Here is a 144,179-nt window from a genome sequence, read left to right on the forward strand (position 1 = left end):
GAGCGCCCACTTACACACCTTCCGCTTTGTACTTACGTCATTTGAAAATATTGCAACAGGGATTGCAAATGTGGAAAATTAAGAATAGCGCCTCAGCTGTCAAGCTGCAAGTACAAGAAAGGCGCGACAAACTTGCGGTTGACCGAATGATCACATCTATTCTTCAATGCGAGTGCAAAGCGAATTCGACGTGCAAATCCGTCTTCGGTGGCAACAGGTGCCATTTGCAAGCACTTTGCCACAGAGCACACTATCTTGATACTTTTTTAAAACTCAATTAGTCTGAATAATGACATTAAAAAATATAATCTAAGAATTTTCCTTGCAATCTAGGAATGTTTTGAGGATCAATCTAGAGATAAAACGCCTCCATGGGTTGGTCGTACGTGCTCAAAACAGGTGTTCTGTGGCTGAAAACGCTCGTGCCACGCGGGACAGCAGAGGCAGCCGCGTGCTCTATGATCTATGATATCTATGATAATACTCGGGGTAGTCCTCTACTGTTTGAAGCCAGGACGGGATTATTGCGAACCAAGACATATCGGGCCAAATACAAAGGGGTAGACACGGTATGCAATGCATGTGGAGAGGAGGAAGAAACTGCCGAACACTTGATAATGTTCTGTAAAGGACTTAACCCACCTTTCCTTTCTCCGTGCTTTACCCTATAGTTCAGGATGATGGCGCAGAGCTTTTCAAAGCACTGGGGTATGGTGGATAGAATATATATATAAGTGGTTATATCAGAAGAAAAGAAAAGAAAGGTGCCGACCCGTAACTGTCTCTCCTTACGAGGACACCTCAACAGGTCAGCAGAGGAATGGGATATGGGGAATAAAAGATATAGGGAAAAAGAAGGAGGGATAAAGAGAATAGAAGGAAAATAGACGGAGAAGAAGCCAGCCAACGAGAGAGAAAAAGAAGGAGATAGGAAAGTCGGGATCCGGTCGAAGCAGTCCAAGGGCGGGGTGCCACAATGCGAGAGCTGCACGGCTTCAGGAGACCGCGGAGGGCGAACCAGTCGGCGGGAGCTACGCTGAAGTCGGAGATCGCGAGGGCACAACCGTCCAGCTTGAAATCCTGCGAGCGAATGCCGTGGATAGAAGAAGAGGTGTCAGCATCGTCCCGGCCGCGCCTTGAAAGGGGACGTGCTGGTATTTCATTTCACCGCGGAGCGGCGCGCAAGTTGCCACCGTGATCAGTCGAGAGCTCACGCCAGCTGCTAGCGCGGCACTTTTAGTCGCTTGCTCGTGTGCTCTCGAATCGCAAGCGCAGACGTTGCGCTTGCCAGTCGCAACGTCTGAGCTTTGCCTATTTGGACTTGTTCTGGATCAATACGTGCCAATGTGACCATGCCACAGCGATGGGCAAACAGCAAAGACACTGCTTTGCACCTGGATGCAATGCGGGATATGTTTCGCCCAGCAAACAAGGGAAGAAAGCTTATCTCTTCTCTGCTCTTGCCGAGTATGAACAGCTCAAGGCTTGGGAGCGTACGATTCCTCGCGCTGACTAATCACTGGAAAAGAACTGCGTTGTGTGCGAAGCTCATTTCGACGAAAGATTCATCGTCCGTAGCTACAAGCATGTTATCAACGGGTTCTTAGCAACTTGGGATGAAGCTGCACCTAAGGGGGGTGGATTCCTGAGTGAATCAACTGCCGAAAAACTCCGCGTCACTCTAACCAGCACCTAGCTTTTCCACCCGGCACAATGTCACGAAAACCTTGGGCTATAGATACTTGATGACGTCTCGCCTCTGCCAAGACACGCTTAAAATCTTTTTTGGAATTCTGAAGCAAATGTCTGACTCGAATGATCACCCTCTCCGACAAAATTTTTGATCTCTGTGAATTGCCTCAATTTTTACAGTTTGGCAGTCACCCTCCAGTGGAAACATACCTTCTGGAGTTCTGAGCAGTCTTCTATGTCAGGACGCATCCATAATAATAATATGAAATCGCAGAATGAGCTGCTAGATGTGGGGTGCCTCAATGAGGTTCATGAAATTATTGTTATTTGTGAAGCCCTTCCTGACCACATTGATCTCATTAGATGCAAAAGTGACTCCCGGATCACTTATTACGTCAGTGGCTATGTGGCCCGGAAGATGGTGAAAAAGACAAAGTACAGAGAATGTAGCAGGTTGTTGCTCTGAGAATTCCTGCTTGCTTCCAGCAGAATCATGCCTTCTGTACCCATCCCAGTCCTTAACAGACCTGGTCAAAGCTATGGAAGACGCATTCACATATTGCTTCTATTTTAACAAGCTGAAAAGTGACAGCATAACAGACCTTACCTATTGTCTGTCTGTGAAGAGGTTAAATATGGTTGGCTGTGGACACCACAAACTGGAAGTGACAAATGAGGTAATTAGATTAATTTATTTACACTGACCAGACGGCATTGTCTCGTTGCTAGAGAAAATGCGTCCTATAAAAAAAAGAGAGATAGAGAGTGAGAAAAAATGAAGTTCTTGAAGTTTAGACGATTGTCTTGTTCTTGTTTACATTGTTACAATTCTCCCATTAACAACTGTGATGTCACTGTCTGGTTGTGTTTCACATATGAAGAAAGCAATTTTTGGTGAACTGGTTTGTGACTGTATTTATGTTTGCAAATCGAATCTCAATGTCTTATGTGTCTATGTATGCCTATTGTATCATTGTATATTTACTGTTCTTTTTACTTGCCTTATTCACTTGCTTTGGCTGAGTCTCGTATAACTTGCAGTTCTCTCCAACCTTGATGCATATGTGTTTATTTTTCATGTTGTTTTTCGCTTTCGTGAAAATAAATGTCTTGCTTGTAAAATTAGACCTTGATTGCGCAAGTCATAAAAATAATGGCTGCCGATACCTTTACGTGCATTGAGACCTCACGGAGAATGCTGGGGCATCAAATTTGAAAATTGCACGGACTTTGTTTTGGTGTCACGCCACGGTTAGGTGCGTGGCCCATGAAAACGCGCACACTGCTGCTGGACCGTCTGAGCGGTGCCGCACTATATCAATAATAACAAAACGCCGCCATTGTGCCCAGTGAGTATGGCCGCTGTGACATAATTTCCGCCACATTTTTCACGCTCTGCACCGGCTGGGCATGCCCTCTTCTACCTTTCCTTCCTCCGTGGTCTCCGAAATAGTAGTGTACAGCTGCAGGTCTTGAACAACTTTCGACTGACGCGCCCCTATGGGCCGCAGGTGAAAAACGCTTGGGTGGTATACAGTAGGTCCGTTCGATTGACCTAAAAACGTTGACCTGCACCAATTTGAACCAGTTCACGGCTGTGCACGCGAAGTTCAGAAATTGTGCAGCGTGAGTTGAGCGGCGCAGGCACAGCATGACCCCCGAAACGACGATAGTTATAGCGCGAGAACAAAACGACGACACAGAGACAAGAAGGACGCGAAAGACTGTGTCGTCGTTTTGTTCTCGCGCTATAACTATCGTCATGCCATACCAACTAGCCCAAGCTGCCACACCCCGAAATGAATGACGATGAGCCAACAGTGTGCAGGCCTTATTTCTCTTCGCTTAATTTACTCCGTACAGCTAACACTGAACGATGGCGAACCACACATGTGGACAGTTTATGAAGCGCAAACATATTGGCAAAACACACCGCGTTTGTAGAGGCGGGTATGAAGCCTGAGCCACCTACGCCAAAGTGCTGCGTCGTGTGCTCAGCTGCACATGCGGCTGCACCAAGCCGGCACCGTCAGCGTAGGTGGTGCAGGAAAATTTTGAACCAGTGCTGCACCTCTTCTGCACCTTTTGACCTTTTGAAACGATTGGCATAAGGTCCGTTCGATTCACCTGCACCGGTCGGAACCGGTTCACGGCTGTGCACGCGAAGTTCAGAAATTGTGCAGCGTGAGTTCAGTGGTGCAGGCACAGCACGACACCCGAAACAAATGACGATGTGCCGACAAGGTGTTGGCCTTATTTCTTTTCGGTTTATTTACACCATTCAGCAAACACCAACCTATGGCGAAACGCACATGCGGACAGTTTATGAGGCGCAAAGACTTTGGCAAAACACACCGAATTTGTAGAGGCGGGTACGGCGCCTAAGCCACCTACGTCTAAAGTGCTGCGTCGTCTGCTCAGCTGCACGCGGGCCTGCACCAAGCCGGCACCGTCAGCGAAGGAGGTGCAGGAAAATTGTGAACCGGTGCTGCACCTTTTCTGCACCTTTCGAATCGAATGGCAGGGTTCAGCGGTCGTCAATGCGGCACCGCTGAAACAAATGGTAAAGTGCAGAACAGACCTCTAGTGTACCAGAAGAGGGCAGTGGGCTTACTCCCCAGTCCCCGGCGGAGGGTATGAGGTGGGGTGGCTCCCCAAATGTCGCCTGTGTGTGTTTCTCTCTTCACCCAGGCGGCGGCGCTGGCATCGCTATCAATAGAACTTTGGGTGAGCGTGGCGGCTGAAAGTGCTGGCCAGCTCTTACGCAGCAGCACTTGTCGAGCGACGTGCTATTGCTGTGGCCATTGTAGCGCCGAGTGTTTGCCGTTAGCTGTGAGCCGTACTCACCACTCAAGGAATGGTATGTGCTTTAGTGCCTAAGCCATGACGCGATATCGGCAAAAGCACTGCTACGCACCTGAGTGCCAAAGAGCTAGGCTATGTGTTCGTGAAGGGTGGGCCGAAGCTGTCGTTGTTTGGCGTCCCGAAGGATGAGAACAGGCGTAAACAATGGGAGAAAAACCTGCGCAGAGCGGACAAGCCCCTGGAAGACACCAGCGCAGTGTGCGAGCTTTATTTCGAGCCGCGTTATGTGCTCCGAGACTATGTACGTGCATATTATTGAGGCAAAAGAAGTGCGGATACGTCATGGGAGACCCATTCTCTGCACTCGTTTATTCAGACATAAATACACAATTCACTCGTTTATTTCAGACATAAATACACATTGTGAATTTTGTCCCCGAGCTTTGGTAAAAGATGACCTGTATGTCTCATGACGAGGCCTTCACCCCAGACAACACCATGCCCCAGACTGACCAATCTCCCTGCCAGCCAGCTTATAGAATGTTTTAGTAAACATTCCTTAAAGTGAAAATAAAGAAGTTTGCGGTTTTTTGCCAGACGGCATGATGGTGGCTGTAATTAATCCGAGAGGCCATGTCAACAAGAATTCAAGCAATATTGTTTTATTATATTTTTTCAACAAGGTGAGCCAGTTGATATCAGTGATGACATCACGATATGCTGCTGAAGCTCTCCGGCCAGGCTCTTGGAGAGAAAAAAACCTTGAAGTACTTCCTGTCGTACCTTGATCAGTGAGAAAGGCATGCCAAAGGAACTGGTGGATATTTAAGTGACTTCACAGCAGCCGGCTTGCGTGTCACCATTTCAAGCACTCTCGAGTTGCTTGACTACTTGACATCCAAGGTTGGATACAAGTACCTAATGACATCAAGGACCAGCCAGTACCCACTCAAGAATTTCTTAGTAGTTGTAAGACAAGCTTCTGGCAATAATGATCACCCAACTCCAACACAGTTCCTCATCACGGTGAATTGCCTCCCATTTTATGGTCTGGTTAGGGCTGTTAGCAATGGAAACTACAAAGAGGGTACCCTGGCCCCCTTGCTGGAAGTTGATTCGCTCGAATCATCAACTGATAGAGAGGAGTGCAGTCAAACTGCTGCTACCACTGCAGCTGAAGAGAAAAAAAATCATGGTACACCAGCGAAATTCTGGCCCGCAGGCTTCAGATGACCACAGCCAGCACGTGGTCAGAAGTGACTCCAGGCTCATTTGCCATATTTCGGGCTATGTTGCACAAAAATGCGTTGTGTCAATGCAAGAGCAAAATGCCAAGATTGCGTCAAGCCGCTCACCGTGACCTCACCTGGTGAAAGTTTTCAGCTTGCTCGGCTAACAAACTATTGTGAGCGAGAAGGCCTCCTCCATCCCTCTAGTCAGTTGTATGGCTTTGTGAAAAAGCTCGAAGATATATTCACAGATTGTTTCTGCCAGAGCGAGCGGCACTTTGACAGCATTATGGACATGCATGCTGGCAGTTGTTCAGCACGGACTTTACATCGAAATTGGTTGCAGTGTGCATGCAACTACTCTCACGGCGAAAGTAATTAGTTTTTACGTTGTCACACGCCTTTATTTTTATGTGAAAGTACTGAACAGTGACAAAGGAGAAAAGCGGCAGAGGGCCAAGCAGCTGAAGCAGAGCCGTTGCACACAAAGTGAATAAAGTGTGTGTAAATCAGTGGTTGAATATTGTGCTTCAGTATTGAAAATAAGAGCTTCATGTCAGGAACAGAAGCTATTACATAGGCCTAACAGATGTGTAACTGCGTAATTATTGTTATTAAAAAACACCGAGAAAAGTACGTACTGTGCCACGGTGCAACAACTGAATTAGAACTAAAGATATTTCAGCTACAATTTCATTTCATCATAGCAAAGGCACAAACTCAGCCAGCACGCCTGCATGTTAAAGCTTGCCTAGGAAACGAGCGGGCACTGTTTTCTAATTATCTTGTGGAAGGCAGGGCACAATCTTGCTACAAAATCATTTTAGGTTAGGTCTACGCAACATGTAATCGCGTATATCTGGTCACTGTAATAATAATGATATTTGGGGTTTAACGTCCCAAAACCATTACATGATTATGTGAGACGCCGTAGTGGAGGGCTCTGGAAATTTCGACCATCTGAGGTTCTTTAACGTGCACTTGGATTGAAGTACACGGCTGGTCACTGTATGAAACCATATATTTTGACGGGTACACCATCCTTTAGGGCTCGCCGAGGTGTTATATTGGGGCAAATACAATGTGGCCTGAACAAATGTAGTGCTTGTCAAAATGTGCAAAGACTCAAGCTCCCCCGACCAGAAAAAAAAAATCATTAACTGCGCCACACTAGCTAGAAAGGAGCAAGCAAATCTGCATAAGCTGCCATCAGACTGACTTTCGGCAAATATATCGCAAAAAAAGAGGAAATAATGGTGAACCGAGAGCAACATACACTCTCAGTACAGTCAAAGAAAAGTCAATACAAGCAAGTTTATTATAAATATTGAAGAAACACGCGTCGCAACTTGTACGAGCGGCCACGGCGAGCAGCTTCTGCAGGCGAAGCTTCTAGCGAAGATGCCTGTGGCGCTACTTCTCCTATGCGACACCAACTGCGTCAGAGGAGCGGCGGAGTAAGCCCACTACGGAGGAAGGACCGTGAAGCCCACTGTGTAGCTGGTACCACCCGCCGTCGTGATGATGAATAAATGGATGGATGGATGTGGATCTACACTTTAGATCAAGCAGCGGCTAACGCCACCTAGCCGTAATACTTAGTGAACTATACCATTAGTTTTATCTTTTTTTCCCCTTTAAATAGTGAAGTTGAGGACTGGTACTTTGCAATGAAGGGTTTAATGTTCACTCGTACCTTGACTTTAGCCACCAATCAGAAAACCTTCTTCTAGTTAATTCTACCCGCTTAAAGCCTATTTTGCCCTCTCTGTTCCTAAACCCCAGTGCTTTGAAAAACTCTGCGCCATCATCCTGAAGCCCTTTACAGAACATTATCAAGTGTTTGGCAGTTTCCTCCTCCTCTCCACACGCACTGCATACTGTGTCTACCCCTTCGTATTTGGCCCGATATGTCTTGGTTCGCAATACTCCCGTCCTGGCCTCAAACAGTAGAGAACTACCCCGAGTATTATCATAGATCCTTTCCTTTGCAATTTCCTGCTTAAAAGTTCGACAGACCTCTTGTGCAGACTTTTTAATCATGCCAACTCTCCACATGTCAGTCTCCGTTTCCTTCACTTTCTTCTTAACCGATAGTTCTTTTTGGTTTGGCCCCCTGCACTTTTCTAAGTATTTACCCGTCAATTTTCCGGTTCCCTTCCTCAATTTGGTATCGACATTCCTCATGTACGAGTACCTGAAAACCTTCCTAGTTCAACGCTCCTCCCCCGTTTCTTTCAGTCCCTTCTCAAATTTTATGTTGCTGTTAGTTTCCCTGCCGTCAAATGATGTCCATCCCATATCACCTTGTACTGCCTGATTATGTGCATTCCCGTGAGCTTCTAAAGCAAGCCTACCTATTCCACGTTGATGAATTTCTAATCTTGCTTGTACCTCTGATCTCACGCACAAGACCGCATTGCCGAAATTCGGACCAGGAACCATGACGTCTTTTCATATATGTTCCTCTCACGACATCATACCTATTGTAATCCCACAGTGGCCTAGTTTTCATCATTGCTGCATTCCTGTTACCTTTAGTCGTAACGTATATTTCGTGTTCCCTAAGGTACTCGGTCCCATTGCTTATCATACGCCCAGATATTTGTATTTATCTGTTATCTCTAGCGTGACTTTTTGTATCCTAAGCTCACAACCTTCATTATCATTAAAAACCATGACTGCCGATTTTTCCTTACTGAATCTGAAATCTAACCCATCTCCCTCATCACCGCAGATGTTCATCAATCTCTGCAAATCTTCCTTGTTGTCGGTCATTAGCACTATATTATCTGCTTATTCCCACGTAGGCAGCGCCGCCATAAATGACCGGTGTTTCGCGCTCATCCGGCAGGCAAAGGATATCTAGGAGGCTATGCAGGTGTTCTGTGGCTATGTCACTAAACACCTACTGTGGTAGTAGTTAGAATCTGAATCTACTGCCCAACATGATGCTATGGTGCTTTCGATGTGTTTGTTTTAGTGTCCTTATCCACCTTCGTGCATTCTGTTCAATCTGATGCGTGCCACTGCATTCCTTAATTGATTCTGTATTGCCTGCTACTTCTGCTGTATTCGCAAGTGTGACCTATCAGCGGTGAAAATTGAGGCCCGTACGAATGTTCGCATGAAGGTGCGCGCGCGTTTGACGTCCGACTGGCTGGAGTTGTGAACCTAGCCAGAGTTGTGAACCTACCTAGAAACTGGTAGGTGTTTTGTGCTTAGCCTCGCTAGCCGCGCGTTTAGTCTCCCGAGCAGGATACGGCATTCCAGTAGATAAACATGGTAAGTAAATGTTCCTGTCGCGTGGACGGTTGTGCACTTGCAAATGGTGGTGGGGTCGTTTCCAGCACATTTTAATAAGGGAGAGAAACAGTGGGCACGGCTGGAGTGACTCCTCCCACCTGCTATCGAAATGTTTGTGTTAGCAGCACATTTGAACTATCGTTCCGATAGTTCAAATGTGCTGCTTTAGGGAAGGTTCTGTTTGGCGTTGGATAAGTCAGTTGCCAGACTCAGGGGTGGTTGTTCGTTGAACCGTGAGTTCGTTGACAAACCTTCTGTGCCAGGTTCACCTCTGCCCCTTAGATTGCACCGTACCATTATAGGCATGCTGCACCTGCACACGAGTGAGAAATGAGAATAAGTTACTTCCGCGGCCTCGCAACCCTGTGTAACCACTATGTAACCAATACGTACACCACTTCATCGTGAACGAATTGGCTTGTCATATTCAGCAGGCAGTTTACAAAGACAAAACATATGGCATGCCTGCGATTGTCCATCTAGTTTTCTTCTAGACGAAAATCCATTTACTGTTACATCTGAATGAAGTGCAATGCTACTTGCTTTCATTCTAGCCGGATGTAAAGGTGCTTATGTATAGCATTTCAAGTCACAGCACTGTGCATATTGCTAATAAAAACTACTTCTATCCCTCTGAAGACAGTTGCTTGGAGTGAGTCAAGAGCTCTCCATTTAACGTCCTAAACTTATTGTATCAGAAGCTAAAAAGTGCACACTGATTCAAAATGGGGTAACCGGTAAAAACAACTGCATTGGACCTATAGGACTGCTGTCGTGTTAGCCGTCAGCATCTTTAACTGAACGCTCCGACATGTGGCCTTGGCCTCGCTTGGACTAAGATCAGTACCAAGTATTGAAAATCATATGCTTGCTGCAATTAATGATAGATGGAGCATGCGTCAGTTTGGCTAGTAAATTTATGTTTACAGTCTGCCTGACCAGCAGGTGGAATGCACTCGCTTCGCATCCCGTTTTCGCCACGTTTCGCTCGTGGCTACGGTATCGCTTGTGCCCATGACATTCGTTGTCGTACACCTATGTCGGCAATGAATCATTGCGAATTACAGCTTCTGCACCTTTTACCTTTTGCGTTTGAATTCACAGCTGCTGCTACAAAAATCGCATGAAGACACCTATCACATGAATTATATCAGAACATGGATCAGCCTAAAGACACGCTACTGCGTAACACGTAAAAGAACCATCATTGGTGGTCGAACTTTTCCAGAACCCCTACTACAGCATTCATAGCCTGTGTAGCTTTGGAAAACTTAATCCCATCAAATTATACCACCCTTGCCTAAAGACTAAGTATCCTATTTGACAAAATGACACTTTGCGCTTTTAACTATGTACTGAAATCACTTTCTTTGCATTGTATCCACACATCTTTCTTGCTCAGAACATGCACAAATTAAACATTTAGGCCTGCATGTTTAAAATTAGGTGCATGTTTAAAACCCCAGGCGGTCAAAATTTCCGAAGCCGTAAATTATGGCGCCCTTCATAATCGAATTGTGGTTCATAATCAAATCGTGGTTAAACCCCCGATATTATTACACGCGCAAGTCTTGCGCTCCAAGACTACATCTTTCATGCAGCGTGAACCGAGCAGGAAGCCACACTCTAACTTGCGAGAACAGTTCAATTCACGCTGTCTGAAAATGAATGAACTAGAACATGAACAATGCCATCGCGTTTCAGATTCATTTATTGTGCAACGTTTACAAAAGCCATGACTGTGTGTTAACTCTGCTTTTCAAACTCGAAAGGAGCATAAGCTGTTGCATGCAATGGTTTATTGTCGAGATAAGTATACGACAGTGAACGCCATGGGCGTGCACGATAACGTAGCCACGAGCGAAACGTGGCGAAAACGGGATGCGAAGTAAATGCATTCGACACGCTAATCAGGCAAATTGAAAACCGAAATTTACTAGTGAAATCGACGCGCGCTCCATCTTTCCTTAACTGTAGCAAGCATATTATTTTTAACGCTTGGTGGTGCTGGCCTCAGTCCAAGTGAGCCGAGGTCACACGTCGCAGCGTTCGAGTTAAAAGTGCTGATGGCTGTACAGTATCCATTGTTATGAAAGAAACGCATGAACACGTGGCCTGTGCTCTGCCGCAGATGCCTATGGCACCATAAGCCGACAGATAAAGAAAGCATATTTGCTTTTTGTTGAATCTGTTAGCAAACAAAACGAGTCAAGGCCATTGGACAAGCACTGCTTCATTGTGCTCCTGCTCTGGTCTTGCAACGGGCGGTGCTGCCAAAAGCAGACGGGCTTTATCTGTCGGCTGATGGTGCTGTAGGCAGCCGTGCCGGAGCACAGACCACGCGCTCGTATGTTCCCTTTCGTAAAACTGGATACGATACACCAGCCATCATGTCTCGCTATAGTTAGCATGCGCAGAAAAAATTGCGATAGTTAAGGTAGGCTACAAACTGTTGACCCATGCTACTGAGCTGAAAGATGAAATAAATGTGTGTACTTACTGTCTATTATGCACATATGTGCTTTCCTCCTCATATAATTACATCAGACAGATTTTTATTGTTACATTAGACACTACTGTACTTTGTAAGAGAAGTATGGTGGACGAGGAATGATTGCAACCATGATAAACTGCTTCATTTCACATGCCCAAGTATTGCAGAGTACTATAAATTGACTTCTGGTTGGTTATGTTATCCATTGTAACCGCTTCAAAAAGGAGTTTCCAGTTTAACAAATGTTTTTGGTTGATACAAGCATGTGGTGCTTGCAGAAATTTTTTCTGATTTTTTTTTCTCAAGCATGGACGGGTGAAGGTTAAAACCACAGCTGAGCAAGAAGAGGAGAAAAGGAAAGAGAGGGAGAAAAAGCTGAAAATCTACAAAGCTGCAACACAGAAAGTAATCCAAAAAGTAAGCTTGTGAATCCTTATTCGCAACTTCAGCGGCTCATATTGTCATTCACATGGTTCATGCCTTGTGCAGCGTCAGAACCAGGAACTTGATGATGAGCTGCTGCATATCACAGGGCAAATCCTTCAGAGTAACCCCGACTACACTACCATGTGGAACATCCGTAGGGAGGTGTTCATGACACACTTCAGTAAAAGGCAAGTAGTACTGCACATATTAAACAAAAGCCATTCGCAAATGAAAGACACCATTAAAATTTTCAAAATAGCATTTTTAAGTACTGATGCTTAATTTTTGTTTAATTAGTTCACTAAAATGGCAGGACTGTCTTGTAAATGGGGTCGTGCTCATGATTCTGTTGCAACTGCAGGTCATTTTCATGTTTTAGTAGCTGTGACTCTGTAATGATATGGAATAATTGGATTTTAGTTTGAAGGATGGAGCCCCTAAAACAAGTCTGGGATCATTGCTAACTTTTAGATGTCAAGTTTTGTTTCTTTCTACATGACAGGTGACAGCGGTTTTGGGCACTAGTGGTAGCGGACAACTATGCCACCAAGGTCATCTGTTGTGATCTCATAGTAGCTCTTACTTTAAAATACATGTGGTCTTTTCCAAGTGAACAAGGTCGTCATTGTGACACAATTAGTTGCCAAAATTTGTTACGTCATCAATTGATGTCATCGGTATATCGATCCCGGTAGCAGTGCAAAAACCACGTTAGTTACATTCAGTTTGGGGCAGGAGGGTATGTTGGGAAGACCAATGCGATCGACTGAAAAGAAAGATGATGATAATGATGATGAAGGCTTGTCCCTTCAAGTGATCTTAGGTGAATGTGTAAGGGGCTGTGTGATTTTTTTTTTAGAATCTTAGAACTTTAAGATAAGGCTTTACTCTTTTACTACTGTTAGGCAATGAAAAGTTGAAAGTTGTCTCTTGCTACACAATTGAGGAAAATTTGGTTTTATGATGAAGGTATACATCATCTTGGTGTGGCCCCAAGATTTATATTTCATATTTGAGACCTCTTTATGAGCAGAGATGTAGCATAGTTTGCTGAAAGGCCTATGGTTTAATAGCACATTTATTTCACCATTTCACCTTTATATATATATATATATATATATATATATATATATATATATATATATATATATATATTTTGTAACTTTGCAGGAAAAAAAAAATTGAATGCATTCTGGTATCACGTTTCAAGACTATTCATTGTTTGAAAAAGAAAGTGTATGTACATTAGCCCAGACACATGCTAATTGACACATGCATGCTTATATTATTCATTTATTCATCTATTTCATGATACTTCATGCCAACTTTTTGCCCATGGAGGAGAAGCAATGCAATGGATAAAAATACATTCTAACAAAAGGGTGATAGGTGAAAGATTGAACAAATAGAATGAAAATGTGGTGCATGTGTGTTATTAATCCAATCAACATTTTTGTAGAGACTGGACAAAGCTGGAACACTGGATGATTGCCTCATAAAGACCGTTCCTGTTAGAAATGGCTTGTGGGAAGAAACAGTGTTTCAATGTTTTCATTCTTGCAAAATGGATACATACATTCATTCACCTATATACTACACCGCACACATGAATGTAAAATAGTGGCAGGAGTTGACTACAACCTTCCAAATAAAAGACATAGACTAGTTAGGTGTGCCTGTATCAGTGTGCAAAAGTTCAAAATCTTTTATACCAATCAGTGTTTCTAGGACATTGTTAGATTTATCAAACAAAGCAGAGAGTTACTTCTAAATTATGGTCGTGCGATTGTACAGGCAAAAATAGCACATCATAGTCTCGTGGAGTAATCAAAAGAATGTTGCATCACTTCAATCTCTGAACACCTCTAGTTTGGTCTGTGCATTGTTTTATTAAAAAGTTGCAGTGATCATTCCAATTATGGATTTGTTTTGTAAAGAGGCAAAGTTGGCCACTGTTGCAGTTCTTGCTTTTCGCACCGAGTTTCAGTTACTGTTGCAGTATATATGTTTTTTTTATGGTGGTAATTTACAACACTCAAACATATGAAATGGCCTATGTTTTTTGCTTATTGCACTACCTGTGACTTGGCCAGTTTTTTTGATATTGCTAGAATATTTTTGTGATTTGAGCTGTGAAGTTCATATTTAAAGGAATACCTACACAGAAAAATTTTGTGTTCTATTTATTTGAAATTTTATCTAATGAAACACTTAATATGGCTGAAAACCTTGTTTTCCTCAGCGAGCAATGATTATTTATTTGGAGAAATTTTTATGGCACCCAGTTTCAGTTTTGGTTCCACGGATCAATGAGCAAGGCAGGTCCAAAAGGTAAACTCAGCTAGCCATGAGACCACATAAAACTGTGATGTGTGAAGGGTATGAGGTCTCGATGATGGCATCCCACCGCTGTTGAGGGTAGGAGGTCGATGGTAGGTACGGTGGGTTTTCTTTAGGGTAGCTGGCTTCCCGCCGTCGTCCACATAACCGATGCTCGCTAGTGAGGAGATGCGTTAAGAGATATAGAACAAAGGTTTATTTACATGATAGTTGAAAGATGGGAACTGTACAGGGATTTAGAAGATCCTGCATTATGTACAACAAAAATTCAGTTCATGATACAGCACAATTCAGCGCTTATTTACAAAATGCTTCGGCTATTATAGGCTGCCGTCTCCTTACACGGAGGTCCGACGAAGGCGGTGAACACTCTCACCACAAATCAGGTGACAAAGTCTCAATGGTCCACCCACCAGAAAGGGTGCACATATTGCACCACTCGGCTGGAGGAAAAGGTCCAATGGTAGCACAATCACACCACACAATGACGCACACAGCCCACACCTTGAAGGCACCGCAGGGCGAGGAGGTAGAGTCTGGAGAGGGAATGTTGAGCTCCTCCGGGGAGATGGCCGCTGAACCGAACGTCAGCAGCGGTCCATGGCTGCTTTCAGCTACAGGCTTCCAGAACTCTCTCGAACATGGCAATCCAAACGCTCGATCCCTAAGAACGGCTTCTTTGACGTCTTCCCACGCTTACGGACTGACGGTGCTTTGCGATGGCCTTGCGGAGATGACAATAGCCGAGTCGAGAGGTTTACTTAATGAGACCAGCCACAGTGGCGCAGTCTCATGCTGTTTGAGCCCGTTCAACAAAAGGTTTGTCTCGTGAAACTTTCGTTGAGACCCGATCGCTACCTGGAACCTCTACAGGACAGCGTCTTGCAGACTGGGCGCCGATAGGGTTGAAAGCATCGCTTTCAAACCGGCTTACGCACTAGCTGCCAGACCAATTACCGGGTCGAACGTAACAGCTCCTCCGCTGTCCTGAAAATCTCGGCTGGCCAGCGCTCCCAACCACTGGGCTCGAAGAGAATAGCTGGTGACGAGGTCGATGGCCTGGCTTGGAACCTCCAGCTGCGAACTTGCAACCAACTTCCAAACCACCTCACAATGACTGACACCAGCAAAACGAACCGCACAACACAATACCATGCTGCAGTCAAGTGCATTGGACTCGCTTAAAGCCCTCCAGGCTTCTAAAAAAATACAAACAAAAGAAAAACCCACGCGCTAAGATTTTGTCAATTTTGTGCCGTCAAAGTTACAACAACCATGGATGTGGAGATGCTTACTAAAGATTGAACAGTTTCTATGCGAGAAAAGCACACAAAGGCAAATACAATTTGGCCCTAGATAACCATAATCACACTCTTTCAAAACTAGCTTTCTCCTACCATCCGCACTACTAAGTTGTAACTTACATCTGCTAATTTCATGACAAACTTCATGAAACACAACTACTTAATTTTCACACAAATGCAGCCTAAACCTACAAAAGGTATCTGGGCGCATTCTTTATTCTTTCAAACATACTGAAAACGTAGTCGTGAGTGCCTACTTGTAAAACACCCTGACGCTAACGAAAACTCACTCACAACAGATCGAACTGTGTCTTATAAATCCTAGAAATGTGTCTCTAGCCTCACAGTTCAGTGAACGCAACACTCTCAGCTCAAGTGATCATGTGATCCCTATAAGCAATCACTAAAACAGCAATATAAAGTAAATAGACCTCTTGTACTACACGCTCTTTTGCTGAATGTAACCTCATGTCAGCCCATGCTTTTAAAGAACACGCAGGACTTTGCTATGCGCCCTAGCATGACATCATACTCTCATTCGAAGAAGGTTAGCATATTAACCCACACCTACCCATAGGCCATTTCCCTGTAACTCAACTAAGCTCAACTAATCACGTGTCTGAACGTCGATGCTCACAAAGAATAACACGCAAAGAAAATAACACTTGATGCCGTACACGTCAGGAGCGCGTAACAAAACCTGCGTAAGTTTTGTACCAAAGAACCCTGTATCAAATGATTCTCAAACGTGAGCATTTCGAAAACTGCTTTTGGCTTTATTCTAAAACCTTATTTAAGAATGCTTATTTACTCTTTTAAAGCGGTGTAAAACTTCGCACTACACCAAAGGGTACGAAGCATACAAATTTCGGCTCCGCTCGACAATGCTACCGTGCTTTCGAAACTAGCGGGCGTACCAAATCTTCATCCACGACTAACCTGCTCTTATATTAAAGAAAAACTCATTGCACGCAGTCGGTTGACTGATGTGGTTCACTGCATCCCCATGATGATTAACAACTTGACTGAAAATTCTTACAAAGTTTACAAAAAAGTATTGAAGGGAAAAACTAACTAAACAAACGCAGCTGTGGAGATGACACAGGAATACTACTTGAAAACCAAAAATAAGCAAATAAATATGCTTCTAAGAAAATTCCTGTATCCTGTGTTCTCCAGCTTACAGCTCTCTCTCGCTCTTTAATCGTACCCATGGTGGTCTCGGTCTTGGTGCATTTCGAGAACGCCCGAGACTAAACAGTGTACGTGCTACCAGCCGAACTGCAGCGTTAGGCCTCATTCGCGATTTCAGCCGACTTCTGTCAATCTGGCGGAGGGCATCCGAGCAACGCGTGGGAAAGAGTGGCGATGTTTTCTTTTTGGCAACCGCACGGTGCTTATACACTGTGGCCCTTCTTCTAGGACTCTTTGGACACTCCTGTCCCCGCAAAGCTGCAAATCTCCAGCATGCATTCCGTCGGGAGGATGCACCCCGTGGCCTATCCTTTCGCCGCTGGAGCCTTACTTCACGCCACAAAGGCCTCTTCTTTGAACTGGCCGATAACCTATTCTTCTGTCGTCCGTCCGGCTAATTGCTACCTCTTTCATCCCTTCGCTTTGTCGCTCCCGTATGCTTCCCTCTTTTACGGCGACGTTTGCGACTGACCTGTCCCGCACTGCCTTAAAATTTGTGGCAGGTTGAGTCATCAATGGTTTTACAGCTCAAGGGCGCACCATGAAACTTGCTGTGGACGGAATCGGAATACTGGCGCTTTACATGAGATTCCATTTATGAATCGCCTTCTTTTTACTTTTCGTCCGGCGGCTCGGACACATGCAAACCGAGTTTGACGCCGATGCAGAACCCCTAGTTCTGTTCATTACGCTCAAACGTGTCGAGCCTTTCTTTACACTCGTAGTGTCTTTTGTCTCGCTCGCAGCTTTCCGACGTCGCTTTCATCTGCGCCGCTTCTTGTCGTTCGTTTCCAAGCCTCCTGATTTCATCTCAAGCTCGTCAACTCCCTCACAGCTTTCGTCAGCTGTCTCGCCCGGGCAGTATAAATGATTTTCGATAAAATCACCTCTTTCACACTCTAGACTGGAGGACAGGTTAACACACTTAAGAACAGTACCGCAGTTTTCCTTCAAACAATCTACCTCGAATGGGTGGGAACTATCGGCAACTGTACTGTTATTCTCACTCTGTATAATCGCTGCTTCTGAGCTTTCTCCAGTGTTCTTGATCACTTCAACCTCATTTGCAAGATCAACCATCGCGACAATCATAGTTGAGGTCTGTACCAGCTTTTCTACAGCTATCCTAGCTGGTTTACTAGCATTTAACTGGCACAGCACCTCGTCGCATTCGCTCTGGCCTTCACTGGCCTCTCTCATTAGAGCAGCATCTTTCGCAGCTCTCACATTCACTTTGTCTTCGAACCTGCTGCGCTCTTCGTATGTGCTAGCCTTCTCTACAGCTCTGGACTGCACCTCATTCATTTGATCATCGCACTTCTCGTGCGCTACAATTGCGGATGGCTAAAGCTTCCGCTGCATTGCCTCGACTTTCTGTTTCAGTAGTTCAATCTCCAAGTCGAGTGCTCGACCACGTTCTTCGCTATCTCGCTTATGTTTTTCTCTTTCCCTTCTTTCTTTTTCTTCTCTTTGTTTTCCCTGTTTCTTTTAAGTCTCTACAGTGTTTTTAATTTCTTCCTCCCTGGCTTTTTCAAGATCAGCCTCACAATCGGTGTCCTGCTTATTCCTTTCTCTACTTTAATGCCTAGATGCTTACTCACAGTCAAAAGTTCATCTCTCAGCATTGACTTCCACGCCATGATTGCTGCTTTACTTTGGTCCTGTGTCTCACAGGTGATCCCTTCAACTCAGTACTTAAACTAGGTGATCTCCCTAATTCACACACAAACAATCTAGCTTCTACTCAACTTAAACTCGCAAAATGAAGCCTGAAAGTCAAAGCAAGGACCAAGTAGTCACGGCAACACAGCACCATGTCGCAAAGTCCATCTCACTGCTGCCAACCAGTTGTGAAGGGTACGAAGGTTGATGATGGCATCGTACCGCTGCCACCAGTCTGAGAAAGGCGTGGGTTCGAATCGCACCGCTGCCACCAGTTGTTAAGGGTAGGAGGTTGATGGTAGGTACGGCGGGTTTTCTTTAGGGTAGCTGGCTCCCTGCTGTCGTCCACATAGCCGATGCTCGCTAGTGAGGAGATGCGTTAAGAGATATAGAACAAAGGTTTATTTACATGATAGTTGAAAGATGGGAACTGTACAGGGATTTAGAAGATCCCGCATTATGTACATGATACAGCACAATTCAGCGCTTATTTACAAAATGCTTCGGCTATTATAGGCCGCCGTCTCCTTACACGGAGGTCCGACGAAGGCGGTGAGCACTCTCACCACAAATCAGGTGACAAAGTCTTAATGGTCCACTCACCAGAAAGGGTGCACATATTGCACCACACGGCTGGGCGAAAAGATTCAATGGTAGCACAAACGCACCACACAATGACGCACACGGCCCATGCCTTGAAGGCACCGCAGGGCGAGGAGGTAGAGTCCGGAGAGGGAAGGTTGAGCTCCTCCGGGGAGATAGCCACTGAACCAAATGTCAGCAGTGATTCATGGCTGCTTTCAGCTATAGACTTCCAGAACTTTCTCGAACATGGCAGTCCAAACGCTCGATCCCTCAGAACGGCTTCTTTGACGTCGTCCCACGCTTCCCCCCGCAGGGGCGCCTGCGCAAGTAGGCATTTGGTGTGTAGCGACACCACGGACCCGAGCTAATGGGGGAGTTTCTACTCCCTCCCACGCCTAGCCGTGCGTGGCTTTGCCATGTCTGGGGAAAGGGGGATCCGGGGGGTTGAGCCGGCGCCGGGTGATTGGACCTTTAAGGCCCCCCGGCAGAGGCAACACACCCCTTTGGCCCCGGCTTCACGTAGACGGCACCCTTGGGCTGACCCACCCAGAGGAAATCGGCAGTCGCCTTTTCCTGTCTCTCTCTCCCCTGATCTTCGTCTTTTTATCTCTTTCAATCTTTCCTGTCATCTCCTCACTTCTGTTTACTTCCATCCTCCGGGTGGCAAGGGTTAACCTTGTGTAGTTACCCAACGTTGGGTAGTTATATTCAGTTATAGCGACGATGCATGGCTGGCGTCTCCAAGTGTTTACTATTCAACCTTAAAGCGTCCCCTTGTTGGGCTCGGTGGTGGGTGGCCATTATCGCCGCCGAACTTTAAACAAACTGTATAGCTAAATTTTTCCCCCTCTCTGATCGCCGCTCGAAAAAGTGGCGCACCGAAGACTCGTTCCTCCTTTCAAAACCAAAGCAGTCTTTCCCCAAGTTTCATGTCATACATAGCCAGAAAGAAAACAAAACAGTCCGAGCAATCTCACCCTTTCTTGTCTCGAAAACACTCACAGAAACAATCAGGCCAGGATATCGTGTAACCAAGTTGGGAAGCAGCGACCTCCTTTTGGAGGTTCGCGACAAACTGCAATATGACAATTTACCTAAACTGGTAGCATTTGGGGATGTCCCAGTTTCCGTAGGCCCCCACAGGTCCTTGAACACAGTCTGCGGTGTCATATCTGATGACGACCTTCTTGGATTATCAGAGAGTGAATTATTGGAAGGCTGGCAAGACCAGAATGTAGTGAAGGTTCAAAGAATAGTAATACGACGAGACAAAAAAGAAACACCAACGAAACATATAATTATCACTTTTGGTACTAGCGATTTACCCGATTCAATCGATACCGGCTACTGCAAGCTTCGAGTCAGGCCCTACATACTAAATCCTCGTAGGTGTTTCAAATGTCAGCGCTTTGGACACGGTTCGCAAAGCTCCAGAGGGCGTGCGACTTGCGCAAACTGTAGCTCCAACGAACACCCATCGGACAATTGTACTGCTGCGTCCCGCCGCGGTGGTCTATTGGCTATGGTACTCGGCTGCTGACCCGCAGGTCACGGGTTCGAATCCCGGCTGCGGCAGCTGGATTTCCGATCGAGGCGGAAATGTTGTAGGCCCGTGTGCTCAAATTTGGGTGCACGTTAAACAACTCCAGGTGGTTGAAATTTCCGGAGTCCTCCACTAGGGCATCTCTCATAATCAAATGGTGGTTTTGGGACGTTAAACCCCACATATCAATCAATCAATTGTACTGCTGCAGCCCGCTGTGCGAATTGTGAAGGAGACCATCCCACCTACTCACGAACATGCCCATCCTGGAAAAAGGAAAAACAAATTCTTCAACTCAAAGTCAAATTGAATCTGTCTTTTCAAGAGGCGCGCCAGCGCTTCTCCCTCCATAACAAGAACTCTTCTTCTTTTGCAGATGTGACGCGCCAGGGCGCCGTGCCACATCTTTCCGCGTCTGAGAATGTCACACGAAGTGTGACTACGGTGGCGGCATCTGCGCTTAAGGCTGGAGTAGCCTGTGCTGCTCCGCTTCCTGCCAAACAAGTTCAGCAGACTTCACAGTCTGCCGGACCACTGCACCTGCAGTTGCGTCTGAAACTTCTGTGAATGTGCCTGCTCATCAGGCACCATCCGCCACCTCGCAGGAGGTGATGGATACAAGTCCCACTCCTCCGGCGCCTCAGACGCCGAAGGATAGGCGCAACTCTTTGGAGCGCGCCCATAAAGAAAAACGTCGAATTACAGGGCCTCAAAAGGCCCTGTAACCTGAAGTGACACTTCTTGTACACACAGCACCACACATCTTTAAAATGACACACATAATACAGTGAAACGTCAGAGGCCTACTGGGGAACCTCGACGATATCCAAGAACTTCTGCACAGACTTACACCAAAAGTGCTGTGTGTGCAAGAAACACACTTAAAATCAAGACACTAACTTTCTTCAAAATTAAGTTATCTTTCGAAAAGACCAAGATGATGCTGTCGCCTCATCCGGTAGTGTTGCCATAATTGTTGATCAAGAAACAGCCTGTACACGAGGAAGCAGTAGCTGTCCGAGCTGTCATCTTCAACAAATTGGCAACAATTTGCAGTATATACATACCGCCACACCATCAACTGACTAAACACGAGTTTCAGTCGCTGATAGCAGAACTTCCAGAACCGTATCTCGTCCTAGGGGACTTTAATGCTTATAGTAGCTTATGGGGTGACTCTCACTGCGATGCGCGAGGTCGCCTGATTGAACAGTTTCTTTTTTCTTCCGGTGCGTGCCTTCTGAATCGGAAAGAGCCAACATATTACAACATAGCTAACGATACGTACTCAGCCATAGACCTCAGCATAACATCTTCATCACTCCTGCCTCTACTTAAATGGAAGGTCATTAATAATCCATACGGCAGTGACCATTTTCCTATCGTTATCAGCACATCAATAACAAATATATGTCCTGCATAGGTTCCCAACTGACTCACCGACAAAGCTGATTGGGAACAGTATCAAAAAATGACTCTCCTAACTTGGACTGACATGGAGGGGTTAAGCGTAGAAGCTGCTGTGAGCTACCTGACAGCATTTTTGATTGATGCTGCAACGAATTGTATACCACAGACATATGGACCGTCAGGCAAACGACGAGTCCCATGGTGGAATAATGATTGCCGTAATGCGCGCAAAGAACAAAATAAGGCATGGAAGTTGCTTAGAGACTCGCCAACAGCCGAGGATCTTATAAACTTCAAGAAGATCAAGTCACAAGGAAGGAGGGTGCGCCGACGGGCGAGAAGAGAAAGTTGGCATAAATTCTTATCAGGCATTAATTTATACACAGATGAGGCGAGAGTCTGGAACATGGTTAGTAAGGTAGCAGGAAGACAAGTACACAGACTTCCTATAGTGAACACACAAAGGGAGAGCTTGGAAGACCAGGCAAACACTCTCGGAGCGCTCTTTGAACAGGTCTCCTGCTAAACACACTATAGTGAAGCGTTCCGACGATACAAAACCGCAATAGAAAAACAGAGATTAGAGCGCAAGCCCACAACACATGAGGCATACAACGAACCTTTCTGTTTGGCTGAACTGCAGGCCTCACTTGCCTGCTGCAATAAATCTGCCCCAGGCCCGGACCGTGTGGCATATGAAATGTTAGAACACCTGCCCACTAAAACCCAGAAAGCTCTCCTCTCTCTGTATAAAGCGATATGGTCTTCTGGCGAGCTACCCTCAGCCTGGAAGGAAGCTATCATTATCCCAATTCTAAAACAAGGCAAGGATGCGGCCTCAGTTTCCAGCTACAGGCCAATAGCATTAACCAGCTGTATTTGCAAAGTCTTTGAAAAAATGATTAACAGGCGCCTGATGCACTTCCTTGAAATTAGTGGCCTACTTGACCCATACCAGTGTGGGTTTCGAGAGGCTTGGTCCACCACTGACCACCTTGTCCGTATCGAAGCACAAATTAGCGACGCTTTTGTTCATAAGCAATTTTTTCTTTCTGTGTTCCTCGATATGGAAAAGGCATATGACACTACATGGCGCTTCGGCATATTGCGAGACCTATCACATTTAGGTGTGCGGGGTAGAATGCTGACAGTTATCGAAAGCTACCTGTCCAACCGTACATTCCGTGTCCAAGTTGGCACTGTCTTATCTCGAGTATTTGTCCAAGAAACAGGAGTGCCACAAGAAGGTGTATTGAGCTGCACACTTTTCATAGTTAAAATGAATTCCTTGCGCCTGTCTCTCCCACGAAATATTTTTTACTGCATATATGTCGATGATGTGCAGATTGGTTACAAATCGTGCAACATCTCAATGTGCCAACGTCAAGTTCAACTAGGGTTGAACAAGGTATCTCAATGGGCCAACGAGAATGGTTTTATACTCAATGCGCAAAGGAGAACTTGTGTCTTGTTCAGCTGAAAGAGGGGCCTCCATCCTGACCCCGACATTGACCTGCATGGTCAACCTCTGTCAGTGAAGATCGAGCATAAGTTTCTTGGTCTCATATTAGACACTAAACTAACCTTCATCCCACACATCAAGTATTTAAAGGACAGGTGCTTAAAACAATGAACATTTTGAAAGTGTTGTCACGCACTACGTGGGGTAGTGACACGAAATGTCTGATGAATCTATATAGGAGCCTTATACGCACACGCTTGGATTACGGTGCTATAATCTATCAGTCGGCAACACGATCAGCCTTCAGGGTTCTCGACCCCGTCCACCATCTAGGCATTCGCCTCTCTACGGGGGCTTTCCGAACTAGCCCTGTGGAGAGCTTGTACGCGGATTCGAATGAATGGTCGCTCCACCTACAAAGATGTTTCCTGTCCTTTTTGTACTTTTTGAAGGTGAAGGCAGACAAGAAACACCCTTCCCATTTCACAATTAATGATTTGTCTTGTTCTGGCTTGTTCGAGAACCGTCCTTTGTTTGGCAGCCCCACGCGCTCCGTGTAAGGGGCCTGGCCGAAGAAACAGATGTGCTTCTTCTCAAACACAGTTTGATGGCTCCTGCAACATATCTGCCACCGTGGCAGTGGCAGCTTATAGACTGTGATGTCTCTTTTGTTGAAGTCACAAAGCACGCACCACTTGCACACATACATACATACTTCCTAGAACTACAACATAAATACACATGTCCTGAGTTCTTTACCGACGCGTGAAAGTTAAACACTTCTGTGTCATATGCTGCGGTAGGCCCATCCTTTTTCGAGGCCGGTGTTCTTAATCCTGATGCAAGCTTTTTCACAGGAGAAGCTTACGCATTACTGGCGGTCATAAAACACATCAAAGAGATAAAATTACAAAAGGCGGTAATATACACAGATTCCCTAAGCGTGGTAAAAGCCCTGAACACTCCTAAAAAACACAAGAACCCCGTGCTGGTGTCACTTTACTCACTTCTGTGCACACTGTACACATCAAAACAGCATGTCGTTGTCTGCTGGGTTCCAGGGCACCGTGAAATACAAGGGAACGTATTGGCCGACAAGCTGGCTGCTTCCGCCAACGACACCACTCCCAATGCATCAATATTAATCCCTGCACTTGACCTAAAACCTTTTCTAAAAGGAAAGCTCAGGGGGTATTGGCAGAGCACGTGGGATAAACACACAGACAATAAACTCCATGCTATTAAACCGCAACTAGGTTATTGGCCGCCATTATTGAAATCACGACACGCAGAAGTAACACTAACAAGGCTTAGAACAGGACATACATACTCTACACATTCATATCTCTTGTCTACCGGCAATCCACCGTATTGTGAGAGATGTGGAGAACCACTTACGGTTCTCCACATTCTCGTCCAGTGCAATGAGCTTGATGCTCTAAGGAAAAAGCATTTTTTTACTGCCCTACCGACAGCAGCTCCCACTACACCCTGGGATGCTCATCGGTAGGGATCCGCTTTTTAAACTACATACACTTCTCATGTTTTTAAAAGATGTGCATAGCTTTCACCCGATATTACAAGGTCATCCGTAGCACGACCTCTGTACCGTGGTCGTGGCTGCGATGACTACATCTCTTTCATGATATTAATATCATGACATTTCCATCCACTTTCACAGCACATATTTCACACCACTGCCATGCTTTTATTACTTCCATGTTTTAACCCGTGTTAGCGCGATGAATTTTAAGGCCCCTTTACAGCCACACATCATATCATTGTTCATATCTCTAGAATTACAGCCACACATCATATCACTGTTCATATCTCTAGACTATTGAAATGGCACTCTTTGGCCATCAATTGGCCCTTGCGCCATTAAAAAGCACTCATCATCATCATCATCACCCACGCTTCCGGACTGACGGTGCTTTGCGATGGCCTCGCGTAGATGACAGTAGCCGAGTCGAGAGGTTTACTTAATGAGACCAGCCACAGTGGTGCTGTCCCACGCTGTTCGAGCCCGTTAAACAAAAGGTTTGTCTCGCAAACTTTCATTGAGACCCACCCGCAGGGGCGCCTGCGCAAGTAGGCGTTTGGTGTGTAGCGACACCACGGACCCGAGCTAACGGGGGGGTTTTGGCTCCTTCCCACGCCTAGCTGTGCGTGGCTGAGCCGTGTCCGGGGAAAAGGGGATCCTGGGGGTTGAGCCGACGCTGGGTGATTGGACCTTCAAGGCCCCCCGGCAGAGGCAACACACCCCTTTGGCCCCGGCTTCACGTAGACGGCACCTCTGGGCTGACCCACCCAGGGGAAACCGGCAGTCGCCTTTTCCTATCTCTCTCTTCCTACATCTTAGTCTTTTCTCGTCTTTAAATCTATCCTGTCTTCTTCTCTCTTCCATTTACTTCCGATTTTTCCTGGCGGCAAGGGTTAACCTTGTGTATGTGCTCTGTCTTGGGCACAATATATTTGGTTATAGCGGCTGTGTACAGCTGACGTTGACATGCCTCATATAAATTTAGGACTTGTCACGTCTCCGTGTTGGGCTCCATGGTGGGTGGCTGGCATGGCTGCCGAACTCATATTTAGTTTATGGCTTTTTCTTCTCTCTCTTCATTGCACGATCGTCATCTCTCAAAGAGAGGGCGCACCGAAGACTTTTGCAATTATTTCAGCAAACCGAAAGAAACCTTTCCCCGCTACCATGTGATCCACTGTGAAACTGCTGAAAAGAACGCCAGAACTATTTCGCCTTTCATTGTTTCCAAATGCCTCACCACTACACTTGGACCAGGTTACCAGGCTATAAGAATGGCCAGTGGGGATCTCCTCCTCGAGGTAAAAAGTCAGAGCCAGTATGAAAACCTCTCAAAACTAGAATCGTTTGGAAACATTCCTATCTCAATTACACCACACCGCTCACTCAACACTTCCCGAGGCGTTGTATCTGATCAAGACTTGCTTGGCCTGACTGAAGGTGAGCTCCTCGAGGGCTGGAAGGACCTGCAGGTGACACAAGTACAAAAAATCAAAATTAGGCGTGATAAGAAGGAAATCCCAACAAAACACATAATTGTGACGATTTGCACCAGTACCCTGCCTGAACATCTCGAAACAGGATACTTGAAGTTGAATGTGAGACCCTACATTCCCAACCCACGACGTTGCTTCAAATGCCAGCGTTTTGGTCACGGCTCTCAGAGTTGCCGCGGCCAACTCACCTGCGGAAAGTGTGCCACCACAGGACACACCACAGACGAGTGTAATGTGGAGGATGGGGCCCATTGCGCAAACTGCGATGGTGCCCATCCCGCATACTCCCGAACCTGTCCAACATGGAAAAAGGAAAAAGAAATTGTTACAATCAAAATCACACAAAACATTACTTTCTGAGAAGCCCGTCAACAAGTATCTGGTCTTTTCACAAACAAACCATCGTTCGCCGATGTAGTGCAACAGGGGGCAGCACTACAACGGCCTGCGGCAACTGCCCATGCCAGGCACAGTGTGCCCAGGCGGTTGCCAATGCCCCCACCCACGGTGGGAACAGCCAAGGCTGCCCTGCCACTCGTCCCCACGGCGACACCCATGGCTGCTGCAAGCTCTTGCAGCAGGCAGGGTATCCCAGCAGCAAAGGAGGTCCCTTCGACCTCTAGCCCAAGAGGACCGAAGGTTTCGCCCCCTGAGGTGAAGGAGACCCCAGGGTCGGCCGATATGAAGGCCTCGTCTCACCAGGCAAACCCCAAGCCCAAAACATCAGCTCGCAAATGCGGGCACGCAGTGCCTCTGAGGAGGCAATGGACTCCACGGTACCCCTGGTGCCGAAAGATCGGCGTAGCTCCCTGGAGCGCGCCAAAAGAAATAAAAAGCCAATAACGGGGCCCGGCGACGGCCCTGTTCTTTGAGTCTTAACGTTTAGCTTAAGAAGCAGACACACCCATTTTTCCTTACACACAGCACTACGTTACCTCCAATATGGTAGCACAAATAATACATTGGAACGTCAGAGGACTGCTTAGAAACCTCGTTGATGTTCAAGAGCTCTTTTGCAAACATTCGGCGAAAGTGCTGTGTGTACAGGAAACTCATTTAAAATCTAAAAACACGAATTTTTTGCGTCGGTATGTTCTCTTCCGAAAGGACGGAGATGATGCTGCGGCATCATCCGGCGGTGTAGCCATTATTGTTAATCAAAAAGTAGCATGCACACTTTTACCACTGCAAACAACACTAGAGTCAGTGGCTGTTCGAGCAGTTCTTTTCAACAAGCTCGTCACCATCTGCTCTCTGTACATACCCCCACACCACCGTCTTGGAAAACGAGAATTTGAGTCCTTAATAGATCAACTACCCGAACCTTATCTGGTCCTTGGTGACCTGAGTGCTCATAGCAGTCTATGTGGTGATTCTCGCTGCGACGCACGAGGTCGTCTCATTGAACAGTTCCTTTTTTCCTCCGGTGCCTGTTTGTTGAATAGGAAAGAGGCAACATATTATAACCTTGCCAACAAAACCTACTCTTCCATAGATCTCAGCATCGCATCTCTTTCACTTGTACCATTACTCCAATGGAAAGTTCTAAATAATCCCTACGGAAGTGACCATTTTCCTGTCGTTTTGAGTACACAAACATCATACGAATGTCCTCCACGAGTTCCCAAATGGCTTATACACAAAGCCGACTGGGAACAGTTTCATAACAATGCTCAGTTATGTTGGACTGACATATGTGGGCTAAGCATAGATGAAGCTGTGCAGTACTTCACAGCTCTCCTTATTAACGCAGCAGCCAAATGCATCCCACAAACATCTGGACAGCCCGGCAAGCGACACGTCCCATGGTGGAACACTGAGTGTCGTAATGCGCGAAAGGAGCAGAATAAGGCACGGAGGTTGCTTCGGAACTCACCGACAGCCGAAAATCTTGACACCTTCAAGAAAATAAAGTCTCAAGGCAGGAGAACGCGTCGGCAGGCCAGAAGAGAAAGCTGGCAAAAGTTTTTGTCAGGGATCAATTCATACACACAGGAGGCTAAAGTCTGGAACATGGTTGGTAGGATAGCAGGAAAACAAGTACACACACTTCTACTCGTAAACACTCAGGGTGATACCTTGGAAGAGTAGGCAAACTTCCTCGGTGCACACTTCGAACGGGTGTCCAGCCCGTCCCACTATACTGACACTTTCCAAAAATACAGAACAAGAATAGAAAAGCAGAAACTCGAACACAACTGCACTAGAAACGAGGCATATAACCAAGCTTTCAGTCTAGCTGAGCTCCGAACATCTCTAAACTCCTGCAGTACTTCTGCCCCAGGTTCTGACTGTGTGGTGTATGAAATGTTAAAAAACCTACCAATCGAAACGTGAAAAACCTTACTTTGTTTGTACAATGCTATTTGGTTTTCTGGCACTATCTCTACCTTCTGGAAAGAGGCTACCATTATTCCCATTTTGAAAGAGGGCAAGGACCCTTCTTTAGCTTCGAGTTATAGGCCTATTGCACTTACAAGCTGCTTCTGCAAAGTCTTCGAAAAAATGATAAACTGCCGACTTGTACATTTTCTTGAAACAAACAATTTGCTAGACCCATTTCAGTGCGGGTTTCGAGAGAGTAGATCCACCACAGACCACCTTGTTCGTATCGAGGCACAGATCAGAGATGCTTTCGTCCATAAACAATATTTTCTTTCTGTGTTTCTCGATATCGAAAAGGCTTATGATACAACAAGGCGCTTTGGAATTCTAAGAGACCTGTCCCACCTTGGCGTGCGCGGTAGAATGTTTTCCATAATCGAGAGTTACTTGTCCAATCGGACATTCCGTGTCCGTGTGGGCAGTGTTCTCTCCCAAACATTTGTCCAGGAAACAGGCGTGCTGCAAGGTGGTGTACTTAGTTGTACACTTTTTATTATCAAAATGAATTCCTTGCACCTGTCCATCCCCCTCAATATATTCTATTGTACATATGTCGACGACGTTCAGCTTGGCTTCAAGTCATGCAACTTGGCAATGTGTGAGTGGCAGGTTCAGTTAGGTTTAAACAAGATCTCCAAATGGGCAGAGGAAAACGGATTCCGACTGAACCCACAAAAAAGCACGTGTGTCTTGTTCTCCCGAAAGAGAGGCATGCACTCAGAACCCGACATTGAACTGAACGATCAACGTCTGTCTGTAAATGCGGAGCATAAATTCTTAGGCCTAATCTTGGACAACAAGTTGACCTTCGTACCGCACATCAAGTATTTAAAAACAAAATGTTTAAAAGCCATGAATGTTTTAAAGGTGTTGTCACGTACTACTTGGGGTAGTGACAGGCAATGTCTCATGAATTTGTATAGAAGCCTCATTCGCACCCGCTTAGATTATGGGGCCGTTGTCTATCAGTCTGCGACTCAAAGTGCTTTGAAGATGCTGGACCCGTGCACCATTTGGGCATCCGCCTTTTTACGGGTGCTTTTCGCACCAGCCCCATAGAAAGCCTTTACGTAGAGTCAAATGAGTGGTCGCTTCATCTGCAAAGAACTTACATGCCCTTTGTTTATTTTCTTAAGCTGAAAGCAGACAAAAAGCACCCCTCATACTCTACTATTATTGATTTGTCGAGCTCCATTCTGTTTCAAAACAGGCCTTCGATGAGGCAGCCCTTCTCAGTTCGCCTGAAGGGTCTAGCTGAGGACACTGGAGTGTCACTAGAACTCAGTTTAATGGCTCCTGTAGCATACCCGCCACCGTGGCAGTGGCAGACTATAGACTGCGATGTGTCTTTTCTAGAAGTTACAAAACATGCGCCTATTGCCCATATCCGAACATACTTCCTGGAACTTCAACACAAATACACACATCCTGAGTTCTTTACAGATGCCTCCAAGTCTAAGTCCTCTGTGTCCTACGCTGCTGTCGGCCCATCCTTTTCGGATGCTGGCTCTCTACATCCAGGCACAAGTATCTTCACAGCGGAACCTTACGCGATACTTGTGGCGGTTAAACACATCAAGCAATCACAAATACAAAAAGCAGTAATTTATACGGACTCCCTCAGTGTGGTTACGGCTCTGCACAATCTTAAAAAACAAAAAAACCCTGTCCTTGTCTTGCTTTACTCTATTTTATGCACACTCTACACACTTAAACAACATGTTGTAGTGTGCTGGGTGCCAGGGCACCGTGAGATCCAAGGCAACGTGAGGGCGGATCAGCTCGCTGCATCCGTCCACAAAAGCACTGCCCCTACACCCATATCAATCCCGGTCCTTGATCTTAAGCCGTCTCTCAAACGAAACCTCAAGGACTACTGGCAGAGCAAGTGGGATAAACACACACAAAACAAACTACACGTTATCAAGCCACACCTTGGCCATTGGCCACCAGTATCAAAATCACGTCTAACAGAGGTAACACTAACAAGACTCAGGATAGGACACACATACACGACACACACACATCTTTTGTCCGGTGGCGATCCACCATTGTGTGACAAATGTGGTGAGGCATTAACAGTTCTTAACGTTTTAATCCAATGTAAACAATTAGACACTCTAAGAAGACAGCATTTTCCATTACCCTACCGACAACATATACCTTTACACCCTGCAATGTTCGTTGGTAGGGAACTGCTTTTTAGTCATAAATCATTGTTAGCGTTTTTAAAAGAAATTCATAATTTTCATATCATATACCCGGGCATTCCGTAGCACATCTCCAGAGAGGTTTTTGCTGCGGTGGCTACACAGGAAAGCACTTGCCTCACGGCCCTTGGACGCAAAGGTATGAACGAGTGAGGTACTTGTGCTAATTCCATACATGTCCACCATCGTTTTTCATTATCACCAACTTTTGTCACCTATTCACACCACACACACCTTTCACGGCATGGTCATGATTTTATTACTTGTATGTTTTTACCCGCCTTACTGCGAGGAATTTTATGGCCCTTATACAGCCGCTAATCACAATCATTGTCCACATTCCTTGTCCCATGAACTGGCGCTCTTTGGCCATCAAATGGCCCTTGCGCTATCATCATCATCATCATCATTCATTGAGACCTGATCACTACCTGGAACCTCTACAGGACAGCGTCTTGCAGACTGGGCGCCGATGGGGTCGTAAGCATACCTTGCAAACCGGCTTACGCACCGGCTGCCCAGACGAATTGTCAGGCCAAGCGTAACAGATGCATTGCCGGGCCAAATGTAACAGATGCTTATGCTGCGTGTGTCAACACACGCCATCTGCTTTCTTTTTTTAGACCCAGAGGACTGAGGCTCCTTAACAATTCAAGAGACTCATGGCATAAATGGTTGTTGTTTGTTTACATTAAAATAATTCCTTATGATTTAGTGGTGATTTTCTGCGTTTCGCACTCAGTTGTGTGGCACATATATTAAAAGTGTAGGCTTAGGCAGTATATTACATTCAGTGTCTTGTAGCACGCACACACACACACACACGCACACGCACGCATGCACGCACACACGCGCGCACGCACGAATAAGGAAGAAAAGTGTTGCTTGTACGCACTGTCTTAAGATTAAAATGGACCAACTCGCCCAAACAGCCACTTTACTGAATTTATCTCATCATCATGATTTTGGGCCAATACTTCTTTGAAAATGGCATCAAATTTAATAATGATTTGAAGTTCTAGCTTGTTCTTTGGCTGGTCTATTTCAGGTAATGGTGAATAAGGGATAATTACGTTTTATGCAAAAAAAATTACACTTTGAGGGTTTATCATAGGTTTTTAAGTGGGTACTTAATGTTTATGACCTAGGATGATATAGGTAGATGTTTTATACTCTTCAAGGGTGCCATTATTGCCTTACCTCTCCTATTATTGCCCACCAGAGTGGCTGCTGTGCTTTGTTGTTTGAGATTCAGTTGTTTCATTGTGTAATGAGGTAATGGGTAAAAACCCTAATTTTTTAAAAATGTAATTCAGAGAGTGAGACCTTTGAATACCCACGTGGTGTTGATTGTTTTCTTCACTTTTTTTTTTAGCTTGAAAAAGAATGTTGAAGATGGTGTGGGAGAATTGCTTCTCACTGAAACAGCCTTGCAGAAAAACCCAAAGTCTTATGGAGCTTGGAGTCATCGAGCCTGGGCCATGGAAAATTTCCCAGACATGGATTGGGTCAAAGAGCTACGCTTGTGTAATCTTTTCCTTGACCAAGATGAGCGAAACTGTAAGTTGAATAAGCTTGTGAAGTGGTCATGTGGACGCAGAATATAGTGACTGGTATCACAGTGTGCGCTGTTCAAAAATATTAGTGTTCATTGTGCTGCTAATGGTGTCCTTCAATGTTCCATAATGCCAGATAGCTAGGAAAATGTCATATGTGACAAATTTGCATTGCCATTATCAATCAATGCCATTATATATTATGAATCAATGCCATTATATATTATGTTTGACTGAGGTTTAAAAAAATGAAAATGCAAATAGCTCTCATATTTTTTTATTATTTCAGTAAACATGTTTTTTTCTTTTTTTGCAGCATTTTATAACTTTGAAGCTCTGATTTTTAATGATGGCATTGAAAAACATTATTGTCATGTGTTTATCTCTTTGTGCAGTTCACTGTTGGGATTACCGGCGGTTTGTATGTAGTCATACTAAGGTGACTGCTGAAATGGAGCTGGCATTTACCATGGACCGAATTGCAGCCAATTTTTCTAACTACTCAGCTTGGCACTACAGGAGTTCATTGTTGCCAAGTGTTCACCCTGGCCCGAGGGAAGGCACAGTTGAGGAGAAAGTCATTTTGGAAGGCAAGTGCTCTAATTTTTTCTGGGCCTATGTTTTAGTTTAGCGTGAAATTTTGTCATAATTTTGGAATTATTGATACACAAACTCTGCAAGTGTTCGTCTCCACACACTCTGTTTGAACCAATCAGAATGACACACCTCATTTTACAATAGTAATATGTGGACTGGTGTCATCGTTCCTGCTTTTCTCCATTTCTTCTATTGTTCGATATATCAACTGCATGTCTTGGCTTTGACCGCACCACTAGTGGGAATGTAGCCTCCCCAGTTAGGGCAAATCAGTAACATGAAGGAATTTACTCTGAGAATTTTTTTATATTTCCTATTACACACTTAAATATGGCTTAAGCTGCCAAGCTTTTCTTTAAAATGGTTGCATGATTAGTATATTTTCCAGTCTGCTGAAACTTGCCTCTTTTTTCTGAAACCATTTTTTACTTCAATTCTTTATGCTATCTTCTAATGTGTGAAAATTAAGCAACTTAAATACAGCATCTAAACGCTTATTCATTAAGTTCGTTTCAGGTTATCTCGGTATCAAAAGGTATGTTCACGTTAGAAATGCTTATGGCTTCGAGCACAAGGCACTTATGACGATAAAAATGTTAGGGAGTACGTTACCTTCCAGCCCAGGCACAATGTGCGTAAGTGAGCTAGTAAGGGCATGTGCTGCTTTATTAGGGGTCTCTTTCTGTGCACGTTGCTGCATGTGCAAAAATGGTACCAAACTTCTCTATGTCTCAATTAGAAGGTGTCACTGGCATCGACTCGGGTTGGGTCACACGTCTTTCCGGTACAATCAAAGAGTAAGTTCAGTCAAGTTCTGGACAGTGTTAATTTTGAAAACAATGCCCACAAAGTAATACATAGAATCCGGTCAGTGAAGATGTGCATGGCTATAGACCCGAAACATTCACCAAAATCTGCCAAAGCACATGACGTTTCGAATTTAGTTTTCACATATCAGAATTGCTTTCGGTACGAAGGTTTTTCATTTATTTCAGGGGGTATTATGAATTTTGTATATTGAAATATGAACCCCTTTGTCCGAATTATTGAGCCAATTAATGTGCTTCATGCTTCCCCCAACACCTCATATTTCATAGCATATCTATTTAATGAGAGTGATTTGGATTAATCTTTATTGATTTTTTGTATTGTTTGTGTACTTCCATTTATTTATTTAACTCATGTAAATAATTGTCTTAGGAAATATAGTTTCTGAGCTATTATTGAAAAAATATTGTTTTTGTAAGAGGTGGAAAATTTTTGAACACTGGTGGCTGGTGGTCCCAACGTTTAAAATGGCGGTACTGTCTCCGTCAAGGCTGCAACAGTTATATTTTTGAAGAGGACAATAGTTTTTGGCTTGGAGAAAAGAAGCGAAACGTTGGCTCCAACGACACACTATCTCGTCACACTCTTACCTTCCCCTGAACTTTTGGCTTTTTTGCTTTGTTTTGGTGTTACATTCAAACAATTCCTGCCACAAGCTTAGCACACAGAATTAGTCTAGAATGACCAGGGTAAATAAAGTATAAAGAAATGCCATGGGGCAATAACTAAAATAATGAGTCATCAAAGTTTCTTCAGCTTATTTAGTTTATTACTAAAATCACTAATATTCAAGCACATGTGAAAAGATTGTGACAGTCTTCAAAGGACAATAAAACCAAATAATAATTTAATGAGCATTGTTAAAATGTAATTCTTCAAATCTTGCTCACAGTACTGGTTTTGTGAAAAAAAAAGAGGCTTAATTTAAGAGAAAATATGTTTCAACGATCACGCACCCGTAACGAAATCTAAATTGCCCGACTCCAACTGACCTTGTGTGATTGTGCCTACATCACCTCCACTCTTTACAGTCCAACAGGTGACACTACAGTTTTTTGCTGAAATGTGTCTGAAATGCAAAATCGCAGTCGGAAAGTGAGCTGATAACATCACATGAAGACGAAATTTTTTTTAGTAATCTGAGCAAGTTCTCTTATTGAGGAAAACCTGTGAAGCACTATATGTTAATAAAACTTCTGAGATAGAAGTGTGTGGGTGATGAAACAGTTTGCTTATCATGTTTCCAATATCGTCAAAAGATAGTGGCTTAATCATGATGGTCACAATACGTTTCGAGTTCCTGCTAATAAATCTGGCACTTGCTATAGCCTAAAGCATAGCCTTTGTGATTGGGGGCTGTTATTCTGAAAATATCGGTGTTGTGGGAGAGTTTATGCATTACCTACACAAACATGAAAACGATATTTTCTTCAAGAATTGTAGAGAAATGCATAGCTAGCATTTTTTCTAGTCTTACAGTGTACTGAAAAGATCTTGCTGTGATGAACCATGGAGTGCTGTTGACAAAATTACGGAAATGCGCTATGTCATTGGGCTAATGCTAGAATTAATTGATATGTGGGGTTTAACATCCCATAACCACCATATGATTATGAGAGACGCCGTAGTGGAAGGCGGAAATTTTGACCACCTAGGGTTCTTTAACGTGCACCCAAATCTGAGCACATGGGCCTACAACATTTCCGCCTTCATCGTAAATGCAGCCGCCACAGCCAGGATTCGATCCCGCGACCTGGGGGTCAGCAGCCAAGTACTTTAGCCACTAGACCACTGCGGCGGGGTCTAATGCTGGAATTATAGTCGCTAGTTGTGCCCTACGTTTACTTGAATGTCTCAATTACTAAAGCTCTGTTTACACGTTTATAAGAGGTGCATACTGAGGAGCAGCAGTTCTCCCTTATTTGAAGTGTCTCCTATAAGCAGGATACCAGGTTCTCTTTTTTCTAATCAAAACATATTTCAGTGTAGGTACACTGATGTCTCTTATACCCCAATTGTCTCTTACATCAGCATCTTTTATAAATTAGTTGAAGTGTATTGGTATTTTGGATGTTCTTACATATTATCAGTGCAGCCTAAATTGCTGTGTGGTCCCATCAATAGTACTATTGCACCTCCAAAAGGGCTATTGCTTCACAGTCATGGTTTCAGCATAGTAGCCAGTATTCTTCAATTTTTTTTTTCATAGACTTTACGAGTTTTGACTTTTTCTCTAATTCTATGAATGTGGCACTATGTTTTATAAATAATAAGTTCCATTATCAAAAATTTCTGGAACTGTAATGTGGTGGTGTAGTGTTGAAAACATGTGCACACTAAGAAGGAAATGCAGTGGTGCCTATGCTACATTTTTTCAGGAGCACAAGACAGTGCATGCTAGAGGGTACCCATTTCAGACAAATTTATTCTGAGAAGTTTTCAAACGGACCAGATTTGGCATCGTCAATGTTGCTACTATCTGAAAAAAGTCACAGTTTTGCTGCAAGGGCGAAGCAATGAATGCAATAGCAACAACTTGGAATGTACCGCTGAGAACGACAAGCAGATTAAAACGTGCAGTGCGCTGCTCATGCACAAATGACACACGAAAACAACACATACATACAGGATGAGAGCAAACTATGTTTACCGCTCGACACTTAAAGAGACACTAAATTCAACTATCAAGTTGACGTTGATTGTTGAAATGGCAGTCCAAGAAGCCTCGTAGTGTTACCTTTGTGCCAAGGAAAGGCCTATTTTGAAATAAAAATCACGTTTTGGTGCTCGACATTGGGTTAGCGCACTTCAAATTACCCGCCTCAAGAAGCGGACTGACCGAACCGTCTCACGTCACTGTTGCCATGCACAACATTGCCCGGCTTTACTGCCCTAGTAGCAGCAGACTGAAAGCAGTGGGAGCCACAGCTGCAACAACGGCCATTGATCAACTTCCCGCCACTGACTTCGAGATTGCAGACGATTTTGTTTCAACTGTGCCCCGCTAGATAGCACCACCTCTCCCGTGTAACCACGCGAAAATTGAATTTTTGAACCACTCACGCCATTCCTCATAGTAACGTCCGGCGATTCTTTTTTTCATGAATCAAACAAATGAACAAGTAGCATTATATTGCGTCTCTTAATGCACGGGATGTTCTTTATTTAGTGCAGTTTGATCGATTACTAGTGATTAATTGTAGGCGGTCCGTCTGATGTCATAGGGATCATTTTGAAAATGTTCTAGTGCGGCGCTTGTGTTCCTGTGCAATTAACTTAATTTCTTGGTAATTATGGCACTGTTGTTGATAGTATTGTCGTTTTAGATGTTGTCATACAATGAGCTTTCACTGTGACGTAAATTGTTGTCTGACTTTAGTGTCCCTTTAACGTGCTGTTTAAACAAAAACGATGCATGAAATGTAATAATAGGTACACATGAGTGCTAGCTAACAAGTGTCCCAGTTATACTTTGCTGTGTATGAAAAGCGCACTCTTTTCGCAAGCGGGGCCTGTGCAGCGAGTGAAGTGACCTTTGTGGGTCCGGCAGCTAACGCAATAATTTTGGTGAAAGCCGAAGCCACACGATTCTTCCCACCAAAGGATAAGCGCGCATACATGCCTCTACCACCCCCCCCCCCCCCCCATTTGGGGGAAAAAGTACAGAAAAAGTACATGTGGGAGGTGAGCGTGCATTGCGCCGAGCACGTGTGGCTTTTTTTCTTTCTTGAGTTATACACACACGCACGCACACACACACACACACACACACACACACACACACACACACACGCACATGCACACACACACACACACAGACAGACAGAGCTGAGTGTCCGTATAATTGCTATCACAATAAAAAAAAGTTTGTTCTTGGCTGTCTTTGCATATGCATATTGTATTTAAAGATAAATGATTAATTATAACTGCATATGCATTCAAGGAAAATTGAAAAAAAAAAGTGCTGTTTCATTGTTCCCATATGAAAAACAAGAAAACAATAGTCATTTACGCACATAGTTTTGGCAAAAATACCCACAAGAATCTGCAGAAATATGCAAGATGCATAGTCTGTGTGAATAAAGTCTTGAAACCTCATCTTGCTCGTCTCCAGTGAGCTGCTGCCTGTAATGTTCATAGACTTCCTTTCTAAATTTACGCATTTTCCTTCTCGCCTTGCTCCAAATGACAGACTTCTTGCCAACAGGGTACACTGGCTTTTGTTTGAATTTTAAATGCTTTTTTTTCAGTAATGCTTCACTGGCAGAAACACCCATCGATGATGTTAATGAGATCTAACAGATAATCACAAGGGATTATTGGTCAGCTGCCAGCTCGTAATAAGGTCATGTGCTGCTTGACACCAAGCAGGCAGCTGAAGAGTGTCCCACACTAACTGTCATGGCTTCTAGTGGGGCTGACTGACGCTTCCACGTTTAATGCACATATATACCCCATAAAGCAGACGGGGGGATAGCCGCCATGGTAGCTCAGTTGGTAGAGCATTGGACGCATTATTCGAAGGTTGCAGGCTCGGTTTATGCCCACGGCACGTTATCTTTTCATCCACTTTTCATGTTTCACATTCACAGTACAATTACAGTAGGCTCTTAGTAAATGGAAATCTGTTAAATGGAACTACTGCTTGAATGGAAGAATTGCCTCTGCGATGTTTGTTTTGAGGCTTATATTCTACACCCATGTTCACCTCTCAGCAAACAGAAGGCCTGTTAAATAAAATATATTTTCCCGGTTCCTTCAGGTTCTGTTTGCTGAATGTCTACTGTACTTCTAATAACGTGTGCTATACTTTCCTTGGCATGATTGTCTGTTAGATCTCATCAATATTGTGCCCAACAAAGCAGGTGATTTCTTAAGTGTACACTTTTTTTCCTTCATTCATCGACGATGTAGTTTACCAAGAGAAGAATGAGCAATTCTAAGCTGTTTGAAATGTAATTGTACATTCCCTGTTGCATGCAGTGCTGTAATATTAGGCTCGCATCTTTTCCGAGGCCCTGGCTGCTGATCGGCTGAGTTTTTTTTTTATTATGTTCAGAAAGTGTTGCAGGACCTTTTTAACTAGTTCTTACGTAAGCACTTTGCCATTTCTGTTATTTTGGTCAAATAAATATAGTTACTTAAATTTTTCTTGGCTAATGACGTCAATATGCATACCTGTTACATTTTCTCTCTCTCAAACAAGAGTACAACTTGGTCCAAAATGCAACATTCACGGATCCTGGAGATCAGAGTGCCTGGTTTTACCACAGATGGTTGACAGGAAGACGTAAGTAATGCATATCATAATGTATGGGACTTTAACAAGTCTTTATTCCAGTCTTGTATGGAAAGTTCTTGTTAGTAAAGAGTCCTTAAACATGCTGTACTATTTGTTTACAAACAGGGCATGGAGTATTGTCATAAGGCTATTTATCAAGTTGCTCTTGTGCAGGTTCGTGTGAGTACTCATGGATGGCAGAATCGTCATTGGGGAAGAAGAGACTGGACCATTTGTGCAAAACAGAAAAAAAAGGCACACTATATATTTGAATGAAATGAGGAAAGAGAAAAGATAATAAATAAAACCAGAAAATGCCATGGAGCTCAAGTTAATAAGGCCAGGGCTCACGGATAAATATGAGTGTTCAGATGAAATGATGAATGACGGTCACCTTTCTGTTGACGCCCATGTGCACCTAGGGCAGCTTGATGTGGCAAAGTGCCGTCGTGGTCATGGGAGCGACAATGTAGCTAGAAAAACGGGTAGCGTTTGTGTACCCAAAGTCGGCGGCTTGTCGGCGTTTCTCCTCCGACGCTTGGGCGTGGAACCGGAGACGGACTGGCAGTGCCCGACCAACACTGAACGAAATGCCTGACCAGCGTCAGACGATCAGCAGCCCGGCCAACCCCAGACAAAATGCCTGGTCAACGACAAGTGACCAGCAGTCCGTATTGTTGACACTCAGGAACACGACCAGGTGGAAGCCCGCAGCGGCCTTGCCACAAGAACACAGCCGCCAACCCGCGCTCAGGTAGCCTGCTCGCCTCTGCAACGTCCAAATCACGTCTCAGCCATGTCTGCCGTTCTGCCACAGTGCTTCTCGCTTCAGAAACCCCATGAAGGATTCTCATTGGATCTGCTTGGTCATGCTTACTCGTGCTGCTGCGTGCCTTCGTATCCTCCTCTCTGAGTCATGCAGACCGAGTGGCGAACTTTTCAAATGTGCACTTCACTTATCACAAGTACATATTTATATTATACCTTGCAATATATTGTTGCGGAGATGAAGTAAAGGAAGAAGAAGGACACAATCACCTGACAGGCGACCAGAAACGCCGCATCCACGGCGCTTCTCCTCTCCCATGGCTTCCGGCCGCATCGTCTCAGAAAACTGAGAAATGCAGCCCCCGGAGGTGGTGCTACATTGACGACTTCCGCAGCAAATCCTCTCTCAGTTCCCACCAGACGAAAGGTAATGGATGTTGAAGTAGACGGTGTACCTGTACAAGCACTTGTAGACACCGGCGGAAGCATTTCGGTCATGAGTTGAAGCTTACGCACACATTTAAAAAAAGTTTTGACACCAGCGGCTGCACAATTGCTCCGTGTGGCCGATAGCAGCACGCCGATGGTTCTCGGTCTGCGCACTGCCCGCTTAAGCATCAAGGACCACACTACTTCTGTCATTTTAGCCGTGATTGACCACTGCCCTTATGACGTTATCCTAAGCCTGGACTTCTTGTCGAATCATTCTGCTTTTATTGATTGTGCTACCTGCATCCTTCAGCTTGAGCTGCCTCAGATAGTCGCTGAACCCCACACTGCCTTGCCGCGCCTGTCAGCTGATAGTGTCCTTCCTCTTCCTTTACTTCATCTCCGTAACAGGACCAGGACTCAGTACCGCAGCGTGCGTCGATATATCGCCACTTGCGACCTCTGCCAGTGCCGGAAAAGACCTTCTTTGCTGCCAGCTGGATATCTTCACCTAATCGAAGTCCCCTTTGAAACATTTCATCGCGTGGGACTCTACCTTCTTGGCCCTTTTCCGACGACAACACTGGGAAATAAATGGATCGTCGTCGCTACAGATTATGTGACCCGTTAGGCGATAACAAAGGCCATGCCAACCAGTTGGCCACTGACGTCGCGGATTTTTTTCTTCATGACGTCATCTTACACCACAGTGCACCCCGACAGCTGCCTACGGACCACGGCCGCTCTTTCTTGTCCAAAGTTGTCGACGACCTCCTTCGATCGTGTGCTACAGCGCGTGAGCTATCTACCGCCTACCACCCACAAACTAATGGCCTAACTGAATGTCTCAACCGCGCGCTCACAGAGATGCTTTCGATGTACGTCTCCGAAGATCATCGTGACTGGGACACCTTGTTGGCCTATGTAAATTTTGCATATAATTTCTCTGGACGTGACACCACGGGATTCCCACCTTTTTATCTTTTGTGGGGTCGCGACCCCATATTGCCATTCGAAACTACCTTACCTCTCAAACCATTTGCTTCCGAGTATGCTCGCGAAGTCATTTATCGGGCTCACATGGCTCATCAAGTTGCCCAGTCTCGTCTCACCAGGTCACAGGATATGCGAAAAACCCACTACGACCACCGGCATTGTAATATAACGTTTGCACCAGGTGACCGCGTGCTCCTCTGGTCACTGTGTCGCCGTGTAGGTTTCTCCGAAAAACTTTTGTCCCGATAAGCAGGACCCTACCTAGTCTTACGTCAAGTTAGCGACGTAAACTATGAGATTGTGCCATTGCACTCCAATATGTCACCAAGTTCGTCACTTGTTGACATTTTCCACGTTTTGTGCATGAAACCCTACTTTTCTCGCACTTCTCCAGACTCGGGCCGAGACGGCGCTCCAACCCCCGGGGGTCCTGTTACGGAGATGAAGTAAAGGAAGAGGAAGAACACAATCAGCTGACAGGCGCGCGAGTGTGCCAATCAGCCATTGTGACTCTTGCATGGGGTTTTTTCTCTGTAAATGCATTTTGTACAGAAGTCACCGACCCCGTAACAGTATTCTTCTATATTTCTTTTGCTTATGTTCACCACCTTCTGTCACTTGATTGCAGTGTGTTTCTTTTTTTTTTTTTTTCAAATCTTTCATCATGGCCACTTTCCTGGTGAACAAATGTACATTGTAAGAATTTCTATAATTTTATGTGTTTTTTTTTGCTGCACAGACTAGTCATATTTTATTTCTTGAGGTTGACAAAGGGAGCTATGAGTTTTTTTTTTGTAGTTGTCAACAGATCAGCTGTGCTCATAGTTTGTCAAAAGATGCTGATCTCCCTTGCTGAAAGGTATATCTTGCATTACCTGCCACAGTCTTGCTATATGGAGCACACTTGGACTTGCCAAAACCTTACTTAATCAGGCCTACATGAATCATCAATATTCTGCTCAACCAGGCTCCTTCAATCTTGCTGAAGTACTTGCTCGAACTTACTCATGCTTGTCAAACCTGTGTTCTTTTGGACTCTCGCTCACTGACCCACCATGGTAGTCAAGTGGTTATGGTGCTTGACTGCCGGATCTGCTCGTTCATTCTGAGTTTCTTCAAGATGCTGCCAGTTCTAGCTACCCTAACGCTGCAGAATTTGTGGCTCACCTAGTCTTTCTCCGAGGCAGTGCAATATTAATAAGAACTACAGACAATGATGCCAAGGAAAGTATAGGGGATGTTATTAAAAGTAATTGTAATGTAAATGTGAAGATTCATATTTACATTACAACTAAATGTCGAGACCCTTTATAACAGGCACTGATGTAAGAGACAAATGGGTATAAGAAACACCAGAGTGCTTACACTGAAATCGGGGTTGATAATGAAGTGCATGCACCTCAAATAAAAGACAAAAATTTCTCCATGGTGCATGTCTCTTACAACGGGGCTCATCTGTACTGCTAATAAAATCCCGTGTGCTTTCTTTGGCATCTCATTAACATTGTATGTAACAAAAGCAAACGAGCCTTTAAATGTACACTTCTTCATTTTAAGGCAGAGCAGGATGCTGAATAGGATGGTGTGGTTGCTGCAGATTATGTGTCATGAATAGTACCACTGTGCATCTTTGCCAGAAGCATAGCTGCACATCATGACCAGCAGAGAACCAAAGCCACAGTGTCATTTGGTCATCAGTTTGGTTGAAGGCCGATCAGCACTGCTTCCCACAAAAGCAAGAATGCTGATGCTGAATCCTGAGAAAAGAAGAGAAGGCTTGAGCTAAGGTGAAAATATAAGAAACTGCTGGCATTGATCTCACCCAGTTCAATACATTGCTACTGCATGCCGCGTATCAATGGACCATGTCTCAGCTCACGTTAGTGAACGAGAAGGATTTCACACTACTCTCATGTACTCGGGTGTTTTGTACTAGGCAGCAAGCTTTCTCCCCAGTTCCATTCCAAAGCTACCTCCACTGGCCTGTGGAGACTTGGTTTTTTGGTTTCATTTAGTTTCGAGTTTAAGTTTATACTCAAAGTATAAAAATGAGATCCTGGAGAAGCAGAGAAGGAACAGGAAGGGAGGCAGTGAGAGCAAGTATATGGTACTTGTAATTGTGAATGTGGGTTTTAGTTACACTGCTGGTGCATGTGTATTCAGGAAGGGGAGGTAAAGTGGAAAAACTATTTCATAGTTTTGTGGGGTTGGACAAACACATAATTGATAGCTGTGTAGACCCATGCTTGGTCTTTTGAAGAAACTGTCTGCCTGTGTGTTTTCCACCCACTTCCTGCAACGTGTCATGATGTATATGATGCCAGTGTGATTTCTGACCAAATTCGCCTTGTCTCATGTAGAGGCCTTTGCTAGCTATCTTGCATACTTACATAGTACATAGCAGCACTGACTGATGTTGGGCTAATGTTGCTTGTCCACTGTTGTGACAGCAACATTGTCTTCATTCAGTCTAACTTTAGTTATTGAGCTGTCTATCAAATTACAAAAAAAATCCACTTGCATATTGCACAGGCTGCTGCCTCACATTGCTGCCGTGGCTGCATGTTTAACCAAGCCCCCTCCCCCCTCCCTTTTTTCTACACACAAGTATGTGCTTGTGAGAATGAACTCGAGTTTCAGTGTCAATGAACATGAGCTCTGATGCAGCCTGTGTGACTGTATACCTGGTAGAGTTTAGTAATACTGTCAGGTGGCATTTGTACCATTATAAAACTTCAAGGCACAGGTAATTATAAAACACTAATCTGCTTCAGCTGTGGCAGATCCAAATCATTGCCGGAATTTTAACAATAGCTAGTGTTCTTCCTTCTCTATGTCAGTTAACTGAGCTGGCAGCATCAGTTGGCAATATAAATGCAACTTTCTAAACTCTCTATTTATCTTTCTGCAGAGGGCTCTTTTAATTCCAATTTGCCGTGCTCACCCTGACTGGAAATCACAAATAATCTGTCTAGCCTTGTTCGCTCAAAGTCGCAAGTTGCTTGGTCACACTCGCTAGGATTCAGATTGGCTAAATGTCTACCCTGCCAGGCTCATTTGGAATCAATTTCACAAAACTTCTTTGCCCGACTTGTCATACTCGCTGGTCAGTCTGGGTCTGTTCGAGTGAATAGAACTGATGCGTGTGTTGGGCAACCTATGGCAGTGCTACTGTGACAAAAAACAAGCCACTCAAATACAGTTAAACTGCCTAAATGAACCTCCATACAATGAATTCCTCGATATAACATTTTTTTATTTCCCACCGTTACTCCATAGAAGCACATGTGTTTGGAACCTCTATGCAACAAAGTGACAGCGGGAAACACCCTTGATATGATGAAGTTTCGGCCTAAACAACTTTCAAATTTTGCCCCAAATTATGTAATTTTGGCTCAACGATGCATCTTTTGCGGTTGCCCCAACAACTACAAAGTGCGGAGTGGTGGCCTCATGCTCAGCGTGCTTGAAGTCCTGGTGACAGCGATGCGAGAGTTAGCGCTCATTTGTGCACCAGGTGTGTGGGAGTTGGGAATTTCCATGTACCGTAGTTGCCATAGCTGTAATAACAGTTTTTTTACCGTCACCTCCGATCATACAAGTTCCTAGGTGTTATAATTGACAGAGACCTCTCATGGAGCCCACATGTATCATACATGAGAAGGCGATTGACAGGCATCTGTCATTTGTTCAAGTTCTTCGCTGGAAAGAACTGGGGAATGTCCACAGCTGCTATGTTGCGACTATACAGGATTCTTTTCCTTGGATTCCTTCGGTACAGCCTACCTGCGTTAACCAACGCACGTAAAACAAGCATGCGAATGCTTCAAAGTGTCCAGGCTCAAGCACTCCGTATTTGTTTAGGCTTGCCCCAAAATGCATCAACAGCGGCAACTATCTCCATCACAAGGGACCACCTCATCAAGACCCACATTAATGTTGGAAGTGCTGAGGACACATATACGACACCTTGCTCGAACTCCTCGACATCACCTAGCCTCTCTACCAGTGGACCGACCATGCACATCTTACTGCAAAACAGTGACCGCACATGGCAAGTCGATCCCAACTTCGTTCTCTCCTGCCGCTAGACCTGTGACTCCGCCATGGTGCCTCGCTCAACCAATGATTAATATTAACATACCTGGCGTCCAGAAAAAGGCCAATTTGTCGTCACCGGCTCTTAAACAGCTCACACTACTTCTCTTGTATGAGAAATACCAAGACTCCACACATATATACACTGACGGATCTGTTCAGCCGGACAGCTCTACAGGAGCAGTAGTGATACCAAGGTTGGCCACGACAATTAAATTCAAGACATCTCATGCAACAACATCAACGGCAGCAGAATTGGCAGCACTTCGTGCCGCATTGCAATTTGTCGTTCATCAACCTACACGCAAGTGGACTATTTTTTGCGACTCGAAGGCGGCACTACAGTCTCTACTATCAGCCTTATGCCATGGACCACACGAGCAGCTGGTACTAGAGATAGAAAAGGTTATACACCACCTGACTGAGAAAGGGCACCAAATTACATTTCAGTAGTTACCCAGTCACTGCAGAATCATCGGGATTCCGCAGTGACTGGTTACCCAGTCACTGCGCAGTCACTGCGGAATCACACAGAAGTTCATAAACTACGACTATCACTTTCCAGGACAGATGCTGCAAGAAAGCTCTGCAGGCTTGCTTGCCAGCAAACCACATCACAATAGAATCAGCCACACTTCAAGCATGCCCGACTGTACTCGCTTGACCCTACGCTAAGTCTTCAAGTCCCGTCAAGGCTTTGCCGAGCAGACCAGACCCTGTTATGTAGGCTGTGGTTGGGAGTTGCGTTTACCAACGCCTACGTTTTCCGCATTGGGATGACCGACACCGCAGCCTGTGGCCACTGTGGCAAAGAAGAAACGATCCAACATATTCTTCGTGACTGCCTAGAGCATAGTAAACAACGACTATGCCTTCGCGAGGAACTCGGCAAATTAGATAATCAGTCTCTGTCGGAGCAAGGAATTCTACAATATTGACAAGATGAAACTTCACAGAAGAAGGCCCTAAAAGCGCTACTACACTTTTTGCGATCGACCGGCCTTACTGAACGGTTGTAGCTAGGACGCCCATCCTGTGTGTGTTTTCGTTTTCACATGAGTGCGTGTGTTTTTTTTCTTTTATTTCTCTATCTACCCCCTCTTTCTTGCCCCTATTTCCCCGCCCCCAGCGCTGGGTAGCAAACCAGATGCCAATATCTGGTTAACCTCCCGGCCTTTCCTTTCTCTCTCTCTCTCTCTCTCTTACCGCTAAATAAATGTTTTGCTTGAGCTCTGCTGTCAATTACCTTTTTGTTTAATTTGTGTTTTTCTTTTTTGAATTTTCGTGCTGAGGCTGCATTGAACGAAAAGCTGTTTATTACAAATTTTGGGGGGGGGGGGGAATAGGTCAGTTTCGTTATGTCCAGGCTTAACTGTATGTGATTATGCAGAAAACTATGCTCTCAAGTTGTTATGCTACAGGGAAAGGTAGGCCAGCTTACAATGCACATGCTGATAAGCATGCGATTGAGCTATGTATTGATTTAGTGCAGCGGTAATGTGCTGTCCACCCTAGCAAGAAAGAGTCGTGCTGACATCGTGGCCGTGTGCTGTATTTTCATCCAGTGCCAAACATAATAGTTGAACCCCTTTATAAGAGACACTGATATAAGAGGCACCAGTGTGGCTGCAGTAAAATACGAGTTGATAGGAAAACGCGTACGTGGTACCATGCTTATAAGAAATGTCTCGTATATAAGAAAACGATTGCTGCCCAGAGCATGCCTCTTATAAAGGGGTTTAATTGTAGCCATGTAATTGTCTCTAAGATCCTACCATAATCACTGCACTTTGGCGCTTTCTGTCTCTCTGCACGAGACCTGCTCAGAACTTTTTGTTTGGCCTCATTGTTCTATTCGAATAGCATAGGGTTAATAGTTGGACCTACAGATCATAAAAGACGAATTTGTCCCCTGCAATGATGATTACAGCAGGGACCAACTGATTTTTTTTAAACTTTACTAAAGTTATTATTGTTGTTTAATTTTCAACTTTTAGAAAGTTTTTATGCTCTGTGCTTGATTACTATTTTCTTTATTCATGTTCTTTTTACTTCGCTAATGGCTGCAATCAGAATGGCTCTCAAGTGAGGATTTGACAGTGTGAACTATTTAATTAAAACTAATTTTTGTGTCTTTTGTAGAAAGACCTGCTCTGGACTTTCTCTTGCTTTACATTTCAAGGGAAAATCATAGGATGATTGTCCACCTGACCAGGCATGTCACGGTGAGCATGCCTTCATTGGTCATAAAGCATTTTTTATGCTGTGAACTATTGCATGTTTATATGTTAACACCTCTCAAGTTCTCCACAAAAAGATTGTGATACTGGAATTAATTTAATGTTCATAATTATTGAATCTGAACATATCGAGCTGACACATATTAAATCGTCTGTATTTAGCAGCTGTAGCCATCTCCCTGGAAATCTCGTGAAAGGGTATATTACTCTGCTAGGTAGGCATGTATTGTAAATATTCGGTGCCACTTAAGGTGTATTGAATAATGCACTGCACCCTTGCATTTTCGCTTCTATGCTATGTTCCATGATTACTCCTGAGCTTTTTGGTAATATTAATACAGGCAAAACATTTGGAAATAGTAATATAGGCAAAACAGCAAAATTTCAGCAAATGCCGCTAAGCGAGCCATTGTATCTGAAGGGAATTGCGTGAAGTAGAAGAAGTGGGATGGTGCATGTCTCAAAATATCCAATGCTTGTGTAGCAACATTTTTGAAGATGACAGATTGATTTTAAAAAGATTAACTTAAAGTCAGCCATACTGTGGAAAAACAAACAAACCAGGGTTTGAGTGCAATCAAGCATGCAACAAGCAGTATAAACATTAAACCTTAGTATTGTGACATTGTAAAATTGTCTATTTTTTAATATATTGAAACTTCACTTTACATTGAAATTTGAGCTTTTGTCTAAAGTTTATAATTGTCAATGAATTCTTGTTTATATGAAAGGTTCTGCGAAAATGTTCAAGCACTAGGATGGAAAAGAAGAAAAAAGATTGGTTATCTCATGAGGGTTTTTCGTGTCACGAAAGTCCATGTGAGACATTTAGACATGTATTGCGATTCAGTTGGCACAGTAAAATTCAATGGGGATGCACCTATGTTTTACATGTCCCTGCCTAGCATTTGTGTCCGGTCTTTGCCTGCCGAGAATGTTGTGACACACTCAGATTTATGAATGGGAAAGGCAGAGTTCGTAGTTTGTGCGTCGACTGCATGAAAGCTTTACGATTTCCGCTTGCGTGTGTCTCGCTGTTTCATTGCAATCACGAATTGCTGTTTCACACTGTTTACACTCAAACCTCATTACAATAAAGTCACATCTGCCACCAAATTACTTGGTTTCTGAAAATTCGTTATAAACATATATTCTTAACACTATATCTGTGACAATGCTATTCTTCACTTCGTTACAACTGATAATTCATTATACTCGGGTTCGTTATATTGAGGCTTGAGTGTACTTTGCTGCACTGCTCCTAGATGGTAGCACCATCCCTGCCAAACATAGGTGTGTGTGTTTTTTTTTTACCCTGAAAAAGCCAAGTACATTCTAACTGAAGCAGAAAAAAATGCACTTTTTTGCTACTGACAATATGATTGGTCCTGTTCCAACAATTTGTTGCCAGTGTGCTCAGGTCACCAAACTACTACCTCAAACCTGTATTGCAGCTAAAATCTAGATAGCCCCCTCTCATTGATATTCTGGAGTAAAATTTAGATTTGGCACTTCTGGATTGCAACATTTTATTTGGGCTTGAATTAGCGCACAAAAGAAGGCTAAATCACAGCAAATGAATGATATAGCGATATCTTGGGAAAGAAAGTTAATGCCATCCTTGTGCATCTGACAGTGCCATTCTTTGTTCAAAAGCTGCACCATGCACCATTCTGAACTGTTGGCAGCATTTTTTTGTTTTTGGCATCAATTGAAGGTTCTAAAAAAACTATTCAGCTTTTGTTTCTCTTAGCTCGGTTTATGCCATGCCATTTTAGGTAATTTTTTCGAGGAATGCATTGGTGCACAATATCTTCATTTTAGTTGTCCTCTATTATAAAGATAGCACCTTGGAGGGAAAAAGCCTCTCTCATAATCATATATTGGTTTTGGTACGTTAAACCCCACATACCAATCATCATTGGAGAGGAAAAAAGGTATGATACTGTAGCGCAAAGGTTGATAATATACAGTTGAATCTCGATAATTCAAACTCGAAGGGGCCCGAAAATTTGTTCAAATTAAAAGAAGTTTGAATTAATGAAAGCTAAATAAACGGAGGGCTCTCCATGCAGTGGCGCGTGTGCATTCATCTAACACATGAGGAGGAAGCTTCAGATGTTACGAGGGTTTATTGAGGTATACAGCGACCGGGAAGATAGCAGCAGCAGCAGGCAAAGCGTAGCCAGGGAGCGAACGGCCGAGCGAGCCAGGCGATGGCAATGCGCTTCCGCATGTGTCCATCTTCTTCCTCACAATTACCCCCGGTATCGAGAGGTAGCCATCCTGGCGACCTAGAGAGAGGTCAGAGGGCCATAATACGGCTTGAGATGGTTAATGTGGACTGTTTCTCGCCCCCGACGACGAAGGTCGGAAGATGGCGTAACGGGTTCAACCACATAATTAACAGGAGAGGTCTGTGCAACCATGCGGTAAGGTCCGTGATACTTCAGAGGAAGCTTAGACGAAAGGCCGGGAACAGCAACTGGTGGGACCCAAAGCCACACGAGAGAGTCGTCAGTGAAAGGGTCAGGAGGCATGTCGGAGTCGTGACGCTGTCTTTGGCAACACTGCTGGTGGTAGATGAAAGAACGGGCCAGTTGTTGGCATTTCTTGGCCTGGTGAGTCACCGCAGACACAGGCAGGTAGTCAACATCTGGATGATATGGTGGAATCGTGTCAATGGTGCTGTGGGTTCACGGCCGTATAGCAAGAAGAATGTTGAGAATCCGGTGGTGGCTTGGGAGGCGGTGTTGTAGGTGAATGTGACAAACGGAAGAACAAGATCCCAACTGCAGTGGTCTGACGCAACATACATCGACAACATGTTACCCAGAGTTTGGTTAAAATGTTCCGTTAAACCGTTTGTCTGTGGGTGATATGCCGTAGTGGTGCGGTGAATAATTCTGCATTCGGATAGGAGTGATTGCAACACGTCTGAGAGAAATACACGGCCGCGATCACGGAGCAGTTCACGAGGGGCGCCATGGCGGAGAACAAAGCTGCGTAGAATAAACGAGGAAAGTCCTTGGCTGTTGCGGCAGGTAATGTAGCGGTTTCGGCGTATCTTGTCAAGTGATCCACGGCGACGACAATCCAGCGGTTGCCGGCGCCAGTGCATGGGAGAGGCCCGTACAAGTCAATGCCGACGTGATCAAATGGGTGGGCTGGGAAAAGAAGCGGCGGGAGAGGTGCTGTGGAGAGGTGCGAGACTGGTTTGTGTCGTTGGCAGGCGAGGCATGAGTGTATGTATTTGCAGACGAAGCTGTACATTCCGTGCCAATAATAGCGTAGGCGAAGGCGCGTGTATGTCTTGCAGATGCCGCTATGGCCACACTGAGGGTCATTGTGGAAAGCGGAGCACAGATTGCGACGAAGATGGTGGGGCATGACCAATAACCATGTGCGGCCATCGTTGTGGTAGTTACGGCGGTATAAAAGACCATCGCGGATAGCGTAATGCTGCACTTGGCGGCATAGTGCTCGTGGAGCCGGTATGGTTAGGGGGCTTGACAAAAAGTTTAGAATTGCAGCAATCCGTGGGTCATTCTGTTGCCCCGAGTCCATGTCCAAGATGTCAAGTGGCGAAATATCCTGATTGTGACTAGATGCGCTGGCGTCTGAAATGAGTGGGAAGCATGACAGGACGTCAGCATCAGAGTGTTGTTGGCCAGAACGATATACGACACGGCTGTCGTATTCCTGGAGTCGGAGGGCTCACCGAGCAAGGCGACCTGACGGGTTCTTAAGGTTTGACAACCAATACAGAGCGTGGTGATTGTTACGACGTCAAAAGGACGACCGTAAAGATAGGGGCGAAACTTCTGTAGAGCCTATATGATGGCCAGGCACTCTTTTTCGGTTATGGTGTAATTGATCTCAGGTTTTGTGAGTGCACAACTGGCATATGCAACCACGTATTTGGTGTTGGCATCGTCACGTTGTGCGAGCACAGCACCAAAGCCGGCACCATTAGCATCAGTGTGGATTTCTGTGTGTGCGGTCGGAGCGAACTGACGCGAAATCGGTGGAAACTTAAGCAAAGCAGACGACGAAGTGTCGTAAACGCATCTTCACAAGCTTCTGACCAGGTAGATAGTTCGTTGTCGCCTTGGAGGAGTGCATTGAGAGATGCGATGGCAATAGCAAAATTTCTAACGAAGCGCCGAAAATAAGAGCATAGACCGATGAAGGTGCGCAGTGCTTTCAGGTTAGTAGGCTTCGGGAACTCGGATACTACTCGAAGTTTAGCAGGATTGGGAAGAATGCCTTCTTTGGAGACGACGTAGCCTAGTATAGTTAGTTTTCTAGCTGTTAATAGGCACTTTTTCAAGTTAAGCTGAAGACCGGCATTTTGGACACAGGTCAAAACTTGATGCAACTGTTGTAGATTGGTCGGCAAATCTGGCGCAAAGATGACAATATCTTCTAAATAGCAGAGGCAAGTGTGCCACTTCAAGCCACGTAAGATGCCGCCCATCATGCGTTCAAAAGTGGCGTGTGCATTACAGAGACCGAATGGCATTACAGTGAATTCATACAATCCATCTGGTGTTACAAATGCGGTTTTCGAGTGGTCAGTCCCAGCCATGGGCACTTACCAGTAGACAGAGCGGAGATCCAAGGAAGAAAAGAACTCCGCTCCTTGCACGCAGTCGAGTGCGTCATCAATTCGTGGCAACGGGTACACATCCTTTCGGGTAATCTTGTTAAGCCGGCGATAATCGACGCAAAATCTTATTGTGCCATCTTTCTTCCGAACAGGGACGACAGGTGATGCCCAAGGACTGTTGGAAGGTTGAATGCACCGCGTTTAAGTATGTCATTTACCTGGTCATCGATAAGGCGCTCTTCACTTGCCGATACTCGGTAAGGACGCTGTCGAATGGGCGCATGGCTTCCAGTGTCGATAGTATGCGAAACAGTCGTTGTGCGGCCGAGTGCCCTTGCTTGGCAGTCAAAAGAAGAAGAGAAATCGTCGAGCAAGCGAAGAAGTTGGTCTCGTTGTGTCGTCGTAAGGTCGCTGGCTATAGCTGGTGTGAAAGATCGTGGTAGTGGTCGAGGAGTTGATGTCTCGAGGGTGCCCATATCAGTGGGGATTGTCCATGGTGTCGATTATCGAAGATGACGCCAGCGGCTCGGCTTTGCCGAGGGTTTCTTGGCGTCTCAAAGTGATTGACTCAGGCAATGGATTGGTGATGTACATCACAGAGGCACCTGGATGGAACTCGAGAATAGCAAATGGCTATGACAGTGATTGGCGGCGAACTAGAAGTGCAGACGGTGTGAAAAGCACTGAGCCACCGTCTTCAGAATCACAAGAGATGGAGACAAGAACAGTAGACTGGGCAGGTACAATGGTCTCGTACAAACTGTGATTTTGCGACATGTGTCCTTGTCATTGGTGACGTCTGTCGGAAATGGGAACAACTAGAGTTCAGCGTGGGCGCAATTGATGATCGCATGATGTGTAGAGAGGAAATCCCACCCTAATATGACGTCGTGAGAACAAGATGGCAGCACAATGAATTCGATCACGTAAAGAACATCCTGGATGACGACACGGGCTGTGCAGGCACCGGATGGCTCGACGTGCTGCGCATTGGCTGTACGAAGGAATAGTCCAGAAACAGGCGTCGTGACTTTTCTGATATGCCGATATGGCGGCAAATGCGGGCTTCAATCGCTGAAAGGGCAGCGCCGGTGTTGACAAGGGCTAGCGTCCATGTTCCTTCTATAGGGACTTCAATAAAATTTCGAGGAGAAATTTGAGGCCTTATGCATTTTGCCGGAACCGCAGTTCTCGCCTCCTGAACTGCACTACTTAGTTTTCTAGCGTGAGAGACCCCCCCTCAAGGCGCAGAGCTGTGCTCCCGCAAGGGGCAAGGGCTGTAGAAGATAGTGCCTTTTTCCTTTCTTTCAAGCACAAATTCATTCAACCCAGCATTAGCTTTGTTTTTTCTTCCTCCGTCTCTTCGCGCGTGGTGTTGGAAGGAGCGAGGTCTTTACGCAGCAGGGAGAGAAATGGAGAAGCGTGACACGGCCTGTCGCAGATCGGCATTTGAGAGAGAGCAAACATTCCACCGCATCCTTTTCTTTCCTTTTTATTTCCTTCGCACGCAACGTTGAGGTGTCGCAGGTGCCGCCTCGGGATTGGGCGGGGTGCTGAGAGCATTTTTGGGGTGCAGTATGTTTGAATTAACCGTTGCAAGTGCTTGAGCGTTCGAATTACTGGGCGTTTTTGCCCATTGGAATATACATAGCTTTGATGGGACCTCATATGAATTTAAATTAACCGGAAGTTCGAATTAAGCGTGTTCGAATTAACAAGATTCGACTGTACACTTTTTGGCAGAAAGAAGTGAGAAAGTAGGCCTCTTATTCCTTATATTTGAGCTTCGCCCAAAAACATCATGTCCTTCAGTAAGTACCAGCTTGCTCAAGAAAAACTAATTGTAAAAGGAAAGCGTAATAAGAAAGCTACTAGGATACAGTTGAAACTGATGGGATGCAGCCATGTTGGTACGATTGCTGATGCTTGCTTGTTTAATGAATCTGGCTCAGTTTGATTCAAGTAGATGCAGGATTTGGTTCATTTTTTTTTGTAACTGCCTTTTTGAGTTTGCATTACAAGAAATAATTGCCCCATTTTGATTACAATTGTTTCAAAAGTTAAAGATACTTAGGGGTGCTTTATGCTCCCATCAAATGCTGCCTAGTTTCAATTTCTGGATTTGGTTCTTTTATAAAAAAAATTCCACATATGATGCCTTCGCACCAAGAAGCCTTTTTATGTCAGGCACAGCGGTCAGCGTGTCGGGCTTCTATGTTTAAAAGCTGCGGACTAGAAGTTTTGATTTCTGAGGCTCTAACTCAGGCAAACTTCTTTTTTTAAATTTCTTGTTGAGCTACCCATGTCTCTTTTTTAATAGAAGTGCCATCGTTAGAATGGGGTGTGAAGTGGAGCACGGCACAGAGAAACCTACTATATACAGTCAGTTTCCATAACATTTAACAATCCGTTTTGATGAAACCAGGATTTGGCCACCGTAACTTTGTGCCACATCAGCAAAATCTTCACAGCATGTGTGCGTCACACATATGGCCAAAAGGAATGACTTTCAAAGGCACTAGAAAGCGAAGTCAAAGCGAGGCTAGTGTGTCGGTCCTGCCACTGCATTCACTGTTCTGGTACAGTGGTTACAGGACTCTGCTACTAACCCAAAGGTCATGGTTCAATCTTGGTGGTTGTGGTGGTCACATTTCGATGGAGGCTAAATACTAGAGGCTCACCTACAGTGCAAGGTCAGTGCACAACAAAGAACACCAGATGGTCAAAATTTTGAAAGCCCTCTACTTTGGTGTTCTTCATAACCATGTCATGGTTTTGATGCGTAAGACCCCACATATTATTATATTATTATTCTGCAGCTGCGGCTCGCCATGAAAACCTCGGGTGTGCCCAGGGTGGGAATGCTATCCCAACCACTTGTTCTCATCTCAGTCCAATAAATTCACAACACTACAAACTGTTGCGCACCATAAAAATGAAAGCGTGTCTTTAAGATTCCATTGAAGCAAAGCAGTAACCTAAGTTCAGCACCTTTTTTTAGGTGGCCACGTTAACTTTGTTGTGACATTGCGCACTTGCTGTTTGCAAAAATTTAACCGAGTCCCGTTAGGGACACGCAAGCTGGGCCTATCACCTTTGAGCGAATAGCCACTTTTGAGGTATAATTCATCCCATTCGAAGTTGGTGAAGCGCAGTATAGTCAACCTCTGCTTCACAAATGCCGTTCGGAAACCTTGTATTCACACAATAGAAACCAGCCTGCATGAACAAGCAGCAAGGCTGGGTTTGGCAGGATACCCTGTGCAGGTGCTCATCTGTGTGGCGGGCAAGGTGCTCACGAAAGTTCGCCACCCAAATGGTGAAATAGCTTCCACATCTAGGAGAAAGTAGAAGGTGGTGGTAATCCCGTATATACACAAGGTCTCACACCGGCTGAAGAAAGTAGCAGGACATGTTGGCTAAAAGGTGGATTTTTCAGCACCAGTTAAGCTAAGCCACTTGTGTTAGCTTACCGACCCAGCCTCTAGAAAGCCAGCAAGACTCCAGAAAGAACACCGCCATCCTTTCGTCGCACGCGTCGTAGGCGTGGTGTACATGTTGCTACTGACATGTGGCAAGAAATGCATCAGCCAAACGGACCGTTGTATCAATGATTGATTACGCGAGCACAAACAAAATGTAGCTCGATACAGAGATGGGCACCTGTTCACACATTGCAATGATTGTGGTTGTTCACCAATGTATTCAATATGTATCATAATCAGCTGGCATAAAGATAAGTGTACTCGCGAAATCATCGAAGCAAAGACCATAATCATCGAAGAGGATAAGTATGTCAGCTCACCGTCGTTAATGTTATCAAAGAAAGAAATGCTGCTTTTGAATTCGTCAATGCACTGAAAATTTCACGTGGCCAAGGATGTATATATGAAGAGCGGAATTTCAATGAAAAACTAGTTGTTAAACTGGCGCCCACGGAGAAAAAAAGTATTTGAGGAGGAGAAACTCCTAGGCCGCGTCAGAGGGCGAGGGCGACGTGATAGTGTCACGGAGTGATGTGGTTTATGCCAACGCTCAGTGGATGACGCTTTCAGCCTGTTGCCATGTTTTACATGTGCTTCTATGGATGCGATGCATAAAAATTGTGATAGCACCTCGTAAAGTGCAAAATTTTTGGAATTTTTGTGTGTTACACCAATAACTAGGTTTGACAAATGTTTCAGCGGCAGTTACCTACTGATATGGCCACAATTACAGCTGTAAAGCTCCTGAAAGAAACGAGCGGCTAGAAATGGCCTAAAGCAGACGACGTCTGCTGCGTGCACGTGCTTCTCGCTGCTCGCTCGCACGTTGTGGCAGCGCATGCGTGGGTGGCCTTGGAAGTGAAAGTTCCCCCAAGCTGTCATGGCTTTTTTTTTCTTTAGTGCCCTCAGTGGCTGCAGTTGCGCCAGCGGCGCTGACCATATGCGCGTGCTTTTCATGACCATTTACACATGCTTTGCGCACCATGACAGAGGATAGTGCTTTGTCGAATTTGACAAATGCTTCATCAGGATGGGGCAGAAATGTGTTCTACCGAATTGAAGCAGTGGTTACCTATCCTTCAAGGAGAGGATAATTACCTGCAAAGTTCCTAGTTACCCGGCGAGGTTGGAAGTGTGGGCTCACACCATACCAAGCAAAGATCGTGCGCTGACACCTCATGACTACATTTGTGAGAAGCACTTCTCGGACAGTGACATTGTCCGGTGCTATTATGGCGAGCTTGGTGGCGATGTTCTCCTTCACAAACCGAAACGACCAGTGTTGTTACTGGCCGCTGTGCCTTCTATCTTTCCGCGCTGTTCTAAGTACTTGTCTACTGTTCGCAAAAAAAAAGAAAAGAGAAAACGAACTGCACATGACATGAATTATGAAAAGCATGCAAGGACAGGCACTTCGGTGGCTCAAGGTACAAACACGCTTGCTGCTCGCAAAAGTGAAGAGATTGAGAACGCGTGTCTTGTAGCCTCCTCTTCTTATGAGTGTACTGCACCGAACTATGAAGAAACAAGCACTGGTACCTGCGATGATGAAAGACTCTGTGCCACTAGTTCTAGTGACACTGACGTGCTAATGACAGGCATGCAAATGGAGTCTTCACAACCTAATTCATCTCAGATCTGTCTCTTGGATAACTTCGTAGGACAAAAAGACATCGTCATGCCAAGCGCGTCTTGGATTCGACAAGACGTAGTGGAGGGAGCTCCGAGCATCGGTTTCATACAGCTGAAAAAGGCATCACTGGAAACACCGATTTTTATATCCAAGAGCCAATCTGCAAAGAGTGTGTGAAGGTGACATAAAGCGTGCTTCAGAGAGAAGTTAGCAGCACAGTAGTGAACTTTCGCACAGCAAGCGAGCATGCTATTGATGTCACGCATATGTTCCGAGTTTCTTCTACAAGATACCTGTACTGTCGTGGTGGTCCGACACAGGAGAAGTTTCCTGGGATAAAAGTAGAGTGTGGCTCCGTGGACGTGACTGGATTTTGCCATCATAGAAGGTGTGCCATTCTTCTCGATGGTCCGAAAGATCAGTGCGGTGCGTGCACTGAACGGCGCTGGCCTTTCTGCGAAACGAGCTTTTTATAGCTGTCATGTCAAAATTTGCAGCCGGCGAGGACGTTCTAACACACTATGGGTCAACTGAATTTGGAAAAAAAAAGTGTCGGCGGACGATATGAATACGACTGCCCATGAGTCCATCTAAAAAGGCAAAACTGAGAAATCGGTATATTGCCTGCTATCGCTCTAAAAAAAAATATGTCTAGCAAGAAAAGAAGCTCTGGTAGCTGACCTAGAGAAATGCAAAGGGCAGTTGAGAGAAGTGAGCAATAACAGCTTGGATGACTTGATGCGAAAATTATTTTTTCCAAAGACGCATTGTATGCTGCTAAAAGAATGTGTAAAAGCTGCAAAGGCTGTGTCGAAGCGAGGAGTCCGTTACCATCAAGATTGCTCTGTCTTCTTTTGCACTTTTGGACGTCATCAGGCTACCGGTTTCTTCGTGAAAACAACATTCTACCTCTGCCCAGTGTGAAAACCATGCGGAAGTATCTTGCGATGGTTGGGATGCAATGTGGCTTTGATGCCGAGTTTTTCAAAGCGTTAAAAGGAAAGCTGGCTTCCAAAACTGATTTGAGAGACACGGCATGCTTCTCTTTGAGGAAATTTCGATAAGAGAGCGAAAGAGTGTTAACTCCAAAACTCTTAATCTACACAGGTCTCGTGAACTATGGCGAAGGAGATGAGCATTGTTCCGAGTTCGCAAATCATGTGCTGGTGTTCATGTTTTGCCTTTTTGGGGACAGTTACGCGCAACCGATTGGTGTATTTGCAACAAAAGGAAGTACTAGAGCGACAGTACTTAGCCAGTTGGTCCTCCAGCTGATCGTCATGTTCTAGTTGATGGAGTTATCTGTGACGAAGCGGGGACAAACAGAAAGATGTGTATCCACTTGGGCGTCAGGGGGAAGCTTGGTCAGGCGAAGAATTTTTTTGAGCATCCTGTAAATGAGGAGCGCAAGGTGTTTGCCTCCGATGTGTCTCATCTATTCAAATGCAGCAGGAACAGATTGCTTAAACAGCATCTTCTCAAGGGGAACGAACAGTGGGTGAAATGCAATCTGTACACAGCTGTGTACTAGGAAGACTGTAAGAATGCAGGAGGCCTGAAGGTTTGCCCAAATATAACTGAGCACCATATATACCCGTCAAAAAGGGAGCTCATGCACGTTAAGCTGGCATCGCAAGTCTTCAGCCGGTCTATGTGCTCTGGCATCAAGTTTTACGCTGACCAAAAAGTTTTGAATACCCAAGAAGCTGCAGGAACAATCGCGTTCACTGGAAGAATGAAATATTTTTTTGACTCCATGAATAGACGGCATCCAACAGAAGGTGTGATATGGTAGCTGTGATCTCACTGTGATCAGAGACTCAATTCAGGGGCTGGATGACTAGGAACGGGAGCTCCAGTTGGGCGCAATCATAAAGGAAATGTTTCTCACACCAACAACTGCGGAAGGCCTCCGTGCTACAATGCTATCTCATCATCATCATCATCATCATCACTATGTCCACTGCAGGACAAAGGCCTCTCCCATGTTTTGCCAGTTAACTCGGTCCTGTGCTTGCTGCTGCCAATTTATACCCGCAAGCTTCTTAATCTCATCTGCCCCCTAATCTTCTGTTTCCCCCTAACTCTCTTGCCTTCTCTGGGAATCCAGCTAGTTACCCTTAATGACCAGCGGTTGTCGTGTCTACGTGCTACATGCCCGGCCCATGTCCAATTCCTCTTCTTGATTTCAACTATGATATCTTTAACCCCCGTTTGTTCCTTATCCACTCTGCTCTCTTCTTGCCTCTTAAGGTTACACCTACAATTTTTCTGTCCAGTGCTCGCTGCGTCGTCCTCAATTTAAGCTGAACCCTCTTTGTAAGTCTCCAGGTTTCTGCTCCGTAGCTAAGTACCGGCAAGATACAGCTGTTATATAACTTCCTCTTGAGGGATAGTGGCAATCTACCTGTCATAATTTGAGAGTTCTTGCCAAATGTGCTTCATGCCATTCTTATTCTTCTATATACTTCAATCTCGTGGTTCGGCTCCGCAGTTATTACCTGCCCTAAGTAGACATAGTCTTTTAGAACTTGAAGTGGACTATTACCTATCTCAAAGCGCTGCTCTCTTCCGAGGTTGTTGTACATTACTTTCGTTTTCTGCAGATTAATTTTAAGGCCCACCTTTCTGCTCTCCTTGTCTAAATCGGTAATCATGAGTTGCAATTCGTCCTCTGAGTTACTCAGCAATGCAATGTCATCGGCGGAGCTCAGATTACTAAAGTACTCTCCAATAACTCTTATCTCTAACTCTTCCCATTCTAGGCCTCTGAAAACCTCCTGTAAGCATGCGGTAAATAGCATTGGGGAGATTGTATCCCCCTGCCTTACACCCTTCTTGATTAGCATTCGGTTGCTTTTTTACGAAGCATTGTGGTAGCAGTTGATCCCCTGTAAATTTCTCCCAGGATGTTTATATATGCTTCATTGATTCCCTGATTCCGCAGTATCTGCATGACTGCTGATATTTATACTGAATCAAATGCCTTCTCGTAATCTATGAAGGCTATGTATAGTGGTTGGTTATATTCTGAGCATTTCTTTATTACCTGACTTTCCTCAATAAGAGGGGAGTACCTGTTCTGAAGCGAGACTCTGAATTCCTGTACTTTCGCTCTCAGTGCTAGTTCATTGATTGGCGTCTTGCGTATCAGTTTCTGTCGTTCCTTCTTCAAGTCTAGGCGAATTTGAGACCGTACCATGCTATGGTCACTGCATCGTACCCTGCCAACCATTTCCACATCCTGCACAATGCCTGGGTGTGCACTCATTATAAAGTCTATTTTGTTCTTATTTTTGCCATTAGGGCTCCTTCTTGTCCGCTTACAGTTTCCTCGTTTTCGGTAGAAGGTAATCAAAATCCGTAAATTATTGCGTTCTGCAAATTCTACTAGTAGCTCTCCTCTGGCATTTCTAGTACCGATGCCATAATCTCCTACTGCCTGGTCTCCAGCCTGTCTTTTCCCTACTTTTGCGTTAAAGTCTCCCATTACTATAGTATGCTGTGTTTTTACCTTACTCATTGCCGATTCCACGTCTTCATAGAAGCTTTCAACCGAAACGTCATTATGGCTGGATGTAGGCGCGTAAGCCTGTACTACCTTCATCTTGAATCTTTCATTCAGTTTAATTACGATACCTACCACCCTTTCATTAATGCTATAGTATTCTTCTATGTTGCCAGCTATGTTTCTGTGAATTAGGAACCCCACTCCCTGTTCTTTCTGTCAGCCAAGCCCCGATAGCAAAGGACGTGCCCATTCTGTAGCACTGTATAGGCCTCATCTGTCCTCCTAACCTCACTGATCCCTATATATCCCATTTAACACCCTCTAGCTTTCTGAATAGTACAACTAGACTTTCCTCACTGGATAAGGTTCTAGCATTAAACGTTGCCAAGTTCAGGTTCCAATGGCGGCCTGTCCGGACCCAGAGATTCTTAGCACCCTCTGCTGCGTTGCAGATCTTACCGCCGCCGTGGTCAGTTGCTTCGAAGCTGCTGCGGACTGAGGGCCATGAGTTAATTGACGTATGCATGTGGGAGGTAGTGGCCAGATACTGCACCAGGGTGGCCAATCCTTCTCTGGTGACCCCCCCCCCCCCCCCCCGCCTCCCTTCGTTTGCTCGAGTTCGTGGTGTCGCTACACACCAAATGCCTGCTTATGCAGATGCCCCTGCGGGTGCTTTCTACGCTTGCACTAACCGAGTACCTGTTAAGCAGGTACACTTACAAATACGTCCTAACGGCGAAATTCAACCAGGATCCCCTTGAGAGATTCTTTGGCAAGGCAAGACGGGCAGCCTGTGACAATGACCATCCAGACATGCCAACTTTCCTGCAATTGCACCCCATACTTTCCGTCTACAGTTTACTCAAACCACCGAGGTTTGGGAACTGTGAAGTTATTGAAGAAAAGCCTGGCCTTGACTTTTCAGAGTTCCGCAAGATCTTCCAAAGAGCTTACGATGACCCGTCGCACTTTGAACAGCTAAAGGCTAAGTTAGACGGACTTGCCGAAACAGGTGATTGGGACTTGGACAGTATTGTCCAGGATAGTCAAACTAGCTCTGAAGTTGTCGATGCGATCTTGTATTACATCACAGGATTTCTGGCAAGAAAGATGAAAACAATGCTGCCGTGTGAACTCTGCAGAAAGTCACTTTCTGCTGCGACACCAACGTTTCCACAAGCATCTCTGACAATCTGCAAATCAAGAGGTGGGTTAGCTCATCTAAAGACACGGCTGTATGAGATGATTCGCTGCGCCGAAGATTTCTTCTCCAAGAACATGGACCACTACGACGTTTTTTGGGGAACTGTATATCATATTCTTCAAAACTACCACCTCAGGTTTTCATGCCATGAACACAAAAATGACGCTGTCGCCAAAATTCTTCACTACAACGTAAGAATGCACATGAAACAACACTGCGCAAACGAAGCACGAAACAAGCTGAAAGGGGCCCAGGAAAAGAAGCTGCTGTCAAAGCTATCAAAAGACCGACTTTTGAGAAATAATGGTTTCGATAAAAGCAAAATTTTTTTTGTTGTTGTTGTTTCTCATTGCGCAAAAATTGTGAATAAGATGTAGAAAACCTTTGTGATGCAACCTCATGTGTACATTAAAAATTAATTGAAAGTTCAGCATGTGTGTGGGTCTCTTTCAGTTCTCATGTTACATGACACTGCATGACATTCATGTAGTTTTTTTTTTCTTTTTCAAAGCGGCTTCCGGCAGTGTTGTTGGTAGAACTGCTGCATGCCACGGCGAATGCGTAAGACATTTGCACCTTTCTCAATTTCACGGTCATGGACAACACAGAATTTTTTCAAAACCAACGGCGCCAGCCTTTCTGCGAAACGAGCTTTTTAACGCTGTCGTGTCAAAATTTTCAACCGGCGAGGACGCACACACACACCCAGTTGAATGTGAAGTGCACTTGTATAGCTCTTTTTAAGAGGTCCATTTTGAAGGGACACTAAAAAGAAAGATGATTTTTCTCGCATAGTCGAACCTCGATAATTCGAACTCAAAGGTGCCCGAATATGTTCGAATTAATGAAAGCTAATTGAACGGAGGGCTCACCATGCAGTGGCACCTGTGCATTGAGCTAACACACGAGGGAGAAGTTTCAGAAGTATTGCATTTATTCAGAAATCACAGGACATCCCTCAGTGTTTGAAGGAATTGCTGATGTGCATATGCAAACGTTTGCCTTGCAGCGAGTCAATCAATTTCGCACGCAGCTTGCAAAGCATTTCCACTTTGGCTTCAGCATTCTCCTGGCAAGAGAAGTTGCACGCGCGAACATCACAGCGACGACAACGACTGCGTCTCCGCTGCTACCCTCTGTGCTGCAGCCGCAGTGTGGCCAGCACGTGACGAGAAAGGAGGAGTGTCTCCATGTGGTGAAGCAGATCGGCATATGAGAGATAACCAACACTTCATTGCACCTTATTTTTTTTTTTGCTTCTTTCGCGCACTGCGTTGACAGGAGAAGGGTCTCTACGTGTCAGTGATGGGAAAGGGGGAGGGCATGGCATCGGCACATCGCAGATCGGCATTTGAGAGAGCACGAACACTCCGCGTAGACGCTGCGCCGTGCTCCCCACCGGGCTATAAAAATTAGGCGCTTTTTGCCTTCTTTTTTTCTTCTAACCACTACCACCACCGCCACCACTCTGTGACTTTTTTTTTCCTCTCTCTCTCCGCGTGCGGCGTTAAAAGGAGAAGGGTCTCTACATGGCAGGGGCGGAAAAGGGAGAAGCTTGGGGGGGGGGGGGGTGATTCTTAAAAGAGAGAAAAGAAGAAAAAAGTGAGCCCCGTAACTGTCTGCATCATAGTGTGACACCTCAACAGTGGCTCACGAGGGATGGGGATAAGGAGGGATTAAAAGGATAGGGAGGATTAAAAGGTATAGGAATAGAAATAGGGGCAGGGACAGGGAGACCACATACGGAAGTAAGGAGGGGAGAAGATAGGAAAGATGGACACAGTCGCAAAAGTTTGAGGACAAGGCACCACTCAGTGAGAGCTCCTGTCGGCGTCAGCAGATGGCGTAGGGCGAGCCAGTCGGCCAGAGCTGCGCTGTCGCCAGAGATCGCGGGGGCACACAGGCGCGTCCAAGATCGGCGTTTGAGAATTACTTTGAGCGAATGTCGCTAAAGTAAAAAAAATACACATTGAAATTCGTGATATCACTTGCCAAGATTTCAGCGCGAAATTCAGAGATAAATATTTTATCTATATTTTCTCCCAATAAACATGAGATAGTGAAAAGAATGACGTGAAAGTTCTCAAAGCCTTTTACAATCTGAAAAGATCCTGTGTTCTAGGTCAGCATCCATTTAATATTGCTATGTGCATGTTGACATTTTGTAGGACGCGCAAGTGGGCCTGACAAAGATGACGAATAGTGGTCCCCGCTCGGCGTCTCGCCAACCGGTCACGCTGCTGCTGCTGGTTTGAAATATATTTCATCCACAGCCTCATCAATGCGGCGTCTCATTTTTTCCGTAACACATTTGGTAAAGGTGGAACATTCCCCGTCCTCACCACGAAGCTTCGCAGTGGCCGCACTGTCCAGCCTCCGGCCATGGCTTCCAATGATAACAACCCATCACTGCCTTCAGCTTGAGCGCCAGCTACTACGTACCTTGCGATGTCCCACCCCCGTGATCCCGGTACATTCTCCGCCCAGTCTGGCCTAGACGTCGACTACTGGCTCCACATGTACGAGCGAGTTAGCCTGACTCATCGATAGGACCCTATCATGATGCTCGCCAACGTAATCTTTTACTTGGATGACGCCCCACGTGTATGGTTCGACGCTCATTAGGCCGAGCTCACCAGCTGGGACATGTTCAAGGAACGACTACACGGCATCTTTGGGGACCTGTTCGGTCGACAAATGGCCGCGCGATAAGAACTCGCCACCCGGTGTACAGTCATCAACCGAGTCGTATGTCTTGTACATACAGGGTGTACTCGCATTGTGCCGCAAAGCGGTCGAGCAAATGACCGAGAGCAACAAGGCGTGCCACATACTTAAGGGCATCGCGGACGACGCTTTCAACTGGCTTGTGTACAACAACGTTACGACCGTTGATTTTATAATTAATAAATGCTGCGGCTTTGAAATGACGAAAAACCGCCGAGTTTTGCCTCAATTTTCGCAGCTCCCAAACACGACTGTCACGTCAACCTGCACTGATCTCGGTGCCACACCACCCTTGCACGTGAATGTTACACGCATCGTTCGGTACGAGCTTGAGGCGGCCCGTCCGGCGCCGTTTCATTCACTTCCACTTGACCAGGGCACCGTGCAAACACCTCCGGCGGTGTCACTTATTCAGGCAGTCGTGCGGCAAGCAAAAATTGCTAACCTTGGTTTTCCTGTCACCTGCTCCGTCTCCCGACCGGACTACAGACCAATGCCAATGAATGCACCACGGCATGACCCATATTTTCTGCCCAAATACCGCAATCCGATGAAATGGAGAACAGCATGTGACAAGACAATCTGCTTCCGCTGTCACCGAAGTGGTCATGTCTCCCGCTAATGCAGCAGCACTTGGACGCCCCCCTGTTGGAGCCAATTTTCTTCTTCTCCACGTCCATACGCGGACCCCTGTCGGTATTCACCCAGCCGTGAGTATCCTGCTTCCGAGACACCTAACAACCGCTCTACCGCTCGTTCACCGTCAGTGCAACGCCGCTGTTCTCCGTCGCCGCAACCTGGCCGCTATCTATCGCCGATTAACTATGAATCTTCCCAAACGAAAAACTAGATAGTGCAGCTCCTTGAGGTAGTGCTGCATCAAGTGCAACTGACCTATATCCTTCGTTGACGCTCCCTACTAATAAGAACTTGCTGGAAGTGCATATTGACGGTCTTTTTGACGGCTTTAGTTGACACTGGAGCTCAGGGGTCTATAATGAGTGCTCGTCTCTGTTGCCGCCTCAAAAAATTACTCACGCCTGCCCCAACACAAGCCATCCGTGTCGCCGATGGTGGAACTGTGATCATAGGAATGTGTACCACTTGTATTAGCCTTGCCGGCCGCCATGGGCCTGTTTTATTTACCGTGCTCGACAATTGCCTTCATGAACTCATCTTTGGGATGGACTTCTTATCAACGCATTTTGCCCTGATCGACTGTTCTCCTGGCACTCTTTGTTCAGAACTTCCTCTTCCAAATTCTCGCCCCGAGCTGCCAAAAAGCCTCTGTACCACAGACTTCAGTCGGATACCGCCCAAAGCCCTCAAATTCATTGAATTGGCAACAAGTTCAGCCATTGATGATGATTATGTCGTTACGCCTATTCCTGGTGCTCTCCTGGAGCGCGACATAACTGTGCCACACTCTATCATAACCATAGCCTGTAACTAAGCATGTTTGCCCATTATCAATTTCGGTTTCACGCAGCAAGTAATACCACCACACTCCATCGTAACCATAACCTCTAACCAAACATGTCTGCCCATTATCAATTTCGGATTCATGCAGCAAGTACTACCTCACGGAATTTCAGTCGCCACGCTTCGACCCTTAATAGGCGCTCACGTCACTGCTTTTGTGGCAGACACATGCTCCGATCTTCCATGTCGCCCGCGGGATGCCACATCTCTCGATGTGGCCTTGCGCCCCATGATCGACTCGAAACTCAAACCTGAGCAATCCGACGCCCTATGCCACCTTCTGGCTTCCTACCGCGACATATTTGACATCGACAGCAGTCCACTCGGTCAGACTTCCCTCTTGAAGCACCGCATTAATACTGCTGATTTTCCTCCTATTCACCGCCGACTTTACCGGTTCTCTGCCACAGAGCGTAAGGTAATTCTAGAAGAAGTCAACAAGATGCTAGCCAAAGGAATTATTGAACCCTCCTAAAGCTCTTGGGCATCTCCTGTTGTGCTCGTTAAAAAGGAAGATAACACGTGGCGCTTCTGTGTTGATAACTGCCATCTTAATCGAATCACGAAAAAGTACGTTTATCCTTTGCCGCGAATTCATGACGCCGTCGATTGTCTTTACGGCAATGGTACTTTTCTTCAATTGACCTGCGTTCTGGCTATTGGCAGATTGCGGTGGACAAGAAAGACCAAGAAAAGACTGCGTTTGTAATTTCGGACGGCCTATGCGAATTCACGGTGATGCCATTTGGGCCATGCAATGCCCCAGCCACGTTCGAGCATATGATGGACTCGCTATTACAAGGGTTCAAGTGGTCAACATGCCTGTGATACCTGGACGATGTCGTTGTATATTCACCTACATTTGAGACACACCTTCAGTGTTTGTCAGCGGTTCTCGACATCTTCCGCACTGCTGGCCTTCAACTAAACTCGTCGAAATGTCACTTTGGTCGCCAGCAGGTTACGGTGTTGGGCCACCTTGTCGACACATCAGGTGTGCAGCCTGACCTGGAGAAAATTCGTGCCATCACGAGCTTTCCTGTACCCCAGTCTGTCAAGAACATCTGGAGCTTTGTGGGACTGTGTTCCTATTTTAAAAGGTTCGTGAAAGGTTTTGCAACAATCGCTTGACCACTCACTGACCTTCTGAAAAAAGATGTGACATTTACGTGGGGTTCCGCTCAAGCTGTCGCTTTTTCTCACCTCATCACCCTCCTCACGACTCCACCTATAGGCCCATTTTGACACGTCTGCTCCGACAGAAGTCCGAACCGATGCGAGTGGTCACGAGATTGGAGCCGTCCTAGCCCAATGCCAGCGGGGACACAACCGAGTTATCGCCTACGCTAGCCGCCTTCTGACAGCTGCCAAGCACAACTATTCAATAACAGAGTGTGAATGTCTTGCTCTTGTTTGGGCAGTCACAAAGTTCCGCCCATATTTATATGGCACCAATTTCTCTGTAGTAACGGACCACCATGCACTATGTTGGCTATCGTCACTGAAGGATCCTACTGGCCGGCTTGGGCGCTGGGCTCTGCGACTGCAAGAATTTACCTCTACAGTCACGTACAAGTCGGGACGCCTACATCAGGACGCAGACTGCCTCTCCAGTACCCGTACGATGAATTGAGCACCATCCCTTACACCGACACCGATATTTGCTTCTTGTCCGTTTTGCAACTGACCCGCATCGGTGACGAGCAATGCCGTGATGCATCCTTGCGTGCTATAATCGAACATCTCTAATCACCATTTTCCGACAGGTCCAATCACTCATTCGTCCTCCACGATGGCGTCCTATACCGCCAGAACTTCTACCCAGATGGACCGGCCCAGCTGCTCGGCATTCCAAAGCACCTCCGCTCGGCAGTTCTCCACAAACTCCATGACCTTCCAACTGCCGGTCACCTTGGTGTGTCACGCACGTACGACCTTATTCGCCAACGCTTTTTTTGCCCAGGACTTTAACGCTCAGTCAAAAGATATGTTGCGGCTTGTGATAAATGTCAGCGCCGCAAAACACCATCGAGGCTTCCCGCCGGACACCTTCAACCACTTGACATTACGTCAGAACCTATCTTCCGCCTTGGCTTAGACCTCCTGGGCCCTTTTCCCTTGTCTTCTTCTGGCAACAGGTGGATAGCTGTGGCCACAGGTGTCGCCGACTTCCTCCTCAAGGACGTGATTTTGCAACATGGAGCCCCACGGCAGCTGCTTACAGACCGTGGCCACACCTTTTTGTCGAAGGTCATAGTGGACATCTTGCAGTCCTGTCAAACGAGACACAAGCTGACTACGTCCTACCATCCGCAAACCAAAGGACTCGCGGAGCGTGTAAATCGAACTCTTACAGACATGCTTGCTAAGTATGTTTCTACCAACCACACCGACTGGGATCTTGCGTTGCCGTACGTCACATTTGCCTATAATTCTTTGCGCCATGACACTGCGGGATACTTTCCATTTTTTTTGTAGTTCGGCCGAGAACCTACATTACCCATAGATACAGTCATTCCGTCTACCTTGACACCGACCAGCGAATATTCCCTTGACCCTATCACTCGGGCTGCCACACGCACGCGAAATCGCTGGCACTCGCTTTCTGGCCTCTCAAGAGAACCATCGGCGTTTGTATGATCAACAACACCGCGGCGTGCACTTTTTAACCCGGTTCATTGGTCTGGCTGCTGTCACAGACCCGTCAAGTAGGCTTGTCGGAAAAACTTCTTTCCCGCTACACAGGTCTATATCGAGTCCTTCGTGAGGTTACTCCTTTGACATACGAAATCGCCCCTGCTGCCTCATCGCATCCAGCTGCCCATATCGTACATGTGGCACGTTTGAAGCCTTACCCACTCTCCCGCTGACGTTGACATCTAGATGCGCCGAGGCGGCGCTTTTGCCGCCGGGGATAATGCTACATGCATGTTGACATTTTGTGGGACGATGTGCGTGTGGGCCTGACGAAGGGGACGAAGAGTGGTCTCCGCTCGGTGTCTGGTCAACCGGTCATCCCGCTGCTGCTGGTTTTAAATATATTTCATCCACAGCCTCATCGATACGGCGTCTCTTCTCTTCCGTAACAATATTAAAGTGTGTGAGGTACTTGCTTCTCTGAAGTGCTCCATTATGAATATATACCTATGCCAATGTGCTCCTAATAGTAAGATTACCTGCTCCAAAACTAAAATTTTACTGCTGTAAATGCTTCTAATAGCAAGATTACCTGTTCTAAAATGCTCCAAAACTAAAATTTTACTGTTATAAAATGCTTCTAATAGCAAGATTACCTGTTCCAAAATGCTCAAAAACAAATTTTACTTCTCCAAAGTGCTCCTAATTGCAAGATTACCTGCTACAAAATGCTCCAGAACTCAAATTTTAGTGCCCCAAGATGCTCTCAATTGCAAGATCACTTGCTCCAAAGTGCTCCAAAACTAAAATTTTACTGTTCTAAAATGCCCCAAAACTAATATTTTACTGCTCCAAAGTGCTCCAAAACTAAAATTTGACTGCTCCAAAAATTGCTCCAAATCGGCAGCAGTCCTCAGTGGGATCATTGGTTTAGCAAAAGTCTTGTAACTCAGTTTTATTACAGAGAAAATATAATTTTACAGAGCTGGTATAGTCGATGTTCGATTTCTCGGATGTCCGAAATTGCTGACATCACTGATTTCTTGACTCATCTGTGGCCCCGTCAAGTTCGCCATAGAGTCAATGTATTAAAAAGTCTGATATTGAGGACGTGCATAGCTTTTTCTATCCCATTTTCCGGACTTTTTATCGCTAACCGCAGACTCGAAATCACTATCAATGCTGTCATTTATATTGTTTTTGTACCCTCGAATCCTCCGCGTCGTGGCTGCTGTACTTTTGAAACCGTAAATGTCATAATCTAGCGCATGCCGATCCGTTGCTAGTCATAGCTTTGTCAAACGTGTGGCTACAGCCATGCCGCATCCGCATGGTGCTGTGCAGCCTGTGCTCCTGTTCTCTGACGGTGGGAAAAGCTACGCTGTTGTCTTTTGGTCTGCCGTAGGCATGCTTCCAGACTCGTGGGAGGTGGTTACGCAACAGACCCTCCCAAACTGTTTTCGCCACGCGAGCTTCCTATTGGACGCCGAGACGGCGATCTTAACTGGAGGGGACAGTGTGTGCGACGAACTTCTACCCGCGGACGTTGCCTTCGACGATCTGCATGCTGTTGGTGTTTAGATTCCATCCGGGATAACCTTCGAGGGCTTCGCCCACGTTGACAAATACCTTGAGCTGTGTGCGGAATTGACCAATGGCGAAATCATTCAAGTTATGGAGGATTCCGACGACTCTGGCTTTGATATCTAAGAGGTAGCGCCTACACAGCCAATGAGCTCGGAGTCAACTCGAGCACTGACACTGTCTTCGGGGCGTTCACTATCAGTGTACAACAACAACATGATGTTAGCTGAAATTAAGGGAGACATCATCCCGGGTGAGTAGAACGCTGTGCAAATGAAAATAAGCTACTTTTTTAGATGCGAAGCAGCTCTTTGACTAGCCTGTGTAACGCTGTCCCGCTTTTTTGCAAAAACCCCCTCGCCGCAGGTGTTGGAGCGTCTCCAAGTAGGGCAAGTCGCGGCTGTGCGTTGACGTCACTCTCTTCCTCACCAGCAGCAGCTGCTGGCTCTTCCGCCCTCTTGCAACACACTTCTCTCTCGCTTCACCCTCTCCATCGCCGTCGAGTGAAACATTACACAGGTTTAGTTGCATGCCTGCAGTAGCCGTACGGTCGCGGCCTGCTATTGCAAATGGCTAGCAGGCTGCGTCTGTATGGCTGCTACGGACGCATGACTAAATCTGTCTACCCTTTTGGCTTGTTTTTCTGCGATCAAACTTACACGAAACTCAACCCCCCGCTCGTGTCTTTGCGTTGCAAACAAGCATTTCCCCGAGTAAACGCTACACCGAATTTTACTTCAAACCGTTCTTTCAGCACCAGCGTCGACGCCCGTTTCAACCGGGTCAACGCCATGCGCACTGCTGCTGCTTCACATCCTATCAGGATTCTCATTGGGGAGATAGTCTCTTTTTTTTGTTGCGCCTAAGTGTTTACAAATGCAGTAGTGCCTGCCACATCGGTTTGTTTTTCTTATCTTTTTTATATTTTTTTGCTTTTTAAAATATAAATGGCTTTTTCTAGAGCGTCTAAACAATGCATTTGCTGAATTGCGATGAGAATCTTGCACTCCAGCCATGACCCCCTCCATCAGCGAAAAATATCTATTAAAAAAGTGTGTTTTTGCTTGCATTCGTTTTTCCGGACATTTTCGTGGTCTCTTGAGGGGCTGGGAAATCGGATGTCGACTGTATTGGCGAAGTGGGTAATGATGAGCTACTTAAAAAAATTTGTTAGCTTCATAGAATTTGTTGCAGCCTGTGGCTTTGCCTGTCGCTGAAGGGCCTGTTTAAATTGCTCTCTCTGGCAACTTATCCTTTTCATCAGTGAGTGAAGAATGGCTTCTTTTGACTTTAGTATCTCGATGTGAGAACTTCATGATGATTCGAAATGAAAAGTGATTTCCTTTGTTTTGCCAATTGAGATTGCTCTAAATATAGCCTTGTTCGTCACATTTGTTTTCTGAAACGTGGGGATAGCTTGCATGATGAGCAAGAGCTAATTGCATTCAGCAATACTTCCTTTGTCGGTGGTCATGTCTGTCACTTGATGCATAGTGACAACAAAGGCACCTCATTGGTGTTCACGCTGATGTGCTAGGGCACTTGCATTCAATCTAAAAAGAGACTGATTAACTTACGAGGCTGCTTGGTAGTACTTTGCATGAATTCAAGAATGTGTTCACAGAAATTGTGTGTTTGGACCGCTGGGGGAGGGGGGGGGCTTCATGAGAAGTTTCAATTATTGCATCAGCCTTCCTTTGTGGCAGCAGGGAAAATTTTCTGCCAGTTTTTTGCCAAACAGTCGGCCGCGCAAGTCTGAAAGGTGTTGATTACATCTCCTTCACTCTGCTGAGGAACTCCATATCAATTCAGCTTAGGTGCTGCATTGTATGCCACCCTTTTCAGTAACCACACAGCTTAACCCGGCACCATTTTCCACAAGCTGTTTATACTGCAGGTGTCTGGCAGGTGTACGGCAGTCAAAGTACTTTGACCTCTTTGTTGATAGTGTTTATCACAGTTCTTGCTTAACCGTGCAATTTTCAACTACATTTTTTCTAGGCTTGTGCGAATAGTGAATTTTAGGTTTGAAGCAAATAGTGATTCTCGTCGAATAATTTCGAATCAAATTTAAATAGTATATATCATATATTATGAAGAAAAATTGGCATATTTATTTTTACCAAACTAACCTGCACAGTATTTTTTAAATAATTGAAACAAGGCCTGTGCAAATGCCATTTTTTTGTTCAAAGGAAGATCAAACAACTTTTAATAGTAGCAGAATCTGATTTCCTAGAGAATGCAAGTGATAAACTGCAAATTATGTTGATTTTAAAATTTACTATACTTATGGCATATGAGCCGGTGTAACAAGCTTTTAAACTTGAAAAATGATGGATCAATGTGAGGGTATGATGTTCATTTAACTTTCAAGTAAAGCTTAGCAGCATTGCAGATTTCTTCAGCCAAAGAGCTTTCACAGTTTTGCACACCTTCACTGCAGCAAAACTACTTTTACAGGGGGTAACATGCGAAATAATATACATTTATTCGTTCATTTCAAAAACTTTGAAATTTTGAACAATTTAAATTCAAGTCAAATCAAATTAAAATACTGTAAGAATTTGAATATTTGCACAAGCCTAATTATTTCGTTACGCAGGACAGTTCACCCTCTCGTTTCTGCAACTTATACCCGTGCCACACGGGCAGAGAAAATGGCATTTACCCCCGAATGCCTTCAGATTTATTGCCATTCGTGCGGTGCCACACGGGTGAACGAAATGGCATTCGTCCGAGTGCCATTCGCCACCAAATGCCTTCGCCAGAACTCAGTTGACTGAGAAATGCCTACTCTCGACGACACAGCTCGCGAAGTGCGATTTACCTTAAAGTAAATAAAACAAATCATATTCAGCTAAAAATAAAATTTCCTGTCTTTTATTTGCACTAAACTTTTAAAAAAGTGCTTTGAATGTTATACGAAGATCAGGTTGAAATTGTTTGAAATTAATTGAAGTTCAATGTCCTGAAGCTGGCGCATAATAACTCAACTCTGCTCCAGAATTATTCGCTCTTGAGCATGATGCTTTGCACGGAAACACACAAGTGCTGCCGTGAAAAAATGAACTCTGCGAACATCTTCTTCTGAGAGATGCGACAGGTGCGATGCGACAGGTGCCATTTTCTATTTACGCTGTGGATCTGACTAGTGTTGGCTTAGGTTGCTATGGTCGGCTACAAAGTCGTAAAACAAAGCAAGAAACTAAAACTTAGGGCATACTAATATGCTTATTTCTACTTTTAATGATTATCTGATGTGTATGAAGCTTGTAAATGCTTGTTTATTTTTTTATTGCTATTCACTCAATGCTCAGTTGGAAGGTGCTGCGATCGACATCATCCAGTCAAATGCCATTCGCTTTGGACGTGTAGCAGCGCCGCCGAAACAAATGTCATTCGGGAACTCAAGGCCTTCGCCACCGAATGTCATTTTCTATGCCCGTGTGGCACGGGTATTAGGTGTAAAGGGGTTGAGCACTGCCCAAAGCACTTTGTCCTACTCTTCGACAGTCTTGAGAATACTTTCTCGTTTGATTCAATGAAGCCTGCCTGCCTCACTGATACTTACATTCTTGACTGCAAGAACCACTCTACTACTTCAATATTTGATGTGGAGTCTGCTTCCCTATGACATAGCGCTTGCCTTGCACAAATACTGCCTTTAGCTTATATGGTGGTCTCCATGTTGATGGGGTGGGCTCCTGTAGTTGGCCACAGCATAGCAGTCAAATCCATAGCACAGCATAGCAGTAGCCCATAGCACAGCAGTTCAGTCATGCTTGAGCAAAACCTTGTCATTTGGCACGGCACAGCATCCTTTTCTTATTGTGGCATCTAGGTCATTGGGGCACCAATTGGTTATTGTGAACAGACATTGCCACTTCTGTGCTTGAATTGAATATAGGGGGCTTGATGCAGCTCAGCTCACTTATTTGCATAACTGCAAACTCATGTAGACACAGCAATGCATTTGCACCTTCTTCCTTTGTCTTATAACTTTCACGTCATTGCGTATGTTCAGAAGATAGTATAAACTTCTCCAGCAGCAAATTCTCTTGTTGCCTTGTTGCTGTAATTAATAATATAGATTAGTTATTCAATAAGTGAGATAAAATACCTGTGTTTCTTCTGTTGTGCAATTAATGGCAAAGTGTAGTATATTTTACGTGAATGTTTTTTTTTTCCTTCAATGCTATAGCTTGCAGATACAAAGATTTCTATTGCTGTAAATGGGTCATCACTTCAACTCTCATGGGAAGCTCCGTGCCAGTCACTTTGCTCATCGCTTTGGGTAAGTTAATATTGATGTTTCATTATTGTAAAGTTATGTAAAGAATCAGGTGCTTGGAGAAAAAAAATGCATTGCAAAAAATCATTTTACCAAAATCTGAAAAATCATTTTTCAAAACCCATAAAATTTATGGAATAATGCAACTGGCCTACATAAATTGAATAGTATCAGTTGACACTAAGTGGAAATTTCAGTTGACACTAAGTGGACACTAAGTGGAAAGCACCTTGTACTTCTGATTAACTGCTCTTTAAAGTCTGCCTGCATTTTCGTGATAAAAGAAATAAAATGGATTGTGGCCGGAGAAAATGAATGTCAAGCCTGCCTTTTCCAACTTCATGTCTAAATAGCCACCCTAGTAATGTCACTGTGACATCCTGAATTATTACAGAATCTCCGCATGGTTTGGGTTTTGTGCATGAAAGTTTCTTAACATTTCTTACGCTTAGCGATGCTATATTTTTTTGATCGTTAAGCACATAGCTTTATGTAAACACTGACAAAGTCATGGTCAGATGGCCTAGAAATTTAAAGGTGCATCACTGTTTTTTGGTTATTGATTTTGTTTCTGCATACCAAGTTTCTGCTTGTGTTTAAACTGATTTTCTGAAGAAAGATGTTATGGCGAACTCTGGTACTGTAATTATTCAGCTGTTTCAGGAATGATTAGTAGTGCATTGATTTGTCTACTTTTTGTGCTTTTGGCTTCAGACATTATGACATTATTTTTTTTACTCTTTACCTTAATAAGTATCCATAAAACTCTCGATGCAGGCATAGTCATTATGAATTGTTGTATTTGTAATGTATTATTTTGAGGAAATGATTAAATTGCAGTGTTACAAAGCCATTTAAAGACAGATGGAGGAAGCTTGCACAAATTCATGTGCTACCCTTCATTCCTATGCTTGCTCAACTGCCTTGCTTGCAGGTTCTATAGAAGCTAGTGGCATATTAAAAAAAAAATTATGGTCCAATTGACCCATTTATTTCTTTATTACTGTAGTCTACTTACTGGTGTAGGGGCTTTAATTAAGGGGACACTAAAGAAACAGATTTGGCCTCATGCTGTACTAGTTTAGAGAGAGAGAGCATAAATTGAGAGAAAGGCTGGGAGGTCAACCAAAATTGTTGCACCCAGTTCGTTACCCTGCACTTAGGGGAGGGGGAAGAAAGATGAGAAGTAAAGTGGAGAGGAAAGTATATGCACGAAAAAAAAAAAAGTGGGAGTGCTGTAGCCTATTCAATAAGCCACTACCACCCAAAAAATTCAATAAGGCCTTGACTGATTTTATGTGCGAAGACAGATCGTGTCAGCATTCGAGTACTGACTTTTCTGACAAGGATCTATTGGTGGGGTGGGCTAACGAACTGTACTAGTTTAAAATTCTATTTTTGTTAGTATTGGGGTAATATGCTAATTGCTGGAAGTTAAAATAGAAAGTGATGGCAAATCTTTTATTTCTCCAATGTTGTACATGCCATTACACTGGTACATCACTGTGGCAGGGGTTTTGAAATAGAGTTGACTTTCGTTAATTCGATTATGAAGACACCGATGAATTTTCCAACAGATCAACTGAAGTAAGTGGCAGGAAAAATAACTAAATACACCACTGACTCATGTGGCAGTATTTTTCTCGAGTGGAACATGTCTTCATATGAAACATGCAACCACATTTTACAAGTCCAAAGCAGAAAACTATAATAAATATGCATTCAGGTGTCTAAACCTCATAGAAACAGAATGGTCAAAATTTTTTTTAGCTAGGAGAGACCTGCATATTTAGACAGAGTTTTGTGGCTATGAATGACAAAATATGTTGCCATTGTGTGTTTCTTCTGCATTTATCAAATGATTTCTCAACAGCGAAAAATGGTTTGGTGACTCATGCCAGATGAACCACTTCTCTGGCCTCTCTTGCATTGGGTGCATTTCCCTTGGCATAGGATATATGAGCTGGGAGCAGTTAACAATCGAAAGGACGAGCTTCAAAGTCACATTTAGTGAGTGAAACACATACTGTGCAGACACTAACTAGTGAAACTGACCACTTTCTGGCTAATGTGATAGCAGACCTGGTGACAGCTTGAAATAGATAACAGCAGCAAGGGAAGTGACACAAGAGCGTGCACTGTGCCAACTTGAACCGGCACCACCAAGGTAGTCACTGTGACATGCGCTCAGCATAACCATGGCACAACAAAATATGCCCATAATAGTAACAGCTGGATTCCAAGTTCAAGACACAAAAGGTCACTTCTTCTGTGGTGCTAACTTATAGAAAGGAAAGCAGCTTCTTGAAATGAGGCTCGTACATAGCGTCATGGAAAAGGTTTTGCCCAAGTAGATCGAATATGAACAGGAAAGTGTGCACCACAAACACAAATAAACCTGCTGAAAAGATTTGGGACAGTGAAGGTACATTGGTTACGTTTAAGATTTTGCTTTCTTAGGAGTATTTTGTGCCATTCCACCACATTAACAAAAGCAGGGGCGCCTATGTGGCGAACTGTGACAGCTGTGCCAGCATTGATGTAAAATTTCAAACACAATGTCAGTTGCTTTGTATATGCACGATTTAAGTTTAGCAGCTTCAAAGAATGGTTAACCATGGTCATAGAGCCTTCCTGTCACTAGAAAGGTCTACCTAAAGCAGTCAAATGTAGGGGCCACCAAAAAAATGAGAAAAGTGAGTTTCCTTCTTTGTCTGTTTGTGATTGCATTGTAACTGATTGTTCTATGCATTTGATACAACTTGTTCACTTGTTTATGGCTACCAAAACTTCACTAAAAATAATCTGGAGACCAACTACTCACTTAAAAGTTGAGTGGAGAGCATCAACATCATGCACCTAGGTGAGATTTTGTGGCAGCATTGATCAAGTGCCCTTTGATCAGTATGCTCGGGGCACAGACAGGCAGGTCTAATCGTTATGGTGCTCGACAGCTGACTCGTAGGTTACGGGATTGAATCTTGGCTGCAGTGGCTGAATTTTTGGTGGATAAGGAAATGCTTGAAGCCCATGTGCTTAGATTTAGGTGCACGTTATAGAAACTTAGGGGTTTGAAATTTCCGGAGCCCTTTGCTACGCATTCCTTCATAATAATATTTTGGTTTCGGGGCGTTTAAGGGCCTGAACATGGGAGTAGATTCTATTAGAAATGAAAAGACCATGAAATATATGGACAGTTTATAGCATTCATTGTGACTAGGATTTATATTTTTAAATTGTGCCTAAAAATGACAAAAACCATTATGTCACGCAGCTTAGCAGAAGAGCCTTGAAGCTGGATAATGGAATACGTAGACCTAGTCACGTAGCCTGATGCTGTCATGCGCGCCAATCCCCAAAATTGGAGTAGATATTTTTTTATTCAGCCCCATTCAGTTCTTTTCTGCTTATGATGTAAAAGGGGCTGCGAGGTGAGAAGCAGTGCCGTTGTGGCTGCCATTAGACCAAGCCGAGACGTGGCGCATGCGTTCGGAGTTCACCCATACACTGTAAGCCACTGCACTTGAAGACGAACCACTCTTGTGTTCACTTTGTTCACTCTCGCTGAAATTTGCAGCATGGAAGTATTAGACTTCATATTCACTGCAGATAGAAAAGTTCTGATCACAAATGTTTCATGGTGTTTTGCACTCTGTCATTCCGTGATTAGACTTACTGACTGGTTAGCTTTCTCTTATGCTAACAAGAAATAGGCACCATTAAAATTGGTTGTTGGTTCCTTTAAGCCCCAAGAATTACTAAGACAAACAATGTCGTTTACATATCCCGCCCACGTCTTCCAGCCTCTGCCCAGACAACTCAAAGCTCGTTTCTTTGGCATTTATTTAATCAGTGCTGCATATTACAGCTTTCAAAAAGTGATTACCTCTCGAGAATGGTGAATTATATTGTTGTGCAGTGAGCATAGTTCACCAAGTTAGTGCTTGTTGACACATTGGCTGCTGAGCTGAATTACATATGCACGAAGCCTATGATGATTATTCTGGCCAGGTTGGGTCTGACTGCTGAAGTGGAGATGTGGGTTTTAAAAAATGTTGTAGGAGCGAACCTTCTTGTTGTCCGTGTTTATCACACTGCATAAAACCGAAGCTGGGACTGAATGCCTGCACAATGAAAAATGAAAACACCTCTGTGAAAAATCGACTTTGTGTGTAAATAAATAAAGTACTATATATGAAAGCACAATACATGATCACCCATGCAATACATGATCACCTGCGTCGTCCATCTGTCTATCTCTCCGTGCATCTCTCCGTGCATCTGTCAGTGCATCCGTCAATCCGTCCATCCATCTGTCCGTCCGTGCATCCGTTGGTCGGTCTGTGCGCCCATCCATAGGTGCATTCGTCCATCCATCTGTCCATGCTTTCTAGTAGTCGGTGATTTTAGCGTAGACATTATGGATCTAGAGGCCTACCATTGCCCACTCGTCATCATTCACTTCTTAGAGATGCGTGGATTTATTTTCAATAAGCTTTGTAGTTTTTTCATGGTTATAAGGTTAAAATACACTTTTGATCATTTGAATGACAACATAGCATGCCCCGAAGATAATTTAAAGCTGTCTGGCAACAGGTAATGTCTATCATTGTAATGAAAGCTTGGTGTCATATAGATGTATGGGTACTGGCTGGTACTTTCAGCTGAGATCAAATTAAATGAGGTTGGATTGGTGGAAGTCCACTGCATTAGTTATAGTCTTCGGGATTTTGAGGATGCAATGTATTTCATCATTGATATATGATTTATTAAACCCGAGCAGATGCCATCAAATTATCTGCTGTCAAGACAATATGGCATGTTAAATTAAATGTGGTGTAGCCACCTGTCATGAATATTTCCAAATTTTCAGCCTTGTGAATACCCTTTTAACAATAGATGTGAGTTTTGCTATTGTGAAAATTGGCTTCTACATCTCACAATAATGGTTTATTTTTTAGTATCTCTTTTATATTTTTCTTTAGTACAGCTTTGGGCTGTTGAGTATCTATTTTGACACCATTGGTTCCTTTGTCGTTACATACATATAGAAAATTATTGATAGGTTCTAAAGGAATTCTAAAGGCAAAATGACAGGTGGATGTACATTGTAAAAGTATTACCCTGACAGCTGCACAGTGCTTGTTTCATGCAAATCAAGTGCTTAGAATGAAGCTGAGACATTAAAAAAAAGAGAGTGAGAGAAAAGACTGGTGTGGGTAATCACTGCTGAATTTTAAAATTGATGGGGGTGTTTTCAAAAGAGAACAAAACAGTATTTTTTTTACAAAAAACAGTGCCCGTGGCCACAGGGCTTCTTCAAATGCTGAGCGAACATGGCGATGTCATCTTTAGAATGGCACGTCATCTGCAACTGCAGTACTGTTGAAGCATGGACTCCATGATCAACTCTGGCAATGATGTGCAGAAAGAGCGGGCCACGAAAACTACAGTAGAAGATATAGGATGCCATTTCACACTGCACTTGGCTGTTTTTTGTTATGGCAGATTTTATAATCCAGCTGCAAAACTTTCAGTGTCTCGATATTTCCTTGTGACCCTCAAGTATGTAAAGAATGCTTTCTAAAGCTTCTGCTGGAGGAACTGTGGAATAAATTACGACATTGTTGACAATAATGTCGGTTCTTGTTAACCATGAAGTTTTACCGAATTCTGAAAATGCTTCAGCTTCCCCTTAATTTATAAGAGGATCTCCTTTAAAGGGGCCCTGCAACACTTTTTGAGCATGGTCAGAAAATGCTGCTGAGTTGTAGTAGAGGCTCCCTACAACACGCGAGCCAAATGTTATAGTGCAGAACGCGGCCTGGTATTCACAATAAATTATCAAAATCAGCTAAACATTGCTTCCTCTTCTCTCGCCAAATGACCGAAGACGCTCAAAAACCACTTGTAGAAAGCCCATCTATCAGCCATTGGCTGATTTGAACATGGCCCTCGGTCTTTACAGAGATTGCCGCGGGAGGCCACAACTTGTCCACGCATGCATGCGCGATTACACTGAAGAAGTCGCGCATTTGAAGAAAAAAAAAGTGCTCAAGGCCACGAAACGCGGGTGACGTATCTTCTTTGGCCCTGCCATCCCTCCCTACTTAACTACCCAGCGCTTTCGTCGGGACGAGAGAAGAGAGAATGCAATTTCAGCATGCGACGAATATTTGTAATGCCACTTGCACTGGACGGATTCTTAAAATTTTTGTGCCATTGAGTTCGTGTTCGTGAGGCAATAAGCTCTCACAGTGAATTCATTCCATGGTTACTTGAAAAAGTGAGTGCCCCTTTAAAGGGTCTACATATCGATTCTGGTATGTGAGTCCATGAACCACCTTGGACAGTGCCTAAAAGATGCTTTCTTTGAGAATCGTTTATGTTTAGCATTTTATTATTTCTTGCAATGCACTGTGATGATGTTTTTTGGAAGTAGTTGGGTGCTAGTGGCAAAATTTATTAGGCCCTGCTGTATAATCAGGCTAGTACAATAATGTAATCCAGCTGGAGTTGCTATTTGTGTCATATATTTACTTGGATATCACAACTACTAAAGCACTGTTGTTTATAACACTTACATTTTAAACATTCTCAAGTATGAATAGGTGTAGCCTAAACTAATATTTGCCTTTAGTGTTTCTTTAAACAGCTATTCTTGCCTGGCACTGTGGTCGAGTGGTTATGGTGCTCAACAGCTGACCTGAAAGTCGTGCGAATCTAGGCCATGGCGGCCGAATTTTCTAAGGCAAAAATGCTTGAAGCCCGTGTACGTCAGTGTAGGTGCACCTTGAAGAATCTCAGGTGGTTGAAATTTTTCAAAGCCTCCACTTTCTTCACATTCTTCATAATCATGTCTTGGTTTCTGGATGCTAAATGCCAGCAATATAAACAGCTACTCATCCAATAAAAAAAAAAACAAAAAAAACTGCTCATACACTTTCAGATGTTTATTTGAATACTTTGCAGTTTTGTGACATTGCATATTTTAGTTTGAAGGTAACAAATTTGGTTATGTGTGTAATTATTTTGTGTAGCAAAGGTTATTCAAAAATTAATCCCGGCCAAGTTTCTGCCAAAAATGGCCCCGAAGTGTTTCACTTCCAAATAGAATTCATCAAATGGTGCACTTCAGTTATATTTGCATTAGTAGCTTACTGAAATGTGTATCTGCCGTCATGCTGCAGGTATGAACAACAAGGGATGTCATGATTATTATAGCGGTGCACCTTCTTTTCCTTTCAGTGGTGCCATCTGCATGAAGGCTCACTACCTGGTGATTGCACATTGGAAGCTGTAGTTCATGGAAAAGATAATGAATTTGCAACTGCCAGTCTTTTCATAGCCGCAACTCAAAAGGAATCAAAGGTCACTGGAAACATTCCACGCAATCATCTGTTCAGGTACAGCCCGTTTTACTTATCTCAGAAGGAAAGAATGTCTCAGATGTGAATGTGGTCACTTTTTAAAATATACCACATTAATTTAATTCACTGAGTTGGCTGTTTGTAGAGAACAGATGTGCAATGGCAGTCTACCCCAAAAATATGCGTGCATGGTTAATATTCACAAATTAAAATGTGAAAATTAAGGGCTATGTGTAATGCACATACTGTCCATTCCAGTGCCTAAAGTCATCACCATATCAGCGTAATTTTCACTCGAACACTTACATCAGAGCCAGCATTACCTTTAGCATTAAGATTCGTTGTGACAATATAAAATTATCACGAGCAATGGACAATACGAGTCATTGTACTGTAATGATAAATGTAGTGGGTCATGCAAATCTCGGCAAACACATTGTCAGTGCTAAGCACGAGACGCTCGGCCCAGACTGTCGCTGATTTCGCTAGCTAGGCCTACGCTCCTACCTGGTCTCGAATAACAGTTTTGACTGTCTCAGTTCTTTATTATAATTGGTAGAGTTTGCGGGGTCGCCTTGCAATCCTGGAGTTGCGAAGCCGGACTCTACCTGCTGTCATGACCACTGCATCTGCCACAAGCCCTCCTCCTATGGCTTCCCAGGCCATCGTGGGCTCCGGCGCGATCCGTCAGTGAGATCCCCCCATATTCAGTGGCACTGACGATCACGACGTCGACGACTGGCTGGCTACTTACGAACTCATGAGTGTCTTGAACAAATGGGACAAAGCCACGAGACTGGCCACTGTCGGCATTTACCTCAGTGGCATTGCCCACTTATGGCTTCGGAACCATGAGACCGACGTTCCCACCTGGACAGCATTCAAGGCAAAGTTCAGCGAAGTCTTCGGTCGTCCTTCTGTCCGCAAACTTCGTGTGGAGCAGCGCCTTCAGTCAAGATCTCAACTGCCTGGTGAGAACTTAACAAGTTACATAGAAAACGTCATTGACTTCTGCAAACGCGTCGATGTAAACATGACAGAGATGGACCACATCAAGCATATTTTTAAGGGTATTGACGAGGATGCCTTCCAGATGCTCATTTCAAAATGCCCTGCTACTGTCGCCCAAGTTACCGAGCTCTGCCAAAGCTATGATGAGCTCCGCCGGCAACGTCTCGTCACCCGCCGTGCTGTCCCACATCAGGAATCGATGTCCGGCTTAACTCCCTCGCAAGACCCCGTCCTCCTCTCGCAGATCAAAGATTTCGTGCGCGAAGAAGTTGCCCGCCAACTCTCGCTCATCTCTGGCCTACCGGAGCGCAGTGCGCCGCTTAGCCCTACTCTACCGACTATTATACGAGATCAAGTGTCTGAGGTCCTTTCTCCGCAGCTGGTGCCACCAGTCAATGCACCATTGACGTACGCCGAAGCAGCAGCACGACCACGACCACAGACGTTCCAAGCGCCACCTCCACTGCCTGCTCCTGTTTATGCCGCCCAGCCGCCACGACCTCCAGTTCGCCGGGTCCCTAATCCATGGCGCACTGCCGACAACCGACCGATCTGCTTTTCGTGTGGTCTACCTGGGCACGTCGCACGTCTGTGCCGCCGCCGCCCACTCCACTCACGTGAAAACCCACGTCCATATGAGAACGATTACATGTACACTCAATACACTCCATACCCCGAATTGTACGCTCCTCGACCAAGCCACCGACCAGCTCCTGATCGCCGATCTCCTTCTCCACGTCGACGCTCGCCCTCCCCGATGCGCCGATGCCCCCCTACAATCGACGTGGAAAACTAAATGACGCAGTTCCCGAGGCAAGAACTGCGTCCTCGTCGCAAAGCACAAGCCCTCTTCGTTCGCCGCCGAATGTAATTAATGCCGTTCTTGAAGGTGTACCCGTACTTGCCCTTATTGATACTGGTGCCGCAATTTCTGTCATCGCCGAAAAAGTTTGCCGTTCAATTCGAAAAGTGACAACGCCTTACTTGGGTTCATGTCTTCATACTGCCACTGCACACCCTGTGCAGCCTGTGGCCGCGTGTACTGCCAGACTTGTAATTCAAGGAGTGCCCTACACAGTGCAGTTCGTAGTACTCCCACACTGTTCTCATGACATCATTTTAGGTTGGGATTTTCTCTCTTATCACCAAGCCGTCATTGATTGCGCCCGTGCCGAAGTCGCCTTTTGTCCCCTTGGTGATGCGCTACCAGTGCACGATCGCCCTTCCTACGCGAAGTTGGTCATTAGTGACGACACCTAGATCCCTCCACGCGCTACTGTCTTCGCACCTGTGTCGTGTTCCGCCGTCGTCGACGCTACCACATTCTTCACGCCTTCCGCTGCTTTCGTTCATTGCCACTTATCACCGCTCCCAACCGCTCTCCTTACTCTTCAAGGTGGTGCGACCAACGTGCCTGTGGAGAATCCGTTCCCATTCACGATTACGCTGCTTCGAGGCGAATGTATCGGTTCGATAGAATCATTCAAAACCATCGCTACACTTGACGTTCCTGATGAATCATCGGAAGTCAGCGCCCTCTCCTGTAGTTTCGTGAATGACCCTTCCACTACCGACATTTTCAACCCTGTCATCGACGAAGGCTTAAACCCGCAACAGAGGTGTGAGCTTTTGAGCCTCCTTGACAAGTTTCGGCCATCTTTTGACAGTCACAGCGCTACTTTAGGTCGAACATCTACCGTATGCCACCAGATCGACACAGGTAATCACCCACCACTACGGCAGCGACCATACCGTGTTTCGCCGACTGAACACCGTGTCATCGATGAACAAGTAGGTGACGTGCTAAAGCGAGGCGTCGTTCAACTATCAAACAGTCCTTGGGCGTCGCCGGTTGTTTTAGTTGAAAAGAAGGATGGCAAGATACGCTTTTGCGTAGATTATCGTCGCCTAAACAAAATAACACGAAAGGATGTTTATCCTTTGCCTCGAGTCGATGACGCCCTCGACTCTTTACAAGGCGCAGAGTTCTTTTCCTTCCTTGATCTATGCTCTGGGTACTGGCAAGTGCCCATGAATCCGGATTATAGGCTAAAAACTGCCTTTGTTACACCAGATGAATTTAACGTGATGCCATTCGGCCTATGCAATGCGCCGGCAACATTTGAGCGCATGGTGGACACTATCCTACGAGACCTCAAATGGAACACGTGTTTGTGCTACTTAGACGATGTAGTGGTATTCTCGCCCGATTTTCCCACGCACCTTCGTCGCTTGGAACAGGTTCTACGCTGCCTCTCTGCAGCAGGCCTCCAACTCAACTTGAAGAAGTGTCACTTTGGAGCGCACAAGCTGACCATTCTCGGACACGTCGTGTCGAAGGATGGCGTTCTTACTGACCCCGCTAAGCTACGTGCTGTTCGCGAGTTCCCGAGGCCCGCGTCTCTCAAGCAGCTGCGTAGTTTCATTGGGCTTTGCTCATACTTCCGCCGCTTCGTCCGGGATTTCCCCTCGATCATGGCACCTCTGACAGACCTACTTCAGGGAGACCGCAATCTATCTGCGTGGTCTCCGGCCTGCAACAGTGCCTTTGCGAAGCTCCGTGAACTGCTTACAACACCACCCATACTGCGTCATTTCGATTCAAGTGCTCCCACAGAAATCCACACAGATGCTAGTGGTGTCGGTCTTGGCGCTGTACTCGCCCAACGAAAGCCTGGTTACCAAGAATATGTTGTTGCGTACGCGAGCCGCACTCTTACAAGAACACAAGCAAATTATTCCATAACTGAGAAAGAATGCCTAGCGATTATCTGGGCCATCACAAAATTTCGGCCTTATCTGTACAGCCGCCCTTTCGATGTTGTTACCGACCACCACGCGCTCTGCTGGTTATCCTCCCTCAAAGACCCCTCAGGACGCTTGGCACGATAGGCTTTACGGCTCCAAGAGTACGACATCCGTGTCATTTATCGCTCAGGCCAGAAGCACGCCGATGCCGACGCTCTTTCGCGTTCGCCTGTTTCTACTGATATTGCGAGTGTCTCCATCCAAGACAACTTCCTTCCACTATCAGGACCCATCAACATGGCTGCGGAGCAGTGCAAAGATTCGCGGATTGCGTCTCTCATGGATTACCTATCTGAAACACTCGCCCACCAGCCATCTCGAGCGCAACACCGACAAGCCTCTGACTTCGCCATCCGTGATGGAATACTTTATCGCCGCAACTACCACCCTGACGGTCGCGAATGGCTACTCGTCATACCCAGGCATCTCCATGCCAGCATATGTGCTGCTTTCCATGCCGATCCGCAGTGTGCGCACGCCGGTTTGTTTAAAACCTACGCCAGGCTACGTTTTCGGTTTTATTGGCGCGGCATGCACACATTCGTTCAAAAGTACATTCGATCTTGCACAGAGTGCCAACGCCGCAAGCACGATCCTAGCCGTCCTACTGCACCAATGCAGCCGTTACCGTGCCCAGTGCGACCATTCAACCGGGTTGGAATAGACCTTTATGGTCCTCTACCATATACGTCAGCTGGTAATCGCTGGATTATTGTAGCGATCGACCATCTCACGAGATATGCAGAAACGGCCGCTCTACCAGCCGCGATGGCACGTGACGTTGCGTCTTTCCTGCTGCAACATTTTGTTCTGCCTCACGTTGTCCACGTGAACTTTTGAGCGACCGAGGCCGCGTCTTTCTCGTGGATGTTATTCAAGAACTTCTTGCAGAATGCCATGCGACTCACCGCTGTACTACCGCATATCACCCACAAACAAATGGCTTGACCGAGCGTTTCAACCGTACTCTTGGCGACATGCTTTCTATGTATGTCGCCTCCGACCACACCAACTGGAATCTTATCCTTCCCTACGTAACGTACGCTTACAACACGGCACCTCAAGCGACGACAGGCTTTTCTTCTTTCTTTTTACTTTATGGTAGAAAACCATCATCTCCAATCAACACCATTCTCCCCTACCGACCCGACTCATCCGAAGGCACACCAGTTTCCGAAGCCGCGCGGTATGCGGAAGAATGTCGGCAATTAGCTCGCACCCTTACAACACAAGAACAAGGGCTACAGAAATTTCGTCTCGACGATGGACGGTCCAACTACCAATTTTTTCCGAACTCTCTTGTTTGGCTGTGGGTGCCCCCCAGTGCTGCTCCTGGTACCTCTACAAAGTTTGTCAGCAGGTACCATGGACCTTATAGCGTCATAGAACAAACTTCCGCTGTTAACCACCTCATCGAACACCTCACGGCCACTGTGGACCTGCGTCCCCGAGGCCGCGAAATCGTACATGTGGATCGCCTCAAACCATATCACGAACCACTTGTCCTCATGACACCTTAGAACACTTACTCGGCACCATCTTCAGCGAGGGGGAAATATGTAATGATGAATGTAGTGGGTCATGCAAATCTCGGCGAACACATTGTCAGTGCTAAGCGCGAGACGCTCGGCCCGGACTGTCGCTGATTTTGCTAGCTAGGCCTACGCTGGTCTCGAACAACAGTTTTGACTGTCTCAGCTCTTTATTATAATAATAAGATAAAAAGCAATGTCGTGTTTCAATATTTGTTTGAAATAAGAGCGTACTATGTAGACGCGGACAGGGTCGACAGGGACAAGCGCTTCTATCCTGTCCGCATCTACGAAGTGCACTATTATTTGGAATAATCATGAATCACCAACTTGCCTAATCAATCATATTGTCAATATTTGAGTACTGTGCAGCAACATTTTTTTTAAACAGAATGCCAAGGCTCCGGAAAATCATATTTTGAAGTCTGTTTATTAAGGAAGATGTGCTGTGGTGCTATAGATACTAGTACTATGTCTCATACGCCCTTTTATCGTTGTAAGGCATGTGAAGCATAAAGAGGTGACTACAACAGATGGTTTGCCTCATGGTTAATGACTACTGGATTGATAAGCAGAAGTGTGGTTCATTGGGCTTGTTGATTGTGCATTTGTAAAAGGAAAAAATAGCATCGCCTCTTCACTATCAACTGAAGGGTGACGCTTGCATAAGCGAACCGGCCCTGACACTAAGCAAAAAAAAGTTAACTGATCTCACATTTGCTTAATGATTCCACATGTTGGACTTTGCATTTGTAGTCTTTGGATAGCCTCGATGACTTTCGTAATCAGTTGACAGCTTCTACCTACGTGTTGTAATGAAGGCTAGAAATTTCACGTGTTATTGGTTTCCCACCTATTTTTCTGTATATTGGATCATTATTAGTCAGCAATTGTCCCATATGTTTTTTTGTTGTGCTTTGTCTCTTTTTGTGCAGTTTTTCCACTTACAAATTGATTGTTTAAGCTTTAATATCTTTATGTTCAAGGAGGTGTTGCTTATGTATTACATTTTCTTACTGCTTCCATTTGGTTGCTGAATGACTGTCAACATGCAGCGCGAGTCTGAATTGTGATTGAGTGCTGTGATAATTTTGGTTTCCTATGCATTAGGCAGTGCTGAAAATCTCTCCAGCTCTGTATTTGCTTCGTATTAGAAATCTATAAAATTTTTACCCTCTCGAATTTTTTTTTTACTACCTATTAAAGATGACTTCAAAAGTTTCACAAAAAATGTATTTCAGATTGCATTTTTATTTGAACACTGCATCATTTTGAGCTTACTTCAGAGTTTTACTTACACACAGTTGCAAATATTTTATTCTAATTACTTAAGTGTGAAACCAAAAAGTTTATAGGTGGTTCAGAGTTTATTACACACAGTTGCAAAAATTTGGTTTCTTAATAATAAAAATTCTAATTACTTAAGTGTGAAACCAAAAAGTTTATAGGTGGTTTTGATATTTGCTGATGTCCCTGGATTTTTTTTTCTTTTCTTCAAGTAGCAACACCAATTGAAGCACTGTCATCGACCCTAGCTTGGCGTTAGCCTGCAATACTAAATCTTATGGCTTCACATAGCATTCAGACTATGTGTGAGTGTGATGACATCAGGTACCAAAACATTCAAAATGGCTACTTGTCTGTCATTAATGGTGTGAAACGGTCATGAAAGCGTCACAATATCTTGCGGGAATGCATGATAAAAAGCTCATACTGTGTTGTGCTGTCGGGATAACGTGGAAACCAAAACTAAGTTTTAAAAACATGCTGTAATTACTTTCCTAGTGTGGTGTGCACTCGCACTTAGCGGTACATTTTCTAGGCTCTTGATTGCTTGGCCTTTCATTTGATTGGGGGGGGGGGGGATTTTTTTATGTCAGTATCTCTTTTGATTGGCCTACATTCTCATCATGTGGTGGGCTCATTCTTTGTGTAGTTCCCAAAGAGGAATCATTGAAGATGTGTCCACATGTTTGAAGAATAGCCAGAGTACTCAGTGGACACTTATCTTTTGCACGTAATTCTCTTAACGGTGAGTCTAAGTGGCGAATTCGAGCAGAGTGATTATGTCAACTTCCTAAAAAGAGAGACACAGATGAAGTAATGCGAAAAAGTTGCATTAGAGAAGACATCGATGTGTTCTTCGTGTAGTTGTCCACTAAGCGAATTTCATAGAATTAGGACAAATAGTATATAATAAACCTAATGCAAAAGGCTATAGTTTTGTCTTTTGCTTCTTTTACTCTAGGTTACCTATATTGAAACAGTAAATAACATAGTACCCTACTTATAAAATACCCTTGATATGAGGGCAAAAAAACTGCTCCTGCCTTGCCGCGGTGGTCTAGTTGCTAAGGTACTTAGCTGCTACAGGTTACAGGATCGAATCTTAATATTGGTGGCTGAATTTTTGATGGAGGTGAAAATGCTGTGCGCCCGTGATCAGATTTGGGTGCACGCTGAAAAACCCCGGGTGATCAAAATTTCCACAGCCCTCCACTACGGCACCTCTCATAATCATAGGGTGGTTTTGGGACATGAAACTCCACATACCTATAAAAAAACTTCTCTTTGTTACATATCTTTTATAAAGGGGTTCATTTGTACTGAGGCATCATACTTTACATAAGCTTTCATTCTTGATATGTAAAACAGTACATTTGTGAAAGTTTGAGTTGAGGATTTGGCTTTAAATGATCAGAGTAAATTTATCTCTTGGTTCTGCTTTAGTATTCGTCATAAGAATCATGCTGATCTGGAAAGTTATCACACATGTGAGAGGTATTTAATATGATGGGCAAAAAAATTTTTTCTTCCTGTACTCTCACAGCTTACTGCTGTTGTAGTATAAAAATGCTAGCGTCTCTCCTTATTTTCACTTTTTCCTTTCAGTTGTGAACTGAGTGCATCCCGCACTTCAGTGTTGGAGAATGAGCTGAAAACATGTAGGGAGCTGCATGACCTCGAGCCTCTCAACAAGTGTAAGGGCCTGACAAAATGTTTAAAAGTGGTAATGAACATTGTCCCATCTGAGAAAGAGTCATGTTTGTCAGCTGGACAAACTTCAGAAAAAAAAAAGGCATTATATTTGATTCATTTGGCATTTATTAAGTGAATTTCTGACTTTTTACCTTTATTTTTTTATCATGTCTATGTGTTTCATTCTACAAATTTGGTGTGGAAGGGCAGCATTCTCTGTGAGAACCGGATTCACTAGCTGAAAATGCTAATACTGAAAGGCAGTGAAGCCCAAGTGACTTCAGTTTCTTATATATACTTACAGCTGCTTCCAATTTTCTGGTTTACATTTTAGCCCTCTAGGCTTTGCATCACTGTTGCAGCACCCTTCTTCATGCTCTCGACTTTGAGTGTTTTTTGTTTAATAGTCACAGGATTGACCATTAAACAACCACTCTTTTTTTTTATTCACCCTACCTTTAGAATATTTCATATTTACAAAATGTTACATGTTCAGAATGAGTGAGTGGTGCCCGCACTGCTTACTTTCCTCAGGCGCAACAAAATGTTGGTGTCATAGTAATATTTAAAGTGCATTCTCTTATAACTAATCTCACCCAAACATGAAAAACAACTTGATCAGGTGGCGTGCTTGGGTACTTGCAACATCAGTACCCCATGTTAGAGGACAAAGGCTAAATTCCTGCAGTTTGCTGAGATTAAAGCATTCTTTCTTTTTTTGACTCATATACAGTAAAGACTGCTTATAACATAGGTCGCGGGAGTCGTGACTATCTGCACTATAAGCGGTATAGCACTAAAACCAAAGCAACCTTTAAGGGCCAAAGTTGCACAAAACCTGTTGAGCATGCAGCCTTGTATGTCCGAAAACTGTAGCATGTGGTGCTTACAACTATTCAAATTTCCGAATGTTAAATAAAAAAAATTACCCCCTAAAGAACTGCGTTGCCAACGAAATAAATCCGAAAGCAGGGAAGGGAGTCTAACAAGAAAAAGCAACATCGCGGAAATTTGCCAACTATTTCTCTGACCGCCTCGATTATGCGCATTACACAGAAACTATATCAAATCACGTCCGAAACTTCACACACTGAAAGACTGCCGATTTCACGGGCGCGAATTTGTTTTCAAGATATTGCAATCGAATGGCAAACTACCATTCGAATGCTACACGTGCCACCCTTGTTTTCATTATATATATGTAATCTTTCCCTTCAAGTGCAGCCACGGCAAAGTGTTGCATTGATTCTCCCGTACCCAATCGCAACTTAGATAGCATGTGACTGCTACGGAAGGCAACTAAGTCTGATTAACCCCCATATTCAGCAATGCTGCTTGATTTGAACTTGACTTGCCACCATCTTTAATCCAGCCCAAACGCGCTTCGAATGCGGTGTCTTTACGCGGTGCCAAGGCAGGAAAAACGCACAGACGCATTTCAAACGCGCTACATTGAAGGCGTTTTCAGGTCAAGTTCAAGTCAAGGAGCGTTTATGAATATGGGGGTTAGCCTAGCCTGCCGTCAATCGGTATGCTGTCCCGGAAAGTTTGTCCAAGACATGGAGATCAGGCATCGAAAAGCTCACACTCAAGTAATGAACCATGAATAGTGTGCGTGATACAAAGTTTGCGTTTGCGGCCGGGGTTTTCGATGACGAAAACCCACTAAGCTTATGTAAGACCGTGCACTGGCAGCAAGGGCGAAAGCTCGTATGATTAAGCCGTAAAAGCTTTAAAATTAATGGATGAGGTAGCCAGCGCAATATCTGTAGCAATCTTGATAACGACACCGCTTTTCTCGGCAGGAAACTTTTTAAGCGTATTTGATAAGGAAAGGATCGCACGTGTCGTGCTGAGCCGCATGAAGCCTGCAGCACGCGGCCGGAGCCACGCTAGCAACTCCAGTACGGCATGTCGGTGCCGGGGCAAAGGCTTGTTGGGCAACCGCCCTCTTTACTCGGTGAGCGCCCGCAGAGTACCGCAGTTTTTTTTTCTTTTTTTTCTTGCTCCGCCCTTCATTCGTTCACTCCGCATCCCCACCTCCTCGATAACGACCTCGTCGCTCTCTTCCCAGCGGCGCACCCAGCATGCCTTCTTTCAGACTCACATTCGCTACCGCGTTTGTCGCAAGGATTTTTCGGCAACTGCATTATAACCAGTCTTTCATCTTGGGGTGCATGGGGTTCTATGGGAAGTTAAACGGGAGTTGAAAAAGACCGTATTGTAACTGGTCCTGCATTAAAAGTGGTTACCTTATAAGTGGTCTACACTGTTGAAACAGGTGAATTAATTCGGACTTAAGTGTTCCTTTGTTCCACCATACTCCAAAACAGCATTTAGTAAAAAAACTGATTCAAACCTACACTAGAGAAATCTAAAAGCTGCTTAGCTTGCATGATAAAGTAATATGAAAGTGAACTGAGTTACTGCAACAATCTCCATTTCGCATGCATTGTAGTTTTCACTTTTCTGCTCCATTTTTCTCTTGTGGATGTTTCAGTGATATGCTGTTGTGTAGTCCTGTTTGAGCTGTTTGGTGCTGTTCATTACTCCTTGTATTATGGTGCGGACCTTGCCGAAGGAGGCTACCATATTGAAAATTAGCTTCAAATAATGGTCAACTGTACATAACTTAGCATAGCTTTCGGCAATGCCACTTTTGAGGTACCTTGTAAATACATGCTCAACTGCTGGTTAAGAGGAAAAAAAAAAAGAAGGAAAAACAGGAGGGCTAGCACCTTCTGTCTGGTATTTTGATAGTAATGGAGAACTTCCTTGCTAAAAAGGGCAGTTTCCTGTTGTTTTAATTCACACAAATTTCACATGACATGTTCATACCTGTCAACTCTTCCGCTTTTTTCATAAAATGCACAAATTTTGACCGCGCTTACGATTTTACGATCTTGCCTGAAATTTTACGAAAAGTATTTCACTTTCGATAAAAAAATAATATCAGTAAAATAGCGTGGCCTCCGCGATTTGCTATGGCGCATTGCCGTAGCTAGTCGCCTATGCCACAAATACAGTGTTGTGCTATATTCCACCACCAGAAGAGAAAATATGTATTGGTGTTATCATCATCACATACGTGCCAAGTCTCCCGCATTGTCCGTGAGACTCCCGGATTTCGACCGTTTCTTCCGTTTGTATGGCTGCCATGAAAATCTCTCGGAAATCGGAATTTGTGTGCAAGATCTGGCCGCATTGACCAAAGTACAGGTTAGTCCGTTCCAGCCTTTTTGTGAGCCCACTACATTTTATTATAAACGAATTTGAGAGGCATTCATCTAAACATACAGTAGAGTCTCAGTGATGTCAAACCGTGGCAGATACAAATTCGTGAAATTCCCCAGGCTAATTAATCTGTACATTGGGCCAAAATTCGAATGTTCCGAACACTTTATCTGATCGCGGCATGTGATATGAACTTTAGTACAGAAATCGTCGAACGAAGGCCGATCAAAAGCAGCATGCTTGAGCCTTCGAAGTACACGTGTGACCAGTGCACGCACTGTCTTCTACGGTGTGTGTGGTTGTCGTCGTCACAACCACTGTGGACGAAACCGGGGTCGTTTGCCACCATGGAGGAAGGTTCCTCCATGTTTGACATGATCATGTATGGTGACGAGGTTCTGACAGAACTCTGAAAGTGTGCGTGCGGCTAACGCTCGACTAGTCAAAGCAATGCGGTTTTCTGCAAACTCTGTAGACAAAACTGTAGCAGTTGCGATGATAGATAGCATAAAACGACTTAGTTTTGAAGGCACGTGGATTGAAAACTACCGTTCGTCGCAACTTCCGTGCACAAAACTGCATTCGCAGTGATGCAATAGCGATTTATGAGCTCCGAGGGCACGTGGCTGACACAGCGGTAGATTAAAGGCGTATAGACGTAAAAAAGGCTAGAAGCGTTTTGGGGTTCCTGTTCAAAGAATCTAGTAGCGAGCAAAGCCAAAGCAGTGACCCGCGCTTTCGCGGCAGTCAGCTGCGCCGTCCCGTCCGTTCACGTGTGAAGACATACACCAGTTGTTTTCACGGAAATCGATTTTTTTCCTAGTTGTTTTGATGACGCGAAATTTCAGGAGCATTTGCACTCCCCTTTTGAGACTCTCACCTTAGGGGGAACCCCTACCCTCGTGTGTTGGCCACTCCAAGACATTATGAGACCGCAACGCCAATGTTTGCACTTGCGCTTGGGACCCCCCCCCTCTTGGTTTTCGCGATTTTTTTCTTTTGGTTCTGAAAATAGAGGAAAATAATTTAGCGTGTTGGTTTCACTTATGGCGGCAAAACATGATCATGTTTGTCACTAAAAAAGTCAGTAGCCCCCCGCCCGGTGGGTTTTACGAATTTTTCTGTTGCCAGGTTGGCAGGTAAGCATATTGCACAGCTACAGTTATGATATGCACAAAGCTGTCTATGCTACATTTCTTGACTGTTGAGTTAATCATCAGGTTGTATGGGTAGATGAATGTCAGTTGACGCTGTGTCAAATTGGCGTTTTCCCATTGTGAAGAAGATAAGAGCATGCTCCTCCAATGCAGAAAGCACTGGTTTGATGGCCAGTGCTGCTGTGCATTTAGTGATTTTTTAATGCGGAGAGAGCTAACCTGGCCTGGTGCTTACTGCTGTGGGTACTTGTTTATCAAGATGGTGGCTGATGTTTTCTGTTCTCTTCTTTTGCCTCTTTTCCCCTCTTCCAATGACTCTAAGCCATGCTCTCTTATAGGCTGCTGCAATAACTGTCTTTCTTCTTCTCAAACCACTAGTGTGCCAATATCTGTGCCAAAAAGTCTAATGGCTATGCACCACCATCGACACATAGATCCAGGCTTAAAACTACATGGCATCTCATTGCCCTTCACTTTTCAACCTAGAGTGCTGCGTCATCTGTTTGCATATGATGTGTACAGTTTTGTCCTTCTTTAAAGTGAACACTGCTCTCTGGGGCCATGCATTTAAACGAAGCAGCACAGGAGCACAGGAGTGCGCCACTCTCACTGTACTACAGCTACGCAAGAGTGGCGTGTTCCAACACTGCAGGAGAAAACCCGAAGCACCTCCTGCAGGTCGCTGTGCACTCGCGCCTCTTTGTTTTGATGCGCGGTCATATTGGAAGTATTAGTGTTATGCTGAGTGCAGCCACGTGAAGCTGTGTTCGCGCAAAGAGTTAATGAGGCTGTACATGTAGAGTCGAATCTCATTAATTAAAACACGCTTAATACGAACTCACGATGAGGTCCTGTCAAAACTGTGTGTATTTTAAAGGGCAAAAACGCCCGGTAATTCGAATGCGCAAGCACTTGCGACGGTTTATTCGAATGTACTTTGCTCCACGAAGAAAATCACGAAGGAAGGAAAGGTGTTAGAGGGCATGCCCAGCCGGCGCGCTACGTGAAAAGTATGGAGGAAATGACGTCATGGCGGCCATATTCACTGGGCACAATAGCGGCGTTGCTATGGTTACGTGTTGCGCAGTGGAGCTGGTCTAGCAGTGAGTGGCCGCGGCTGGCGGCGGCATGTGTTCCTCTCCAGGTCTCGTGCTAAGCCGTGGCGGACAATATCCATGCTCTGCGCCGCGTTATTGGTTACGCAGTGTTCTCCTAGCAGTTACTGTACTTTTAGCAACGTTTAGAAATCCTTTTGTCCATCACGGGGTTTCAACAGTGTGTAGAACGAGTGCATATCCATGTGTCATGCGACGGATGACTCGGATGAAGCAATCAGTGTTCAGGGAAATTGCGTTGGGGACCATGACGAAGCGCGACGACGACGAACGCTTTGCACGTCAGTGACAGTTGGGCAGTGCTCCTGCTTGTGACAACGGACGACGCTGTTGAGCCCAGCAAGATGCAATGAGGACGATGTGTACATGCGTAGTTTCGTGTTGTGTGCGTACAGTAACAACTTGCATGTGACTATTAAAACACCTTTTCTATTCTACTTCGTATAGTCTTCCCAGCATTGCATGTAATCTCAACGTAACAGCAACCACGTTCAAGTGTCACTTGCACCGTGCTCAGTCACCATGGTCGCAGAATGCTGACGCCGGTGAGTTTCACGCGGAACACGAACACAGTGGCAGGACGCTGCGTCAGCCGCGTGGCGGAATGCAACCGTAGAAGGCGCACGACCAATCGTGTTGTCTGTAGAGTTGCTGAATTAATGACGTGAAAACACTCGCCGTTGTCAGTGCATCTAGCGCGGTTCTCTTGTACTTGCTTCATTGTCGGTGAGCTGTTACTCGCTGTTAATACTCGGATAAAATGATTTTGCCGAAGGTGTCGCGCTGGCCCAGAGTGTTGAGCCCCGTTCCATTAGTTTCGGATCGGCGCGACACATGCGCTGCGCAGCTCACGTGCTTTCCAAGCCGGAGAGAGAGTCGCGCCTTCCGCTTTACATTCGGATGTAAACAAGAGAGGAGAGTTTGCCCAGTCAATATGGCCGACTTCCGGCTTCATCGCGGCTTCAAAACTAGCGAGGTCAGGGCCTCATCTACCTTTCCTTCCTCCGTGTCCGAAAATGCTCTCAGCACCCCACCCAATCTCGCTGTGCCACCTGCGACACCAGAACGCTGCGCGCGAAGGTAATGATAAGGAAAGAAAAGGCTGCGGTGGAATCCTTGCTCTCTCTCAAATGCCGATCGGCGATGCGCTCATGTCAAGCTTCTCCCTTTTCCGTCTCTGCCTCATAAAGACTCCTCTCCTTCCAACACTGCACGCGAAGAGAGAAAGAGAGAGAGAGAAAAAATAAAGCTGTTGCTGGGTTGAATGAATGTGTGGTTGAAGGAAAGGAAAAAGGCACTATCTTCTACAGCTCTTGCCCCCTTGCGAGAGCACGGCTTTGTGCCTTGAGGGGGGAAGGGGGGGGTCTCTCTCACGTGCCGGTGCCACGCATCCCCCTTTTCCGTCCCTGCCACGTAAAGCTTCTCCTATCAACGAAGCGCACAAAGCGAGCAAAGAAAAAAAAATAGTTGCCGTGGCGTGTTGGTTTTCTTTCAAATGCCAATCCGTTTCTCTCCACGTGGAGACACTCCTCTTTTCTCATCACGTGCTGGCCATGCTGCGGCTGCGTAGTGGAGAGGCTACGCTACGCAGTTGTTGTCGTCGTCTTTAGAAAGTGTCGGCGCTGGACATTTCCGCGCGCAACTTCTCTTGCCAGGAGAATGCTGAAGCTGAAGTAGAAATGCTTTGCAAGCTGCGTGCGAAATTGATTGACTCCCTGCAAGGAAAACGTGTGCCCCGCCGCGGTGGTCTAGTGGCTAAGGTACTTGGCTGCTGACCCGCAGGTCGCGGGTTCGCATCCCGGCTGCGGCGGCTGCATTTCCGATGGAGGCGGAAATGTTGTAGGCCCGTGTGCTCAGATTTGGGTGCACGTTAAAGAACCCCAGGTGGTCGAAATTTCCGGAGCCCTCCACTACGGCGTCTCTCATAATCATATGGTGGTTTTGGGACGTTAAATCATACATATCAATCAAGGAAAATGTGTGCAGACGCACGTCACCGATTACTTCAATTAATAATAGATGTCTTGTGATTTGTGAATAATTGTAATTCTTGTGAATTTTCCCCCTCGTATGTTAGCTAAATGCACATGCGCCACTGCATGGAGAGCCCTCCGTTTATTTAGCTTTCATTAATTCGAACTTCTTTTAATTAGAAAAAATTTTCGGGCCCCTCCGAGTTCGAATTATCTAGACTCGACTGTACTATGAAAAATCTGTAAACAAGGGTTGTGTTGAGCTTACGTTTCGACAAGCGGACTTGTCTTTCTCAAGGCTAGAACAGAACTGATTTTTTTAGCGTGAGCGTGTCTACATTTCGTACCTCTCCTCCACCCTAACAAAGGAGGGGAGGGGCAATTTTTGATATGCGGTTGTGAGAAAGCGGGGAAGGGGGCAAGCTGTGGTGAATTGTATGAGTGAAGAAGGAACAGGTAGTCTGTGAATAAAAAGGAAATAAGGAAGCAGTGGGGAGGGGAGGATGCACAGGTGTTGCAGAGTCCCGGCTGTCGAACCAGTTGTATGGAGGGCTTAACTTGCAGTGACTTTCTTTGTGTCTGTATAATACCGAATGGATTCAAGACTTTTTTTAGAAACGCTTATATGTGCTGGCGGGAGTGTATTGAACTCATGATTAAGGTACAACTCTGTATATTTTCTGTCTCTTGTGGATCGGAAGTTTCACTGAATAATGTTGAGTTTGAGATCATCAAAGTTGTGTCCTGCTATGTTGAATTGCTGTGCCACTGCTTTTGGTAATGTCTTTGCTATGTTTGCGTGATGACCATTTAATCTAACATTAACAGGCTGTCCTGTTTTGCCAATGTACTGTTTATGACAATATGAACATTTGATCATGTAGATAACAGTTTCATTAGTGCAGGTAAAACTAGATTTCATATGATGAACATAATCACTCCTGGTGCTTTTAACTATCATGTCATCTTGAAGGTGTTTGCAAGTCTTGCGTCTTGAACAGGAGCAAGGTGTTCTTGGGCAGTAGAACGAGAGTTTACTTTTGCATGCAATAACATGTCCTTAAAATTTCTATCGCAGCGATACATGACATTTGGTACTACGTGAAACGCTTTTTTAAGGTGCTCATTGCTTGCCAATATTAGATAATACCTACGAAGGATATTATTTATGTTTGGGAGTACATTTGAGTATTTAATTTTAAATGCTGGCAGCTGGTTGCGTTGTGCTACGGGTTTTTTTTAGCTAGTGTTGTTTTCCTATCTAGTTTACATGCTTTGTTGTAGACCTTGTTTAGGGTCTCTTGTGGGTAATTTCTTTCAACTGTTGTTTCTTTTAAGTTACTTAAGTGGTGCATGTATTCACAGTCGTCGCTACAGATCCTTCGTACACGCCTTGCTTGTCCGACGAAAATTCCTTGTTTGCAGTGTCGCAGGTGGTGACTAGTGTAATATAGGTATTGTCAGCTGTGTGTTAGTTTTCTGTAAAGCGTCGTCTTTAATTTTCCTACTTTAATAGATACTGTTATGTCTAAGAAGTTTCATTGGGAGAATGGTGCATGGTAAATTCAATGCCAAAGGGAAACTTGTTACAGTGATCAATGAATGCGTTTAGTGCACTTTTTCCATGTTCCCATATAATAAATATATTGTCTATGTAGTGGAGATAGGTAGAAGGCTTTACTGGAGATGATTTCAACAGTTCTGATTCTAAGTGTCCCGTAAAAATGTAGGGGTATGTTGGTGCAAAAGGGGTTCCCATACTAGGGCCAGACATTGTAGGTAGTAGGACGAATCAAATTCAAAATAATTTAGCATGAGGACTAATTCAAGTGAAGGGAGGTAAATTTCAGTGTTATGTATCTGCTTGCTTTCCATGAGTGACTTTGACACTGCTTCAATTCCTTCAGTTATAGTTATAGTATTCGCTTACAAAAGCATACATCTAATGTTACCAGAATGGCCTGATTCAAAAGTGTTCATGTTTCATTAATGTTATTTATTATTCAGAGGAAATTAGGTATATCCTGAACAAAGGATGGTAGGGTGGATAGTATGTTAGATGATGGTTTAGAAATTTTGATAGTTACTCGGTAGGGGTATTATTGTTGAACATTATAGGTCTGCCTGGGATTTTCGCAGTGAGTAGTTAATCAACGAAAAATTTTTTATGAATTTTCAGAAGGAGGTAAAAGTGACCTGCTTGCTTGTTTTTGGGCATGAGAAACTGGTGCTCGGAGGGTGTGATCAATTCCCTGGCTAGAAAATGTGTTATGATGTGTTGTATGCTATTAACGTGTTTTTCAGTTGAGTTCAGGCCTAATTTTCGACAGTGGGTGTTGTTGCTGAGCTGTCTGGTAGCTTTATTTTTATATTTTGCTATAGGCCAAATTACTATACTATCTTGAGGAAGACAAGTCCGCTTGTTGAAATGTCGGTTCGACACAACCCCTGTTTACGGATTTTTCATCACAAGCTTCCATCTTTCCCTCCCTTCCTACCGTTTTTTGGATGTACATGTACTAGACATTCATGTTATATTGCGGGTAGAATGATGTCCTATGTCCCACACATAGTATTCTTTTTATCGAAAATAGAGAACAGTGACCAATTGACATACAGGCTCTCTTATTAGGCAAGACAGACTTTTTGTAAAAACTTTATTACATTGACGCTCGAAGCATTCTTGCACACATACTCTGTTGATGCAGAAATACGTAGCGGCAACTAAAGTGACATTGATGAGATTAATTAAAAACTTGTTAAGTTTTTAATGATTGACTTGGTGGCAGTTGTTTTTATATAAGAAAATTGCAGTGCACGTCAATTTACGGCATATCCATTTTTTTAGAAATCACAAAAGTTATATATAATCAAATTTTACGGATAAAACAGTAGCTGGTGGTTGTGGCTTTCTGTTCCTGAACACAAGAAAATAGGCTCGTTTCTCTGCCATGGTGGCCACATTTTATGTCAGAACGCTCACTTACCTGTATTTCTTGTTCAAGAGTTCCAGGTGATCAATGCTATATTAGAGCCCTTTAGAGTTTTTCATAGTTCAGATTCCACAATTTACTTGTTTAAGTGATGCTTTCCTTATAGGGTCATTCCAAGTGAAATGTCTAAGCCCAAAGTTTGACCAGCAGTGGTTCTGAAAAAAATTGAGCTGAAAGGCAAGTATGCGAGAGTAATCTTAGTGAAGTATTTTTGTTCAAAAAACTTGTGTGGTCACGTGACCACCCTGCAAATGTGCCGGCGAAAAGGAAAAAGTTAGGCGGGAATAAATTATGCATATGCAACCTTCAAACTGGGTTTGGTGACACATTTGGTTTTAAAGCATTATGTTGTCATTGTTCTTTCACGTTACGTTGCACCTAAAACCATATATTACTTTTACGGCCTAAATAGGCTTAGCAAAGAAGCCAGAAAACATGCGAGTTCAGGCAATTTTTCTAAAAACCGCGGCAATAATGCGGTCGCAAAACTTTTTTGCTTTATTGCCAGTTGACATACTATCTGCTAAAAATATTTTAAACTGTATAAACGAACATTTAATGAGAAAAATTATTACAAAATCGACAAAAGACGACTTTTTAGGGAATAAAATCGTAAATGAAGCATCAAGGCTCTCATGCTAAAAATACGTGAGACGATTCATCATGTTATTCAATGCCTTATGTTTTGATGTGGAAAGTTCATTTCTGTAAATTTAGTTTAAAACAAAATTAAAAAAATTACGTTTTAGTTGTGACGTCACAAGAAAGAACAATGACAACATAATGCTTTAAAACCAAGCGTGTCACATACCCAGTTCGAACGTTGCATGTGCATAATTTATACCCACCTAACTTTTCCTTTTCGCTGGCACATTTGAAAGGTGGTCATTTGACTACACAATTTTTTTTAACAAAAATACTTCACTAAAATTACTCTCATATAGATACTTGCCTTTCAGCTCAATTTTGTTTCAGCAGAATCGCTGGTGGTCGAATTTTGGGCGGGGTGTTTCATTTGGAACGACCCTATACCATCAAGCAGAGCAGTACCTGATGCTGTATAAATAACATTCTGATGGTGTACAACTTGTATGCTTTCTTAAAGTTATTTGTTTTGTCTCTTTTCAGGGCCTCTGCTTACTTGTGTACTCCTTATGAGGGCACTAGATGGATGCAAGTTTAGAATGGATATTAAAAAATTCCTGACTAAGTTAACTGCTGTTGACCCTATGAGGAGAAATTATTACAATGACCTGAGTAAGTTTCTTGAGTAAGTGAGCAGTGTGAGCTACCACTTGCTTTGTCTTTGCACACCTGAAGTAAACCAATAGTTTGACTCCGCTCACATTTCATAGGGTAGCATGGGGTGACACCACCCGTCCTGCCACTCGTGGGAGTGTCCCCCATTGATGGCTATTGTCCAACATCCTGCAAGATATGTGAAAATGTTTGTAAATGTCCCACATTTTATATTATTGTTTGGCAGTACCTCAGCTGTATTTTGTCACCCTGTTTGAGGATGTTAGCTGCAACACTCTCAAGTATTCAAAAATGTGTGCGATGAATGCTTCTGCTGCCTGCTGTAGAAACATGACTTCAAGAAACTAAAACAAGGAGTGTTTTGTACGTTCCTGGTTCTTAATCACTAATGTGTGGGAACTGAGCCATTTCTTTTTAAAATATATTTTTATTTGCCAAATTTTTGTGTTAATAATGACATTGCTTCGTGTTGGAGCATATTACTGTGATGTATTGAAATAGCCGTGTTACACAGATGTGTATTTGAACTTGTACTTGTACCAGTTACTCGATCTACAGTGCGTTTTTTCTATATGCATACAATAGCAATTTTTTAATAAAAAAATGCTACGACAGTCGGGCACCTGTCCTCTTCGCCCACAAAGTCTACATTTAGGCGGAAATACTTTGCTACACGTAAACTTACATTAAAATAGTATTTAACAAAAGCTTGTCCATTAACTTTTTAATTATTAGCTGTAGGGCCGGCAGTCGATTATGTGCGAAATTGTAGGACATGACAATTTGTTGCATATCTATTTTTTTACTAACCCTAAAAAACATTGTAGTGTACGCGTATCCAGAAGGAGTATGGCTACTAGCGTGGGCCCGATATTAGCAAGCCGCAGGGCAGGCGTTAACCGTCACCGTGGCGAGAACACGGTACTGCTCAAGGTCGCAACACTTTATTGCCTGCGCAACACTAAAAGCGCAGTACAGAACTCGTTGCAACAGGGGTGATGGGAAAGCAAATGGGCTTATTCACGCCACAGGCAAGAAGTACTACACAGGGTCCCGCGAGCACGTCTCCGTGGGCAAAAGTGGTTCACGGTAACACCGGGTCAACAGGGCCCGGTCGATCGAGCGAGGGCAAAACTCCGCTCGCGTTGGCTTCCGAGAGGTACGAGTCGGCGTAGTATGGCCACGCACTAGGACACCGCACCGCTCTTCAGCTTAGCGTTCGAGAGGAGAAACAAAAGGTGAGCGTTTGCTGCGAGCGCAAGGCTCCGTTGATGAAGTATGATGAGCCCCAAACAATAGGAGAAAACAAACTGAAAAGAAATGCCTGCTCAGCCTTGGTTGTCCCGGAAAGGTCTAACTCACTCCCGACGCGCACACGGAAAACGTCCCAAGAGACTTTGTGCACAGCGCCACAGTCGACATCCGCTACCGGGTGAGAGGGGTTAATGCTCACTCGCGCTCCCCCAGCCCGGCAGATCGCATAGAAGGGGAGGGTCATGTCAGGACATGAGAACGGCAGAAATAGGCGGCAAAGCCCGCGCAAAGGCTACGTGCTAGCCTCAATTCCCACAACGTGTATTTTGAGACTTCGATGGTTAAATTGATAATGAAACTAAAAGAGCTGGACACACTGGAATTATGGCTTTCTGGGTTAGATCAGACCCAAACTTCACAAGCTTAGCTCTGAAAAAAAAAAGAGCTTGCTATAGCGGCATATTGTTAAAAATACGTCAAGTCATGTCAAAAACACAAGTGGACTGTTCCTTGTTTGCTTGCAATGTTTTGTGCTTATCTGATTTTTTTTATGCTGTAGGCACCTAAGAAAACAACAATTTACATTTTTATTTTTATTATACCGCGTAAAACTCGGAGGAAGCAACTGCAGCACAAAACAAGACAGTTCCTTGCGCTTATTCAGAGTTTAACAAAGAAACATGTGAGCACTTCAGACCAAACACAAGAAATAAGTGGTCCATTTGTGCATTTGAGACGATTCGCCGTTTCGCCTGACCATATTCCGCTGCAACGTGTCGTTTTTTCAACGTTAATCACGTGAACTTCCAGTCTGATGTAACCCAACAAGCTGCTCTTCCTGTGCACCCAGTGGTCTCAGTTTCCATGTTGCCTAGGTCGGGGCTTTCAGTTTAGACGATTGATGTCTCCATTTTTCTTAGGGAACAGGGCATTTGTAAAAAAAGCCGCCCGCGTCTTCCCTGGGGGGGAACACGAGTAAATGCGTCGCAGAGTAGTGGCGGTATCTTGTGACTGTTGCACAATTGAGTATGGTTTGGGAATGCTTTATTGTTATTTCTTGTTTATTATTCTTATTTATTGAATGAAGGAGAATCGTTGCCTTCAACGAGTGGTGGAACGCTGATGTTGTGCACCACTACTTGTTGAAAGTACTCTTGCTCCCATCACATTTACTCGAGTCAAACAAAGCGTTAAGTCAAGCGAAAGCCAAGTAAAGACGCCCTTGACTTATTTCCAAATGCGTGATCCAGTGCCTACATATATGGCGTGGTCAGTGAACAGTTGTTGCACCCCACCGCGGTGGTATAGTGGCTAAGGTACTCGGCTGCTGACGTGCAGGTCGCGATCCACTTCCGCAGTTGGGATTGATTCCTGGCTGCGGCGGCTGCATTTTCGATAGAGGCGAAAATGCTGTAGGCCCGTGTGCTCAGATTTGGGTGCACGTTAAAGAACCTTAGGTGGTCAAAATTTCCGGAGCCCTCCATTATGGCATCTATAATAATTATATGGTGATTTTGGGACGTTATACCCCACATATAAATCAATCAAGTTAATGGTTATGCAGCACGAGCAGTCAGTTTTTACTAGCAAGACACTGTCTGTGTTGGCCTTGCGAGACGAGGGAGGGGGGAGCGACAGTTGACACAAGATGCGAGCATGCGCAGTCGGCGTGTTCACGACACCGCCGACGCTGGATTCGCGAGTAAATGCAACTATAATATGCTCTGCATTGCGAGTAAGTGCAACTATAATATACTCCGCATTTAAGAAATGTGTATGCCATCCTATTGTCGCGTCTTACAACTTTTTTTCATGGAAGCAACTATCCTATGGTTACTCATTTCAGTGTAACTTTAGATACAGCTAAGTATTTATGTCTCAATGTATAGTTTGCATGCAAAAACGACTTGTGCCCGACTGTGATGCCATTTTTATAAAAAAATCAGTTTATTTGAAAAAGAACACCAAGTTTTCTTTCTTCAGAAATAAAAAGTGTTGCAGCAGAAATATAGCAGGTGTATTATGTCCCACGTTCCTCTAGAAAAAAGGTGGTCACCCTAGTGTAGTATTTGGGTCATCGGCCCTTTATCTTGTGCAATAAAATGTCACCCACATTTTTACGTGAGCTGTCTCTATAGATTGGCAGTGCTTTCTTAATTTGTTTGAAAAATGCTGTAGGACTCCTTAATGTAAATATTAAAAAGTGAGAAATCTATGATGCTTAATACCTGTAGAATCTGGACATTTGATTGCGTATAACTGCCTGGTGCAGCCATTCTGCCCTTTCTGTTATGGAACGTTTCCTCCTTTCATTCAGACTGCTTTGAGGGCCTTTTATTGATGGTGATGCGGTGTCTATTGCCCCCAAAGAGCAAAAGAAACAATTCACAGTAGGGTGTAGTAACAAAATGGCATTTTTTGCACTTTATGTACCGGGGTCAGTAACCAGCATTCGGCGGGCCCCATGCTGCCTACAATGCAGTGATATGTGACCCCCGGCATGACATCAGGACCCCTCCCCCCTTACAGCTCCAATCAACGCCTTGTTTATTTCTTTCAATGCCAGTGCAAATGCCCGCTTCCTAACGAGAGCCGTCGATTTGCCTTAGTTCAGGGAGTGGTTGTCATGGGATGCTACTTGATGGGTAGCGCTGCTTGCATCACACGTGCATCTGAGTGCTTTCCACCGGAGATGCGATAGACGTTTCACCTGCTCCAATATCATACGCCTGTTAAATTAGTTTCTTCATTCTCCTTCTTTGTGGCTCGAAGCGATGCCGCCGCCACATCACAGCGCTCTTAAAATCAGCGCATGCAATAGCATTGCAGTGACGCTTCCCCATTAGTTGCCCGCATAGTGCCACGAACAGTGACACGCTATCTCAACATGCCATATTTTTTACTGAGCCAGTATGACCGCCAACATTGTGAACATGAGGAATGCAAGACACCGCTCCACGGATCTGCACCCAACTGAAGAAAAAATTACAACATATGATTTCCGTCATGAGGCACTACATGATGGGTTCTCTCCCCTATGCACATGCAAAGCACAGGCGAAGGCTAGGCGATGGGGGAGAGCAGAAAAAGGCTAGAGAAGAAGGTGTTGAATAGCTGTATCGGGTGCATGGGGCTAGCATTCAAAAATAGGAGGGGTTGTTACACCTAAGTGATGAACACCTCCCAACAAAGTCATGAACACCTTCACGACCTTCTGGGTTTGTCGGTGAGCAACCTTGATGTAGAAATATTTGCGAGATGGCTAACTAATGGTCAGCACCAAAAGTAAAAGTCACATTGAGAGCTTTTTTTTAGTGTAAATTTTATACTGATATATTGCAGCCTTGTGACTAGCGTGCTGCAAATACATACACATGACTTCTATTCCACTTCTGTATATTCTCTTTCTGCTGGCTAAGCCCCGCCCGCCCTCTTCCTTTTGGCTCTGTGGCACCTGGCCATGTTGGCTTAATGCAACTCAGCTCTATGCCTCAAAAGGTTGCTGACCCCTGTTTTATACAATAAGCCGGCTAGGTAAATTGCACAATCAATGTGGTACACCAACAGAGCATGTTCCAGCATAGAGGAAGTTGCGCCTTTCAGTTTGAGGTCACGGGTTTAATTTTCATCCCTGGCAGTCAAAGTTTTATTGGGAGATGGAATGTGAAAGAATGCTGATGCAGTAAGCTTTAGCAGCATGTTGAAGACCACATGTAAAAATTGGTGTGAAGCATCTTTCTGGGTGCCTTGCATCACAACATCGTGACTTTGATGTACTGAAACACAGTTATCTTCTTTTTAAAAAGAGACCTTAGCATTGTCAGTCCTGCTCTGAGAAGTCTCAGAAAATCGGTTCTTTTGTACGTACTCATAATTTTTCTAAATATTGTAATAGTGGTATTGTAAAATGGTGTTGCCATTGGTACCTGCTTTCTTTACAGACTCAAAGTTTGCTGCCGAGAGTGTCATTGAACAGTTGGGCGAAAATGACCGTACTGCAAATTTTTCTGGCCAGTGCCTGACCAGTATACGTCACACCGACCATCTGGCCCTCTTACATGAAATAGACTTCAGCAGAAACCAGATTAAGTCAACATTGCCTCTTGGATGCCTTCTGAGCATTCGTAAGCTGATACTAGATGACAACTGTATAGAGAGCTGTGAGGGCCTCGGTTCGCTGAACACCTTGACCATCCTCTCTCTTCGAAAGAACAGTATCCTTTTTTTAGGTTGTTCAAGTTACCAGGCCCTGTGATGCTTAAGCACACATTTACTGAGTAATTCTTTTATGCTTACCACAATATGTGTGATGTCAAGTATTGTGAAAATTTTTTTTGTTAGTGCTGATAAGTTTGTTTGAAGATGTTCTGTATCGCTTAATTCGGGACTGCTGGTGTTTTTTTTTTTTTGTAATGAGTGACCCAGTTCGACCTGATCAGCCTATCAGCACATGTGCACTATTAGTTTGCACTATTTGCTCATGGATGTTTGCTTTTAGTGCTCTTCTGGCCTTCCTGTTCCTTCTTGTGTGGTCTTTTTTTTTATTGCACTCCTTGTTCAACTACGGGTGTTAATTTGCCGATTCTTGTCTATGGTGCAGGTCAAAAGAAATATAGCTAACTAATGCAGCAAACTACTAAAGTTTTGTCTTAGCGACTGACTACTACGTGCCAAAGGGCCATGAGAATAACAAAGCAATAACAAGCTACTACAGCGTTTCATGGGAAGCAATCTCCTCCAGTCTGACAGTGTGTCCTTTGAAAGCATTTGTGGCAACTAGCAGTGACAAGTAACAATGTCGCTAAGTGCGCTTACAGTGGCCATCAAAGAGGCATGATATTGTTACGTTAGGTGAGGTAACTTAAGGGGGTTTTTAATGGGCACTGAGACCACAATCACAGTAGAAGCAACGTCGTCTTCCTTCTCTACCCGCGCTTCCCTTGTTTTTCCTGGTAGTGACACTTCGTATCATTCCTCCTGTCTCAGACGAAGCACTCTGGGCGAGTCATTCTTGTATCTTTCGTGTAAACGGCTTCAGGCGGGCAACATGCGTCACCTCTGTCTTGCATGAACGTCTGCTACTAGTGGTGACACGTGCGATTTCATAGTTGACCTCGCTGAGACGATGACGTATCAGGAACGGACCGGTGTAGTGTGCCAGTAGCTTTTGGCTCAAGCCTTGTCTGCGTATTGGGGTCCACACCCACACTAGACCACTGGGGGCATTGGTTGCATGCCGGTGTTGACTGTCGGAGTGAGTTTTGGTGGACTCTTGCGCTGCCAGTGTTCGTAAGCAGGCAAGTCGACGTGTCTCTTCCACAGGACACAAAGTTTCCGCAATTGTGAAATCGTCATGGACGATGTAGGGGGTCTATCCTATGTACGGCTGACGCAGAAGCCTAGCTAATGTTTCGGCTGCACACAGTCGTACCGTGCATGATTAACGTCCCCTATCCGTAGCTAGTCTCATGGCAGCTACACGGGTTCGGGTGAATAAGGCAACAGGCTGGGTCAACAACAACACTTAATTGCTAGGCGGTAGCAATAGCGTGCAAGTGTCGCAAGGAGATAGTACAGAAAACAAGGGTATGCGCTTACTCCTTGGTCGTTGTCGTCCTCGGCTCGCAGGGGCATTGCGGGTTCGACCTCCTTCTTCAAAGGCCAGTGTCAGAGAGCCCGTGCGGCCGTCCGCACGCCAGTTTTGTCCCCTGCCCCTGTTTCCCTCTCCCTGATGAGAATAATACCTTTTCTCGCTGAGGGAGGAGAGACCCGTTCTGCACGACAGGAAAAGGGGGAATCGCGAGCGCCGGCCGTGCGGGTATTCCCGCTACACGGCTTTCGGGCTGCCGAAAAAAGGGAAAGGGAAGCTGGGCGCGCGTGCTCCCCCACAACGACAAAAGGAAAGATAGTGTCCAGCGTATGTCACGGTGAGCAAGCGTAGAGCGGATTGAAAGGGCTGTAGCCTGTCATTTTGTGTTTTGCCATGTTGAAAGAGTTTGTGACGAATGGTTATACTTCATCCCAGTTTTCGTGGTCGGAGGTGACGTACATTGACAACGTGTTGACGAACGTTCGGTCTGTGTGCCCGGTTAGGCTGTTAGTTTGTGGATGATATGCAGTTGAGTGTCAGAACTTGGAGGCACACAAACGAAGTAATGATTCCACAATATCAGCAATAATTTTTCGTCCACGGTCACTTATCACACGAGCTGGGCCGTGTTGGAGGATGACTGAATGCAACAGAAACTCCAAAACCTGGACTGCCGTGGCAGAGCATAAGGCAGCCGTCTCGGCGCATACAATTATCCACCGATTACCTTTTGAGGAGCGTGGAAATGGTCCCATCAGATCAATGCCGACCTTTTCAAAAGGGGAAGGGGGGGCTTTACGGGCTGCAGGTGACCGACTTGACCCGAGATGGGCCGCTTGTGGCTGTGAGACTGTGTACAGCTGGCCACGTAGTTTTGAATTGCCTTGCTTATTTTGAATGAATGAACAGATTTTATTTCTGAAGAGGTACAGAAAAACGGCCAATAGAACCGCTCTTTCGCGTGACTAGGGGTTCGTGCGGTTCCTAGATGGCCAGAGGTAGGATCTTCATGCGCGAGACGCAGAACAGACGTTTGGAGGGACGCAGGAACAACCAGCAGGAAACGGCCGCCCGTCGTGGACAAGTTTCTCTGGTTAAGAAGACCATTTTGGACACGGAATCGGCCTTCGCTTATTGACTTTCTTGCTCAAGGGAAGAGAGCTTTCAAGCTTGGGTCATTACGCTGCTCAGCGGCGAAAGTCACGGCATCGGGTAAGCCAGACAGCAGAGAAGCGATAAGGTGGTCAAAGTTATCGGCTTCAAAATCTGTTGTCGGTAGCGGCATCCTGGAGAGGCAATCCGCTTCAGCGTGTAGACCGCTAGTCTTGAATGAAATGGTGAAGACATATCTTGCAAACTAATGGCCCATCGTGCGAGGCAGCCAGATGCGTCATGAAGGTTGACCAGCCAACACAGGGAATGGTGATCTGTGACGATAGTGAACGGACGACCATAGATGTATGAGCGAAACCGTTGCACGGCAAAGACTACCGCTCGGCATTCCTGTTCGGTCATTGTGTAGTTGCGTTCAGGCTTGCTTAAAAAATGACTTGCTTACACCACGACGTGTTCCTTCTTACCAGAACGCTGAACGAAAACGGCGCCGATACGGATGCCACTCGCATCTCTGTGAATTTCTGTGGGTGACAAAGGTTTGAAGTGCTGAAGTATTGGCTGCGAAGTTAACAAATACTTCAGCTAGTGAAAAGTGGCATCACACTCGAAAATCCACTGAAATAGGCTGTTCTGCATAGAAGGCTTGTCAGGCGGTGAACGACATCCGCAAACGTGGTTACGAACCGGTGGAAATACGAGCAGAGCCCGATGAAGCTACGCAGTTGTTTCACACATTTAGGATGCTCGAACGATTCAACGGCCGCTGTCTTATGTAGGTCAGGTCTAATGCCATCTTTTTCGACGAGATGTCCCAACACCAATGTCTTTCGCTTGCCAAAGTGGCACTTTTTAAAATTCAATACAAGGCCAGCTTTTTCAATGCAGTTGAGCAGGAGGTCAAGGCGGGTGTAGTACTCCTCAAACGTACGTCCAAAAATTACGACATCATCAGGGTCATCATCATCAGCCTGGCTACGTCTACTGCAGGACAAAGGCCTCTCCCATGTTCCCCCAGTTAACCCGGTCCTGTGCTTGTTGCTGCCAATTTATACCCGCAAACTTCTTAATGTCATCTGCCCACCTAACCTTCTGTCTCCCCCTAACCGGCTTACCTTCTCTGGGAATTCAGTTAGTTACCCTTAATGACCCGCGGTTATCCTGTCTACGCGCTACATGCCCGGCCCATGTCCGTTTCCTCTTCTTGATTTCAACTATGATATCCTTAACCTCCGTTTGTTCCCTAATCCACTCTGCTCTCTTCTTGTCTCTTACGGTTACACCTACCATTTTTCTTTCCATTGCTCGCTGCGTCGTCTTCAATTTAAGCTGAACCCTCTTTGTAGGTCTCCAGGTTTCTGCTCCGTAGCTAAGTACCGGCAAGATACAGCTGTTATATACCTTCCTCTTGAGGGATAGTGGCAATCTACCTGTCATAATTTGAGAGTGCTTGCCAAATGTGCTCCGCTCCATTCGTATTCTTCTAGTTACTTCAATCTTGTGGTTCGGCTCCGCGGTTATTACCTGCCCAATGTAGACATAGTCTTTTACAACTTGAAGTGCACTATTACCTATCTCGAAGCACTGCTCTTTTTCGAGGTTGTTGTACATTACTTCCGTTTTCTGCAGATTAATTTTAAGTCCCACCTTTCTGCTCTCCTTGTCTAACTCTGTAATCATGAGTTGCAATTCGTCCCCTAAGTTACTCAGCAATGCAATGTCATCGGCGAAGTGCAGGTTACTAAGGTACTCTCCATTAAGTCTTATTCCTAACTGTTCCCATTCTAGGCTTCTGAAAACCTCCTGTAAGCACGCGGTAAATAGCATTGGGGAGATGGTGTCCCCCTGCCTTACACCCTTCTTGATTGGTATTCTGTTGCTTTCTTTATGAAGCACTATGGTAGCAGTTGATCCCCTGTAGATTTCTTCCAGGATCTTTATATATACTTCATCGACGCCCTGATTCCGCAGTGTCTGCATGACAGCTGATATTTCTACTGAATCAAACGCATTCTCGTAATCTCTGAAGGCTATGTATAGTGGTTGGTTATATTCTGAGCATTTCTCTATTTCCTGATTGATAGTATGAATGTGGTCGATTGTTGAGTAGCCTGTTCGAAATCCAGCTTGTTCCTTTGCTTGATTGAATTCTAATGTTTTCTCTACTCTGTTAGCAATTACCTTTTTAAATAGCTTGTATACTACAGAGAGCAAGCTGATCGGCCTGTAATTCTTCAAGTCTTTGTCATCTCCTTTCTTATGTATTAAGATGATGTTCGGATAACACATGCATATATGCCATTTTAAACCACGCAATATAGAGTTCATAAATCTTTCGAATGTTGCAGGAGCGTTGCATAATCCGAATGGAATAACGTTGAACTCGTAAAGTCAGTCGGTCGTAACGAATGCTATCTTTTCTTTGTCAGCTGCGTGCATTGGAATTCGCCAGTAACCTGATCTCAGGTCAACACATGAAAAGTAGGACGCGGAATACAGGCAGTCTAGAGCGTCATCGATGAGTGGCAGTGGATAGAAGTCTTTCTTGGTAACAGAATTCAGTCGGTGGTAGTCAACGCAAAATCTCCACGTACCATCCTCCTTCCTCACTAGAATGACGGGAGCAGCCCAAGGACTTGCCGATTCCTGTATTATTCCATTTTCGAGCATTTCTTGGACGTGCTCATTGATGATCTTGCGCTTCGATAGTGCCACTCGGTAAGGTTTCGGCCTAATGGGATACGCCGACTTGGTGTGGATCTGATATGTATCCGGGATGCTGGAATTGAAGGCCTTTGGCTGTTTTTAGAAAAATCAAACATTTTCGAGTGCTTAGATAGAACGTCGAGCAGTGTATGACGTTCGCTTTGGTCAAGTGACTTGCTGACCATTTGTAACAATTCGGCTTCCTCTGAACCTTGTGAGCCTAGATGTTCATTTTGGCTTGTAGCATCAACAAGCCCAACCAGCGTTGTAGATGATTCGGGTCTAAATACTGCAAGTTTCATGCCACCTGCAAAACTGCAGGCTCCATAGAACTGTTCATTGTCCACACACCTGCTCGTCCATCAACGACTGACACTATACAAGGGAGAATGAGGATGTTCTTTTTCAGGCATGCCAAGGGAATAGATTCGAGCGTAGCATCAAACACGCCACAGTTGTTACTGTGGAGCGCTCGTGTTGTCCTCTTTGCTTTCCGTACCTCGACTTTCGTCTGTTTCTTCTAGCACATTCGTGCTCGCGCTGCAACCCTTATTATCATGAATTCAAACCAACTAGCCCAAATCGGCATTCTTCTTCAATGCATTTCTAGTACACAGGGCAGTCCTACTTTTTTGGACCCTCATTCTCAAGACCCAGCCACTTTGGTTTCGTGGATTGCAGTATGTTTAAAAAAAAAAAATCATCGCTCGTGTTGTCCTCTTTGCCTTCCGTACCTCGACTTTCGTCTGTTTCTTCTAGCACATTCGTGCTCGCGCTGCAATCCTTATTATCATGAATTCAAACCAACTAGCCCAAATCGCCATTCTTGTTACTGGAACATGTCACGGGAACACACATAGCAGAAAATGCAGGAGCGACTGTGTCCACGGGGATGAAAAAGATGCATTCACCCGGACAGGAATTTTTCAAGAGTGCCGTTGGGAAAGTACCGTGTATGGAAAGGTGCCTTCTGCAGTCTACAGTTGCCCCGCACTCACACAAGAAATCGGTACCCAAGATAACGTCATGTGTAGGCCGCAGAATAACCGCAAACTCTGTGCAAGACATCTTGCCACACAGCGAGATGTCCACAGTACAATATCCCACCAGACACAACACGTCACCACTTACAGCACGAAATGTCACACCACGGTTCAGGCAAAACATCACTTTAGGTCCTAGCAGATTCTTAAAGTTTACACTCATCACTGAGAATGTCGCACCTGTATCCACAAGTGCCATAGTACCCACTCCATCGACAACTACATGAGCTTTGTTCTTCAACATAAATGCTGATGGGGGTATATCTGTAGATAGCACCTGTGATCTTGCAGCCTCACCGCCACTGGCCGCACCGACTAGTTTTCCGGTGGCAGTGTCCGTGTGCGTTGCCGCGGTGACGGTGATCATGGAGCATGTGGAGCTGGTGTTGGCGTCAAACTTCGATCAGGGGCCGGCGAGGGGTAGCGTGATCCGGTAGGTGCACATGGTTTCCGTGACCTGGAGAGCGGATGGTCGAAAGGTTGGTGAGACATGTACCAAGGCTGTGGCTGATATGGGCGGTGGTCACAAAAACGTGCGATGTGACCCGGGACGCCACAGTTGTAGCACACCGGAATCGGTCGAGGGGCACGTGGCTGCTTAAAGTAACGACTCCTCTCGGAAGGCATGGGATAGTGGTGCCGCTCTTTAGGGGCACCCTAGGCAGGCGATGTTGGCTAACCAGGTGAGCAAAAACTTCGTAATTTGGAGGTGGTTGACGTGGTAATCCAGCCCTGCGCCTTGATATTCAAAAGCGTCTTCTGCGTTTACCGATGTTTTCCATGGTGGAAGAGAAAGAGGAGTCCGCACACGTTCTGGTTCGCTTGCGTATGCATCCTGAAAATCGCTGGGGCGAATATAGGTCTGCTGACATCGAAGGAACTCTTCTCTGGCGATCTGTCGTTTGGTCAAAGCAAGCTCATTAGGCGGCACTGTTTCAACACTAGCCACAGTAGGGATGTTGGACAGGTGGCCGAATTTCGGAGAGATCCGTACGTCGCACCCTAAGGGATTCAAAGGTATGACAGTGCTTGATCACGTCGGACAGGGAGTTGAGGCTGTCTTTCTCAATCAAGAAATCGTACACGTCTTGGGTTATACCCTTGAGAATGTGTCCAGCCTTGTCTTCTTCAGACATCCTTGCATTCACTATCTTGCACAGCTTCAACATTTCTTCGATATACGTCGTACATGTTTCTCCTGGAAGCTGTGCCCTCTTAGACGATGTCTGCTCCGCACGTTTCTTCTTTGCGTCCAAATCACCGAAGCACTTCTGCACTTCTTCAACAAAACGTTCCCAAGTCGTGAACATGTCCTCGTGGTTCTCGTACCACATGAGGGTGGTGTCAGTTAACAAGAATACAACATGATTGAGCTGCTCGTTCGAGTCCTAGCCATTGCCTCTGCACCCAGCACCTCCACAAAATTGTTTTTGTAAGGTGAGGTAACTTAAGGGGGTTTTTAATAAGCACTGAGACCGTGATCACAGTAGAAGCAATGTCGTCTTCCTTCTCTACTCGTGCTTCCCTTGTTTTTCGTGGTAGTGACACTTCGTATCAATATTATGGTTTTCTGTGAAATATTCACTATCTCTGCTTCTGAGTTATCAGCACTTTTCTCTCATTATATATGGCCAAACAGAACAGTCTCTGCTTTCAAAGTAGTGTACACATATTGTGGTCATTGTAGCTCTAGCAGACCTCCGTTATTGAAGTACTTAAGTTCGGCACATCTTCCGCATAAAGCCCTTCATGTGCACTCCACGTCCCTTGACCTGCTGCGACCAGGCTGGCCGCTTTCGCGTGGGAGGAATTAGTGTAGGCATTTATTATACCCATCTTCTTCATCTGTACATTATCATCTTCGTAATTAATTCGTTATGCATCTTCATCATTCTCGTGTATGAGAATCGTCATTCTGTGTTCACCGTATTCACCTTAGCTGTTGGCCATCGAGTTCTTGGCAAATACACATCGTCTAAAACCAGGACCTCGTGATATTTTTAGTAGTATAGTTTAGGATACCTAGTATGAAAATATGTATTTTTGTTCACTACTGTATGTATGCATGATAATTATATTAATGCACAAGGTGCAGTAGTTGTTTAAAGGAGTGTTGCTAGCTCATACACTAGACCTTACTCAAAGATAACTTTGAACATCAGCGAAATTTTCTCCCAATCTCAACCACTCTATTGCTAACACAGTTCCTTGGTCATTGTTCCTGATTGAGCTCTTAATTAAAGGCCATTGTAGTGAAATTTTGAGCTACATAAAAAGTGCCATTCCTAATATTCTTTTTATAGAAAGAAGGACCAGTACACTTGAAGTAAAACTAAGATGGTGTCTCTGTACTCAAGGAACAAAACACGGTACATATATTAGTCCATAACTACTAAACGGTATTCATTGCACCGTTTATACAATAAGTCAGCTAGCTAACTCACACAAGCGATATAGCATGCCAAAAGAAAGGTTGCAAAATCAAGGAAATTCTACTCAACATGCAGCAGATTTAAGTGTGTACAAGGCAGAAACCCACGTTTGCTTTTCATGAGTGAAGCTTCGTGAGCAATGACACCTATAACAAGACAGGGAGTCATCCTCTGGACACTTTTCTCAAAGCTGCCTCGTTGAGTGTGCATTGTTGACTGTGCATACTGTTGATTCCAAACGGGGAGGAAGAAGAAAAGTCCTCTCATGTTCAAGTAATGCCGTCAGATGGTGTCACCGTAGGAGCGTTCATGCCATCCCTCACTCACCCTATTAGTGCCACATGCTTGTGGAACACATGCATGGAGAAGTTGGATTATATTAGACATAAGAGGGGATGCAAAACGTTAGGAAACGGTAGGGTGGTAATGAAATGAACAACACTGAAAGTTTACAGAAATCAGTTTTTTATGCAATACTCTCGTAGGGTACAGAGTACATCGTCTCACATATTTTCATGTAGTGAGTGTTGTGGTGCACATTTGTTTGTACACGTATGCTATGTTACATGTCACTTTTTTTCTAGTAACATCAGCACGGATTGCTGACATACTTTGTAGCTGGTACTTTTTTAGCAGTTTAAGTTGGTGGTGTGCACTGCCTTTAGTAACCCTAGAAGCCACCTACTAATGAACTGCTGCCTCAGCAAGACTTCTTATTTCTGCGGAGGTATTGCCTACAAAGGAAATTCACTCAGTAGGCAGGTTTAATGAGACTAACTGCGGCCCACATATAAAGTGCTGCTTTCCCTAGACAAACATAGCATTGTGCAGCTCTGCATGCAATGAAATAATTCATATATCTTGCACTTCGTCAGTGCTGACATTTTTGCATTATATTTGATTACCACAATGAGCTTGCTGTGTCTATGTTGTATGTGCATCTGAAATCGCCATAGCAGTCGCACGTTTGTTCCAGGCGGGAATGGCGGAGCTGGCAGTAATTTTACACAGCTATGTTGTCCATGACTGTGAAATTTAAACCACTGCTCTTCCCGTAGCATTGATTTCACCACTCTTTATGGCCTTAAATGATTATTCCTCTATGTTATCGTATTTACGGAACTTTCAACGAACTAGACATTGCAAAGTCAAATGAATTGCTACCGAATGGATCCAGACTTAAAAGTACTTGTCATCTTTATTGCTTCTGTGAATGATGTTTTATCCACTCAGCTAGAATAGCTCATCAGATAAGGGAAAGTGCATTAAGACGCTGTATATGCACTTCTTTTTTATAAGCATTCTTGGATTCAGCAGTGCTGAATAACATCTTGTAATGTAAGCATGATTCATGTCGTATTTGCTTGCAAGCATCAATTTCTATTTGTAAACACTTGCCTCATCTTGATCGAGCAAGCCAGTGGCTTTGGTGTTGTGCTGCTGAACATAAAGCATCATCATGGCTGCATATTTGCCACATTCGAATTGGACTACCCTACATCTAAAAAATTTAATCTGGAGTTCTCCACAAAGCCATGTCTCATACTCGGATTGTGATCTTGACAAGCAAAGTCCCAGTACTTAGTGCCCGATTTTAAGTGCCGACTAAAGTGCATGTATCGTACAAGATGCAGTTTTCATTTTTGTCTGTTGAAATAGCAGTCTACTGTAAAAGTAAGAGTACTAGTTTAGAAAATAAATTACTCTGTTTATAAAATGTCATTCTCAATTCAGTGATTTTGGCAGAGTAATTGGATGTGTTGTTGAGTTGTGGCAGTGTTACTATTTACATCATAGATGCTCATGAAATGAGAAACACTGAAGCCTTACACAAAAAGGCAACAGGCACCACCAATTGAACCAGGAAGAGGGTGTGGTGTCATGGCCCTTTCGTTTTGATCTGCATCACGAATATTTCTGTGGACCACAAGTTCTCCGACTTATAAACAGATTTAAGGCAATCAGGATGTCACCAATAGTTACACACATGAAATGGACACTCCCAACATACCACACACAATAAGATACAGGAACAAAACATGGCACCTGGCCCTATCAACCAGCAAAGAAGAAGATGGTGTTTCCTGTTCTTAATTTGTCATATTGCTAGAAGGTAGTATGAATGTGGCATTTTTACTTCCAATAGCATCCACTGTCATGAACTACTTTATCTTTCAAGTCTGGGAAGTCTTGCACTCTGGTATTTATCACATTTGTTTTATGCTAATCACAAACTGAATCATATTCTGCCTGTGTCTTGTTAAGGTTGTATATAGGTTACTGGTTAGAATGAATTGATATTTCTATAATTGATGATCATAATTATGGAGATTTTTTTGCTATAATGTGATTTTACATTTAGGTTTTTAGAATTGAAAGTTTCAGCTTGTATGCTGAACCCTAAATATATGAGTACTGGCATGGCTTAGAACACCAGAAGTTCAATGATGTGCATGATTTAGAAGCCTTAACAACTGCCTCAGGAATATGCAACAAGGACTGCCTTATTGTTCTGAAGACATGCCTCATGTTGACTGAGCTAAACCTGGAAGGAAACCCCATTCCAAAGTGCAAGGATCATGTTGAAGTTTTGCTCCCTCAGGTTAAATTCTTGGATGCATTTCTTTTGTCAAGCTAATTATAGTTTTATGGTGTGGATGAAGTGGAGCTGAGCATATGCAGCCAACTGCAGCAGTTCATCACAAACTCCTTCAGTGCAACTTTTCGATGCTGTAGCATATCCCATTTTGTTTATGATGTTATACCTCGGTGAAATGCCTTGAAGGTGGCTGACTTAATCTGATCTGCCTTAAGTGAGAGGTGCTAAATCTGTACGGACTCAACCTAAAAATAGTTTTACAACTTTTTTATTTAACTCTGAATAAATGGTGGTGCTTATAAAGTGCACGTTGTGTAGAAACTGACTTGTACTGCTTTTTCAGACTTTAATAAGTATAACCGAAAGCAAGACCTTATTGTTTGAATGTTTTAACATTGTAGATTTCACTTCACATCACTTGAATGTAGGTGAAGCAACTCATGGTGTCCGTTCTTTGATGGCTTCACAATTTTTTCCAATTGCACACGTTTGATGACTTTGCACGTTTGTAGCCTCATCCTAGAGTCTTCCATGCTTTGTGTTATATGAACCAGGCTTTGTAAACAAAATTAATGTCCCTAGTACGTTTGTCGCTGTCTCCTGCCGCAGCTCAGTGTAAAGATAATGTCTTACTTAGCGCTTTACAGTTACCTGCTGTGCAGAATATATATAAGTTGAAGATAAAGAGTAGTAACTGCAATGTATGCATAATTTTTATTATTTGCAAGCTTCTTTACAGCAAAAGTTTTTTTGAAAGAGAAAGGTAACGGCAGTAACAAATGGAAATCTAGTTTTGAGAGTGTCTGCTAAAGCTAAGGCAGATGCGTTAGGAGACCTGTGGCGGCGAGAAAAGCTTGTAAATGTACTTTACATTTAGGTTGTTGCAGATTAAATCAGAAGGTACTTCGGCATTTATTGGGCAGTGCTTATTGTAACAGGTAATAGCAAAAAAAGGAAAGGTTGCCCTTTCTCCTTGGCATTGTGAACTGTTGACCGTGCATGTGGTAATTGAAACTATGATGAGTGACACAAAGAAAGTGAACATAACGGAACATTTATTGATTGAGCAGCTTTTTTTCTGCCCTAAAGTTTTCGGATCTAACTGACAAAGGCATGATACATCATATCGCAAGTCTTTGCCGTTCGTAATCTGCTGAACTGTATGAAAGAACCAGTGTTCTGTTTTGCTTACTTAGATGCAAATTTGATTGTTTCTCATGGGGATTCGTAACTCTAGAATTTACGACTACTTTTGCTGGCAGCTCTGCTCAAATGAAGTAAAGCTGCATACATGCAGGGGCATGGTGGCACTTTTATTTAGATCTGTGCTGAAGTTCCTGAATTGTGGCATTAATCCTTTTCCAATAAAGACGAGCTAAGCTTGTCCATATGGTTTGAACCACTTCTTCCAAAGGCGAGCCCAGCGAAAATGAGCTGGGCTTGTCCACGCTGGAAGAAGTATTTTGGGGTGCCGCTATGATGCTAGCCCGATTCATTTTACCGAGTTCTCTTTGGCCTGAACAGATGACGGTGCAGTAAAAATTTTTGACAGTGCAGTAAAAAAAACGCATCACGTCTTCATCGACCGTGTGCGGCAAGCACTTTGCTGACAGTGATTTTTGCTACACTCGCCCTATTGACGCTCCACTTTCCGGTAAGCTTGCAACCGTGTTTCAGCACCTCGCCAGTATTTCAGCCATTCATTGCACGCAGGCTAAAGGCGTAGGTGACTTGAATTAGGTGAGGTGCCATCCCAAAACTTACTGCGAAGGCCCCTAGGCAGGGAACCGACGCCGACGCCTCCAAATCACTTCGGCTAAGTGCGCCTCGTGAGCACAGCTGAGTAGTGCAGGACATCTGACACTATAGCTTTATAATTGGTTGGTGTACGTACGTATTGCCGCATTCAACCTGCAGAGGAGAGCTCGTGCAGCCAGAGAGGAAGACGAAGCTCTTGCCTGGTCCTCTTTACGAGCGCCTTTCATTTTAATTAAAGTGAGCTCTTCTATATCAGACTCCTGCTGTGTCTGCGTCGTGACACTGGTGGAGGTGCTGGGTACATGTCCAGGACACCTTCGAACAGCCCGGGATCTAGTACACAAAGACTTCCGCTCGTCGAAACACCCGTTCACCGCGCCAGCCGCCGCCTGTTAGGCCTGAGCCCAGAGTTCGGTCCTTGGACGGAAAACATGATCGCGCCGGGAAGCAGTTGCCCCACCATGACGAGCCCAAGCACGACACAGGTGACTGTTTTCACCCCTAAAGCTCCTGTGGACTTTCATGGCAACACATATGAGGATGCAGATGACTGGCTTGAGGAGTTCGAGCGCACAGCCAACGTTAACGGGTGGAACGCCGCTCATAAGTTGGGGTATGTGTATTTCCCTCTTCAAGACGGGGCTCGCACATGGTTCACGAATCGCGTGTGGTCAACGTGGGACGAGTTCCGGCGGAAGTTTCTGGACACCTTCGCAAACACCGAAAGGCGGGAGCATGCACAACGACTCCTCGAATCACGGATTCAAAAGCCCAACGAGTCTGTTGCTATGTTTGTTGAGGACATGGCTCAACTCTTTCATAGAGCCGATCCCGATATGTCCGAGAACAGAAAGATTAGCCACCTCATGCGTGGTGTTAAGGAGCAGCTGTTTGCTGGTCTCGTACGGAACCCACCTTCAAGCGTCGACGAATTTCCGAAGGAGGCGCACTACAGCTACGGTACCGCCAGTACGACCGTCCAAACAACAGTGGACAAATCAGCGCAACCGCCGTGACCACTGTGACACCTGAGGAGCGTTCTTTGCGTGACCTGATACGCGAAATTGTGCAAGAAGAGGTGAAGAAGCTCGCCGCCACACCGAATGACTGCGCGATTGCGTCGGTCACAGAAGTTGTTCGCCAAGAAACTAGGCAAGCGCTTTCACTTCCTGAGCCGAACACTGAAATAGTTAGGCCAACATATGCAGATATTCTCCGTCGACAGCCTAGATCTAACGTGCCGCCACCTCAGCAGTACCACCAGCAACAGCCGCCGACAGTGCCTTGGTACTACAGGGAAACGTCGACGCCGATGCGACCCCCACTTCGTAAAACCGACATATTGCGTACCCCTGACTACAGGCCCTTGTGCTTCCATTGTGGGGAAGCAGGCCACATCGCGTGGTATTGTCCTCATCGCGTTGCCGGGTATCAAAGATTTCCGTCCACTAACCCTCGGCGCTATTTCGACGGAAGACGCAACGTTGAAACGAGCACGACAATCCCGCGAGACGTTTCTCCTGGGTTCCGGTCACGCTTGCCCTCCACAGGTCATTTTCCCCAATCTAATAGAGGTAGCACCACGGACATGGCAAGAGGAAGATCTCCCAGTCCACGCCGGGGAAACTAAAAGCAGCGACCTTAGGGGGGAAGGTTGCGAATTGCCGAAGATTTGAAAATTTGCCATTACCGCCACACGAAGCACCGCGCATTTCGAATGAACCGACGAAAGACGAGATTGTCACCGCCGACATTACACTTTCAATTGACGGTCACGACGTGACCGCACTGGTCGACACTGGTGCGGACTTTTCAATAATGAGTGGGAATCTGGCCAACAAACTCAAGAAGGTAAAAATGGAATGGAAGGGGCCGCAAATTAGAGGAGCCGGAGGCCAGCTGCTGACGCCTACCGGAAAGTGCACCGCACGAATCAAGATCGGGGATTCATCATTCGTGGCAACCTTCGTTATTCTTTCTGAGTATTGTAAACAGGCCATCTTGGGTATTTATTTCTTGCGGGAGTACGGTGCCATCATAAATATACCGGACGGTGTACTGACCTTCTCAGCGGACCATAGCGCAGCGCTGCAGCGCAAGCCCATGCGCGTGATTGACGACGTGGCCATGCCACCCTTGTCATGCCGCCTCGTCTCTGTCACGTGTAACACGCAGCATACTGGAGAAGGTGTCGCAGAACAAATATCGACGCTTTTACTTTCTCGAGGAATCGCTATTGCCAGAAGTCTCGTCAGTGTAGTGTCTGGGCAAGCAGAGGTCCTGTTGACAAACTTCAGCAACGAACGTCGACACATTACAGAGGGTACCACAGTTGCATACTTCGAAGAAATTGTAGAATTCTGCGAGTGCTTCGCAGTACAACAGGCAGAGACGCCGGCCGCTTCAACACCACTGCCTGTCGACGTGAGCACAGATTTATCGCCAGCGCATAGGCAGAGTCTTCTGGATATTCTCGGCCAGTTTCAAGATTGTTTTTCGTCGACCTCGAGGGTAAATCAAACGCCACTGACAAAGCACCGAGTTATAACGGAAGAGATGGCGAGACCAAATACACAAAACCCATACCGCGTGGCACCGAAAGAACGCAAAGCAATCCAAGAAAAAGTCCAGAAAATGCTCAATGATGACATCATTCAGCCGTCAAAAAGCCCTTGGTCATATGTAGTTTACTGATCAAGACAAGCTTGCGCCTAGCGCACTGCTTACCATAAATTCATAAGCGAAACCAGCTGTTGTTGTTTAGTGCACAATCACTAAAGATTGCCACATGATATTTGTGGCATAAAGAATGACTAGTTGCTATTTGTTATAGTATCCTGAAACCCGAGCGACGGCCTTGTGTGGTATTAATATGAACTACTTCATGGGGTTGCTCTCATTGAACAAACATTACTATGACAAACTTCAGTCATTTGCATCGGCCGGGGGTGTATTAAGGCGGAACTTGCCCCCTTGCCAAGTCGCACCAGCCCCTACCCTTCTAGACTTTTCTTACTGCAATAAAACACTGGCTTGCGCCCTGCCAACGCCCATAACTGCAATTCAAGCCTGATTGTCTCAAATTTGGTAGATTGATACTGCTTTGCATTTCTAGCAGATGCCATGAACGCTTGATTGACTGCCAAAGCGGTAATTTAAACAGCTGCTGTGCAGTAATTATCTCATGTGTTGTTTGGGAATGTCAGAGTGGCAGAAATCAGTGATTCTCACACATATCCTCGTGTTCACTGTCACTATCGTTGCACTGCAGAAAAAAATGTCCAGAGGAAAAGGGCCGGCGTGTCCTTCTCTTCAGGACTGTTGTGAAAGCTAACATCCTTTTCACGGGCGGACAAAGCACACTGAGGCACAGAGCAGTACTTCACCATTGCACAGCACTCGATCACCATGGGGAAGTTGTGTGGCGGGTTCACACAAGTCCACGTGTTTGGAGTAGCAGAGCTGCAACAGTGATGGGATCTCCATTTACGGCATCGGCTACACACATTCAACGTGGCCTGTGTTGTAAACCACTGCAACATCTCGCTAGCTGTATCTACATGCTTGTAGATGGTGGAGAAAGGCAAGCTGCTTGAAATTTTGAAACACCCAAACTAATTAGTATCACACGGCGGAAACTGCAGATGACGAGCGAGAACACTCACACATTGTTTCGCTTTCTTGCCTGCAATGCGGTCGGTGGCATCAGCATACTCATCAGCCATCTAGAAGGTTTCTTGGCCCTGTCGTTTGGGCTGCAACAAAAAAGAAAAACTGATAATTCCACTCTAAACATTTGTTGTGGGCGTCAGTTGGCCCTCTCGAGGGTGTTCGTTCGACAATGTTCCCGCCAGAAGCAGGTGATCTGTGCACAGGAGCAGTGGCTGCTGCTGCACGGTCGAGAGCAAAGTCCACAAACTGACGTCACAAGCGAGAGGGTGCCACTCCACGATCTTGAGGTCAATATAAACAGACCACATGCTTGCGCAGAGCTGCCCAAGCTGCCGATGCTCGCTGCCCTCGCTTAGCTCGGTTTCCTGGCGTCGGAACCCAAATGGCAGCGTGATGTGCAAGCGAGGTCTCGAGTGCCGCATTCTATGTTCATAGATTACTTTTTACACTTGATTGAATGGATTCTTCTGGATCTCATTGAACTATAGCGCTGCTTTTGATTGTAATGCTGTTTCGAGGATTCTTGCAGATGCCCTAATGTAATCACAGCTGCGCCACGACGTGATTTTCTTGCTTCTTATAAGCATTCTTCGCTTCTTAGGCTGGCACGCCTGCTGTCTAGCCATGCTCGCCCCAACTGGTTTCACCTATAGATGAAGCACGTTTTCAATGAGGAGCAAAACGCTGTTCGGTGCGTGAGGAATAAATAAACAAAATCGCAGCATATGCACTTAGTGAATGATTAGTGGGGCGAAGCATCTGTCCATCCGTCCGTCCTTCGCCCCACTCATCATATCATTCACTCCGTGAATATGCTGGCTACGCTGTGTAGAAGGATGACTGCCCAAGTGATGCTATAAAGAGCTTCGTTCCTAAAAGCAGTAAAACCATGTCGCGCTACGCGCTGCAGCTGTGATTACGTCAGTGCATCTGTGATAAGTCTCTAAACAGCATTACAATGTAAATAAGGGGTAGTTCCACGAGAGGAACAAGAAAATGACCCATTTATGTGCGTGTAACTCGTGAATCGAACGAAGCCTTATGCAATATTGTATCGCAGCCTTATACAATATTCTGGCAAAATTACTTCACATGTACCTTAATTTAATGACATGACCAGGGCACTCAGTTACGTAGAGCCTAGCTGCGCTTTGGTTGACCACCTCATAAATATCCGTATGTGATATAACAGTAAAATTATGAAAAAGGTTAGGAGAGCAATAATAATCAACGATAATATTTAGCCCAGTTTTGCCCTATACAAGTCTCCAGAAAAGAGGAATGCTAGAATGCCTCAATATTTCTCGAATCGAGGTGTTTAGTACTGAGCCAAAACGGACCATAGACAAAAAAAGTATCACTGCCACAGACGAATTGATACATTCTACAATTACCTATCAGGAAAATGCCGTAGTTGACATGCTTTTCTTCGAAAATGGGACCAAAATAAATGCAGTAACAAAAAAAATACGTTATTCAGCCAGAAGATTCTGGCAAAGATGCTTGCTTGCTCGTACGCAAAAAAAAAAAAAAAAGAACTATGCGCACGCGGGAATCCCATGCACTCTGCTGTCTGCCGCGGTGTCCGCCGAAAAATACTTTCCTTCAGTTCAGCCACAAAATTGGGGTGGTTATTCTCGCTCGTACGTGGAAAAAAAAAAAAACACATGCGCACTATGGAATCCCATATGCTCTGCTGTCGATGGGTGGATTGATTGATACAGCTATACTCTTTAGATCGGGCGGCGGCTAACGCCCCCTAACCATAATACTTAGTGAACGAACAACTAGATTTATATTTTTTCCCCTTTAAATAGTGAAGTTGAGGACTGGTACTTTGCAGTGAAGCATTTACTTTTCACTCGTGCCTTCATTTCAGCCATCAATCAGGTAACCTCCTTCTAGTTATTTCTGCCTGCTTAAAGTCTATTTTGACCTCGCTGTCCCTAAATCCCAGTGTTTTGAAAAACTCTGCGCAATCATCCTGAACTATAAGGTGAAGCGCTTTATAGAACATTACCAGGTGTTCGGCAGTTTCCTCCTCCTCTCTACACGCACTGCATACCATGTTCGTATTAGGACCGATAAGTCTTGGTTCGCGGTACTCCAGTCTTAGCTTCAAACAGTAAAGAACTACCCCGAATATTATCATACATTCTTTCCTTGATAATTTCCTGTCTAAACAATCGATAGATCTCTAAGTGCGGACTTCTTAATCATAGTGCGGACTTCTTCCCCTTCTTCTTAATCGATAGTTCTTTTTGGCTTGGCCCCTTGCTCTTTTCTAAGTATTTACCTGTCAATTTATGGTTCGCTTCCTTCATTTTGTATCGACATTCTTCATGTACAAGTAGCTGAAAACCTTCCTAGCCCAATGCTACTCCCCCATTTCTCTCAATCGCTTTTCAAATTTTATCTTGCTGCTAGCTTCCCTGCCCTCAAATGATGTCCATCCCATATCACCTTGTACACCCTGATTTGGTGTATTCCCGTAAGCTCCTAAGGCAAGCCTACCTATTCCGCGTTGCTTAATTTATAATCTTGCTTGAACTTCTGGTCTCATGCACAAGACCGCATTGCCGAACGTCAGACCAGAAACCATGACCCTTTCCATATCCCTCTCACAACATCATACCTATTGTAAGTCCATAGTGCCCTGTTTTTCATCACCGCTGCATTCCTGTTACCTTTAGTCGTCATGTATATTTCGTGTTCCCTTAGGTACTTGAGACCATTGGTTATTTATACGCCTAGATATTTGTATTTATCTGTTTTCTCTAGCGTGACCTCCTGTATTCTAAGCTCACTACCTTCGTTATCATTAAAATGACTGCTGATTTTTCTTTACGGAATCTGAAATCTAACCCATCTCCCTCATTACCGCAGATGTCCATCAATCTCTGCAAATCTTCCTTGTTGCCGGCCATCAGCACAATATCATCCGTGTACATTATTGCTGGTAGTGCCTGGTCAATGAGTTTTCCTTGTTTGACTAAAGGGAGGTTGAAGCCGAGTCCACTTCCCTTTAATTTGGCCTCTAATCCTTGTAGGTACATCATGAATAACAAGGGTGACAGTGGACACCCCTGCCTAAGTCCCCGTTTCACCTCTGCAGGCTTGGATACCTGTTTTTCCCACTTTATAACTACATTGTTACCTTTATAGATATTCTTTAAAAGGTTATGACTCTATCTTTTACACCTAGTGTGTCCAGTATTCCTCACAAGTCCTCTTGAACCACGCTATCATACGCTCCCTTGATATCCAAAAATGCTAGCCACAGGGGCTGCTCTTCCTTTTCTGCTATTTCGACGCACTGTGTCAGTGAGAACAGATTGTCTTCCAACCTCCTGTGTTTCCGAAACCCATTCTGCAGTTCTCCCAGCACCCCCTCATCCTCTATCCATGCCTGCAGTGTTTCCTTTATAATCTGCATCGCCAGCCTATAGACCACTGATGTCACTGTTATAGGACGGTAGTTGTTTATGTCAGCTTTGTCCCCCTTTCCTTTATAGATAATGCTTATCCCTCTAAGCTTCCATCCATCGGGAACTTCATCATCGATTATTATTTTGCTTACTGCCTCTCTCAAAGCCTGCTTAGACTTCGGACCTAATGTCTTTATCAGCATAATTGGAATGCCATCTGGGCTTGTTGATGTACTAGTAGGAACCCTCTTTTCAGCCCTTTCCCACTCTCGTTGTGAAAATGGAGCCATCGCGCCACTTGATTCAGCCTTGTCCATTGTGGTGCATAAAGCACTTCTTTGTTGAAATTTTTCTGTCACCCTTGTTCTTATATATTCAATAGCTTCGTCCCTTTCTAGACTAGCACATTGAGCTGTAGTTATAAACCTCTGCTATAGGCTCGTCTCATTTCTTAGGGTGTTTAGATGGTTACAAAATTTCGCAGCTGCCTTTCTGTCCTTTTTATGTACTTCTGCCAGCCACTGAGCACCCTTTTTTCTAATCTTTTCATTGATCAGGAGGGATGCTTCCCTTCTAGAGCTTAGAAATATTTCCCATTTTCTTTCAACATCATCTGTCGGTTCACCCGTTGCTTTGCTAAGCATGTCTGTGTTTCCTAGAGGCTTCCTAACGTTTTGCTATGGCTCTCTTAACTTCCTCATCCCGCCAACTCTTGGGTTTGTGTCTTCTTTTCTGGGGTGACTTGTCACGTGCCTTAGCAAGCTCTAGCCCAAACAGTCTAATTAGATTTGTGTATGTCCACACAGTTTTATTATCCTCAGTGATTACTTTCTCAATTTGTTTAGTAGCGATTTCTATTTGTCTTTCTGAATGAAAATTTTCCTGTAGTTGCTCATCTTGTCTCCTTCCCACTTTCGCTGCACACGTGCAAACGTGTGCCAACGTCACCTGACGGTTTCCTCCCAAGGCGTTACGCGCTAGCCGGCGTTCATCACACTCACGGAGGAAGGCTTTCCTTCCTCCGTGCTAGAAGGAGAGGTGTCAGAGTCGGCGCGCCGGAGAGCGAGCGAGAATTCATCTTGATGCGGCGGCGCTACAGTCGCTTTCGAGATGCCCCAGGCGCGCCCACGCGCGTGTATCAGTCGGTTTTTTTGTTGCAAATATTTCACGCTACCCTGTAGATTATAACAAAGTGTACCTACACAATTCTGGCGACGCGCTGCAAAGCGTGTATTGGCGCTGAAAACTAGTGTTTTCAATTCACTTCGCAGTATAACAGCTACGAAGCTTAGAAGATAGAGAATTAAGTGACTTAACGTGAGCTTGACACCAAAACAATGTCCGTGCACTTTTCAAATTTGATGCCGCATTGTTCTCCGTGAAGTCTCAATGTACGTAAAGGTATCAGCAACCGTCATTTTTATGACTTGCGCAATCAAAGTCTAACTTTACAAGCAAGACATTTATTTTCTCGAAAGCGAAAAACAACATGAAAAATAAACACAACATATGCATTAAGGTTGAAGAAAACTGCAAGTTATATGAAACTCGGCTAAAGCAAGTGAATAAGGCAACTAAGAGAACAGTAAATATATGATGATACAATAGGCATACATACACACATGACATTATGATTTCATTGGCAACATAGATACAGTCACAAACCACTTCACGAAAAAAATTGATTTCTGCATATGTGAAACACAGTGAGACAGCGACATTTGTTGTTAATGAAAAATTTATAACAATGTGAACAGGACAATAGTAAAATCACAAGAAACAAGAGAGTGTGAGTAATGCACAATAACATAAAATAAAACCTTGTTCGCTGAGTTAGCACTATGGCAGTTAAGTCATACGTCTCAACTTCAAGAACTTCATTTTTTCTCTGTTTTTTTTTATTGGACGCATTTTCTGCAGCAATGAGAAAATGCATTCTAGTCAGTGTAAAGAATCTAATTATCTGATTTGTCACTTCCAGTTTATTGTGTTCACAGCCGACCATGTTTATCCTCTTCACAGACAGGCAAAAGATAAGGTCTGTTATGCTGTCACTTTTGAACTTGTTGAAACTGTAGCAATAGGTGAATGCATCTTCCATAGCTTTGACCAGGTGTGTTAAAGACTCTGACGGGTACAGAAGGCATGATTCTGCTGGAAGCAAGCTGGAATTCTGAGTGAAGCAACAACCTGATACATTCGTTGCACTTCTTTTTCACCATCTTCCGGCCCACATAGCCACGGACGTAATAAGTGACCCGGGAGTCACTTTTGCTTCCAATGAGATCAGTGTGGTCAAGGAGGGCTTCACAAGCAACAATAATTTCATTAACCTCATTGAGGCGCCCCACATCTAGCAGATCATCCAGCTTATTCTGCAATTTTATTAAATTATTGTGGATTTCCGGACTAGGCTGCCCAGAACTCTAGAAGGTATGTTCCCACAGGAGGGGGACAGTGCCAAACTAAAAAAGATGGCAGTGGCTTAGCTCAGCTATGCCAGGATATAGGTAGCGTTAGCAAAGGTTCAGCTGATTATTCTTAGCTTTCCAGTTATCATGCTTACAGCTGTTCCAATGACACACACACGGTATACGTATATGTGGCACATGTATATTTTGCCGAGAAACTACTTCGGGATCCGATGAGTTAAGCTTCTCCGCTCTACTGCACCGTTGAGCAGCATTTGCACTCTCCTCCATGGCTATACCACAGTGGCAAACACCAGTCAGAGGCGCTATTAAGCGGCTCCAGCGCAGTTTCAGATGGCGACTGCACAGGGAAGGCGCGCGCGTCGGCGTCCATATGTCTGCCAAGGCTATGACGGCACTCCTCTGGAAAGCGCACACCGGTGGCGGCGAGTCGTGCGCGGCCGCGGCCGAGTGCGAGGGAGGTGTTGACACCACTGCGTGTCACCCCGGTGCGTGACACCACTGATCGTCTGCGCAGCGTATCGAATTGCGCGCCCACCGGTGGCGAGCCGCGCGCGGCGGCGGCGGAGTATCATTGCGCATGCGCAGACCAGTGCCACGCGAAAGTGGCTCAGCGAGGCCAGTGTACCTAACGCTGCAAAACTAAGGCAATTCAGAGAGATAAAAAATTGTGTCGGCGATGGGTGATCATTCGAGCCAGACATTTGCTTCAAAATTCCAAAAAGATTTTAAGCGCGTCTTGGCAGAGGTGAGAGGTCATCAAGTATTTATAGCCCAAGGTTTTCGTGACATAGTGCCGGATGGAAAGGGTGCTGGTTAGAGTGACGCGGAGTCCTTTTGCCGTTGATTCACTCAGGAATCCACCCTCCTTAGGTACAGCTTTTTCACAAGTTGCTAAGAATCCGTTGATAACATGCTTGTAGCTACGGACGATGAATCTTTCGTTGCAATGAGCTTCGCACACAACGCACTTATTTTCCAGTGGTTTGTCAGCGCGAGGAATCGCACGCTCCCAGGCCTCGCGCCGTTCATCGTCGGCGGGAGCAGAGAAGAGAAACGCTTTCTTCCCTTGTTTGCGGGCCGAAACATATCCCGCATTACATCCAGGTGTAAAGCAGTGTCATTGCTGTTTACCCATCACCTTGGCATGGTCACATTGGCACGTATTGATCCCGAACAAGTCCAAATAGGCAAAGCGCAGACGTTGCAAGTTGCGAGCACACGAGCAAGCGACTAAAAGAGCCGCGCTAGCGGCTGGACGAGCGCTCTCGACCGATCACGGTGGCGTCTTGTGCGCTGCTCCGCGGCGAAATGAAATACCAGCACGCCTCCTTTCAAGGCGCGGCCGGGGCGATGCTGGCACCTCTCCTTCTAGCCACCATAGCGGGGCGATTGGGACGGCCGGAAAGAAACACGCAGCGCGCCCGCCGTCTCGGAGGCCATGGCATAGTCTTTTCAGTTACTGTGGCCGCCGCGGAAGGCTGCCATGTGCCCCCGCGCGTGCTCATGATCATGCTGAAAGTAAGCTGCACGATCACACAGAAACAAAGGATAAATAAACATAAATTGATTGATATGGGGGGGGGGGTTAACATCCCAAAACCACCGTATGATTGAGAGACGCCCTATAGTGGAGGGCTCCAGAAATTTGGACCACCTGTGGTTCTTTAACGTGCACCCAAATCTGAGCACACGGGTAGGGTGGCTAGAATTCTAGCCACCCTAACACGGGCCTACAACATTTCCGCCTCCATCGAAAATGCAGCCGCCGCAGCCGGCATTCGATCCCGCGACCTGCGGGTCAGCAGTTGAGTACCCTATAGCCACTAGACAAATAAAGATGAATTACTCACGGTCATGATGCGCGCTAATGGACGCAATTTCTCGCCGATTTCTTTTTATTCCTTTCGAGCTTTGGCAAATTATGTCCTTTAATAATACTGCCACGCGTTTTATTTTGATGTGGCCCCGCCGCGGTGGTTTAGTGGCTAATGTTCTTGGCTGCATTTTGGATGGAGGCGAAAATGCTGTAGGCCCGTGTGCTCAGATTTGGGTGCACGTTAAAAAACCTCAGGGGGTCAAAATTTCCAGAGCCCTCAACTACGGCGTCTCTCATAATTATGTGGTTGTTTTGGGGCGTTAAACCCCACATATAAACCGATTATATTGATGTGCTAGGTTTAAACCCACAGACTGCCAGCAACGCTGGGCGCAGATCGCACCTCAAGATTGTGGTAGGTGGTTTTGTTGAGATTGCGCGCATGACGCTAACAACCAAGCTAATTCCAGAGCCTGTGCAACAACCAGTGATAAGAGTGGAAAGTTCGATGCATGGTGGGTGCATGGAAAACAGCACGGCCCCGCGATGATCTGTTTATTGATGGTCGATGCTCTGTGCGCCGCTGCCAGTGCCCAGTGTGTCGCAATGTGTGTCGTTTGTAGTCCGGCTTTGAATTTCTCGGGCGAAGGTGACGAATTGCAACTCAGGGGACGAATCGCAACTCATGATTACTGAGTTAGACAAGGAGAGCAGAAAGGTGGGTCTTAAAATTAACCTGAAGAAAACGAAAGTAATGTACAACCACCTCGGAAGAGAGCAGCGCTTCGAGATAGGTAATAGTGCTCTTCAAGTTGTAAAAGACTATGTCTACTTAGGGCAGGTAATAACCGCGGAGCGGAACTACGAGATTGAAGTTACTAGAAGAATAAGAATGGGGTGGAACACATTTGGCAAGCACTCTCAAATTACGACAGGTAGATTACCACTGTTCCTCAATAGGAAGGTATATAACAGCTGTATCTTGCCGGTACTTAGCCACGGAGCAGAAACCTGGAGACTTACAAAGAGGGTTCAGCTTGAATTGAGGACGACGCCGCGAGCAATGGAAAGAAAAATTGTAGGTGTAACCTTAAACAATCTTAGAGGAAAGGCCTGTGGGGACAGCGGGAACCCAAAGCCACACAACGGTGTCCGGAACAAAGTTAGGGTACGGCTGGTTATCGTCATGTAGAGATTTTTGCCTCCATTGATCGATGGTTGTAAACGACTGGGCAAGCTTACGGCGCTCCAGCTTCAGAGATAGGCGTACACTCGGAGGAATCGGGGTGGTAGGGTAGAATGGTATCTAGAGTGGTGGAAGGGTCTTGGCCATATAACAGGAAAAATGGCGAAAAGCTCGTAGTTGCCTGTGGAGCAGTGTTATATGCGTACGTCACAAAAGGCAGAATGAGGTCCCAATCGGAGTGGTCTGAGACAACATACTTAGATATAATGTCCCCTAGGATACGGTTGAATCTTTCCGTCAATCCATTCGTCTGCGGATGGTAGACGGTGGTAGTCCGGTGAATGACATGGCATTCGGCAAGGAGTGCGTTGTCGACTTCAGAGAGGAATACACGTCCTCTGTCGCTGAGAAGTTCACGCGGTGCGCCGTGATGGAGAATGAAGTTCCGCAGGAGAAAAGATGATACGTCGCGTGCTGTGGCAGCAGGCAAAACGGCGGTTTCTGCGTATCGCGTCAAGTAATCGACAGCGACAACGATCCAACGGTTTCCGGAAGCCGAGAATGGAAGGGGCCCATACAGATCGATTCCAACGCGGTCAAAATGCCTGGCTGGGCAAGGAATTGGCTGGATCGGACCAGAGGTGTGATGAGAAAGAACTTTGCGTCGTTGGCACTGCGGGCATGACTGAATGTATTTGCGCAGAAGGGTGTACATGCCTCGCCAATAAAACCGGGAGGAAAGCCGAGCGTATGTTTTGAAGATGCCCGCATGTGCGCATTGAAGGTCAGTGTGGAAAGCTGAACATATTGCAGCATGGAGATGGTGATCGGTATGACGAGTAACCACTTTCGGCCGTCGGACTTGTACTTCCTGCGATAAAGGGAACCATCGCGGACCTCAAAGTTAGCCGCTTGACGGCGTAACGTTCGAGAAGATGGAGAAGTTGACGGGTCTGAAAGGAATCGCAGAAGAGCGCTGATCCAGTCATCCTTACGTTGCTCGGACGCCATGTCACAGTTTTCTGAGAACGCAACCATTTCGTCCACGGCAGATAGACATGCAGATCGTTCGGAGGACACAGGTGAACGTGATAGGGCGTCGGCATCAGTGTGACGTCGGCCAGACCTGTAGACAACACGCATATCGAACTCTTGCAACCGCAAAGCCCAGTTAGCTAAACGGCCGGAGGGGTATTTCAACGTGGATAACCAACAAAGCGCATGGTGATCGGTCACTACGTCGAAGGGGTGACCATATAGGTATGGTATAAATTTACCTAGAGCCCATATAATTGCCAGACACTCCTTCTCTGTCACAGAATAGTTCTCCGCTTTGGTGAGGGTATGGCTTGCGTATGCGACTACGTACTCCTGGAATTCCTATTTGCGCTGCGTGAGCACGCCGCCGAGTCCAACACCGCTGGCATCGGTGTGTACCTCAGTCGGAGCAGTCGGGTTGAAGTGACGCAAGATTTGCGGCGAGGTTAACAGGCGGCGCAACTTTTCGAAAGCATCGTCACAGGCGGGTGACCAAGCGTAATTTTTCGAATCACTGCGTATAAGTTTAGTCAAGGGGGCGGTGATCATCGCAAAATTCCGAATAAAACGGCGGAAATACGAGTAGACGTCAAAAAAGCTGCGCAGGTCCTTCAGAGACGCAGGTTTAGGGAACCCTGCAACTGCCCGAAGCTTGGCGGTGTCAGGAAGAATGCTTTTTTTTTTGGAGACAACATGGCCGAGGATGGTGAGTTGACTTGCGCCGAAGCGGCATTTCTTCAGGTTGAGCTCAAAGCCGGTGTCAGTTAGGCACTGCAGTACTTCATCTAGCCTCTGGAGATGCGTTGAAAATCTGGTGAAAATATAACCATGTCATCCAAGTAGTACAGGCCACGCAAAAGATTGTCCATCATCCGCTTGAATGTTGCGGGCGCGTTGCAAAGACCAAAATGCATGACGCAGGATTCGTAAAGGCCATAAGGTGTGACAAAGGCCGTCTTAGGCTGACCTTCAGGTGACAGAGGGACTTGCCAGTAACCACTCAGTAAGTCAATAGAAGAGAACGCAGCACCTTGGAGGCAGTCAAGGGCATCGTCGATTCTCGGTAAGGGGTAAACGTCCTTTCTAGTTATTTTGTTAGGACGACGGTAGTCAACACAGAAGCGAATTGACCCGTCCTTCTTAACGAGAACGACTGGAGATGCCCAGGGGCTATTCAAAGGCTGGATGATGCCATGGACGCTTGAGCATGTCAGCTAATTGGTCATCGATAACCTGGCGCTCGGCTGCGGACACGTGATAGATTCTTTGACGCAATGGCGCATTGGTACCCGTGTTGATGCGGTGACACACAGCTGGCGTGCGGCTGAGGGGGGTATGCTGGCAGTCAAAGGAAGAACAGAACTTGTCCAGCAGTCGTAGAAGCTGAGCACGTTGCGAAACGGTTAACGTGTCGGTGATGGAGCTGCTCAGTACGTCAGGCCTAGTAATCTGCGGCGAAGAGGCACAGGTCACTCCGGTGACTTCGTGTCGGTGGAAGGACAAGTCGGCATGTCGATAATTGCAGAAGGGTCGAGACTGTAAACACGCCCGACGCACTCACCCCGAAGTAGTGTTACAGGACATGACAAGAGGTTCGAGATGAACAGTCTGCTGACGCCGTCTTGAAGTTCTAGAAGGGCATAAGGTAGCAGCGAACACTTGCAACGAAGGAAAGGGCAGATGGCGTGAAAAGGGCACTCGACTCGGCGAGCGAGTTGCAAGACACCATGGTAAGGGCAAAAGAGTGCGGTGGTATGACGACGACTTCAGCAACAAATTGTTTGTCCCCTGTTTCAAGAGCATCATATAACGGAACGTCGCCAAACACTTCGAATGCCACCTCAGCGCGAGAGCAGTCGATGACGGCCTCATTAGCGGAGAGAAAGTCCCAACCCAAAATGAGGTCACGGGAGCAGTAATCCAACACTAGCAATTCGACGACATAGATCAGGCCATCAATTGCGATGTGAACAGTACAGGCAGCGGCCGGCGTGACGTGCTGTGCGCTGGCTGTACGAAATGATATACTTGCTAGTGGCGTCATAACTTTTTTGAGCAAGCGGCAGAGTCTGGCACTGATCACTGAAACTGCGGCACCAGTGTCGACAAGAGCGAGTACAGCGACGCCGTCCACATATACGTCTAGAACATTCGTTAGTGAAGAGAGAGGCATTGGTATTTTCGCGGGCGACGCAGTTCCTGCCTCTGGAACTGCGGCAATTAGTTTTCCCGCATCGGCGATGGCGAGCGCGGTCGAGGCGATGGCGAGCGGTGGTTAACAGGAGGGCGGTGGTCGGCGTACGATGACATCTGGTCGGGGGGCTGAGAGCCGGTGAACGAAGGGTGCGGTGGCACATAAGGGGCAGGTTCGAAGCTCTGGTGGTAGACAGGGACGCGCCGACGGCAGTATCGCGCTATGTGGCCAGGTAGGCCACAGGCAAAGCATATTGGCTGATTGTCGAGTGTACGCCATTGTCCACTACTCTGGACGGACATTGGCTGAGCGAACCGAGGAGTGGGTCGCAGCGGCACGGCTGTTGGTATTGACGTAAAAGTCTGAAGAGGTGGTCGAGCGACCACTTCAGCATAGCGTAGAGGTGCATTTACCTCGGCACAGGCAACAGGGGTCGGCAACGGTGAAGTGTCACGGGCAGATAGCAGAGCCGCGCAAACTTGCTCCTGGATGACCTGGCGAATGTTTGCTGGCAGAGGTGACGGTGATTGGCCGGCTGTTGATAGCAGCGATAGCTGACGAGCGACCAAAGCATGAACAAACTCATTGATCTGCGATAGCAGTGACTGAAAATCAGAGGTAGTGGTCAGGCTTGAAAGGGTGTCATCCAGGAGGTTAGGGCGTCGCGTGAGAAGACGCTGTTGTCGGAGCTCGTTGAAACTCTGACACGACTCGATGGCCTCAGAGACAGTGAAAGGGTTCTTCGAGAGCAGCACTTGAAAGGCGTAGTCGGAAATGCCTTTCATGATATGTTGTACCTTGTCAGTTTCCGCCATCGTCGGGTCGACTCGCGGCAGAAGTCGAGGATGTGCTCGATGTAGCTGGTGAATGTCTCACCAGTTTGTTGGGGCCGGCTTCGTAGGCGTTGTTCTGCGCGAAGTTTGCGCACATCAGGGCGTCCAAAAACATCTGCGATGCGGGTTTTGAAGGTCGTCCAAGTGGGGATATCCGCCTTATGGTTTCTTTACCACAGATTGGCGACATCCGTTAAATTAAACATCACGGTACCAAGCTTCGTGGGATCGTCCCATTTGTTAGTAGCGCTGGCTCGTTCATAAGATTTCAGTCAATCCTCAATGTCTTTCTTGTCGGTGCCGCTGAAGATGTCGGGTTTTCGCAAGAGCTGGGCACCGGGACAGCCCCTGCGTGGCGAAGCCGGTGGGGGTGTGAAGACAGCGTCGTCAGGCATGACGGATGGCAGCTTTCGGCTACGCAGTTCCAGGACTGGGGAAAACCGCAACACTCTCCACCAAAGTATAATGTAAATGCAAGGTGAAAAGCGGTAGCAGCGTCGGTACAGAAGCAGCAAGAGCTGGCCGGGTATACGGGTAGCATCGCAGCAGCAACCAGGCAACCTTAGCTCGCGAATCGCGCCTAAGTGTCTATGTCTCTGCAGTAGTGGGCATTCCTCTTCACTACAACCCAAATAAGTTTTCATCTTAAACTAGCTAACTGCTTCCTTCTTTAATGTCACGACCTTGTGGCGATACCTGAGCCGCGGCTAATGTCAATGTGCCAGACGACAGGGTCAATGTGCGCAGATGGCAGGATCCTGACTGCATTGCATTTTTAGAAAAAAAAATCTATTTTCTATAAAAACACCTTCAATAAGCCCTCACATGTCACAAATAGAATAGGCTCACATGTTTTAAGGAATGGGAGTTACAGTACAACAAAAATATATACATATATAGACTGTGCTCACCTTCGTTGGCTTCAGAGTCACGACTTGGACGCTTAGGTGCAGGTAACAGAAAAAAATGACGGTATTTTTTTCCTGTGACATAATGGCGCAACTGAAGCGTTAAATCGCTTCGCGTCGTGAACGGCTAAGATCCGATACAAAGCGCACGCTATAAATTCTTGAAGCGATACTACACCTCGTCGTAATAGCAACCAGACTGATTAGTAGTGCCATATTCTGCGCTTAAATCCCCTACGTGTTCCATCGTTTTCTTCTGGTGGGAAAATGAGACTATCGACAGAGGTCCAGTCATGCGCGTGTCATTGTTAAAATGCCCCCTCACCCCCTCTCTGAAGAGAATCGTAAGAAAATGCGAATGCATTGCGTAGCGTCAACAACCGCGTTTCGCACGTGAGAACCCAGCGTTAGAAGAATAATGTTTTCTTTCGTTTTCTTCTTACACCGTGCATTCAATAGCTCCGTTCGCCGCTCGAGGTGTTTTTCCGTCGCGAGAAACGCGTTATGCGTTTCCAGCTCTAGTAGCCAGCGGGCACGGTTAAAAAATACCATAAAGTGAACAAAACAAACAGCGTTCGTGGCTCGTCGTTGGCGTTTCACAGCGGCGTATCGAGCACACATTTCCGGAAGTTCTTGAGAGGCGCTCAGTCAGCGAACCGTCGAGAGTGAGGCGCAAGCGGACGAGAAAGTGGGGTGCAGGGAGGAGTGAGAGCGAACGGCGAAAGAAGGAGCGGCGAGCACTGCGCCTGTAATTATACCTGACGTCTAAGCGTCTTATCAACACAAACGCTGGTTGCTCAAATGCTACAAACGCGTTTCAAACGCACTTCATTGAGGCGGTGGCAAGTCACGTTCAAGTCAAGGAAGTGGGGGCTGCTGTTGCTAGAGGCGAGAATAAGCGCGCGAGCCCGCAGCTGTTGCTGACAGCTGCCGACGCCAAAGCGTGACATGGTGGGAGCTCCCGTTGCCAGGGACGCGCTTCCGCAGCTGTTGCTATGGAGTGGACGGATCCCGATGGACGCCTGACATATCCCGACTAAGAAATGCATTCGCATAAAAATAAACTCCGCTTTAAAAATATTGACGACGCCCCTTTTTACTTAGGGGAGGGTTCTACAATTATAAAGAGAGACAACCTGTTAAAGGTGACCGCGTAGGTCGCTCGCACACGTGCAGCTTCTTCCGTGGGAACAGTATCTTGCCTCGGTTCTCAGCCGAGCTTTTTGCCGTCAAAACCTTCGTCCCATCGTGGCCTTGCAGCAAAAGCTTTCGTCGCCGTGCTGTGATACAGAACAACGAACCTACCTCAACAGCAACATTTGAAGAATACCAACCTCTTCCACCGTCTTCGCGGTTCTAAAAAACAAGTATTTTCGTGCCCAAGCCGGTGCTCCGATCAGCGGAGGGAGCACCGCGTGCGCTAATCCGCTTGACGATGGGTCGAAAAAGAGGCATTCCGGGACAGAAATTCTGTTTCACAAACTCCATGGTTGAAAGAAACCTCCCAGAAAAGCCACGTTCAAGAACTTTTCAAACTACATTGATTGGCTTGCCGGATTCTATATATATATATATATATATATATATATATATATATATATATATATATATATATATATATATATATATATATATATATATATATATATATATATATTTATATATAAAAGGGAAAGAAGTGTGTTTTTCCGTGTTTTAACACAATATTAATGAGATCTAACAGACAGTAATGCCAAGGAATGTACAGGGGAAGTTATTAGAACCAATGGAATGTAAATAAGAAGAAAGAAAAGTGGATGAAAAAATAACCAGCCGTGAGCAGGAATCGAACCTAAGACCTTCGAATAACGCGTTCGATCGAACGCGTTATTCGAAGGTCTTAGGTTCGATTCCTGCTCACGGCTGGTTATTTTTTCATCCACTTTTCTTTCTTTTTTCTTCTTATTTACATTCTATTGGTTCTAATAACTTCCCCTGTACATTCCTTGGCATTACTGTCTGTTAGATCTCATTAATATTGTGTTAAAACACGGCAAAACGAGCCCTTAGGTATACACTTCTTTCCCTTATTTCATTGAACGAGGGTCTCGTACTGGCAGACTTGGTGTGTTTAGGTTGTATAAGAGGGACAATTAATCAGCTGCCCGCATATAATAAGTTCACGTGCTACGTGACGCCAAACATGCGCATAAGAGTGTTTTCACACTCGTCGTTTGGCCTATAGATGGCGCTGACTGTCACTCCTACTTCCAAATTCACATATAAATCCAAAAAAGTGGATGGAGGAAAGGCCGCTGTGAGAGCATCGAACGCGTTATTCGAAGGTCGTAGGTTCGATTCCTGCTCACGGCTGGTTATTTTTTCATCCACTTTTCTTCTTTCTTCTTATTTACATTCCATTGGTTCTAATAACTTCCCCTGTACATTCCTTGGCATTACTGTCTGTTATATCTCATATATATATATATATATATATATATATATATATATATATATATATATATATATATATATATATATATATATATATATCATCAGCCTGACTACGTCCACTGCAGGACAAAGGCCTCTCCCATGTTCCGCCAGTTGACCCGATCCTGTGCTTGCTGCTGCCAATTTATACCCGCAAACTTCTTAATCTCGTCTGCCCACCTAACCTTCTGTCTCACCCTAACCCGCTTCCCTTCTCTGGGAATCCAGTAAGTTACCCTTAGTGACCAGCGGTTATCCTGTCTGCGCGCTACATGCCCGGCCCATGTCCATTTCCTCTTCTTTATTTCAACTATGATATCCTTAACCCCCGTTTGTCCCCTAATCCACTCTGCTCTCTTTTTGTCTCTTAAGGTTACACCTGCCATTTTTCTTTCCATTGCTCGCTGCGTCGTCCTCAATTTAAGCTGAACCCTCTTTGTAAGTCTCTAGGTTTCTGCTCCATAGCTAAGTACCGGCAAGATACAGCTGTTATATACCTTCCTCTTGAGGGATAGTGGCAATCTACCTGTCATAATTTGAGAGTGCTTGCCGAAGGTACTCCACCCCATTCTTATTCTTCTAGTTACTTCAATCTCGTGGTTAGGCTCTGCGGTTATTACCTGCCCTAAGTAGACATAGTCTTTTACAACTTCAAGTGCACTATTGCCTATCTCGAAGCGCTGCTCCTTTCCGAGGTTGTTGTGCATTACTTTCGTTTTCTGCAGATTAATTTTAAGACCCACCTTTCTGCTCTCCTTGTCTAACTCAGTAATCATGAGTTGCGATTCGTCCCCTGAGTTACTCAGCAATGCAATGTCATCGGCGAAGCGCAGGTTACTAAAGTATTCTCCATTAACTCTTATCCCTAACTGTTCCCATTCTAGGCTTCTGAAAACCTCCTGTAAGCACGCGGTAAATAGCATTGGGGAGATGGTGTCCCCCTGCCTTACACCCTTCTTGATTGGTATTCTGTTGCTTTCTTTATGAAGCACTATGGTAGCAGTTGATCCCCTGTAGATTTCTTCCAGGATCTTCATATATACTTCATCTACGCCCTGATTCCGCATTGTCTGCATGACGGCTTATATTTCTACTGAATCAAATGCCTTCTCGTAATCTATGAAGGCTATGTATAGTGATTGGTTATACTCTGAGCATTTCTCTATTACCTTATTGATAGTATGAACGTGGTGAATTGTTGAGTAGCCTGTTCGAAATCCTGCTTGTTCCGTTGGTTGATTGAATTCTAATGTTTTCTTTACTCTGTTAGCAGTTACCTTTGTAAATAGCTTGTATACTACAGAGAGCAAGCTGATCGGCCTGTAAATCTTCAAGTCCTTGTCATCTCCTTTTTTGTGTATTAAGATGATGTTAGCGTTCTTCCAAGACTCTGGTACCCTTCCTGTCAGGAGACACCTCGTAAACAGGGTGGCTAGTTTTTCTAACACAATCTGTCCTCCATCTTTCAGCAGATCTGATGTTACCTGATCCTCACCAGCAGCTTTGCCTCTTTGCATGCTCTCCAAAGCTTTTCTGACTTCTTCTATCATTACTGGTGGGGTGTCGTCTGGGTTACTGCTAGTTCTTATAGTATTAAGGTCGTGGTTGTCTTGGCTACTGTACAGATCTCTGTAAAACTCCTCCGCTATTTTAACTATCCTATCCATATTGGTAGTTATTTTGCCTTCTTTGTCCCTTAGTGCATACATCCGACTTTTGCTTATCCCAAGTTTCCTCTTCATTGCTTTGACGCTTCCTCCGTTTTTCAGAGCGTGTTCAATTCTCTCCATGTTATACCTTCTTACATCGCATACTTTACGCCTATTAATCAACTTCGAAAGCTCTGCCAGTTCTATTTTGTCTGTTGTACTTGACACTTTCATGCTTTGACGCTTCTTAATTAGGTTCTTCGTTTCCTGGGAAAGCTTGCCAGTGTCCTGTCTAACTACCCTGCCTCCAACTTCCACTGCACACTCCGTAATGATACTCGTTAGATTATCATTCATTGTATCTACGCTAAGGTTGGTTTCCTCACTAAGAGCCGAGTACCTGTTCTGCAGCGACACTCTGAATTCCTGTACTTTCCCTCTCAGTGATATTTCATTGATTGGCTTCTTGCGTATCAGTTTCTGTCGTTCCTTCTTCAAGTCTAGGCAAATTCGAGATCGTACCATTCTATGGTCACTGCATCGTACCTTGCCAACCACTTCCACATCCTGCACGATTCCTGGGTGTGCAGTCATTATAAAGTCTATTTCGTTCTTATTTTCGCCATTAGGGCTCCTCCATGTCCACTTGCGGTTTTCTCGTTTTCGGTAAAGAGTATTCAAAATCCGCAAATTATTGCGTTCTGCGAATTCTACTAGTAGCTCTCCTCTGGCGTTTTTAGTGCCAATGCCATAATCTCCTACTGCCTGGTTTCCAGCCTGCTTCTTCCCTACCATTGCATTAAGGTAGCCCATTACTATAGTATGCTGTGTTTTTACCTTACTCATTGCCGATTCCACGTCTTCATAGAAGCTTTCAACCGAAACGTCATTATGGCTGGATGTAGGCGCGTAAGCCTGTACTACCTTCATCTTGAATCTTTCATTCAGTTTAATTACGATACCTACCACCCTTTCATTAATGCTATAGTATTCCTCTATGTTGCCAGCTATGTTTCTGTGAATTAGGAACCCCACTCCCAGTTTTCTTCTGTCTGCCAAGCCCCGATAGGAAAGGACGTGCCCATTCTGTAGGACAGTATAGGCCTCATCTGTCCTTCTAACCTCACTGAGCCCTATTATATCCCATTTAACACCCTCTAGCTCCTCGAATAGTACAGCTAGACTTCCCTCACTAGATGAGGTTCTAGCGTTAAACGTTGCCAAGTTCAGGTTCCAAAGGCGGCCTGTAGTCCAGAGATTCCTAGCACTCTCTGCTGCGTTGCAGATCTGACCGCCGCCATGGTCAGTTGCTTCGCAGCTGCTGGGAACTGAGGGCCGTGAGTTATTTGACGTATGCATGTGGGAGGTAGTGGCCAGATACTGCACCAGGGTGGCCAATCCTTCTCTGGTGAGGGAGTGCGTTCCCGGTGGTGGTTACCGGTGAGGCCGCACCTCAGGCCTCTTAATGCAGTCCCATCAACACGCGGATTTTTTTTTTCAGGTTGGGAACTGCGCGGCACCAGGATTTGAACCACGGACCTCTTGCATGCGAGGCGGATGCTCTAACCACTAT

General features: G+C 45.1%; 1 protein-coding gene across 3 annotated transcripts; it reads left to right on the plus strand.

Annotated features, from left to right (window-relative positions):
• Window positions 1–7,384: 7,384 nt before the first annotated feature.
• Window positions 7,385–119,538, plus strand: RabGGTa (Rab geranylgeranyltransferase subunit alpha). Of its 3 annotated transcripts, none has more exons than XM_075878354.1 (13): window positions 7,397–9,011; window positions 11,833–11,943; window positions 12,016–12,140; window positions 32,462–32,646; window positions 33,038–33,232; window positions 39,274–39,357; window positions 47,782–47,864; window positions 74,959–75,051; window positions 82,297–82,454; window positions 90,662–90,750; window positions 102,349–102,477; window positions 107,676–107,948; window positions 119,102–119,538. In XM_075878354.1, the coding sequence occupies exons 1-13, from the start codon at window positions 9,009–9,011 to the stop codon at window positions 119,254–119,256; spliced, it is 1,683 nt and encodes a 560-aa protein (XP_075734469.1). In that variant the 5' UTR covers window positions 7,397–9,008; the 3' UTR covers window positions 119,257–119,538. The 3 variants fall into 3 exon arrangements, 2 of the variants coding, with proteins under 2 accessions (XP_075734469.1, XP_075734470.1); XM_075878355.1 differs by having other exon boundaries at window positions 7,398–8,932; XR_012887124.1 differs by lacking the exon at window positions 119,102–119,538 and having other exon boundaries at window positions 7,385–9,011; window positions 90,662–90,779; window positions 107,676–107,816.
• The last annotated feature ends 24,641 nt before the right edge of the window (window positions 119,539–144,179 follow it).

The sequence above is a fragment of the Rhipicephalus microplus genome, chromosome X, assembly GCF_043290135.1.
Source record: "Rhipicephalus microplus isolate Deutch F79 chromosome X, USDA_Rmic, whole genome shotgun sequence".
Classification (NCBI taxonomy): Eukaryota; Metazoa; Arthropoda; class Arachnida; order Ixodida; family Ixodidae; genus Rhipicephalus; species Rhipicephalus microplus.

Coding starts and splice junctions, on each gene's coding strand:
- RabGGTa (XM_075878354.1), top strand. Junction 75,052..82,296: donor CACTTTGCTCATCGCTTTGG/GTAAGTTAATAT, acceptor TTTTCCTTTCAG/TGGTGCCATCTGCATGAAGG. Junction 82,455..90,661: donor CCACGCAATCATCTGTTCAG/GTACAGCCCGTT, acceptor TTTTCCTTTCAG/TTGTGAACTGAGTGCATCCC.